The sequence below is a fragment of the Anser anser genome (assembly GCF_964211835.1).
Source record: "Anser anser genome assembly, chromosome: 18".
NCBI lineage: Eukaryota > Metazoa > Chordata > Aves > Anseriformes > Anatidae > Anser > Anser anser.
Window position 1 is genome coordinate 2,668,919 of NC_139739.1, and position 141,165 is coordinate 2,810,083.

The 141,165-nt window shown below is 43.2% G+C and overlaps 7 protein-coding genes across 14 annotated transcripts in view; 4 read left to right on the forward strand and 3 right to left on the reverse strand.

The window, feature by feature from the left end:
- The first annotated feature begins 1,885 nt into the window (after window positions 1-1,885).
- On the forward strand, window positions 1,886-71,551 carry CLIP1 (CAP-Gly domain containing linker protein 1). Of its 3 annotated transcripts, none has more exons than XR_014573600.1 (27): window positions 1,886-2,050; window positions 13,946-14,141; window positions 14,601-15,169; window positions 26,953-27,077; window positions 28,134-28,350; window positions 31,597-31,794; window positions 32,194-32,297; window positions 34,471-34,531; window positions 35,504-35,536; window positions 39,558-39,662; window positions 42,703-43,647; window positions 45,070-45,186; window positions 46,214-46,271; window positions 46,514-46,597; window positions 48,125-48,281; window positions 48,935-49,100; window positions 49,204-49,419; window positions 50,455-52,740; window positions 53,904-54,041; window positions 55,355-55,461; window positions 58,535-58,655; window positions 62,315-62,367; window positions 67,553-67,670; window positions 67,963-68,119; window positions 68,685-69,591; window positions 70,167-70,291; window positions 70,951-71,551. XR_014573600.1 is itself a non-coding variant. In XM_083804173.1 (27 exons), exons 2-27 carry the CDS (start codon window positions 14,048-14,050, stop codon window positions 71,171-71,173), a joined length of 6,627 nt encoding a protein of 2,208 aa, XP_083660299.1. In that variant the 5' UTR covers window positions 1,886-2,050; window positions 13,946-14,047; the 3' UTR covers window positions 71,174-71,551. The 3 variants fall into 3 exon arrangements, 2 of the variants coding, with proteins under 2 accessions (XP_083660299.1, XP_083660300.1); XM_083804173.1 differs by having other exon boundaries at window positions 68,685-68,734; XM_083804174.1 differs by lacking the exons at window positions 35,504-35,536; window positions 39,558-39,662; window positions 50,455-52,740 and having other exon boundaries at window positions 1,887-2,050; window positions 68,685-68,734.
- A 209-nt stretch (window positions 71,552-71,760) lies between these two features.
- VPS33A (VPS33A core subunit of CORVET and HOPS complexes) lies at window positions 71,761-80,050 on the forward strand. Its single transcript, XM_083804217.1, has 13 exons — window positions 71,761-71,947; window positions 72,028-72,093; window positions 72,181-72,308; window positions 72,811-73,000; window positions 73,736-73,852; window positions 74,545-74,719; window positions 75,418-75,611; window positions 77,110-77,236; window positions 77,415-77,482; window positions 78,119-78,256; window positions 78,613-78,750; window positions 78,897-79,065; window positions 79,622-80,050. Exons 1-13 carry the CDS (start codon window positions 71,846-71,848, stop codon window positions 79,813-79,815), a joined length of 1,806 nt encoding a protein of 601 aa, XP_083660343.1. The 5' UTR covers window positions 71,761-71,845; the 3' UTR covers window positions 79,816-80,050.
- A 4,321-nt stretch (window positions 80,051-84,371) lies between these two features.
- LOC310883612 (uncharacterized protein) lies at window positions 84,372-84,506 on the forward strand (the record flags this gene model as incomplete). The annotated part of the gene is made up of 1 exon (XM_083804256.1): window positions 84,372-84,506. One exon carries the CDS (start codon window positions 84,372-84,374, stop codon window positions 84,504-84,506), a length of 135 nt encoding a protein of 44 aa, XP_083660382.1.
- A 1,073-nt stretch (window positions 84,507-85,579) lies between these two features.
- Window positions 85,580-89,164, forward strand: DIABLO (diablo IAP-binding mitochondrial protein). The gene is made up of 6 exons (XM_083804251.1): window positions 85,580-85,756; window positions 86,094-86,217; window positions 86,570-86,701; window positions 87,133-87,243; window positions 87,393-87,489; window positions 88,476-89,164. The coding sequence occupies exons 1-6, from the start codon at window positions 85,710-85,712 to the stop codon at window positions 88,688-88,690; spliced, it is 726 nt and encodes a 241-aa protein (XP_083660377.1). The 5' UTR covers window positions 85,580-85,709; the 3' UTR covers window positions 88,691-89,164.
- A 2,596-nt stretch (window positions 89,165-91,760) lies between these two features.
- B3GNT4 (UDP-GlcNAc:betaGal beta-1,3-N-acetylglucosaminyltransferase 4) lies at window positions 91,761-93,703 on the reverse strand (the record flags this gene model as incomplete). Its single annotated transcript, XM_083804242.1, has 1 exon — window positions 91,761-93,703. The coding sequence occupies one exon, from the start codon at window positions 93,701-93,703 to the stop codon at window positions 92,594-92,596; it is 1,110 nt and encodes a 369-aa protein (XP_083660368.1). The 3' UTR covers window positions 91,761-92,593.
- A 1,123-nt stretch (window positions 93,704-94,826) lies between these two features.
- Window positions 94,827-105,180, reverse strand: LRRC43 (leucine rich repeat containing 43; the record flags this gene model as incomplete). 2 transcript variants are annotated; one of them, XM_083804212.1, is made up of 13 exons in its annotated part: window positions 102,082-105,180; window positions 101,502-101,750; window positions 101,084-101,194; window positions 100,806-100,945; window positions 100,051-100,289; window positions 99,201-99,379; window positions 98,687-98,810; window positions 98,349-98,488; window positions 98,089-98,178; window positions 97,577-97,801; window positions 97,000-97,081; window positions 96,510-96,717; window positions 96,058-96,252 (listed from the first exon to the last, which is right to left on the reverse strand). In XM_083804212.1, exons 1-13 carry the CDS (start codon window positions 102,196-102,198, stop codon window positions 96,186-96,188), a joined length of 1,971 nt encoding a protein of 656 aa, XP_083660338.1. In that variant the 5' UTR covers window positions 102,199-105,180. The 2 variants fall into 2 exon arrangements, with proteins under 2 accessions (XP_083660339.1, XP_083660338.1); XM_083804213.1 differs by lacking the exons at window positions 96,058-96,252; window positions 96,510-96,717; window positions 102,082-105,180 and adding exons at window positions 94,827-94,984; window positions 101,846-101,967.
- Window positions 105,181-116,734: 11,554 nt separating this feature from the next.
- MLXIP (MLX interacting protein) overlaps window positions 116,735-141,165 on the reverse strand; it is a 43,064-nt gene continuing 18,633 nt past the window's right edge. For 2 of the 5 annotated variants that reach the window (XM_083804196.1, XM_083804198.1), the window contains 16 exons: window positions 135,824-135,930; window positions 135,390-135,475; window positions 133,979-134,068; window positions 133,671-133,712; window positions 132,242-132,413; window positions 131,197-131,286; window positions 130,222-130,313; window positions 129,407-130,070; window positions 127,071-127,192; window positions 126,196-126,382; window positions 125,274-125,398; window positions 123,318-123,419; window positions 121,390-121,517; window positions 120,203-120,326; window positions 117,829-117,958; window positions 116,735-117,194 (listed from right to left, as the gene is read on the reverse strand). In XM_083804196.1, the coding sequence (XP_083660322.1) occupies window positions 117,073-117,194; window positions 117,829-117,958; window positions 120,203-120,326; window positions 121,390-121,517; window positions 123,318-123,419; window positions 125,274-125,398; window positions 126,196-126,382; window positions 127,071-127,192; window positions 129,407-130,070; window positions 130,222-130,313; window positions 131,197-131,286; window positions 132,242-132,413; window positions 133,671-133,712; window positions 133,979-134,068; window positions 135,390-135,475; window positions 135,824-135,930 (2,383 nt within the window). In that variant the 3' untranslated portion in view covers window positions 116,735-117,072. Of the gene's footprint in view, window positions 117,195-117,828; window positions 117,959-120,202; window positions 120,327-121,389; window positions 121,518-123,317; window positions 123,420-125,273; window positions 125,399-126,195; window positions 126,383-127,070; window positions 127,193-129,406; window positions 130,071-130,221; window positions 130,314-131,196; window positions 131,287-132,241; window positions 132,414-133,670; window positions 133,713-133,978; window positions 134,069-135,389; window positions 135,476-135,823; window positions 135,931-141,068 lie in introns of all 5 variants that reach the window. The other 3 variants (XM_083804199.1, XR_014573602.1, XM_083804197.1) reach the window with 3 other exon arrangements.

Here is a 141,165-nt window from a genome sequence, read left to right on the forward strand (position 1 = left end):
TAGTTCACTGATGGATAACTAACTCCCTTGTTTCCCACAAGATGACTTCTATCCTGAAGCTATGGTTCTGCTCACTAAAAAATGACATTAACAAGCAAAGCTACATTTGCTTTATATTGATGTATGCAACATCATTCTCAATTCTTGCTTTACAAACAGGACATTTTTAGCTTTAGTTTTGCAAAGAAGTAAAGAAAGCTGCTTACGCATTTGAACCATATTTCGTCTATAATTTCACCGTTGTTGTTACTTACTGCTTACACTTTAGTGAAGTTGCGAAAGACCAACACAAACTTGCAAGTCTCGGTTCGCTATCTTCAATAGTAAGCTGACTTCTACTTGATGTGTTTTATACTAAATACAGCAGTCCAGTATTGCTTAATAAAACTTCCAGTGTTGTGCATTGAACTGAATACTCTTGAAATCTACCTTCATGTTAATAAATCCTCCAAGACAAAAATCAAATTAATGAAGAAAAATGATGGAGAAGAATACGCTTAGAGGAAAAAAACATGCTGTATTAACATTAGGTGAATACAGGAAACTTGAATCTGTGATAGCAGAAACAAATGTTCACAAAAGTAGCTGAGAGCTTGTGAAGCTAACAGGTATTTTGTGCAAGTGTTCTGTAAAGAGTCTGACTCTCAGGTTTTTAATTAATTTGTTGTTGTTAAGGATTATGTCCTTAGCCAGGGACTACTGGGTCAGTTTTAGTTTTAGTTTTAAGCAATAATTTGCTGGCTTTGTACTTCTAAATACAATCTATAATTAAATTCAGAACTTTTTTCAGCAAAACTTTATCAAATTTTGCAGGGAGGAAGAAGGGTGGCTGGCTGTACATGGATTTGAGTATCTGTTTCAACATCTAATGACCTTGGTAAGAGCTTCTACTTTACACTTAGGAAGTGAAATTCTAACAAACATTGCTAAATGCTGATCTAGTTGAAACCCATTATTTGGGGGACTGCGTCACACCATTTTGTGCTTTACCATGCTGGATTAATGCCAAAGAATGAAGCCAAAATGAATCACATGTTGCAATTGGTCTCCAGCAATGGAACTGCTTTCTCATCACCCTTTTGTTTGAATAGTATCATGCATAAACTAAATGATCTATGGGACTGCAAACAGGTTTGCTTTGTGATGAATTCAGCAGAGTTATAGGCCAACTTTGACTGGACTCTGTTGCCTGTTTATAAAAGAGGCAGAGAAGTGAAGCTGAGCTGTTTGATTTAGCCTTGAAAATTGATATTAAATTGTTGATGGTGGTGTGGAGCTACTGCCACAGCCCTTTAAACTTTACAAAGGGGAAGAATGCCAGGTTCCAGGGTCTTCCTTCACAAGCACAATGAAAATTCAAATAGAGGATGAGAAGGAATCCCAGATTCCTGGGCGTCAGGACAAAAGGAAAATGGAGAAAAGAAGCCACCGGTAAAGTTAGTCGTCCATTAAGAGCTATGCGCTTCATGCCGCCCTGTCTCTTTTCCCCACCCTTTCCCCCCCACCTTCCATTCACGCTCATCTGCTGCAGCGGCGAATTCCCCAGGGGCTCAGCGCTGCCTGCTCCCCGTTACAGGAACGGGGACAGGGCCAAGGCCAAGTCGGGGTGCGCGACCCCGCGGGGCGCTTTCGGGGAAGGGCGAGGCAGGACCGAGCAGAGCCTCTCCTACCTCCCGGCCGCGGGCTGCCCCGGGGGGCGAACAAAGCAGGGGGAGACAAAGGGAAAAGCGAGGGGGCGAGGAGAGGAGACGAGAGGGAAGGGGGGAGCCGGAGCCGGGCAGGGGGAGCGGCTCCCGCTGCTGCAGTCCCCGCCTCGCGGTGCCGCGGGCCCGGCGGGGCGCAGACGTTGTCCGCCCGCCCCGCTCCGCCCCTGCCAGCCGGGGAGGCGCCGCTGCGGAGGGGCAGGAGGAGGAGGAGGAGGCGGCCGGGAAGCCGGGCGGAGGCGGAGGCGGCGGCGGTGAGGGCGCCGTTGGGGCCCGCGCGCGGAGGGCGGCGGCGCCTGAGGGAGGGGAGCCGCCGGGAGCCCCCCGCTGAGGTGGAGAAAGAGGCGGTGAGGAGGGTCCGGGCTCGGCGGGGGGACCGGGCGCTGAGGGGAGGCGCTGAGAGGGCCGGGGAGCGGCCGCGGGCAGCGGGCAGCCGCCCCGGGACCCCGCCACACGCGTGGCTGCGCGTCCCGGCCGGTCTGAGGGGGCCGCGGGTGACAGCGGCCGGGTGCCGGGGCTTTGCTGGGGCTTTGCCCGGCTCGTCCCCGCCGCGCTGCGCCTCGCAAACTTGGCGCCGGGCACCGGCCCCGAAGCGGGGGCAGGGTGAGGGCTGAGGCTGGGCGATGTTGTCCCGGTGCTGCTGCCTGCCCCCCCCCACCCCCACCCCTCACCCACCGGCACGACACCGATTGAAGACCCGGCCCCGTGTAAACCCACCTCGGCTCCCTGCCCAGGCCCGGGTTTTTGGGGGAAAGCCGCCGCCGTGCAGGTGAGGTGCCCGCCGTGCCCGGTGCTGCGGCGTGAGGCTGTGCTGCAGGCCGCCTGCTTTCCGCTGTGTCACTGGGGCTGCTGCCTAGGGCCCGTTACTGCCCTCCTCCTCCTCAAGGTAATCCTCGATCCCCCCGCTAACGAGGCTCCTGCCTTAGGATCAGGAGAGGGTTTTTGCTTTCCTTGTGGCATCTTTGTCTGTGCGCTTAAAAAACCACCCAACAACCTGTTGTTGTTTTCTCCTGGAGGAGAAAAGCTCCTTCGAAATAGCGTAGGGAAGAATAGGCAGCGACTGGATATGTCACGATTAAAAATATGACTGAAAAATGACGGCTTTCCTCCCTTCACGCAGCTCCCCGCGTGCGGAACGGAGGCAGTGTCTCACAGGGAGCTGTGCGAGTTCACAAGCTGCTTTGAGGTCACTGAGCAGCACAACTTAAAAACACGCGATGGTTGTGTTAATATGTAGGGAAAAGAAAGAAAAGAGGCACAAAAGAGGAAATGCTTTCATGCCTCATACTTTGCAAAGAGTTTTTTTTAAAGAGCGGAAGTATGCATGTAAGTCTGAAACTAGCAGTGACAGAGTGATTTTCTTAGGCATGTGTCTGTGTGCACCTGCTACCACGTGTAACAAGATAGCAAGTTAAATAGTGGAGGAAAGTGGAGGAAAAGTAAATAACTTTCTTTTTTTTTTGTTTCTCCCTTAACAACAAAGTATCATAGCGTAAGGAATGTGTGACCATTCAGGGACTGACATTCTTCATAGTGAATACACACAAAATGACTAGAAAGCGGGCAGAGGTTTATTAGTTCTCTGCTTAAAACTTACGGTGTTCCAGGGTTCTGTTTCCACCTAGTCTTAACATGTGCCAGAAAATTTCCCATGCGTACCAAAGTGCACTGAAGCTTTGTGTGTTGGAAGGGGAAGGACAGGGTTGCGTTGGCTGAAGCAGAAAACCTTGGAAATGTGACATCATCTGTCTGCATCTGTAGGAATCAAGAGGAATATTTTATTTGGCAAAAAAAATAGTTTTACATAATTTGTGTGGTTTCTTTTTAAACAGAAGTTTTCAGCTTTCTAGCGTGGAGGAGAAAAACATCTGTCTTGAATCATCACAAAGGTGTATTATAAGAAATAATCTCTTTCTTCACATGACAATACAGTAAGAAGGAGCAGTGCTCTATATGAGCTGGTCACAGTGACTTTCTAGAGCTCCTGTAGATTTCCTGTCTGATCTGTAGGCTGTATCTGTTTATCATCTTCTGAATGTGAATACCCAGGACAGCCTTTATTTACTTATCTTGGCTAGATTGGATAATTCCCTTAGTATTCCTCCCTTTATCCTTTTAGCTCCGTTGAAGTTTTTTGGGGGGAGTGACTGAGAATGTTCCAAAATAGATCTTCCTTCAAAAGAAATAGTGATCTGTCTTGCCAGAACAATTTTTCAAAACCGCTTTCTTTCTCTCTCTAAAACAGTCAGGTCAAATGTTAACTCTGTATGTTAAATGCAAGTTTTCTAATGTTTCAACATGGTGACCATGAATGAATGCAGCTCTTGTTTAATCTTTTGGCATTCCTTAGGGACTACTGGCTCTGCTGGCAAGTATAAAAAGTAACGCATTGGAATCCTTATTGGACTGGCATGTTTAGAAATGCCTCAGATGGATGGTGTTTTGTTATTTAATGAAAGGCAATTATATACTGCATTAGCTGTAATCTCAGCTGCCCAGAGCTAGATGCCAATTTCTGCGGGAGCAACCATTTCGTTCTTCTTGACCAGCAGAACTGAAGCCAGCTCTGTCAGCAGCACCGTGTCCCTGATGATTTTGAACATCCACGATCTCGTCCATGTGTCTGTCCTGTATACGCACGATGTTACACTCGCGTGACTTAGAATGGTACAACTGACCCTTAGAAATACCCACAGTGTGATATCTAGCTCCTGGTCTCAGAAATGCTGGAAAGGATTTAGAAGATGCGTCTCAGAACAGACGGTACAAGTCTCTACCTTAGCACCTGCCTAGCAGTTTTCCACCTGGAGTGTCCTGCTCAACTGCTTGTAGGAACTTAGACAGAAAACTCTTCAGTGAATGGTACCTACCATACCTTCCTCTAATTTGAGAAACATCCTCACTCTACTGTTTCTAGGAGAAACACCATTAAAAGCTGTTCACTTTTCCTGATCTTTATAACCTTACTGTCTGTATTTCTAGCATATTTTAAAGGGAAATTGCAAGGCAAAGGGAGAAACTCAGTATTTGATGGAATTAGCTTATCTGACTCAGTCTCCTTTTCTGCTTGGCAGCAGCATCCATTGAATCAGAGCAATATTTATCTAAGTTCTGTATTTGTACTTCTACTTTATTATATGCCAGCCGTATAGCAGTCATGGTGCTAATTTAAAAGGCTAAGAACATGGAGAGCTAAAAAAGGATTGCTGACTTGATGTTTTCAAGGCGTGTGAAGCAGTTACGCTTTCACCCAAGTCTATCAAAATTAAATTCTTACTATAAAAAGAAGCACTTTGTTTCAGCCGCTTCAGATGCGATTGTATGAGTTAGAAGCCCTTTGTCTTAGTTCATGTGTGTTTGGTTTTGAGGCCGACAGGAGATAATATTTTCCTTCTCAAACTTTCACATAAACGTTAGATCCTGAATACATTAAATTTTATGCTCTAATATCCAAAGAACAAATTGTTACTGTGGACTGAATGCACTTACCCAGGCGGTTTAAAGTGTGTTATCATCGGGAGAAGCTGGTGCTGACAGTTGAACAAATTATTTTTCTTGTTATCAAAATGGGGGGTTTTGGCAAAGGCAGTTAGAAACTTCCCTGGAAAAATGTAGAAAAGGTAGTAAGCATTGATAGTAGACCTCTCAGAAGAGGTAGTAATAATTTACTTTCTTGGATGAAAGCTTTCTCTGCTTTTCAATCCTTGACTCATTCTGTAGAGAATGATGTGTGCTTAGAAGGATCATGTGCTTTCTGATCTTTTAATAGACTATAGCAGTGACATTTTTATAATGCGTGTGTACAGAGGCAACTGGGAAGTGTTAGAATTTGCATCACGTTTTCTGTGATTTTTTTAAAAAAAAGGTTTTTAATAGTTATTAGCTATTTCTTTGTTAATGAAAGATGGGTATCTTTCAAAAAAATTGAACAGACTGCGTTTAGAAATAGCAACATAGATCAAGAAAGACTGAGAAAGAATTATTCACCATATTGCTAGCCAAAAATAATTTTTTACTGTTAAAGACATCCTCTCATATCTCTGCTTCATATTCAGTAGTCTGTCTTCATGCTCCAATGGTATATTTTTACTGAGGATCTCAAGGCACTGAGGAGCCTGAATAAGCATAGCCAGCTATGGAATGATAAGGTGAGGTGACTTATAATGTCCTTGATGCGGAATTAAAATACAGAAGCAGCACAGAAGCTTGAATGAACTGCTTCTCACAGTGTTACTGTAATGTCTGACTGGTGGTTCGAGGTCCTAAGCCTCTTACTATCTTTCATTTGAATCATCTCCTTGTTCTTACTACAGTTTCTTAGCTGTAGGAATTTGCTCTGCCTTTTTCCTTTCCTAAGCATATGCAGCCAGAATCCTGTTTATCCAGGATGCAGTGAATGAAGACCCTGCACTTTCCAGAGAACTGCCATATCTCTTATTTAGCAATATCACCAAAACCCTCTAATTTTTTGGTGGATTTGTGTCTTGTGATGGTTGCCTTCCTGACTGCTGCATTCAGGTTGGACGTTATCTGCGTACATACTGATAGCCTGCTGCTGCCAAGTGTACTGAAGGCAATACTTGGGCTTTTCCATTTTGCTTCAGAAATTCAGTCTGAACTGAAGTCTTTGGGAGAAACTCAGAACTATTTGAACACAAGCGCCCCTTGCACCTGTTGGCCTACTTCTGTGAAACCTCTAAGAATGAAAATGTTCTTATAAATCTCCTGCCCTTTATTTTATTTAGACAAAATTAGCCACCAGGTTCAAAGTCAGAGATTTGTGCTGGCTGCTGTAAAAGATCTGATGTTGAAAGTTAATCTAAAAGTCTTTGGTGCAGAATATACTATAGATCTGTGAACTCACACAGAAAACAGTTCAGGTTGTCTCCGTGATCTTGAAGTGCAGCATCTCCTACCTGTCTCAGTTAAGAAACAACTTAAAAATTGCTGGTTGAGGTCTAGATTAACCATGTTCTTAACCAGGACAGCGTGGTGGGGCACTTGTATTGATTCCCAAACAGCAAAATTTGTTCTTTCCCTGTCCCTCTGAGGGTACAAGAAAACAGGAATTTCTGCTGAGTTACTGAAGAAGCGGAGATTCGCTCTTTGAAGTTAGAGAAAACCAGGAGCTATTTCTGGGGATGTCCTTACACCGTGGTGTGGTGGTTGCCTGATAGTGGGATGAGTGATGACAAGGCATAGTGTTTGCATTACGGTGTTGGGATTGTTTTGAATATCCTCTGCTTGTCTGTGTCTCACTGAACATACTGGTTGCTGCACACTAAGTAATGTTTATGTAAACCCGTGCTCTCTAAAATAGAGTTGGAACATTTTTCAGGATCTCTGCTGGTGATCACACAGATACGATTCTGGCTGAGTAATTTGTCAGCAACTCTTTGTTTCAAGTTCTGTTCATCAAGTCAACGATACTGATAAAAGAGCTGCATTATACCAGTGGGCAAACTTCACAACTTTTTGTATTTTTTATGGCGACCGAAGTAAATTATATTTTGAGCTAGACTGTTAACTCAGTTTTAAATGCATAATTTTTTCTACCCTTCAAAGTGGGGTGCAAGGTACCGATTTGATAGGCATGTACCAGCCCATATATTGTGATGCTGGCAGTAAGCAGAGCATCCAGCAAGCCAAATAAATATGATCTGATGGCATGTAGCATGATAAACGTTGAATTAAATGATGCGTATTATTTTGGTGTCTTTTATTATAGTGATGTATCTGAAGAATATTTTCAGGTCATCGTGTTACTTGCTTAATTGACATCAAAATCCATGGTTTCTATGAGGCAAAATAAAACTGAAGCCGTGCTCTTTCTGGCTTGTTTCAGTCTGAACGTGCTACTCGTTCAATAAATGCTTTGGAGCTGAACAATGCATGTCGAATTTGCAGTAAGTCATGAGCAGTGGGTTCAGAGATAACTTCACTTGCTGTTTCAATAATTGGCTTCAGTGGCTAAATTCAAAGAGACCTTAATGTAATTCATAGCTACAAAATGGTCTTATTTAAGCCATAAATGGCTAGGAATACAAAGTGTGCTGCTTCATTACAAGAGTGAAGTTCTGCAAAGTTAATGCGTGAAGGCTTCAAAATCCATTTGTTGGTTTAACTACTTGTAATTGTTTCACAACTGGCTTTGAAATTTGGTGGAACATTTATAATGGATATTTTGCACTGTGGGATTACTTCATTGTGAATGTAATTCGGCACTTGATGAACTGCATGATGATGATTGAGTGATTTTAGTTGCCCAATATGAAATATCTCCATTGGACCCAGAACCTGGCAGAGAGGGTGTTTCGAGCAGGAAGGTTATTGTTCTGGGATAAGGCTCAGCTTGCCTGCTCTGGGTGTGCTGACATTGTAATTAAAAAAGAAAAGAAGAAGAAATTTAGTTGTTAATATATGGTAGTGGGAGACTTTATATTCCTTCTTAGAAACGAAACAAGATGGTGGCAATAGGAAATTCTATTTAGGGAGGGCGAGTGAGCCAAGCTCCTTTCTGCAATATATCCCTCTGCTCTATCCACATCGTCCGGCACTGCTTGAGGAAGGATATTGGTGGATATGTCCCAGGCTGGCTAGCTGGTGGGCTTGCTGTGGCTGAATTCATCTCATTCCTGCTCGAACCTTTCAGAAGTTGGCCACTGTGAGCTGGCACGTTCTTGCACAGAGAGAAGGATTCTTAAAGAGGTAGCAAGAAGCAAATAGCAGTGCAACGTGAAGGCATTTACTCTGTTCAAGGCCAAGATATAGTTGTATTTTTAAATAGCGCATGATTTTCAAAAGCCTCTCAACTGAAATGTAAAGCATTATTTTGAGTGTTTTTGGAATTACATATACTCAGTTTTTACAGAAATGTAATAGCAGCCTAGGAAACCACAAATACAACTTGTAGAGCTGTGATAAAAATTAGGTCTGAATCATACAGAAGATGCTTATATACTTTAAACTATTTGTCTTTGGCACTCTGTTTTAAGAATGCCATAATGTTGGGAGTTGTGTTTGTAACCATGAGGTCTTGGAGTCCTTAAGGCAACTCACAGACCAGAAAAGAAAACTTACCAGGTTCCAAAATTCCAAGTTACTTTCTTTCTAAACCATTGTTGGGATTTTCGAGGAATGATTCATGAGCTTTTGAAAGCTTGGCAATAGTGACATGAACATTAAGACTGTGAAAGAGATAGTTAAGAAATCTTGTTCAGGCTGCTTTTTCAAAAATAGTGCTTCGTTTTTATCTTTCGTAATCTTTTATTTGTCTTAGGAAAGTGACACTTCTGGATTGTGGCAGTCTTTGAAAATATATTTTCTGTTTCACTTTTCTACAGGAACTGTTGTCTGATTTATTTCCTATATGCTATATTTTCTTCATGGTATGGTAAGAATTTTTTTAAGATCTTCTTTGTTTACATAGCCCTCGGAGCTCTTCAGCACTATTATCTACTCCATGCAATCATTTTTGAATATTTACAACATACTTGTTAGTCTTGATGTTTATATGTATTTTGCCAAAAAAAAAAGTATTCTTAACAGAGTTAACAAGTTGAAGTGGTCTCCTTTCTGAACTTAGAAAGGTGTTGGCTTTGAAAAGCCACAGTATTAGTCTCTTAATGGTATCAGCTGAGTTAGTATTATCTTTCTAATTTGAAATGTTTTGGAGAACTCATGCACAACCCCTACCAGATGATCATTGTTTAAAATAATATTTTCACTTTCTCGTACAAACAAACCACATGAGAGTAGTGTTCCAGCCTCAAAGTACGCTGCACAGAGTCAGACTGCATGTGTCTGCATGCAGAAGACCGGGATTACGCAGTCTGTTTCGAGTCAGTTCAAACATTTTCCTGCTCTGTTCTGGAAAGTCCTCTTTGTTTCCACCCCAAATGGACAGACAACTTGCTTCTCTCCATGGAAACACTGCGTCTGCGCCACCGTAGTCACGAGTAGTGATGTTAGCAAGTGATTCTTCCTTACGCTGTCAAGTCACAGTTCCAAATGTTTTATCGTTTAAGTGTTTTATCATATTTTTAATGTTGGCACTATGTGGAACTAGGGAAGGGGAGCGTGGTGATGGCAGCAGGCCTGTCAGATGTCAGCTACCCTTAAAGAACAATTGGTGCTGCTACGTTCTTGTCGTGACTGTAGGGTTCTTAAGTGGAGTGAGCTGAGACTCAAACCTTTTCTCCTTTTTTTGCATTTAATCGTGTGTTTAGTTCTTTTTGTAGTGCTAGTTGTTAAAATACACTCTAGAACAAAACCATGGCGGGCAGCTGTTTTGTTATTGTGATTCCTCTTTGATAGCTGGAAAGTATTCTGCTTTGAGGTAATGCTAAGAGCAGGAACAGCGCTTCTGGTATCAAATCTTTTGCTAAGGCTTAAATGTTTTCTGAGGTGATTGGTAAAGCTTGACTGTAAATCAACGGGTTTAATTACATTTCACATGCATACTTCATTAGCAGTTTGTATGATGTATGAATGAAAACGTGCTTTGCCTTGCTCTCCTTTTATATTCTGGTTTACATTTTCTATAGCTACTAGCAGTTCTGGATGTCTGAACTTCTGGGAGTTCAGTCTGAAGTGCCTTGAGTTAGTCTATTTTTTCCCCTGAGTAATGATTTTCTCCCTTCTGTTACTTACTGTCACTTTAGCACTTGAGTCTTTAGATATCTTTTCACTCATGAAACCAGAGCATAGGTAGTATTTAGTGCACATCACAATCATCTCACTCAACTGAGTGACATATATGTGTTTCAACAGTGCCTGTCGCTTCAGGAACTGTCTGGCCGAATGCTTTTTTTAATTCAGTATTGTGTTTATTATTATTATTTTTTTTTAATCTCAGCTTGCCAAAATAGTTCGTATTTACTTATCAGAGTGATAGGTTTTATTTTCTTGAATCAATGGTTTTAAACTTGTTTCTTGTGGATTAGTTCAAGGTCTGTGAAAGAGAACTAAGAAAAATAAGGATATTATTAATTGGCTAAAAGGGCGAATGCAAGGATTCATGTCTGCATTTGAGAGCTCGTAGTAGTCAATGCAAAAAAAAAGTTGCATTTCATTTGAGAATGTAATGCACTGTCACACAATATGAAATCGTGTATTTTTCCCAGTAGCAGCACAAGTGCAAAGCTTGTGTTTAAAATCTTCTCCTTGCTCCCAACAGCAGCGTTAGTAAAATGTGTGACTTTCTGAACACTGAAGCAGTGCACATTATCAGGCTTTCTGGGCATTTCCGTAGGTTCCTGATATGATCTTTTGAGAAACGTGCAGTTGATGTTACTGCCTATTTGTTATAAAGATTCTTTTCAGGAGAACTGAGAAAGATTCAGAGAAGGGACGCGAACAAATCAAGACAGGCAGCTAGCTGCCCTCTCGTATGAGAACTAAAATGAGGTAATTGACATGTGAAGCCTGTTAGGAAGTGCCTAAAATCACTCGTTAGAAACTTTCTTTCAGTGCTTTCAGTGTTCTGTGAATTCTATTAGGAAGTATCAAGGTCCTGCCTCTTTGTAAGACTCAAAGTTGCATTTTCCCTATTGCAATATGGCGCTAAATTGCCAAAATGTTTTGCCTATATTTTAGCAGTTTGTTGCATTAAGCTACAATTTCAGGAACACTGAAACCAGGGCACAAGGGATTGTGTTACTTCTGGCCTAGTTGAAGGCTCATGCATTGAAAAAGGCAAATGACACAGCAAATACATAACCTCTGACTGTGGAGAGCAGGATTAAAATATGAATGAGCACCTTGAGCCAGGAAATGCAATATCAGAAGGTTCTAGCTTTCTGTTGGCCAAAGGCTTGTTAAACATCTATTAATAAATAATTATTAACTGGCAAGATGTAATTTTTGGGGGTGTTTTAGTGTGTTTTATTCTTTTAATATTCCTATCCTTGCACGATACAGGTGGTTACTAACTGAGTGGTACTGGAATGGGGTTTGGGGAAAGAAGAGGAAAACAAACAAACAGAAATGGTAATATGTGGAAAACAGTGGCGGAATACTGTAAGCACGCTTCTAGTGTCCTGCTTTTAGAAGGAGGTCTTTCTTAGGGAAACTTGCTTCTGATCCAAGCGAGGTGGTTGAATTCCCATAAACGTTGTGTTTGACACTGTCAAAGAGGGCTTTGAACTAAAAAGAACTGACCTTGATAACTCCTGCATTTCTGTGTTTGTACCAAGTCCATCCTTATTGCGTAGAGTTTTCCTGTTTTGTGAATTCTGATGGGTTGAGGAAAAAAATAATGAAGCAGGCGTGGAGATCCTGGCATCGGAGGGGAGGGAATAGGGATGAGGAAGAATAGTCAGCATGTACGTGAGAGAGAAAAGCATGAAAATATGAAGAAATCTGATGCACGCAGATTAAGCAGGGAAGATAGGTATGTAGTAAGAGGAAAAAAACAAGTGTTTCTGCTGTGCCCAGAGGGACATCTGACATGCTCCTGTGCCTCTGTATAGCTGTGTGCCCCTCAGTCATTTCATAGCTTTGTCACATTTTCACGTCTGTCCCTCTGCTTTGATTTTAGAGAGCTAACTCTGCTTTCATACTCCCACTTAGAAGTTAATAGTGAACTGGCGTACGGCAGGCAAAAAACAATGGAGAACTTTTTCACTTTGGTAGTCATAACTCTGCAGATGGGTGACCGACATGCTTCTGGCAGTGCTAGAAAAAATGCTCAGCAACCTGCACAGTGCTGCTTGGAGTTTTCATGGAGTATAACTTAAACTGTAGAGAAACACCATGCAGTCAAGGCAGTAATTAAAACTTTTTAAAGTATAACATTGTTGCAGACTTAGAAAATGACTTGATTTTGGCATAGCCAATCTTGAAATAGCCGAAGAAACGTTTCACTTTGCTATTTAGGTTCACAAAGCAGCATGATGGATACTTTCTCTTTTTTTTTTTTTTCCCATGGTGAATTGATTTTTAGGAACACTAATGTGCTGGCTGTTAATCGTGCAGGAAGGGTAAAACTTATCCTGGTAGTTAAAAGACTTTTCTCTTTAGCTTTTATTCCTGTACTACAACATTCTCTGTCCTCACTAGGGTTTCTCTTGCCTTGAAACTTACCAGCATGCACACCTGGGCATTGCTGGTGAGGGTTTGGGGAGCCTGCAGTTGGGCAGCTTTTTGCCTGTGCATGTGTACTGACGGCTGCCAAAACGCCACGTGAATGGCAGGACGGAGAGCTGGCTCCTGTTTGTCGTGTCCTGAGCAAACAAAACAGTTGAGCAAGCATTCTGTTGCTACATGTCTGCTTACTTTTTTTTTTGGTCCAGGTTTTTGTTTACATGTGTGTTGTTTTTCAGGGGAGCATAGCTGGTCTGTCAGTGCCCTAAATATAAGGCTCAGCAAATATCCCGGCTGTGTTCGTGCAGACCAGTTTATGCTTTTGATGGTGGGGGGAGACCTGTCAGCTTACACTCTGGTTTTAATTCACGTTATAGACGAAAAAGCCTTTCTAAAGCTTTTGTAATCAGAAGGAAGATGCCTTCTGTGGCAAAAACCTCACGGCACAGTTCCTGAAAGTTGTAGCTGGCGTGCCGGTCAGAACAGCGCTGGTCCGAGCAGCTCAGGGAGGAGCAGGGCCCCGCTCCTCTTTTCAGTGCAGAGCTGGGGCACTGCTGGGGACTGAGCGAACTGTCTTGTGATCTCGGACACGCGATTCCCACATTGCTGAGGTGGATGTTTACTTCACAGTTGCCATCGTTTAACTCTGTTGATCAGTCTTAGCTTTTCAGTTCCAATCTCTTTTAAGACTTTGTTCTTTTTATCCTAAATTTCCCCATTCTCTTGATTTCTCTTGCAGCTAATTCTCCAGTCTCGAGTTATTTTTGTTGGGATATTGCAACACTTGAAAAATGTGACTGAAAACAGTAGGGTGTGCAGAGCGGTTATATCTGTGCGTAATGTTGTTAGTAATGCTGTTAAGGGCTTTGTTTTTCTTAAAATAGCCTTCGAGTTTAAAGCTCAACATGAATACAGCAGCATTCAGTGAAGTGAGTTATTTTGATGCTTTAGGTTCAGATTGGTGTCTTTTAATAGGAAATAACTTCTGAATAAATTGAAGGCTTGGAATTGCTATCCTGGGAAATGCTGCTGCTTGTTACTGTGAGGTGGATTTAGCATGCATTTCGTATACAGGCTCTGTGTGTGTATGCATAGTACTTTATGCTGCAGGAGTTCCAATACTGATTTTGTTTCATGCCTAATATTTTTCTGTACAGGTTTACTCCAGAGTTGGAAGACAGAGAATAATATATTGTATCCATGTTTGGAAAAAGGTAGTTGCTGTAGACGAAGAGGATTGACTCTGATATCACAGAAAGATGAGTATGTTAAAACCAAGTGGACTTAAGGCTCCTTCAAAGACCATCAAGCATGGGGGTACATTACTGAAAACACCTGCATCTGTTGCACCTGGTAAAGAATATTTAATTATCTTAACTTTTCTCTTTTTCATCTCTTACAAAAAAAAATCTTCTAAAAGCTATGAGCATACACTACTTTTACTATTTACACTAAAACACAAAACACTTTTGCTTGTATTTCTGATATAACAAAAATGATGTGTAAAACATGCAAAAAATTAAATATACTAATTGAATGACATCTTGGTTCAAAACAAACTGTTTTTAACTGGTTTTAGTAAAACTCTTGTGAAGTTTATATTAAATGCATTCAGTGTCTCTGTCCTTAGATTCTAAATTACTGTATTCCAGAGATTACAGCATTTTCATAATTAAGAAAATTTGGAATTGTGCTCTTCCTCTTAGAAATAATGCTTTTCCAAATGCTCATTACTTTCAAACTATGTAATGATGCTTCTTGGAATATTAGTGTGTTTGATTCCTGTTGCTTTCTCTTTGTGCTTGATTCCAGCTCCAGCAGAAAAAGCAGCTTCCAGTGAAAAGCCCGCAAGTACAACCACTGCAGACGCGCATGACGAGTTTGTGGATGATTTCAGAGTTGGGGAACGTGTTTGGGTGAATGGAAATAAACCTGGCTTTATTCAGTTTCTTGGTGAAACACAGTTTGCGCCAGGACAATGGGCAGGGATTGTTCTAGATGAACCAATTGGTAAGAATGATGGCTCTGTGGCTGGAGTTCGTTATTTCCAGTGTGAACCCTTGAGGGGAATATTTACAAGACCATCGAAATTGACAAGAAAAGTGCTGACAGAAGATGAAGCCAATGGTACTCAGGCAGCTCATGCATCTAGAGCTACATCACCAACTTCCACATCGACTGCTAGCGTGGTGTCTTCGTCCCCTGCTGCGCTTCCCCCGTCAGGAATTCCACAAAAAACAGCACTTGCTGCTAAGGAACATTCAACTCCTTCTCAGATTAGCAATCTTTCAAAAACTGCAAGTGAATCTATATCAAATCTTTCTGAAGCTGGATCACTAAAGAAAGGAGAAAGGGAGCTCAAAATTGGAGATCGAGTTCTGGTAAGATTTCCGTGCAGCTTCGGAGTCTGTTTTTTGATTGATGAATTGTAACTTCTCTTAAGACTCAGAACTTCTCTACTGTTTTCTTGATTCAGATAATGTAAATTCATGCTCTAGCTTTCTTTTCATTGAGTGTCTTCTGTAGCCAAGCTGTTCCCATGCAGTTTTGCATATTATAGGGAGGTCTTTGCAGTGCCAAGACAAAACGGTTAATTTGGCAATGTTTATTTTGTTATGTTTTGCCAGCGTTTGCTCAAGACCAAATGTTTTTATTAACCTATACATAGTTTGTCTTTCCAGAACTGCGAGAACTGCAGTCCTACTAAATAAAATCTGAGCTTGTGAGATTTCCATGCATCTTTTTCCCTATTCAGGGCTGTATCTTTAGAAAGCTAACAGTTCAGTAATTGATTGTTCCCTTGAGTAGTGATAGGCAGCGACAGAAGGAGTCACATAATGCCACTGATCACCCAGGATTTACGTGATCTGTTGGTGATGTGCCATGTTACTTGGCTGCCCTTCGTAAATTCAGAACCATAAATGCTTCTGCTGATGGATCGCTGTCATCCTTTTAAAAGGGAGCTAAGTTTTGTTAAACTTTTTTTTTTTTTTTAAATAATAGTATTGTATACCTTTCATGTTTGGATCAGTATTATGTGGGCTGGTATGTGTTTTCTTGTAAAGGCAACGGGAATGAAGATTTACCATAACAGCCATGGCTTGACGCTATTAAGGTCCCAAATTCTGTTTGTTAAGTAAAACAGATTAAACTTAGTATTTCGTCCTCTCTACTTCCTGTTTGCCTTAAGTCTTCCTGTTGAATCATCAAATGGTAGTTTGAGGTTCCTAGCACAGCATGACAGCGATGCATATATGTAATTTACATGCCAGTGTTAGTGTGCACAGGAATATGAATGTTAAATGGACAAGATTCTTGTCTGCTGGCTTTTAACCCTTCCTGTTTTTTTTTTTTTTTTTGTAAATATTCATGTTTTGTTATTAAGAAAGATGAAATTTTTGATCCTGGGCTAATCTTTTTTAGTACATCCTAGGCTCTGCTAATTCCTCCTAATAATTCAAATATAAATGTCTTAAATCTCCAGATCAGTGGGAATAATAAAAAAGTTGGCTGAATAATCCATTCATCCACTAGGTTTTTTTTTTTTTTCCTTGCCACTGAACTCCTTCCTGGACTGTAGAATTGGACAGTTAGTGAGGAATTGCTGGAAGCCGTCCTCAGAGCACCAGTTACTCTGAAAGACCTGCCTGTCACTTACCGTGGCTTGCCTTGGCGATCCGTCTCCAGCAGTGGTACGATTGCAACCGGACCGCTCTGTGGCACGTCATTTGTTTTTCATTTATACTGGCAGCAGGAGCTTTTAAGTAATGTGACACAAGGTGAGAGGCTTGATGGCGTTTGTACTTCCCACCTCAGCACAGGATTTCCCCTCCGAGCCCTGAGACGCTGCAGTCTGGCCGCGCTGTTGGTACCGACTAAATGCTGCCCCCGTTCCTCACTGCTTGCACTGACTGCTACTGGATACTCAGTGGAGGTTCTTAGTAATATCTATGCCGTGCTGATTAGATACGTGGGGAAAACAACTGCTGAGAATTGCAGCTTGAAAACAGTGAGCCTCCAGCAGTGCAGGATTGCAGTTCAGCAGAACAATGAATTCATGATAGACAAAAGCTCATTTGGGAGTCTTATTAAAATACTTAACTGGAAAAGTATGTCCTCAAGGGCAAATTCATATATGGGTAAGGCACAGCTCATTAGCTAAGATTACATTCTAGAATGGACTTCAGATGTGGCTCAACTTTGTTGATCTTTGTGTGTGATCTAGGGTGGGGGGTGTAGCACTGGAGTATTTCAATCTGGTAATTTTTTTCCTCTAACTTTGATTTTTAAATGTATTTAATAGGAATTTTTAGTTAGGAACTGACTGGTTCTCAATGGTACCTTCAGCAATAAAAGCTAAATGATAGTGTGTTTTTTTTTGTTTTTTTTTTCTGCCCCATCTGGGTTATCAAGAAACAAGAGGCCATTCTGGCAGATGTTTAAGTGCCAGAGAAATGCATTTACCAATTCACATCTCTCCTCGGCGTTTTCTGCATTACAAAAAAGTTGACCGAGGCTTGCTGAACCTGAAATGCTGTGTTCAGAGCATTTCAGGCTTGACAAATTAGCATTTCCCAGCAGCTAAGCTTTGTTGGAACATTTTTCGGTTCCTACTGAAATGTTAGTCCTGTTGCCCTGGAAGAAGAGAAGCTGTAAACTCTTCACGATTGCTTTTGCTTTGTGCCACAACAAGCTGCTGCATCAAGTGTTCATAGCCAGAGGTGTTGGGATGAGGTAGCTTGGTTAAAGGCTGTGTGTGCAAAGAGATCCTTACGAGCTGATTAAGGCTCTAGTGCACGGTCTGTGTTGTTTTGTGTGGATAGAAAAAACATCTTAAGTTTATTTCCTCATTCCTTTGATGTCTCCATTTGTTTCACCAGTCTTTGGTGCACTTAGTTAGAATTCCCTAATCCTACACGGTCCCATATTTAGAGTTGCTCTCAAACTTCTATGGGAAAAGTGATATGGCTTTAAAAATATCGAGAGATTTAGTAATAAAGGAAGTTTCCAGTGTTAGGTATCTACTTCTGCTTTAATTAGGTAGAAAGAAAGGAGTCGTAAAGGATCTTTCCCTAATTCAAATACCATTAGGAAGAAGAGTGGTGACACACAAACTGTTTGGGGTGCTCAATCAGATGGTTGTCAGGGAAAGGAAATTCCCCAGTAGAAAACAAGTGGAGTTGTGGGGCGATCACCTACGTATTCTCAAATGCTTGCCAGCTTGGAGTGTTCCGTGTTAGGTTGGGCTGAACAAGCAATACATGTGGAGATGAAAAGATTTGGGAGGCAAAGCTTTACATGGATGTGCAGGCTTGCTTTTCCAGGGGACAAAACACATTTTTCCAAGAGACCTGGCTTTAAAATAAATAAATAAAAGTTTCCTTAACAGCAAAACAGGCAGTGTTTAAAGGTATAGATGTCAGCTGAGTCAAGTTGCTGTGTTTTTTTATTTCTCTTCCCCGAGATTCTGGAGGAGTCAAAGCAAAACAAAAGCAAATCAAACTAAGTTGAGTGAATACACGAGCTGAAGCAGTAAACCCCAAAAAGGATGTTCCGCAGCAGGAGGAGACATCCCTTAGATTTCTATAATTTACTCCTCAGGGAGGATTAGGTCAGAAGAGCACACAAGCTCTCTGCTGGCTTGGAAATCTTCAGATCCCAGCCAAATCTGAGCCAAACTCACCAAGCCTGCACTTAATTGCCTAGATGACTCAAAGCTGAGCAGTAGTTTTCCTTTCACTAACAAGTATTATGAAATACTTTATGTTAATATGTAGAAATGTTGAAAAAACAGGGAGATAAGGTACATATTTAAAGCACTGTGGTTTCTGATACGTAGCTGGTTGTTATTCAACTTCTCATTTGTCGTATTGATGTATAACTTACGGAAAAAATAGCTGAATCAAAGGAAAAGCTATTAATGCAAAGCATAATTAAATAGCTCTGTCTTAACCATAATTTCCACTCTTAACATCTAAAATATGTTCTAGAATCTGGATGTGATTTAGTTGTTAGAGAGAGGACATTAACTCTGGGCAGCCTGATCTCATATTTGGGGGTTGCTGTAACATAGGAAATGTTGTAGGGGAAATCCACACTTCCTTCGTTGCATCGGTCCAGCCTCTGTGGGGTTAATGGCAGCGCAGTCCAAAGTTTAACACAGCTAGAGCTGACTTGCCTACTGAAAATGAGGCTGCAGTTGTAGTGTTTTAAAGCTCGTATAAATAGGAATTCCTGTGCAGAGTGTGGTCCTGACCTCTCTTGTCTGCTCCCTTCTTGTGCCGGTGGAAGTGTTGTCACCAGGTAGTAAACCAGGTGGGGAAAGAAAAGGCCTAGCTGCGAACTGATTCCGTAAACAAATTGCTGTCAGGCTCAGCTGGTTTCTGTTTCCTGCTCCAGCTGCAGCCAGGGAAGCTGTTTGCCCTGGCATTGCGAACACTTATGATATAAGAGCCCAATGCAAAGTTGGTTTTAAACAAACAAACAAAGAAAACCAAAAACCAACCTGCTGAAATAAAACAGGGAAACCCGCTCTGTGGGACGATTGTTGCACCTCCTAAAGGTTAAAGCAGCTTTGAGAGCATCTTAGGCTTTTTTTCCTGGATGGAGCAGATGCTGTAATTGTAAATAAATAAATAAATAAACATCTTATCAACCTAAAGGGCCTTAGCCTTCTCAAAGGATTAAAGTGCTTTCATTCATTTGACCAGTTACAGCTTCATCGTGGTCTGCCAAATCTGATGCTTCTGGAGCTGAGCTGGAAAGCTGTGACTCGGGCCTCTGTCCATATGTTCCTTCACAAAAGGCTACAAACTGGATTGTTTGGTGTCTGCTGAGGGGGCCTTTTTGCAAAGTTATTCTCTGCGCATGAATAACATCTAATTTCTTTTTATTGTGTCTGTTTTATAGCGTTCACTGTAAGTTATTTCTCGCTTAGATATTTCTTATGAAGTTCCTTAGTGTTGCAGAGACCGATAGGAGATTATTGTCGGGTTTGTTTCCACCCATGTAACTTATCTTCAAGTAAACATCACGTAAGGCTGCCAACTGATTAACTCCAGCGCTCTTAAAGGGGAAAAGATTTCACATGTAGGGAGAAGTTTCTCCCTTTAAAAACAATCCTGCAGTGCTAATGTGATATTTCTAAGTTTTCCGTTTTCTAGCTTGTGTAACATCCTGAATAGAAAATTCTCTTCTGTGTTTAGTCTATTTAAAAATCTAAAATAGGCCTGTATTTAACTGTTAGAAAAGCAAATATTCATTTGCACCGTTACAGTTAGAGCAGTGCAAAACCATCTTGCCATAATGCCTCAGAGGATAGAACAGGAAGAAAGATTTGGAAGTTACGGACGTGCAGTTGTTGCACGCTTACTGTGGCTGTCCCTTGCTGAACCTCACTTGTGATTGCAAATGCACGGCATGCCTAGCTGCTCCGCCAGGTTTTTGTCTTATCCTGGAGCTGAGTTAACTCTAAGGTGTTTAGATGGCTTTGTCATGTTAAGTTAAGAATAAGGGATCCTTATATTTATGGATGTACGTTGAGACACAGTATTTTAGCTATTGTAAAGTATACATCTATGATGTAGATTAGTTTGTGAAATGGCTGCCGCAGCATGGAATATGCTTATGAGAATATAGCTGAAGGACAGAGGGTATGTAAAGCCTGTCTGTAATTCATTGTCTTGGCGATTTTTCTCTGAACAAACTGCAGCTTTCCTTTTGTGCTACCTTTAAGCAATGTTCAGGACGTGTCATTACCTGTCTGCTTATGGGTGAATAAGATGTTGAATTTATGTCATCGGTGCAGCAAGGTGCCAAGTCATGTCTAATCGCGAGTCCTTTGGTTTTGGCAGCTCCTGATTTAACTACATTGCAAGTGAGTTACTGTGACCAAACGGCCGTAACAGGCGACTTCCCACGGTCGTGGTAAGGGTTTGTTCGTGCAAGGCTGAACTTTTTGTGCGTGTGGGCTCTGTCTCCCTTCCCCTCCCCTGCCTGCCCCAAGGAGTGACATCCAGGAACACGTTGTCCTTGGTCATTCCTGCACAGGATGGGCGAAGGAACAGTTTATTTATTCACTTACTGGAGTCTTGGCCTTTGCTTTTTTTGTGGTGGCAAATTCACAGGTGGCTTTTGTAGTATGCGATTGTTTGTTAGGTTTTTATATTACTTCCTTTGTGAATAACTGGACTGCAGGAATTGAGCCTCGAGAGCAGATAACGTTTAATTATTAAATTGGCTTCTTCTGGCAGTGGAGGGTTGTGTGATAACTCCCTGTCCGTGTGAGTGTCTTATTGCACGTTAGCTCTGTCGTCTGTTTTGGCCTTGATTTTGAACGTTACCTATCTACAACCAAATTTGATAGAAAAGTAGAAGTTTCAAAAATAACTTCTTACAAGTTTCATGAAAACAGATAATCAAGTCTTTTGGAGCTTCGCTGTACCTTCACAGATTTTTGCACGTCAGAGAATCTGCATGAGCAAGGTCTTGTCTAAATGCTGTCCTCATCAAATGGAAGCAGCTGTAGTCACTCTTACATTTTTAGATAGCAGTCACTCGAGCATGATATCCAGTGCCACAGGAAAAGCAACATCGTTAATCCTGCTATTCACAGAATTGCTGGTTTGAAAGATCTGAGTCACAGAAGTAGGTTTAAAGTCTGGTAGGTACTCCAGCACTCTTCCAGTCGTGCCTTGATCAAGTGCCTGATGTTACGCAGATAGTTTGAAAAAGAAAAAGGATGATCTGGAAAAGTAGAAGCTAAACTGTCCGATATCAGGCAAAAAAGGGGAAGGGGAGGCATGACAGAGGAACCAGATGTTGACAAGCTGAAACGTGGCAGCTTTGTTAGACATGTAAACTTCAGTATGATCATGTAAACCTCCTTCTTTGAAACTCTAGTTTTAATGAAGAAAGGTGGATGATATTTTGTGATGGTTGTTTGCCTTTCTTTAATTCTGAATAATATCGGACAATCCGACTTCCAGCTTAGCATTGTACTTCACTTCTGCTGCTGTATTTGAGAACTGGGCGAGTGGTGGTACCTGCCCGCCCTGAGTGGGACCAGTGGATATGGTCACCAGCAAGTTCTTTCTCTGAGCTGATGTAGTGTCAGTGCTGTTCAGTGCTTTGATCCTCGCTCTGGAAGTAATTGTAAATCCATCCCAATTAAACCTCTGGATGGTCAGAGGGGTAAATAACAATGTGTGGAGCAGTCCAGAGGGACTCGGCATTTCAGCCCTACAGCCCAAGCTGTTGGTTGCATTTTGCATTCGATGGCAGTGTGTGTAAGCATAAGGAGAGGATAAGCTGTGTCACAGCCACGGAAAGCTGTGTCCTGGAGGGGACAGCAGCTCTGGAAGATCCAGGAGCCAAAGGTGCTGAAAAGGAGTTTGTGGTTCGATGCTGTGGCAGAAGAACCGGTGAGAATATGTGGTCCTCTTCTAAGCAGGGCTGACCGTGCTTCTGGTTGCTTCTAGGACACTGTGTAAAGCTACAGCCTTTGTGTTTTGAAAAGCATGTTGGGAACATTGGAGAGGCTTCAGAACACAGCTGCAAAAAGACTCAGGCTGGAGAACGTAGCTTGCAATAACAGATTTGGAGAACTCAATCTGTTTTATCTATGAAGGCAAAAGTTGAGGTGGCTTGCTTACAGTGCGTGTTCTCGCGTGGTGAATGCTGGTTGCAGGAGAGCTCCGCAGCCTTACAGATGAAAGCATGATGCGAGTCAGTGGCTAGAAGCCACAATCAAATTTGTTTTATTTCAAATTTAAATATGTTTTTAATAATGGAGTGATTAACTATGAAAATAAGCTGCCAGTGGAAGTATGCTTTCTTATGGTTATCAGCCCTGATCTAAAAACATCAACACGTCCAGCTTAGTTCAGTGCTGTTACAGGGTTCATTACAGATGTAAGCGGATGAAATGTAAAGACCTGTTTCGGGAGAACCAGAGGAGATGACCTGGTGGTTCCCTCTGGCCTCGTGTGGGTGAAAGATTCAATTAAATGCAATTGCTTCTGCCAGCTGGAAATGCTTCCTCTAAAGTTTGAGGAACAGCTGAAAGACGATTCTGAGTAGTGGATCCCAGGTTTTTCAAATGTGTTTGTGAGCCTGGGTGCTTTTTGCTTTGTCAGGTGTTGAGTTTAGGGGTTTGAGTGCTTCTGGAAATGCCCAGCCTCTGTCACAGACACGGAAATATCCAAGTGAGGCTTTTTCACCATAAATCAGTCCTCAGGCTCAAAGGAGGCAGAGCTTTTCCACTCTGCTCATCCAGCATGAGTAAATGATACAGTTTTATGGACAAAGTTTCAGAAGTGGATATCCTCTTTTCAAAGAGATTTGTGTTTTCCAGTAAACGTGGTCTCAGTTTTTAGACCATCTCTCTTTTTTTTTTTTTCTTCTGGATTATACTGCTTTATTTGTTTCCTCCTTCTACTTGTCTGGAAATGCAGCTCTACAAATGCTCTCACAAAGTCTGACATGCTCATCCCAAAGTGCTTTCATCAGGAAGTTTTTGAAGTTTTTAACCGCTTCAGGTTTACAAACCTGTTTTATTACTTCTCTTTGCATGGCAGCAACTTAAGGTGAGCTTAGTTAGAATGTGATAAATGGGACTTACTCACTGTTTCCATGTGTTTGACATAACAGTGGTGAATTCCAAACAAATTTCCTCACCTTGCCATGACTGCTAGCCTAACCTAGATACTCTGGTATATTAGTGCTTTGTGTTTTACAGCTTGCCTATTCTGAGCGTGATCACATTTTAAAAAGAGGTCTGGCAGTTCTTTGCTCTGCTCCATTATTTCGTGACCTGAGTTAGAATGAATGAAGGTCACGGCAAACTGCCTTCTTGGTACTGATGCTCCAGTTTTCCATATAGCTTTTAGAAACTTGTGCTGACCCTGTCTCTAAAACCAAAGACTTGGAAAGCTTTTGCTTAAAACTGAGCAAAACCGCAGATAGCTTCATCAACGCCAGTAGCACTTCACTGCCATGGTGTACTCCGATTCCTACTATCGGTAAGGATAAACATGTCAGTGTTTGCAGAAGCCAGAATTGTAGTAGCTGGCGATTCAAAGAAGCTTGATTAGGTTTGGGGGAAAAAAAAAATCTTTGGCATTCTTCCTTGCGTCTTGTTTTAAAATAAGCCTGGTACCATGGTTACAAGACCGGTCACATGGCTCTTCTCCTGGGATCTCACGTTGCGCATCCCCATATGTTCCCGGGACATGAATTCCTCCTCGTGCGCCCTCCCACCGGGCCATGGGCTGGGGTCCCGTGCGCGTCCCCCGTGCCCGCTGCAGCAGCTCCAGCCAGGACCAGCCCTTGCCAAGGCTCTTCTTCCGGATCACCTCCCTGCGGGGAGCTGGATGCCGTATCTTCCAAATCAGTGCCTACATTTTTTTACCTAAGAGTGGAAGGTGAGCAGGGCCAAGGTATGAACCAAGAAGGAATGCGTGTTCCGCACCCAAGGTTAACCCGTGTTTTCCTAGAGCTGGCTCGATGTGCTGAGAGGTTTATTTCCAGTTTGAGTTGGTGGGAAAAGCCTACAACCATTTTTCCCTGTCTCTGGGAGCCTTTGCACCTAATTATCCTTTTTCACTAGAGGCTTCAGATAGCTCTATCGTGCTTTCCCCGGGCACCTTTCTCTGGAACGTCTTTTATTTATCTATTTTATTTTTTTAGTAGTTGACCTGCCACAAAACCACAATAAGCTTCCTTGGCCTGGCCAGTTCTGCAGAAGTTGCTGAGGAATCCCCCTGTGCAACTGCGAGCCTGACTATTGTCTGCGAGGGGATGCTCCTTATCTGGGCTATTGTTTTAGATTTCCTGCCTCATTTCTTTAATGGGTTCTTTCTGGCCTCCTTTGCTTTAACTCTGTTTATTCAGGCAGAAAACAGTACAAAACCGACCAGTGAAACAGTACACATGGAGCTAAACAGTCTTTCTTTTCACCTAAAGATTATCCCAAATTTAACTCATTTATTAAAAGCAAACAGAACAAAAATAGAAAACTTGCTAGAAAGGGAGTGACAAGAACAACTTGCAGAGCCAGGCACGACTGACAGCACACACACACACACGTTTTTCCCTTGCACTGTTCAGTTAAACTTTGATGTTTATACTTATGTTTATGGTATTTATCCTCTAGAAAAAGTAGGTTACGTATGAGGGTGAATAACGTGTGGGCTTCAGGGATAGCTTTTCCCAGAAAATACTTTGAAAAAAACAATGTTACGTCTTCCCTCTTCATCCCAGTGCCCCAGAGGTTTAGAGGAGAGCTGGATTTCAGGGGACTGTTTTGGTCAGTTGCGATCTTTTTCCAAGGAAGTACTCTTGCCTTTTTTTTTTTCTCTTTTTTTTTTTTTTTTTGAGAGGGGATGTTTGTCCGTTCTCTGCCAAGAACACCAAATACCAAACATTCTACTAGTTACTATATTAGGCTGAGTCATGATAACTGTAAACTTTGTGTATTTTTATTCCATGGAGAAGAACAATTTGCTATGGCAAGACGTAAATGTGATCTGCAGATTAAGCCTTGTTTCAAGACCCTCTCTAATGACAGAAGAAAAGGGGACTGCCACCTTAAACAGGGATGAAAAATATCTGCTTTTCCTGTTTCACTAAGATCAAAGGGGTTAATTATTCTTCCTTGGTATTCTGAGGCTTTAAGTGTGTGGATTAGGATTTTCTTACCATCAGCTGAAGCCTTGAATCTCTAACAGAGCTGTCAGCTCTGCACAGTTGATGAACTAGGAGCTAGAGTACAAATATGTGTCATCTAACTTAGTACTTTGAGGACACTTAGTGCTTTCATGCAAGATAATGTACTCCATTTCCAGGCTCCTCACACTTAACCTCTTGTGCGAACACTTCTCAGATGTATTAAAATGAATTATCTAGTGTGCTGTGATCATGCACCCTAATTGATGGCACAAGAAGCTTGTTGTTCTCTGGTTACCCTGGGAAGTTCCCCACAAGGAATACAATGTCTAATGGAAAAATTACATAAAGTCCTAACATACTTTTCAGCACATAAAAAGGAGAATTACAGTCTTTGTGTTAGCAGGTTACTGCTAACTTTCTGCGAAGGCTGTGAAATAAATGCCTCATCGGATAATGTGTGCTGGAAAATACAAGTGAAAAAAACAACGGCCTTGAAAAGATCCACACTGAATCCAGTGACTCTCTTGAAGAGGTAGTTTTCATCAACATTTGCTTGTTTTCATGGTGCTGGATGCAGGCTGAACAGATTTTCACACAAATAGGGCACAGCATATTGTCATTCCGACCTGCAAGAATCCTGCAGCTCTGGCTCATGGCCCTGCTTGGCAAATGTCAGTCCCACTGAACACCTTTTGCTTCTTCACCTAATTTAATTCCTCCCTCCTCTGGGAGTTATAAAACACGGCAAGTAAGTGGAACAGGATCAAGATGGCTGTAAAGATGTAGGATTTGAAGTCTGAAAGCAAATCATTTCTGATTTTCCATTTAGGGCTGTTCAAAAAAAATGAAGAAAAGATCAAGAAAATGATTCCACCCTTCCCTAAGAATTCAAATAGTTGTTTACATCTACAGTTTTTGCAGTGCTTTGTATTATGTAAGTTCTCCTAAGTGCAAGAGCATTGTGCTGTGTAGTTTCTGAACTACTCCTTGTAGAATATATGACTTTTTCTCATTTAATTTCTTTTAGTTTTCCTCACAGAATTAGAATAAAAAACAAGCAGCTGTTAGAAATCATTTGTTGCTGACTGACGTTTGTGTGAAAATATAATACAAATCCTATCGCATTCAGTTCGCTAGTTATACTGCATCTTGCTGAATATCTTGTTAATCTTATAGCCGTATCAAGTCATCTAATAGAGTTGTGGCCTTCAATCTTGACAAACTTTTCCCAAATACCAAACTGGACAGAACTAAATGCTAGAGAAAGTTTTTTTTCTTTTTTTTTTTTCTCTCTCTTCTGCAAACAATTTAGTTGTGAAGATTTGTTCAAGGTATTAAAACAAAACCCAGCGACAAAAGAATATGCAGCTTGAAATAAGAACAGGTGACATCATTAATGTGCTTTGTGAACATGATTATGCTGAATGCTTTCCACTGGATTTTGTATTTGATTTGGAAATGCAGTAAATACAGGTGTGTGTCTTATTGCTTCAAGGTTGGTGGAACAAAAGCTGGAGTTGTGCGTTTCTTGGGAGAAACCGACTTTGCTAAAGGAGAGTGGTGTGGAGTAGAACTGGATGAACCTCTTGGAAAGAATGATGGAGCTGTTGCTGGAACAAGGTTAGTTTATCATCAGATAGACACCTTAAAGGTCTTGCATATCTCTGTTTTGCTCTGTCTTTTTAATATCTTACATTAAACTTTACATCAAGAGAAGTCATTAGACTGTAAACCCGACTGTCTGCTGGTGGGAGGGGGATCCTTACACCCTGATTTGAATTTTATGACACCTACACATCTCTGAAAGTCTGCATCAACCCCACGTTCAGTGGATTGGTTAATATCTCCTAACTCCCATATGAGTTTTATTCATAGACTGATAATGGAAAACACAATTTTCAGCTTTTTGAACTTCTGCTTGGTTTCCCAGCTTGGAATGAATTCTCAGTTAAGAAAATATCTCTAGGTGTCTAAAAGCTGAATTTAAGGAAAATTTTCCTGCATTGCAGGAACTGAAAGCTTATATAGCCACATTATAAAGACTAGGAACCATATAGATTCTTCCTTCAACAAGTCATATTTAGAAAATATTAATTCACATCACAAATTTTCTTTCACGTGTGGTGTAAAGAACAATTCTTTAACTCTTTACAATGTGTTTCTACAAGGATTGTGCCATTTTAACATGGGTGTTCACAACTTAACATTTTAAAAGGGTTTTGATTATATATAACCAAAGATACATGTTCTGCATAATGAAATATGCATATATGCAATCAAATATACAACTGCTTGATTAAATTATCTGATTTTATTTTTAACTCCTTATCACCTTTGTTGTTGGCAGCTCAGAGAAACGTCTGAAAGAGAAAGGATGTGCATGTTTGAATCTGAATGGAATATGTGGGAAACAGAGCTCTAGCTCAAGAGGTTTTTTTCTATTGAATTTCTGAGGCCTGCTGTAATAGTGCTACTGCAGCCCAATGAAGCCCCCTTTCCAAATCCATTGTTTAAAAAAAGGCCTCAACCTAATATAGATGAGGCTGTCACCAGCTGTTACCCTGTCCTTTGATACTGTTAGACTATTTATCTAGCATTCTTTGTGAAGCCAGATCGTGTATACGAAAAGACAGAAGTTAATTTAGTGCTCTCATCTGTCTGCTTTGTTTTTTAAAGATATTTTCAGTGTCAGCCAAAATACGGTTTGTTTGCTCCAGTCCACAAAGTTACAAAGATTGGATTCCCATCGACTACACCAGCAAAAGCGAAGACAACCGTGCGAAAAGTGATTGCAACTCCCACAGCCCTGAAACGTAGTCCAAGCGCATCTTCCCTGAGCTCCCTCAGTTCTGTGGCATCTTCAGTAAGCAGCAAGCCAAGCCGTACAGGACTAGTAAGCTTCTTTTTCTATTGCATGCTTTACGTTCCCAAGCAAGAATCCACGTGGCACTTGCCTGTGATCTACTTGCATAAATTGAGAATAGAACAGATCTTGGGGAGAGTACAATGTACATTTAATTGTGCTCTCTTTTTCATTCAAAGCATGCATGAAGGAAGGAACTCTTAGCTAGCCCTGAAGAGTAACTGAATATTTGAATATTTAAGCTTACGCAGTTAATTCAGGCTAACTGAGTTATTGCAATAAGAAAGGGGCTTGTGATGCCAACAAAGTGAAAAGGCATCAATATTCTCTGACTGAAATCTGCGTTTAGTTGTTAATTTTTCCTAGCACACCACAAATCTCTGTCATATGGGATCTGGTTTGCATTAAAGCTTCCATGGCTCAAACTTGTTTCATTAAGCAGGAAGCTCCAAATTGTCAAGTTGTAAAAGGCTTTCTTTTACTCTTAAAGAGATGAGTCAGCTGCAAAATATAGAAGTAGCGATCATCAAGCTTTTGCTGACAAGAAGCCTCTTTCTTTTATTTTGGATTTGTTTTTTAATCCTATGAATTCATAAAGGCAAAACATTGCAAAGTACAGTGGCTCAGGTGAATTTTAACACAGTACTAATTCCACCTAATACACTTACTATGGATTCTTTTAAAGTTACTCTGTTACATAAATGTCCTAATCTTGGGTTGCAGCAGTAAAACAGATCTTCGGAGAAAGCTGAATTTAAAAAGTCTCTCTTTAAAGGCAGTTAAAAGCATAGAAATATTTTTTTTTCTACGATCACCTTTTTTATTTATTTATTTAGTTTAAAAACAAACAAACAAAGCCCAATGTACATCTGACTGGAAAGAGATCACCAACTCCCACTGATCTGGGCCTAGTTAGCTTGCATACTTGACAGCAGGTGCAGGACAGGAAGGTGACGATGTACCATAGTCCTTCAAAACTGAAGCAGGTAACAAGCGAACAGAGGTCAACGGTCGGTCAGGGCAATGGGGTTAATACCTTATCGCAACAAGCGTAAGGGATTTTTATTTGGCACAAATGGAGGGACTTTGTTACTTAACCCATCCTGGAAGTTGCACCTCTAGCCTAGGGAGTGCCCCCTAGTTTGAAGCCGTTGCACTCAGTAGTGGCTCAGGGAATGCCTGCTCAGGGCAGTTTGTGGGCTGACAGTGAAGTGTTAATACGGACCTCCACGTTTTATTCAGCATGCTATGATATCCTCAGCAAGAAGAGGGTACAGTTACACAATGTAAATGTTTACAGTATGTTCACTTGTTTTGCTCTGTGCTGTGCCCCAGGGCTTTTGCATGTTTTGAGTCTTAAAAAATAAAGCTTCCATAACCCATTATTTCTGGAATTAAAATTCCAGCTTTCTTCTAGCTGTTCTCAGGCACTGTGAAGATCTGGTTACCATCCAAGTAAAAGGCCTGTCAAAATAATTTGACACTTAATTCCTTTAAAAGTTAAGCTGTTGAAGAAACAGGTTTTCCCAAATCTCCCAGCAAATTTCTCTTGATCTGATTTTTAGGAAAAGTGTAATTTACCTGCAATTCATTGGGGTCCTACATAGTTTTCTCACTTAGTCAGGGCTGTTGCTGTTTTCTTCTTCCTGAAAAGCAACTGTCAAAGTAGGTGATCTAATAACATAAGAGGGCTGGTCTCTTACAATTGGCATTTATTTCCAAGTCTGAAGGAAGTTGTTGTTTCTCTTGAAATCTTTTCAATTCCTTATGGAATCGAAAATTAAGTCAAGTATGACTAGGAGAGCTAGAATTGTTAAAAACCAGCGCATTTTGCAGTGAGATGTCTTCCAGAAACTGAAAGGATACCAAACAACTAATCTAAGTATCAAAGCTGAAAGTTCTGGTTTATTTAGTCCCATACCTTTTAAGTCATTGGATACAGTATTCGTAATAGAGTAGAGATGTACCGTTCGAGGCTGTAAGTAGACGAGTTAGAATGGTTCTGCAGTAATCCTGGTAACAGAAGGGGAAGCATGTTTTTGTGATGACAGAAGAATACGTCAGTGTTACGCTTTCTGTTGGGGATGTAGTCTACTGCCAGCATTCCAAGCTGTATATGGCAACAGTCCTTCAACATTTTGATCTCTGAAAGGATCATGAGAAAAACATATTCCTATTTTGGGGTAATACCATTAGAGCTAAAGGTTAACACAACAGAAGAGTAAGTCTTTGTCCATTGCTTTGTTTTGTTTTGTTTTAAATGAGGCTTTAAGTGAGATGTCATTCTTTCTTAATACTTAGGAAGCAAATTTCCGAGCTGCTAAACATAGGGTCAGTTTTTGTAAGCTGTATCAGATTTCTTGATTCAGTTTTTGCTGTTTTCACAACTCTTGCTCACTATTACTACATAATTTCAGTTTATTTACTTTCCCTTCTAGCTCAAAAACTCTTGAGGAAGTAGAAGACAGGGCCATGATGAATTTTCACTGACACTGGTTCCATTCAGTGGAGCAGAGATCATGCAAGGTCAAGAAAAATCTTAAGGTTCATTTTAGCTATAGTTTTCCAGTTTGATTCATTTTTATCTATACTCTTTTAAGTTTAATCCTTCAGATTTTTATTTATTTTTTTCTAGAAGTAATTTAATTCCAGGTATATAAATATATGTTTTAATCAGATACCAAATATACATCTTCACAAGGTTTTAGCTGTAAGGCTGGCTTTTTAAGTCAAGGTAAATGCCTTTGACCCTGAATGTTTTATTCCCGTAGCAGAGGCACGAAATGCTAGTTGGAGATCCAAAAGCTTTTGATAGAGCATTTGGACATGTTATGCCTTCACTGGTGACCCAAGATAATGACTAGGTAACTAGAGTGACAATGTTATTAACTTGCTGTATAGGTGCCTTTTTTTTTTTTTTTAATGCAAAAGGTGCTTAGAAAGCTAACAAGCTAGCCTTTGTGTGAGTCTACCAAACCTGCCTTAGACTGAGGCCAGCCTTTTTTTTTCACTTAGCCTTCTGTCTCCTACACACTGCCTGCTGATTGCTACAAAACCAACCTACTACATAGGTATGGCCATTGTTGGATTCTAGAAAATGAAGTAATTTAAATGTAAAAGCAAGAAAAATACTTTTCTTTAATAAAAGTTCTAAAGGAGAAGGTACAGTAGGTTACAGAAAACATTTGTTACACTAACACAATGTTTGTAGAGTCTGGAGATATCCCTGGTTTTCACTTGATACATGATGATTTTTAACTTGCTTACTTTGTGAAGTTGACAGAAACATCTTCCCGGTATGCAAGAAAAATTTCTGGTACCACAGCCCTACAGGAGGCACTTAAGGAGAAGCAGCAACATATTGAACAGCTCCTGGCAGAAAGGGACCTGGAGAGGGCAGAAGTTGCAAAAGCAACCAGTCATGTAGGGGAAATAGAGCAAGAATTAGCACTTGTTCGAGATGGACACGATCGGGTAAGATCAATGCTATTGTTCTTAAAACAGAGGCTTTAAGACAATTGACTTAATTTCTCAAATTGTATTTTCTTACTGAAAAGTTCTGGGAGTAAGAGGTAGTGTTCCAAAAGTAAAATAATCTATACCTGTGAGTTCTTCCCCGTGGGAGCTTTAGCTTGATAAAATAGCAAATCTGTGTAATTTAACAAATTTTGGTTGAACTTCTCTACACATGTCAAGAAGCAACGTTTTTTTATTTTTATTTTTTTTTCCTGTTACATGCATATTTGAATATAATATTCCTGTCCCTTGGCCCATCGCTTTACCAAATTGTGATTACTGAGGTGTAGATACATAACCTGGAAACAAAATCATGTATTGTCCAACTTAGGTTTTGTTCTTATTCCTGCTAATTAGCATGTACTGGAGATGGAAGCAAAAATGGACCAGCTACGAGCTATGGTGGAGGCTGCTGATAGGGAGAAAGTGGAGCTTCTCAATCAGCTTGAGGAAGAGAAAAGGTAACCCCAAATTGTCTTCATTAGTATAACTGATAAAAAAAAAAACAAACTTTGTACTAAAAGTAAATGCTGTGGTGACAAATTTTAATAATGCAGGTATGGGCAGTTGCCATACAAAACCATATCACAGTTTCTAAAAATTAATACTAAAAAGAAACTCTTAAATTTGGGGAGGGGGAAGAGCTACAGCTGTATAATACAGCCAAAGAAAATTATACTATGATGAGTTACAGCTAGAAGAGGGAATTAAATATTTTTGAGGTATTCTTTGTTTGGCTAAACACTCAGATTTGGGAGATGGCATTTCTCAGGAGACAATCCAAGTGGACTTGTTTTCAGGCTATAACTATTGTTTAAAGCTCAGTTTCATGCAACTTACTCCTTTTTATATTGCCTTCTGTTAAGAAGGATTTTATTCCTACTCGTATGAAGTTAATGGATCATGCCTGATCTTCTCGAAACACTCTTACTCTACTTCAGAGTGAAAATTTTCATAATCCCATTTCCTGACAGTGCTGGATTAGGAATTTACAGTTTAGTGCTCTTGTGAATAATTTATAACTATTCATGTGTTTCTACATAGGGGCTGTCTCTTACAGGAAAATCTTCAAAGCCATTACTTTTAGTGCCTTTACTAATTGGTTTTCTTAATCATTTGAGGAAAAGAATTGAGATTATCAAATTGATGAGCAAGGTTAGTTGAGGAAATAATCTGGTAAATTGTTTTCGTGGATTCTGAATGCTTTTGAATAGTGAGAGTCTATTTAGAAACCCATTGTGAGTCTGCTGTAGGCTTGTGTAGTCCCCTGGAATCAGTCAGATGTCAACCTCTCTGAAAGGCTTCCCTAAAACTGGAAAACACGGATGAGAAGATCCAATGGTAAACCCTGGGTAATTCCATTACAATTTTCATGCTCCATTTTTTGGTACCCACTTGTAATGAATTTGCAAGATAAACAGTGCAGTTAGGAATAAAATTATTTGTATAACCTCTACAAAATAATGCAATGTTTTGTTTGTTTAACTTAATAATAAATAAAAATAATTTTTAAAAGCTTTGCAGCACCTCTAGTAGCCTGGCTGTAAACCTCTTTTCACTGCATGCCAGGTCAGTGGGGGTCTGTTTCATCGAAATCCTCCATGGCCTTGAGCTCACCTTCAGCGTGTTGCTAAGCAGCATAACAGTGCTGCTGTGTCTGCCTGCTACCCATTAACTGAAGTGACGTCTTACAGCCAGGAAAACATTTCATGGCTTCAGCAGTGTAATATTTCTCCTTCCTCCTAGCCACTCTAGGTTTGTTTACTTTGAAAGCTCTCTGTGATACGTATTCAAGTCAGTCTCAGCAGTAACTTGAAGTCAAATAATCTTTAATCCTCTGTTTCCAAAGCATAGGGGTGAGACAATCGGAAGTTCTTACCGTCCTTTTATTTTAGACATCCGTCACTTGTAACTCCCTTTGATGTAACGATTTCTACATCTGCCAGCCAAGCTCCGGGCACCAGCAGCATGTGCAATTCAAAGGAAAGAAGGCATGCTTGTCTCTTCCTTTGCCCCATCTTACTGTGTTGGAAGGAGGAGATCTGGCCCCTTGTTCATTGGGGCATACCAGATAAAGGGGTGGGAGGAAATAGCTTTTTAAAAATTTTAGGTCAGTCACCATCTCCTCGCCTCTATCTATCATACAGCACTCTAAAACTGCTGTATGAACAAGGCAAGCTGTATCTGTGTTCCTGCACGCACCCCCAGTCTGTATCTTGCAGTTCATCTTGACGGCTAATAATGTGCTTGTCCATGCTAGAGTTTTGATGTGAGTGGACCAGCGCACTACCAGAAACATCTTGGGAATCTTGGATATTTCCTAACTTTCTGTTTCTTAGCTTAATGGCAGAATACGCAGAATGTGTGCAGAAGGGTGAAGGACTAAGAGAAACAACATTGACACAGAGGTTTTCTTTTTAACTCCTCAGAAAATTACCAAATACTTTCTTCATACAGCTGTAGGAAGATGCCTTTGTCAGAGCTTGCTCTTTAAAGATGGTGTCTTTCCTTCTTTGTGAAACACTTCTCATGTCTTATTGTTTCTAGCAGTTTGCTGGCAGATTTCCGCTGAAAACTGAGCTTGAAAGCATTTTCTTTCAAATTTATCTGAATTTTAATGAATTGTCCCCACAGGAAAGTTGAAGACCTACAGTTCCGTGTGGAAGAAGAATCCATTACCAAAGGAGACCTAGAGGTAAAATAGCTCCAGCTTTGCAAACAGTATATATAGTAGGACACAAAAATGCAACCAGTTCATCCAAATTGGACTGTTCTCTGGAAGACGGTGGCAGGAATGATTAAGAGATGCAATCCTGGTCCATGAGTATGCAAAGCACATCAAAGTAATTCCCATTTCTGCAGTCCCGGAGTAAGCTAACCACCCTGGAATTGCGGGATTGCACCTTTAATTCAGTTATACACTTTAGCAAGGGTTCTACTGTAGAATGGCAATAGTTGCTTAGAATAATTTAATTGAAAACTCTATTTTTTGATATTTTATATTAATTTATATCTTACTAATGTTTTTAATGTCTTCTAATGGAAGATTTATTAAAAAAAATATTCTGTCAGGACAGTTGTAGCCAAAATCTAAACAGCCATTCACGTGTGCATTATAATAGTGTTATTATGCAATCAGGTTCGGAAACATTTAGTGAAGAATTGCTCTTAATAACTTGAACACTACCAATTTTTATCCCAAATTACAAATTAAAAAGCAAAATACATATTAGTTATTCTACTCTATTTGTTGTTTAATCTGAAAAATATTAGACTCTTCTACAGTATAGAGAACAAAGTTAACTGACTTGTGTCCCTGTGAACCCTTAACGATTAAAGTGCTAGCCTTATGAAAGTGATTCATTTCATATAACATTTCTTTTATTTTAGTCTTCCATTCATTTTAAGATACCTATCTAGACTCTTCATAGAATGATCCTTTTATTATTTAGTCCATGGAAACTTATAGTTCTCTATTTTTTGTTAACTCAGTGGATATTCCTGGCAGACCATCTTAAAGAGCCTGGTCTGTCAAGCTGCATAGCTTCAAGAATTTAAAATTAATACAAGATAATGAGATGTATCCTGATGTTTGTGTTGGAATGATAGTGCTAAGTCTTCAGGTGAAATATTTTTGTTTGTTTTTGTTTTTTAATTTTACTGATAGCGAAAGAGGCAGATTTCGGAAGATCCAGAAAATGTAAGAGGGCACTTAAATGTGCGGAGACATCCCATGTTAACAGATTGTGTGCAGAAAATGCTTATACTTATTCACTAACTGCATAATCTGTTATTGAAACATTGACTCTAGTATTTGTGTGCATGTTGCTTTCAGAGCAATTACGTTTATCAAAAAGAATGTGTGTAATGACTAAACGTTGTAATCCCCATTAACTGTAGAGAGGGCAAATGTGTCATTAGAATTCTCTGTGGGCAAAAACTTTGCACCTAATTGGAGAGCATAGGAGCTTGTAGAAAATGACTGTCCTGGATCCTGAAATGTCTTTCATTTATGTAGGATTTTAGTTGCTGTCTTCACAAAATCCTGCGCTGTTTCCTATGAGCTCCTACTGCTGTTCAATTGATGCAGTTTGCATCTAGCCAATTAATTTTTCTGAGGGAGAAAATGGTATGTTCCCTACCTCCCCTGTTTTTTTTTTTCATAAAATGCAAAGGGGAGAGATGATTGCACGCTAGTTTTTAAGACGTTTTAAAGCTATTTTACTGTAGCTTCCCTTTGAATTATGCAGGAAAAATATATGTAAATGGATAGCAGAAATTGCCTTACAAGACATTAAAGCAGCCCTCTTGCTTCCATAGCTCAGAATAGTGGAATTTAAAAGCCCTCTCTTTGATTGGATTTAGGAAAAATTATCACAGGCTGCCTCCTCTGCTGCATCCCCAGCCAAGATAGGAAGTTCTCAAGACTAAAACTGGTTTCCTGCTGTGCATTCTTAGGTGTTGCTTTTGCGAAGCTACTTCAGCGATCCGGGTCTCCTCTATTCTTCCAATCAGGCTCACGGTGTGTTAGAAGTAAATCTGCATGTGCCCTTCCTTTCTCTCGTTTTGTGCACTCCTTGTTTAATCCTATCTTTATTCCTTATTTCCCTGTTCTAATTTCTCCATAAAAACGGACATCTTCACTCTCTGAAGAAGAGAACTGGGTGATCACTTAGTTTCCAGGATAATGCTTCATAATCTGTCTTGTCCTGTGATTGTTCTCCCAGCACGAAGGAACTGAAGGTCATCTTGCCCCTATTCTAGAATCAATTATCAGCTTTTATGGCTTCAGCACAATTTCACAGTTTTACCTGTAGATGGAGAACTTAACTGAAGATTTATTTTGAAGTGAAAGTGTAGCTAGAATACACAAATGCTCTAAATAACCAATGACTGCTCTCTGACATTTGATTTTAGTGGAATTCTTTAGGGTTCAAGCCAGAGCAGGGCTTGTCCCATTTTCCCCTCTCCTAATCTAACTGTGAAGCTTTAGAGAAGGGGAAGATGCTTTGTGGGTTTTGTTTGTTTGCTTGCTTTTTGTTTTTCTTTTCCATCCAGTTTGAGGTTTAAAATCAAATTCTTTTTTTCTTTTTATGGTACTCTGCTCTTGTCAGTTTACTGTTCTCTGGATTTCCTCAAAGAGGAACACGATCTTTTAGACATTTCTCTTTTTCTTTTTTTTTTTAGTTTTTATTTTATTTTTGGTAGGATTTTATTTTATTCTCCTTTGTAGTATATAAGAGATGGGGGTTAAAAAAAATGGTAATCATACAATCATAATTGATGATGGTATATCTGATCTATGCAGTATCAAAGCAATTTCAATAAAATTAATGGTCAAAGTATTTTGGTTTTTATGTGTAGTATAGCAAATCTTAAGGTAGCATATTTTACAAAGTGATGCAAGGAGAATTTTGCAGCTATCAGGTTTGGGACTTGTTTTCTAATAAATCCCTAATGGGATTTAGAGCAAGAAAGGCATGAATATTCAATTTTTAAAAATAGATTCATTTTCAGACTTATAATTTTGTTGTGGAACAGAAGTAATACTAATCAGTCTCAGAGAGGGGGCTGAATTATAGCCACTTTTAGAAATAGTTATTTCCCTTAGAATATTTAGTTTAGTTTTCAAAGACTGTGAGAGACAAAAACAATAACCCATGTTCTCATGTTTTATGTTTGTGTTTTTGTTCTTTTTTTCCTTGTGTACACTGAATATCTTCCACTGATAGAGAAACAAATCTGCTATGGAATACCAAAACCAGAACAAATCTAAGAAGCAAGTTTTAATGCTTTAGGGAATTAGTATTTTAGACCTAGTAACTGCATAATAAAACAGCCAACTCTTTTTTCAGCTGGAAAAATGTTTTAAAAAACTGTTTGAAACCACCAGATGTCTACATGCTTTGGGAGAGGAAGATAACTTGGTGCTGTCAGAAGGAATACTGTGATTGGAGAACAGGCCTGAAGCAAAACAAGAGTTTCGTCCCTATCTCACCTTCTCTGCAGAGACTGCCTAGGATCTTTAACTGCTGTGGCTGGTTTGGAGGCAGTACTAATCAGCTTGTCACTCTATAAATAACACAGTTCTGTAGGGATATTTAAATAGCATTTGCAAAGATCAGAGAAGCAGTAGTGTCCTGCTAGCTGTGTGCACACCGCTGTGCCGTGGGTTTGGCAGCAGTGTGGCTTTGGAATGATTCACGCTCTTCCTTCCTTTTGAATTCTTTCAACCCAGTGTTCAATGGGTAGCTTTTCAGGTTGCAGGACTCTCCTCTACTAATAGCAGTTCATAAGGCTTGGGGGTTACTGTGTACTACTTTACTACTTGTTTACTACTTTACTACTTGTTCTGTAGTAAAGTAACTGCTGAAGCTAGAGAACTTCCATCAAGGCTGATGGATGCAACTTCTTGGGCTCTTAATCACATCTTAGCATAACCAGACAGAACATCGTTCAGTTTTTTTCTGGAGATCCACCTTACTCTTGATGCGGGCAAGGTCCTTAAGCTGCCCTTTTTTGGAAAAGAGACGTGAAGCAACAGTGCACTTTCAGAATACTTTTAATTTGGATTGTTTCGTACATTTAAAATAACAGTGACCAGTCAAGATTGACACAATACTTGGATCTCAGCATTTCATAAATAACTCTATATTACTTCTTTCTATTCTACCCACGCGTGCACACACACACTCACCCATGTTCCCCATTTCAGTGGTGTAAGTCAGACAGATATGAACTAACTGCTGGACTTTACTTGCATCTCTCAAACTTCAAGCTCTCTTGGGGGCTTCTTGGAGCATCTTGGAGCCTAGGTATCGAGTTTACTGATGTTCTGTGCTCTTGCTAAAAAAAATAATTCTATCTCTTTATAACCAAAAGGCAGGAGGTGCTGCTTATTTTGTTACATGTACTTTCTGTGCTTTTTAGGAACCTATGAGAATTACAATTTATTTTTTTAATCTTATCACTTCTACATCTTGTTCAATGTATTTAGGCTTCAGCAATTATGGAACAACCAGGCTGATTCACTTTTTCCCCTGGTTTTGAAGAATCTTATTTGTTTTTTGGAAGAGGAGGAGAGGGATAAACTAAGGGGGTTCTGCAGTTATAGGCAACCATGCTCTTTCTATTTCTATTGAAATAATCCATACCCTAGTGACAAATGAACCTTAATGTTCCCTGGTCTTGACCAAAAGGATTTTTATGGCTAAAACTTGAGATGCAGCTACTATTGCTTTAAAAAAAAAAAAGTTTTGTTACATGAGCTTCAGTAGTGAATTCTCCCCTGGTTCATAATTAAATCATTTAAAAATAAGCCCAATGCATTAAAAAAAGTTAGTGGGATGACGAGGAAAGGGACATATCATCCTCTTAGAACAGGCGTATATATATTTATATATACTTTTTCATAACTATTCTAATTTGTGCTGAAAACTTCATGTACTGATAAATAACTTCTACTTGGCTGCATGAAACGTTTTTGTTCATACTTCTTCGTTTGTGATTTATTTTTTATTTTTTACACATCAGTCCATTTACACTTTTCAGTCCATCTTTCTCATCCATAGCATTTCCCTGTTCATTTTATCCACTGCATCTTCTCTGCTCATCATTGATAGAAGATTCTGGCAGCACGGCCTGCATGTGGCTCCCTCCTTGTGTGCTGGCATGTGATGGTGGCACCGTTGTGTTCTCTTCCTTTCCCTTTTCACTAACAGACGCAGACCAAACTGGAGCATGCCCGCATTAAGGAGCTTGAACAGAGCCTGCTCTTTGAAAAGACCAAAGCTGACAAACTCCAGAGGGAGTTAGAAGACACTAGGGTAATGGTTTTCACTATTTAAATAACAAGACTGATTTGTGTTGTGGAAGATTTCTGATGACACAGCCTGCTGGGTTTAACACATGCTGAAAGAGATTCTTGCTCCTGCCACGATCAGTACCTGCTATAGATGTAGCTGGCACACTTAAAAATTAGCATTAATTTTGAGCTTCGGTTGTGTGTGTGTGTATGCCTGTATATGTGTACTCATTTCTTCAGAAGAATTCAGGTAAGATGATTTCAAAGCACAAAAGTAATGCTTAAATTTAGGCCAAAAGTGGCAGAAATAGCATAGTTATTATATCCAAAAGAAGTAAGTTCCAGTTTGCCAGTGCTTTTTACACAAACTTAGAATGTGGGGGCTGGGTTTCTGAGGTCCTAAATAGTGGCTGTGCTATCTGCTAAGTCAAGGTTTGCAGTGCTTTTTAGTTCTTTTTTTTTTTTTTTTTTTACCCATGACACAATCTTTTCTTGGGTATCCAGTAGTATTAGTAATACCATTCCTGTCAAAACATTACAGAGTCCCAAAACATACATTTTCCCAAGACAGGTTTAGACAGGTTTAGCTGAGGTTGATCCCTAAGATTTTCAGCATGTTTCTGAAAGTTTTTTTCTTGCTAGAGAGGTGCTAACTGTACTCAGTTTTATTTGAAACAAGGCCCACAAGGCTGCTGTGGTTGACCTCAGCTCTTCACGTGTCTTTTAGAAAAGTCTACTGTGCTCTAACATTGCATTATGTCTGTGAGCTTATTTGACAGCAAAGGCATAACAGTTTTTGGTGGTGAGATTTGTTTATTTATTTTAATTTTTATTCAGTAGTTCATAAATCATTCATGAAATGCCAAATCCAAGAAATCTGAAATGACCACAAGCTAGGAGCATGCTATGGGGATGGTAGGGAATCCCTGGCTTTGAGAGGAGGATGGGATGGTTGCTTCGCTGTGCAAATAACAGAACGTTGTTCCGTAGGAGCACATTGACCACTTCCAAAAATGGGTCATTCTGTGGGTGACCAGCCTAACTACAGCTGCTAAAGAGAAGATGGGAAGAAGGAACTCGCAGCTGTAGTAAGAATTCACTAATGATCACCTCTGTTGAACTTAATGTTTTCCCAGTGTTACTGGGCATTTCAACAAGGTCAACTAAACGGTAGCTAAACAGTAGCAGAAGGTGATATTTCCATACCCTTCTGTCAGGTCCAGCCATGTAAAGAGAATCTAGGTCACACCTAATGATATGCCATTGTTTATAAGTGCCTTTTGTCCTAAATTCTTTACACGTAAGTACATACCGATATTACTTCAAGATGCCCTTGTTCATTGTTTCTGGTATGTGGCATCTTTATAAAGAGATAGCAAACACCCAGTAACAGATAATGTAACAGATACTTAATAGGGCACCATTCAGGTTCAGTTATCAGGTGTCTGCTTACTGAAAACCTGTAAATCTGCTTCCAGAGGTGATGAATCAGGTACATTTTCAGTGTTGAGCAATGCAATGGAAATAAACCATGAATACTGGCTCTTTTATGGTACATTTTATAATCTAAATCTTTCACGGTTGCTTGACATAATGAAGCAGTGAATTTCATTCTGCCTTTTTCTCAAACTGACAAGTTTTCTGCATGACAAGGTGTGAACTTCCTCTAGTTCCTACATTGTTTCTTTGTCTTAGAAGATAAAAGCTAATACTGTTATCTTTCTCCAAACAAAGCTGAAGGTCATCACAAATATTTAAAACTTACAAAGCACAGGGTTCAGCTGGAAAGAGATGCTAGTTCTCTACTTGTGATTTTTTTTCCTGCAGGATCATAAAATATTTTTTACCTTTTCCCTGTTCATAAAGGGTTTCTTCACCAGAAAGAATGAAAACATTTTTCTCATTTCTGTCCATAGCAGAGTAGGCAAATAAACGCTTGACAGTTTTTGTATGATACTCAAAATTCAATTATTTGTCTATGTATTTGTACTTTTTCAAATAATCCCATTGCTTTTCTGTGATGATTTATGCACTGCTCGCTTCAGATAATACTCCCTACGTGTCTTTGTCTATTCCAACCACTTTCTTTAATTAGGAAGATGCGGAGTATTAGATCTTTTGACTAGATCAGAATAGATGTTTGAATATGTGTCATAATACATACGATTGGTACTTCTTGAAAGCATATTTATAATCATGCACACATACATGACTCGAAGGCAGGGCTGAATATTATAAAACCAAGAAGGTAGTGTATAATAAGTACTTTTAAAGAGCAATTGCAGGTAAGTAATATTTTTTCAGAATGTTGGTATAAGGAGGCTGAAACAGTGATTTCCCAATTAGAAATCATTGTGCTGGCTTTGTTGTTTTTGCATACCAGAAGTTTCTTCAACAGTTGTTGAAAAGCTCAGATAAAGTGAGGACACTTTTTTCAGAGAGAACAATGGATTAGATATCAAAGGAGTTTCAGGCATTTGTAGGCTAAAAAATTATTTTTCTCTGACAGTCTCATAACTGGCATAAAATGAATCTGGAAGCAATTATTTCAACAATTGGGGACCCGGGGCTTCTCCTATCTCAGTCTGCTTTAAAATGGTTCTGAGAAACATTTCTTAAATGTGTTTAATATACATAAGTGTAGTTTGTAAGCTGTTATTTAGCAAGTTGTTATTTCTAGATAACTTCAGAAAAATCAACTTAAATATGTTCTCCCAAAAGGTGGAATTCAAAATGCACAGAACACAAAGATGTGGACATCTGTACTTTTTTTAGCAATAGTTTATACATAAATGAAATAACAGTTGGTCTTGTTTCACAGCCTTCCATATAAAAGCAGCATTTTCTTTTACTTAAGGTTTCTTTAGTAAGAAACTTCCATAAAAATAGGATTTGGCAATGAAACTCAGAGGTATTATAATCCAAAATGCTGGTAAGAATATACTACTGATGTTGGTTTGCAATGCTTGGTAATTTCTTTTCACTGTGGTCTAAGTATCTGTGTCTATTAAACGTATCTTTTATAATTCTTTCTTCTTTTCTTAAAATGCTGTTAATCATAGGTGGCCACAGTATCAGAAAAATCTCGCATCATGGAACTAGAAAGAGATCTAGCATTGCGGGTGAAGGAAGTAGCTGAGCTTCGAGGGAGATTAGAGTCTAGCAAACACATTGATGATGTGGATACTTCTCTTTCATTGTTACAAGAAATAAGTTCTTTGCAAGAAAAAATGGCAGCGGTTGGCAAAGAACATCAGAGCGAGATGAATTCACTGAAAGAGAAGTTTGAAATCAGTGAAGAAGCACTCCGGAAAGAGATCAAATCACTTTCAGCTTCAAATGAGAAAATGGCAAAAGAAAATGAATCATTGAAAACTAAGCTTGATCATGCCAACAAGGAGAATTCAGATGTAACGGAGCTGTGGAAATCAAAGCTGGAATCTGCAATTGCCTCCCATCAGCAAGCAATGGAAGAACTAAAAGTTTCTTTCAGCAAAGGTGTAGGGGCTCAGACAGCAGAATTTGCGGAGTTAAAGACTCAAATTGAGAAGATTAAATTAGACTATGAAAATGAAATGTCAAATTTAAAGCTGAAGCAGGAAAATGAAAAGTCTCATCATTTAAAAGAGATCGAAGCCCTGAAAGCAAAATTAATAGCAGTTACAGAGGAGAAAGAGCAAAACCTGGAAAGCTTGAAGACCAAACTGGAAAGTGTGGAAGATCAGCATCTAGTAGAAATGGAAGACACTTTAAACAAATTACAGGAAGCTGAAATAAAGGTAAAGGAGCTAGAGGTACTGCAAGCCAAGTGCAATGAACAAACCAAAGTTATTGGTAGTCTTACACAACAGATCAAAGCTTCTGAAGAAAAGCTTTTGGACCTTGATGCACTTCAGAAAGCCAATTCTGAAGGTAAATTGGAAGTCCAGAAACTTAGCAAGCAGCTTGAGGCAGCTGAGAAACAGATACAGAATTTAGAGACTGAAAAGGTTGATGAAAGTAGCAAGGTTTGTATCAACATCCATCCTTTTATTTTTACTTTGCTTTTATTTTACATTTGTATTGTTCTAAACTGCTATAGCAAACTCATCACAGAAAAAAAAACTGTTGTATTAAAAAAGTATCTTAGTACCATCTGAGGAGGTGCAGAGAAAGCATTAACTGGGTCAGATCTCTAAACAGGTTTTTCTGCTTGGTCTGCACCACTCAGCAAAAGAAAACTTCTTGCTGTACTTTCTTCCTGCAGACTTACGGAGGCCTCTGCTGAAAACTTTGTTATGGAAAAATTACTTTATTGGTTTATTCGGGAGAAGAACCCACATACAAATTTTTAACGTTTGGTGGAAGTTTGAAAATATTCAGATAATATGACATGGAGCTCATGGGGGAATGTTTTCCTCTGTTGATTACATTGAGTTGTAAAGAGAATCTGTGTTCCCAATCTTCCACCTAGAGAAATGCTGATAGAATTAGTATCTTCACCCTTCCTCTCATCAAAGATGATGATGGAAGAGGCAAGAGAACACCATTAAAAATGAAACAAACAAACAAAAAATCCTGGAGGAACTTTCCTTAAAGATAAGAGTATGCAGTGGTGTTGTCAGGAACCTTTTCACAATATTTTTGAAGCACAGACTGCAGCTTGATGTATCTTACTGAGGTTTTTCTTGGTTTTGGATGAAGTGTCTCTTTGAGGTTGATAGTGTGCTATGCCGTTCAGTACTTGAAAGTTGTTCTGCCACTGCAGCTAATAATAACAGTGTTAAGTTTCCATTTAATTTGGGGGGTTGCCCAAACATCCCCAACTTATGCATGACCTGACAAGCTAGAGCTCCAGTTGTAGAAGTAGTGGGAAGGTAGCTGGAAACAGCTTTCCTAAGTCCTTCGCAGATGGTTCCAAGATACTAGATTTCTGTGGACCTTTGGCACAATGTTTGAGCTCATGCTGGGTTTCTGCACTACCTCTTGGGTGAGGTACAGAACCTTTTGGAAAATGACATCTCCATATGTGTATTGGTCTGAATAGCCAGTTGAAACATAAATTCTAAATTTATCAGTTCAAAAGATTAAAACAGTTAAGAACCAAAACTGCTAATTCAACTGATGCTGTAACTGTATTTTGAAATGTTTCAGTGTACTCCAAAATGCCTGCCATTAAATGTTTTCACCATTAATTCTAAGATCACTAAATTTTAATTATTATTTCAAGCATTTCAAGATCCAATTAGTACTGTGATGTAGTCATCAGTGGAAATCCGCTTCACTCAGTTAACACATTACATTTCTTTTTCCTTCAGTTTATTTTTATTTTGTCATCTTACAGTGATTTTAATATTCTAGTTATTTATTTCAGATTCAACTTTTAATTTCCCTGTTTTTATCATTCATGTTTGTAATTTTATTTTACTCCATTTGACCATATTCGTTAGGCTAGTAATCTGGCCAAAGAACTGCAGGGCAAAGAGCAAAAGCTTCTTGACCTTGAGAAAAACTTGAGTGCAGTAAATCAAGTTAAAGATTCTTTGGAAAAGGAACTTCAGATTTTGGTGAGTAATAATCAAAAATTTTGACTTTATCCGCTGGATTTTGGTTTTCGTGGTGAGAGCATAATTGAATTCTGAGGATCAGTTCTGCCTGAGCAGTCTTTCAAAGCTATGATCTTCATGAATAGAAGGCAATGGCTCATGACTAATAAGATCCATCTCAGAATGAAAAGAGCATTTCACCTGACTTGTGTTATCAGGTGATTTGTTTAAATAGAACTCATCCATTAGAGATTTCAGATAACATATTAAGCCACGTCAAAAGCATCGTGCAGCTTTAAATTTAGACTATTCTTGAAGGAACATATGGCCCTTTATCATCATAACTATTGTATAAATTAATGCTTGCTACAGGAATGTCTCTCAAATGTTTCTCAAAGATAGTTTTCACCTGATTTCTCATTTTGCAATTTTAATTAATTTTGTAGGTATCCTGTGGATGGGTGGGATTCTCCTGAGAAACTAGCTAATTAGCAATAAAAAGACAAGCTGTGTAATTTTTACTGTCCCTGTCATAAAATCTTTCTGTGGCCATAGTAAATATTTAAGGCTGATGGAGAAGACTCATTTATTGTCTTCCTCAACATCCTACCTTTTTTTCACAGTCTAGCATCTCTTCCTGCTGGTAAAGCTGGAAAACGCTCGTGTGAGATTGATCACAGGGTTGCAGAAGTCCATTGTGCAGCACATGAGTAACATGGATAACGTGGATAGCTTCTGACATTGAGAGGCCCACACATAATGTCTCCTACAAGAGACTCTGTGGCTGCGGTTCTGTTGCTATGCTTGCTGATGGAGAAGTTATTTTGAAAGTTTAGGGACTTGCTTACAAACAAGGCGAGGGAGAAATCTTGCATTATGTTGTTGAATACATCTCTGCTAAACAGTAATTCAAAAACTTCAGGTCTATTTATGACAGGAGTGAAAACTTGATATATTTTCTCCATGAAAAAATACCTAATATAAATTCAGTGGTTGAATTATACTGTTAACATCAAACCTGACCTTAGGTTTTTGTCTATTTTTTCAGAAAGAAAAGTTTACTAGTGCAGCTGATGAAGCAGAAAACGTTCAACAAACTATGCAAGGTATGTCTGCTACTAAAGTAAATGAAGATCTTAAAAGCTACAGAAAATTATACTGCAAAATAAAAGTGTTTTCTTTCACGTGCTTTCAAATTTAAACCTGGCAATACAGCAGTTTCAGCAGCTAGGGAAAGGACAGGACTACTTGCAGCCTCTCTTCTTGAGAGTAACATACCTTGCAAGTAGGTAGAATTGTTGGAATCTAAGTAGTTACTAACTTTGTCTTTAAAATTTTACTTGCATAGAAACAATAAAAAAACTAAACCAAAAAGAAGAGCAATTTGCACTCATGTCTTCAGAACTGGAACAACTGAAGTCTAATTTGACTGGTAAGGACGTAATAAAATGGAATGTTTTGAAATATGCATCAGCTTTGTGCTTTCTTATGCCTCCTGCTCAGCTTGCCATACCTTACATAGCGTGTAATGCTTTCACAAATGCATATGCCATCAAAAGAAAGCCTTTTCTCTAGGCAAAACTAACTTTTGTGGCACTGTATAGTGATACAGCAAGGTGACCGTGATGTTAAGGAAATAGTGCAGTAAGGCAAAAGATTTCCTGGCTGAGTGTATTCCAAATCAGTAGTTAAATTTTTGCTTTAACATTGCAACAAAATCATGCTGTGGTAATGGTCAAGTACCAGACAAAGACTTAGTGACCAGACTGAAGCTTTACAAGTATAAACTAATTAATCCACATAAACGGTATTCTCTTTTTAAGGACGTCAAAAAGACAGTGTGCTAGTCTGGTTGTCTCCTTTTTCTTATCTGGCAGGTGGGAGGCTTGCTGTATCTGTCTAGCTGTACATCTCAATTTAAAACCAAATTAGAAAGAAATTAGGAATGATTATGTACACTGTAAGCAAGTCTTTCAAGGCATTGTTGGGACTCAAGTCATGCCAAGGGCTGCTGTTACCCTTGGTGGCAGTGCCTGCCCTGGCCTGAGTCATGCTGGGGTCCCCAGCAGAAGAAAGACATGGACCTGTTAGAGCAGGTCCAGAGGAAGGTCACAAAGATGATCAGAGCGCTGGAGCACCTCGCCTGTGAAGAGAGGCTGAGGGATTTGGGGTTGTTCAGTCTGGAGAAGAGAAGGCTCCGGGGAGACCTTATAGCTGCCTTCCAGTACTTTAAGGGGGCCTACAGGAAAGATGGGGAGAGACTGTTTATCAGGGGCTGTAGTGATAGGGTATGGGGTAATGGTTTTAAACTAAAAGAGAGTAGGTTTAGTTTAGATGTTAGGAAGAAATTCTTTACTATAAGGGTGGTGAGGCACTGGAGAAGGCTGTCCAGAGCAGCTGTGGAAGCCCCATCCCAGGAAGTGTTCAAGGTCAGGTTGGATTGGGGTTTGGGCAGCCTGGTCTAGTGGAAGGCATCGCTGCCTGCGGCAGAGGGTTGGAAGTAGATGGTCTTTGAGGACCCTTCCAACCAAAACCGTTCTGATTCCATGATTTTTTCCCTGTAACTTCATGTTGCTTGCATTGTTTGTTTTCCGCTCTTCTGCTGAATAGCTGGAGAGGTGCGCATGCTTCTCCTATTATACTGCTTGGTTACCCTCTGATATGCATTAGGACTCTTAACAATTTCTCGTGGCCTGAAGTTAAGTGATTCACTTCTAGAAAAAAAAAACTAAAACTTCTTCACCAGTTGCTTTACTGCAATTTCTGAAGTGTTCTTAACTTTCTGCTACAGCTCACAGCGCAAAGTTCAAACCAATTATAATTTTTAATTTTGACGAGGTAATTTGGAAGGTCTGTAGCATCAATATTATTCTGTTTATAGTTCTTTATGATCTTCTAGCTAGTCTGCGTATTCCCTTTGTATTAAATCTGCTAGACTACTAACTTTTGTCTTGTTCAGTGATGGAGGAGAAACTGAAGGAGCGAGAAGAGAGAGAACAGCAACTGACTCAAGCTAAAGTCAAACTAGAAAATGACATAGCAGAGATCATGAAGTCATCAGGGGACAGCTCTGCCCAGCTTACAAAAATGAATGATGAGCTGCGGTTAAAAGAAAGGTATTCCATCATTGTCAGAACATTTTTGCGTTAGTTCTTTACTCCTGCATTCCTTGCTTCTCATTTTATCTCATTTCAAATAGCTGAGCAAGATGCTCCTGAGTGTCACATTGATGTGACGAGTGAACTTAGTCTTTCAGACTAAATTAATCAAAATAGTCTCCTCTGGGTGATTTGAAGAGTTTCACTTTTATAATTTCTAAAATTCCGTGGAGCATATACTTCTCACTGTTCAGAGCAAATGAGCATTTTAATAACATATTGTTTCATAATTGTGCTTTGTAATTATTTGGTTACAAGTTTTTGGGCTTTTATTTGAAAGTGGAGGAGATACTCGGGTCTCTTTTTTGACCAGCAAGAGAAAATGTGGTTTCTTTCAAATAAAAATTGTGGGTAGAATAGTTCTTTATCTTTTCAGAACCCCAGGCTGGGGGCAAGTTAACTGGCAACGGTGTTACTCTGCACACAAGCAAGTGCTTGGACCCACTTGTGTATTGTGTAATTTAGCAGAAAATTCTCTATATGTTAAATAATTAAATCTCTTCCTAAATGCTTGGACAAAATATAGGACTTCAGCATAATTTAGAGTCTTTTATCTCTGTGCTTGTCATGCTGTCAGCAAAAAGTAATGTTCTTTTATTTGGTCTTTTTAGGCAGTTGGAGCAAATACAACTTGAGCTTACAAAAGCAAATGAAAAGGCTGTTCAGCTTCAGAAAAATGTGGAACAGACAGCACAGAAAGCTGAGCAGAGTCAGCAAGAAACTCTCAAGACTCATCAAGAAGAGCTGAAAAAAATGCAGGATCAACTAATGGACATGGTAAGAAAAACATTAAAAAATACTAGCTAATTATGGGGAGAATAGTTACCACAGTGTACCACTGCACCTTTAACTGTGTTCCAACTGTTTTATGTTCTATCAGAAAAAGCAAATCGAGACTAACCAAAATCAGTATAAGGATCTTCAGGCAAAGTATGAAAAAGAAACTTCTGAGATGATCACGAAACATGATGCAGACATTAAAGGGTTTAAGCAGAACTTGCTGGATGCAGAAGAGGCACTGAAAACTGCACAAAAGAAAAATGATGAGTTGGAAACGCAGGCTGAGGAGCTGAAAAAGCAAGCAGAACAGGCCAAAGTATGTATACTTTGTTACTTTGCAAGTAATTTAAAGTTCCTACCTTTGTATGTCAGTGAACTATTGTTCTGTTGTTTTGTTTCCTCAGCTTTACCATTTTATAGTAGGGTTTTTGTGATATTTGTTTTGAACTTTTCCAGAACAAATTAATACTGATTAGGGAAGTAAAGCATACACAACTTACTGTTGTCTTCTCTGGATTACACAAGAATCCATGAAGTTTGGTTCTTTGACATTAACATTTTATGTTCATTGATATCTGGTTCAGTGCAATAAGTTGGAGCCAGATATTATTGTTCTCAGTGTTTTAAATGCATGAGTTTTAAATAAAATAGGTTGTGAAATATTTTATTTAAATATTTCATTTAAAGGTGTTGCACAATTGAAATGTTGCTCTGTAGTATGATCTTGTGTTACATGCAGCTATTTGGTATGTATCTTGAGCAATTTTCATTTTTTCTCCTGTTTCTTTGATATTGCTGCTTACTTTCATCCCTTATTAGTTATTGGCTATAATCTGTTTATGCTTCATCAAAACGTTTAGTGTATAAATTGGCACAGGAGTTAACTTGTAAATACACCGATGATATGCTGTTTTGAATTAAAAAGGTTATGACAATATATCTTGGGGAGAATTAGCTACAGAAGGTGACTTTGAGAATTGGAAACAAGTACCTACTATGACTCCCTGTATTTTAACTTCATTAGATTCTGATGAGATCATTCTGTGGCTCTTTCTGATTAATTTTCATTCAGAAAATTCATTGAGAGTTGTTTCTAAAACCAAGATGAAGTCTGGTTCAGAGGACCTCAGAAACCATGGTATTTTTAATTTAACCACCAAAAAGTATTGTTGTGGGTGTTTCGTAATGAAATAACAACAACAGTTCAGTTTGCACAGGGACTTTGTGCCAGCGTATACACTTTTTAAAAAAACTTAAATTACAGTAGCACTGTTTGCCCATAATGCACATTTCTCATTTGTCTGCTTGACTTCATTTTTGTTTTCCCTTCTCCCTGACTTTATTTCTTTAGTCCTTAAGCTCTGTGTTAGCATCAGCCAGAAAAGAGATTGAACTAATGTCAGACAAGATGAGGGGTTTGATATCAGAAAAAGAGACTCTGGCACAGGAGGGGAATACTTTAAAATTAGAGAGAGGTTCATTATTATCAAAACTTCTAGAGTTGGAATCAAAGATTTTGTCAATGCAACAAGACCAAGAAGAGCTTTGGACAATAAATGAAGAACTTAATTCAGAAAACAAAAAAATCCTAAAGCAGAGAGAAGAAGCTGAGGCCAAAAGCCAGCAGGAAAGCACAGAAAAGGTAGCACTAATTTCTGAGAAAGGCAAATTACTCTCTGAAATAGAGGCAGCACAGGCAGATCTTCTGAAGATAACTCAAGAAAATGATGCTCTCCGGTCTTCAGAGTCAACCTTGCTCCAACAGCTGAAAGAACTTCAGGCCAACAAAGATGCTATGGATGTGGCATGTCAGAAACATATCAAGGAACGAGAAGAACTGGAGCATTATCAGAAGAAACTTTTGGAAGAGAAGGATGCAGTCATTAAAGACAAAGATGATGTCATTCAGAAGCTGAAAAGTTCTTACGATGACCTGGGCAGAGAACAACGAGAGCTACTACAACAACTGTCAACTCTGACTGCAGAGAGAGATTTGGCCCAAGATAAACACTTGGATCTTAAAAATACACACACAGCCTTAAAAAACGAACGGGACCATCTATTGCAGATGAGTCAGAGTCTGCAGTCCGAGAAGGAGATGCTCCTTAGAAGTATAGAAGAGTTGCGCCTGAGTTCAGCTGATACTGTTAGTGAAAACCTGGTATTAAAGGTGAGAACAGAAGAGATGCAAACAGAGCTAGAGAGTGAACATGAGGAACTTAAAAAGGTGATGAAAGACAATACAGAGCTGAAGGCTTCCCTTGCTAGTCTCACTCATCTTCTTGAGGAAATTAAATCCTCAAGAGAGACATCCAACTCTGAATGTATTAAGTTACTTCAAGAGAAAGAGGCTCTTTCTTCATCAGAACGAAGGCTTTTGGCTGAAAAGGAGGAACTTCTAAATGAAAATAAGGTAGTTACTGAAAAGCTTGCTAAGGCCACAGAAGATGCTATACTTGCTGAGAAAACCTTTACTGAGAAAATAAATGAATTGAACTTGGAAAAGGAATCTGTTTTTTGTAAGTCACTGCAATTTGAAAAGCACAATGAAGCTCTTCTGAAAGAGAAGAATGAATTGGAGAGAAAATACTCAGAGCTCCTTGATGAGAACAAGTCTTCTAAAAATGCGGTTTCTGATATGAAGAGAGAACATGAGCTGAACATCTCAGCCAAGAGAGTTCTGGCCCAAGAGAATACCACACTCCAAGAGTCCATTGAAGCTCTCAAGGAAGAGCTAAATAAGATGAATCTGGAAAATCAAGAGCTAATCGCTTGTAAACGTGACCTTTCAGATCTTCTGAAAGAGGCACAGGATGCCAAAATAACATTAGAAAATGAACTGTCTGCTCTGTCTCGTGACAAGCAGGTCCTGTCATCTTCGTTCAAGACCTGTTCTACTAACATAGAAACACTAACCAGAGAGAGGACCGAATTACAAGAGAAGTGTCAGAAATTAAATGGAGAGCTTGAGAATATGAAAGAAAGCTTAACCATAGAAAAGGAAGCTAGAAAACTGGACAAGGAATCATTTTTGTTGGAACGTCTGGAGCTTCAAAATAACATCAGCTTCTTAGAGACGGAGACAGAAGTGATGAGAGAGAAAAATAAAGAATTTCTGACTGAGAAAGAAAGTTTGGTTCAGGAGAAAGAAAAATCTGAAACTAAACTGGTGGAAATAATTAAAGAAAAAGAAATCCTCTGTGCAGAGACAGAGCAGCTGGCTTCCAAAATTGAGCAACTGAAGAGTGACTTTGCTTCCTTGTCTACATCAAAAGCAGAGCTCCAGGACTTGCACAGCTGTCTGTCCAAGATGCTGGATGATCTTCAGCAGAAACATGAGGTGACTGAGAAAGAGAAGAACAAGTTACTTAAGGAAAATGAAAGTCTGCTTGCTGAACAGAAGAGTCTGGTCATCAGCAGGGAAGAAACACTAAAAGAGAAGGAGAAATTATCCAAGAACCATTATAAACTGCAGGAGGAAGTAGCTCTGTTAGAGCACACTAACATAGACCTCTCGGGCAAACTGCTGGTCTCTGAGGAAAAAAATCAGATGCTGCTGGAGGAGGTGAACAATCTGGCTTTGAAACTAAGAGAAATTGAGACTCTCCAGGCCCAAACAGTAATGCAAAAAATGGAGGTATTGAAACATACAGTTAAACAATCAAGTATGGTTATACTAATACTGAGCACTAACTCCATGGTTTCCTCTCTGCACTTCATTGCACAATCAGCACTTCATCTCAGGGTAAATGGGCTGGAGTTTTGTTCTCAATATATTACTGTGGGTTTTTTTTAAGTTGTAACTGAGTCTGAAAGACATTTTAACTATAATAATTCTTTTTAAAGTATTTCTAAATATAAAAGCCTATGTTGTCGCTGAATGTTGCAAGAAAACAACAAAAACTGTGAATAAAAGGAAGCTTTGTTTTCTGAATCTGGTAGAAGAAATCGGACAGTTCCTCTGTTGAAGTACTTTGCAGCTTAATAGCTAGTGTAGGAATTACAACAAACTAAAAATTTGAGTTATTCAATAAATATAAAAACAATGTACTACTCCTGTAAATGTAATTGGATAATTAAAAAACAATGCAGGAGAACCATTTACATTTGCATTATAGGACTTTCAGACTGTTAAAGATATTGGCATCTCCTGTGTTCTTTTTATTCACAGAAGTGTTTTGTATTCACCGCCAACAAATTCTGAATAACATTTTGAATTTCACCTTGGCTCAAAGCCCATAAAATCACTTAGGATATATTGAATCCATTTTGTATTCTATAGGAATGGCTTATGCCTACCTTGGTACTTTAATAATATACTTGTGAATTATTTCATTTTATGAGGGCATAACAAACAACACTAAAATGATGTGATAATTGGTCTATTTCCTAATTATTTTTTAATTTACATTCAAATTTTTATCAATTGTTATAATTCCACATTCTCTGAAAATAGAAAAGTTTGTTGGAAGTGAATATATACGAACTACTACTGTCTAAAATATTCAGAAGTCTAAGAGCAATCACAGTTGTAAATAGAAATCCAGGAAATAAAAAAGAAAGGAAGAAATGGGCTAAGTGGTGACCCAAGCATGGGGTTTCTGCATGGAACTGAATCTACTCACGTCCGTTTATTTTTACACTTTATGCCAGCTTCAGAATGCAAATTCAGAGTTGAAGTCCTCGTTTAATTGGAAAGCATCTGGCAAACAGTGGAGCTGTGCATAAAGTATTGTGGGTTTGCTTTCAGAGGTCCCACTGGTAATACTTTCTTCTCCTCCATCCTCACTTTATACACAGGCTGTCAAAATGGCAGAAGATGTTTTACAGACTGTGGAGAAGGTGACCAAAGAGAAGGATGCCATTCACAAAGAAAAGATTGAAACTTTGGCTTCTTTGGAGAACTCTAGACAGACAAATGAGAAGCTGCAGAATGAGGTAATCACATTTAAATGCTTTTATCTGAAAAGTATTGCCTGGTTTGTAAGTGACTTGGATCTTTCTTGCAGTGCGTATGCAGTTTGTGAAATATGTGTTTTAGGCTTTGGTTACTTTCTGGGATGAAACCAAAGACAAAATCATGCTTCAGTTTCCTGGTTGTATGGGTTGCAGCTTCACACCCCAGTGAAGTGCTGCAAGGTCTGACAAGGTACAAATACCACTGACCTATGCACTGTACAAATAAATGCATTGGCACAGCTGTCCCAAAGAACTTACAGTCCAAGAAATACATCAGTTCCTCCAGGGACCCGTTCTTCAGTCTATGCCCTTCCACCACTTCGTGATACATCAGGGTTTGAAAGCAGGGAAAATGTCCTCACTAATCTCTCTTACACTCTTTGGCCTCAGAGAATCTTGAACTAACACTGAACTGGGAACTCTTCTGCAGATCTTGAGCACTCCGTGGCCTCTTGTTGATGGCTATTTTCATCTTTTGCATCTCTTGTAATAATGGGTAGTGAACAGCTGGGCTAACCTAAATGCAACAGCTTGTTCTGAAATGGTAATGATTTCCAAGGAGATCTGATCGCTCGAGAATTAAAATCAGTGACGTTAATAGTGGCAGGAGTTCACTTTCTGGATTAAAAAAAAATAAGGCAACCACAGGGTCCTGTAATGCCTTGAGAGTGACTGAAGATTATCTGTTATGTAAGATAATGTGTCACTGAATGTGAACAAATAAGGTTCACAAGCTTGTGGTATTTATGTGGTAGATACAAGCTCAGTAAATAGATATGCAACAATTCAACCTGTGCAACACGATCTCTGGAAGGAATTGATTACTTACGGTTGCAAGCACAGCATTCAGCCTCCCGTTTCTTGGAAATAAAGGTATGGTAAAGCAAGAACTTTTTATCAGTTACCTTGGAAGAATAAATATCAAAGGGAACAGCTATTTTTAACAAGAAGTGTTGAGTTAGAAAAATAATGCTTTGAGTTGCACAGCATTTAAAATGGAGGTGCTTTGGAGCTTTACATTTTATACCACGGTCTATACATCAGATTACTGTAAGCTCCTCTTCAGTGGACACCAAGTTCTTGTGCTGCTAGACTTGAATTCAGAAAGGCTCATAACAAATTTTGCTAGACAAATGCTTCTCAGTGTGAAGTCGGAATTAATTTAACAAATAATGATGATAAAGTGGATCAGCTCAGGTCACTTCCTCCATTTTTCTGAATATCTCTTCTGAATGCTGCACCTGGAAACATTACTGTTTCATTAGTGTAATGAGTTCTTTTTCCTCTTTAAGTTGGACATGCTTAAACAAAACAACTTGAAAAATGAAGAGGAACTTACTAAATCAAAAGAGCTTCTAAACCTAGAGAACAAGAAAGTGGAAGAACTTAGAAAAGAATTGTAAGTATTTCTATGTGAATTTTTTAAACCATTACTTTTACCTTTCATTAAAAAAAGTCTTTCAGTACATCTCCAGTATCCTCGCTTATAAGGCAGATCAAACTTAAATACTAGTTTGATGTGCGTATAACTTCAAATCAGAACAGTGCTCCTGAATTCTCAAGTTATTGAAGAAATCCTTCACTTCAAGCTTGGTTTGAAACGTTATGTTTGTTGGAGGAATTATATCGTTCTGCCACCTGAGGGCACTAGATTACTTTAAAGGTTTTATTGTCAAGAAATCCTGTTTGGATTTGATTACGAGTATCCTTGGAGTGTTAAGTAGTTTTAAGAGACTTTGTTTATAGAAAATCTGGTTCTGCTTTCATTTTTCATTTATGGCCTTACCCAGTTTATTCCTGGTGCCATGCTATGGACTGATTTTCTAACTGGTACCATACAAATGCCATATATAGAACTATGTAAAAGTAGAGTTAATTTCTTAACATTTGAGATGCTTTATTTGAGAAACTACCTCTTATGAGCTACAAATGAATAACGTGTGGCATTGTACACAAATTAACTGCAAAGCATCTGATATAAAGTAATTTGTACGTGGAATGTCATTGTATCAAAGCTTTTAGTGTGCCACCATGAACAAAAATCCAGCCTAATTATTGCTACCCTGCAGTAGCTGCATGTCCCCTGGCTTTCAGAGATGTAAAGCATTAAATCACAAGTCTCTGTTCCCACTCTGAGAAGAATTTCTTGACTCACAGAGTGAGAGCTGGAATCTGGGATATGGACTGATAGCCAAGAGTAGCTGTGACTAATTATTGTTATTAGCTTCATAAGTCATTTTGTGACAGTTCTTACCGCTGCTCTGAGGTGAAGACAGGACACAAAGGAAATCAGCACACGGAATAAATTCTAAGTTCTCTACGACTGACAGTTTTTACTGCTTGCTTTTAAAAAACTGCATGCCTGTCTGTATAGAGAGCAACCTCGTCTGAGAAAGGCTGGATTTCATTCTGCAATTCCTGCCTGCCTCTATGCACGTGGGAAATGCCAAAGAAAAATAATGATTTCTAGACTAGTTGCTCTCATGCTTAGGACAGCATGGGGTAGCAGACTGATTTCATGGAAAGACAAAATATAAATTCTGCCTGACAAATTACAATCTAATATTTATAGAAATTACTTCCTTGAAAATCCTCTGTACTGAAGGGTGTTCTCATGATTCTGATAACTGTGCTTTTTATTTTTATTTTTTTTTTTCTGCTTAAGATTAATCCAGACAGTTGCTGGATATGGTCTCTAGTTACCAGTGGTATGAGACACTGTGGATAAGTGGTTGCTGGTCTGGTTGATATTTAATTGATCTTTGTCATAGTTATTTTGTGTGCTGCCTTTTTTAATTACAGTGAGGTGTTAGCTTGATAATAGGCATTTCTTGATCAGTGGTAATGAGGGTAGTGAGAACACCCCTGAGACGTCAGTTGATAAACGTGGTGCCTTGCCTTTGTGAAAGAGAGGAGAGGGGAAGTTTTGTCCCCAGGAGCTCTGGCTGTAGGTAGGGCAACAGTGCTGCCTCCAGATCAGTGCCTTTTGGAGGTGGGAAGATAGTGCAATGGAATTGGTTTGCTTTGTAAAAGAGCTTCTTCCATGGAAAAATAAGATGAAGAAAATCAGAGCTAACAGCTGGATGTTGTGTATTCATTTACTATTGCCTATTGTCAAGTGCACTTTAAGCTATCAATTCAAAATTCCTGGGTAGTAAGCACAGGGCAGTGTTTCACACAGATTGACCCCAGTGTTTTGTGTGTGTTTTAATAATACCCCGAATTTCTGCTTAAATGCCAAAAACAAAAAGAGGAGACTGGTTAGTACTGCAGTTCAACAAACAATCACAGTTAAAAATAGGTACGTTCCTGCATCAGCAAGTGTATTCATACAGAGATAATTTGAATCAATAGTCGGTGATGTGAGCTCGCCTGCTTAGTCCAGTCGAGGTGGTTTAGATTGGAAATTGGTCAAGGACTAGATAACTAAAAATTGGTGTAGTTAGAGCTCAGAGATTGACTAAGATTTTCCAGCCATTTCTTCATATTATGTGCTAAGCTCTAAATCTGACTTTGTTTTGTTCAAATGTTCCTAATAACAAACTGTAGAGTTGTTTTATTTTGAAGTGCTTGAATAAGTTTCTGACTTATGGGTTCTTCTACCTCCCACGGCAATAAAAATATTTTTAATATTCCAGTCAGGGTTTAACTCTGCAATATTGGCACATAGGAGTACTGAGAGTGCTTGTTACCAAAACAAAACCCAGACACAGAAGTTCCCATTTCATGAAGTGAAGGACACCTTTTTCATTTTTTAAAATAAGTTGTCGAATGTTATAAGAACTTGTGTTAGTCACTTATGTCACAGGCAAGCATGCAATTTAAAAAAAAACAAAACTTGAAAATAAACGTACTTTAAGGAAACCACATGTATTATGGACAACATAGGCTAATGGAACCTACAGATCCATTTTTATAGCTCAGATTTGGTTTTGTGTCCATTAAACTAATGAGAGCAGAGTCGATGTTTTCCTGGTTTGCCTCCTGTGATTCTGCATGTTCTTGGTTGTTCAGGTGTCAGACCTTGTAGGAAGTATTTAAATAAGTGGAACCATTTTTTTTTTTAAGCAATTCACATGTTTTCTCCTACAAAATACACAGACATTCATTTCTGAGAAAGTCTGGGCTGTAAAGCTCACCAGCAGTCCTGTCAAACTGCACTGTGTCAGGCACGTTTCTGAATGCAGGTTCTTGTTAACCATCGGAAACATGCAGCACCAGCAGGCTGAGCTTACCTTGTACCTCCCTGAGCACCTGCTGCATGCCAAGGAGAAGGAAGTAGTCATTTTGTGCTGCCACCGCCTTTCAGGGCTAGCCCTACCTGTGTGCATCTGAGGCGTGGAGCGTCACCTTTCTTATAGATCGCCACGTGACCTAGATGTATTTTTCCAAGCTGTGAAGCTGATTCTCTCCCACAGTTTTTTCTTGCCTCTCTCGTTCCTATGGTAACAATGCACTCTCTGTCCTCGCAGCGAAGCGCTGAAGCTGGCAGCTGCTCAGAAGTCCCAGCAGCTTGCAGCTTTGCAAGAGGAGAACGTGAAACTTGCCGAGGAGCTGGGCAGAAGCAGGGACGAAGTCACAAGTCATCAGAAGGTAGAGTGGCTGGAACGTTTCCTGATCTATGGTGAAAGTGCTGTACATGCTGTTTCCACTGCTGTCTGGGTGACGTTGCACTGCATGTTTGTGATTGAAAGATGAGTTGTTCTGAGAATATTTTAAAATAAATTTGGAAACCACCTGCATTGGGAGGTTAGAACTGCAGGCTAACAGAAGGTTGCGTAACCTGTGAAGGATACTTAGGAGGCTTGGAAATAAGCATAAATTAAATATGCTTTAGCCAAATGTATTAGCAGACACTTGCTATTTCTGTCAGGAGTGATTTTATTATACAATTATGAAATCTCCGTCTAACCAGAACTAAGGAAATCCATTTATTTAATTCTTCTCCTTATTCTTGCTCTCCCTTCCCACTAAAAAGAGTATTTAGGATGTCTTTCAGCATACTATTTAAAACTGCTCGGTTGGAGTCTATAAAAAGCACTATGCACACATATGCTTGCTTAGACTCGATACTGTGCATGTATACGAGCAGTGTTGCAGTCAGGTACCGGGTACATGGAGGACTAGAATTGAGGTGAGATTTTTTTTCTGGTGGTAGTTTATAGTGAAAAAAGACTATTTGTATATTTCTACTTCTTGCATTTGCACATGTTGGAATCTTAAAGTATGGGCTTAGTTATACAGCTTCTAATGCTGGTAGTTGCCAAAAGAGATATTAGATTTAAAACCATTAAACGTGGTTTCGTTTCTCGTGGAGCAGTTCCAGTGATAGCCACACCATGAAGGCATCTTTGGAAGCTCTAGTCCAAAAGCATGAGTGTGTGGGACATGTTTTACACACGGCCTTTCTGAGAGCACTTCTGCAGAAGAAGGGTATGCCTGTTCTCGGTGGCAGTGGAACAGATGTCTTCCATTCTGCAATGTAGGCTAATGCTTTTAAAGCCAAGAGGCTGACTTTTTCCCCCAAGGTACCTGCTTTGAAATACTGAGGATGAGTAAATACAGATCTGGCAAGTTTCTAAATCCTTTTGGCTGCTGCTAGGAGTAATGCACGAGCTTCTTCATCCTGAAGGGCCTTCGGAGATGATTAACAAGAGTCCCAGACGTGTGGGCTCCAGCACTGACTCATGCCGCAACTGAGTAGTGATGTGACAAGAGAATGCTGTCATCCTAAACAGCCAGTGGGAGCTCTGCTCCCCGCTCCCACTTGTTTTCTTAAATTATTTCAGAATCTTTGAGGCAACCTGTTCTTTTCAGAAAGAGTTGTAACTTGAAAGTGATTCGGCGACACTGGTCAAATCTTTCTACCTAACGTACGTGGCCAGGGTTGATGTTCAGAAAGTCCCTGGAGGGAGGGACCCTTCAGCCCCCCAGGCGTAGGCTGGCAGTGGTGATTGCAACCTCATTCTGTGGCCTCTGTAGTTTCCAGATGAACTTGCAGAGGAGTCTTGTTGTCTGCATCCTACCGACCTGTGGATCTGTCAGCAGAGATCCTCTAATTGCCAGGACAGAGAAGTCCACGAAGCACAGAGTCAGTTATCTCGCAAATTGTAGCGCCCTCAGTTCACTCACACCATGGCCTTTTCTTTCTGTGAGCGGATGGCTGCAGTAGATTGGACTTGGAAGTCTGCTAGAGCTTGAAGCAACAGTCTGCTTACCTGCAAATTTCAAATTTGAGCCTTGGCAACGTGGCAATGCTGTTGCATTGCTTAGGAGTAACGTTTGGGCTATGGCACCTGTAAGCCTAGTAACCTGCATGGCCTCCTAGCAGCCGGGAAGGGGCCTTGCACATTCCAGGAAATTCTTTTCGTGGCAAAAGGAACAGAGGCAAATGGTGTCATGGAGAACGCAGGTTTCCTTCCAGGTGTCACATCACTAACGAGCACAGCTTTCCTCAGTGCAGTTCGTACTGATGACGCGTGCAGCATACCTGCCAAAACTGTTGTGTCTCGTGGTTCCTTGGCACTGGAGGCAGAGGTTCTGCTAACAGCATTCTGTCGCCTCTGGGGCCTTCAAGTACTAACCATCATTTTAGCACTGACGGAAATCTGCTGCTGCCCTTGGGAATGCAACTTTTTTCGTGTTCCCTTTAGACCTTACCTAACCTAAACTTACAGTCTACTTGTCCTACCTTTGACTCAGGCAGGTTCTCTTATTGAAACAGCTGCAAAATGAGCTGGCCTCAAGGTTTCTAGCGCTGATAGCCAGACCTCAGGCTAGCACAAGCTCACCGATTCCCACCGACGCTTATGTTTTGCTGTTACTTGGGTGAATGTACACTGTGTTTAGGCACCAAGTGACAGCATGGTTTGGAGTTCCTTGATTCAGGCTGTCTGTGGGAACAGAAAAAATGTTGCCATGAAGAATTGCTCAATTAGATTTAAGAGAACAAGTGTCCGTGCTAACAATGAGGAGGTCGGACATGGAGCAGGGTTGCTTAAAAACTGGATGATAGGAAGCAGTGCTTCAGGCTGCGTTTCTGTGCATGTGCCTATTAAAATGCAGCCAGAAAGGTAGCAAGCGTATGTTTTAAGTATTTTGAGCAGTCACTATGGTAACTATATAAATTCCAGCAAGTGTGTTAGTCAGTTGGGTTAGTGACTCTGTGACTGCATATGACACACTTTGCAAAATTAATGGATACTCTTTCATGAATGATTTATCCTGACATCTAAAGGTTAAAGTGCCTTATACTAAAGATGCTGGGGGTGTTTTTCTATATCGATTCACAAATAATTAGCTGTCTGTAATTAGTTAAAGATTCCTGGTCAGATACATGCTGAGCTTGGGGAACATTTCTGGCTTCAATTTATTTGCTGAAGTATTTGAAGAGCCTCAGACCTGCCCAGGCATTTTAATTTCATTGGAAAACAAAACAAAACAACTGCAGAATTATCTATTAGCCGAGCTGGTCCATCTTTTGTACAAGGTATGTGAGACGTCTGCTCTGAGGCTGATGAGAGAACAGATTGCTGGAGAACTGTTGATGAGAGAAGAGGGTGCCCTTTCTACCATAAAGTTGCTCCAAGCTTGATCCATGACTGGGTGCAGCTGCAACAGTGGTTTAGAAGCTGCAAAACTCCCTTAACGTTTGCTCTCCTAAACTTTTCTCTCTTTAGCATCCACTTCTGTCTTGCTCTACACAAAACCCACTCATCTAGTTCTCGCTAGTTGTGAGGGCTTAATGTGGCCCCGCGGAATCACAGGTCTGGGACACGGTAACAGACACCAGACCAACAGCTTTAGGGATAAATTATTTAATCTCCATATAGCGGTACAGTAACGAATACGGATCAGTAGTACAATTATCCAGGTCAAAATGACACCAAATCCAGTAATTCATCAATACTGGGCTAAACTTAATAGCTGGGCGCACAAACACAATTCTCTTTGGTGCTTGCAGGAGGCCAAGACGTACTGTGTAAAGCAGCGCTAAGCCTCACACCTCTTTTGTTTGCACAGGACCTCAAAGTAAAGCAGTAACAACCCCTCACTAGCTAATATGAATTAGTCACTGAATGATTCGCATTTGTGTGCCTGCATTGTCCTGGAAGAAAATTGATTACTTTAAGGATTTTTAGGTTCTGTAGCCTCCTGTGTCTGTTTTACAATGATAATGATGTTCTGATACATTGTATTAAAGAAATAATCCACGGTGTATTAACTGTAGGGTTTTTGTGTTTGTGTTTTAGCTGGAAGAGGAGAGATCAGTACTCAATAACCAGTTATTAGAGATGAAAAAGAGGTAAGTTTTCTTCTGATGTGTATTGAACTATGTGGTCCTACAGAAAATTTGAAAAAAAAAAAACCATAATACAAAAACAGTGCTAAGGAAAAGCAGTTCATGCCTATTGTAGTGAAAAGTACTGAGGTTGTTACACAGGTTGGGCTTATGGATGGTATCTTCTGCGTTTTCTTTATTAAAAGTGAGATGAAAAAGTAATTATTAATATAAGAAAAAAACATGTAAGAAGAGGTATTTACCATTTTCTCTTTAGTTATGCACCTCTTGCATTGTACTAGTTCTCTTCGTTTTCAGTAAGCAGTTTAGCGTTTGATTTTAGTTTGCTCTGGAATATTGGATTGTTCATCAGTCTGATAAACATCATACGTACAGATCCTCCCCAGTCAAGTTCTTAAGGAGTAATGGAAAGATAGTGATGATAAGGATTGTTATTTAAAATAACACTAAAGGCAGTTATTCAGCTGTTGGTGGCTTGTTGTTACAGTTTTGAGATATTCATTTCCTTTATCAGTAGTTATTGCAGTTCATTCAGCACTGCTTTTAAATACCAGGAGATTTGTCCTGGGTGACGGGGGCATCCCTTTGTAAACCGTGCTATTCAATAAATGGTCCCAAGTTACAAACTGTACGGTCTTCCTGCTATTTATAGGGAAAGCCAATTGGCTATGTACCACAAGGTATTCAGAAAAATGTAGGCTTTTCAAAAGTAATTGTATAAATTCCTAGAAAAAGGTGCAGTTCTCCATGACACCAAGTGTGCTCCAAGCAAAACAAACAAAACCGTTATAATTTCGTGCATTAACAATGGTTGCAAAAAAGACGGTGAATGGCACCTCAGTAGTCATGCCCATCCTTGGCTACTCAGCAGATACACTGGGCCTGTTTTTATTCCCTAATAATCTGTTACTTTGCAGAATCTGCACCATACTTTCTCTCTCTCACTTTGAAAGGACAGCATGCACATAGGAAGCTTTAGGTTGTGCAGTACCCTCGGAGAATGCAACGGTTTAATTAGTCATTAAACAGAGAGGCAAGGCAACAGCTGAAGCTCCAGCTTTAACCAGCCTTAAGAACTGGCTCACTTGGTCTTTAGCTGCATGTAATAGCATAGGTGTAAGTCACTTATTTTTTAAAAAGAGGTGAAGGAGAAGATAGTATTCTTTAGCTGGTGTAAAGACTGTTTGACATCCACAGTAATTAGTGAGCTTATACCAACTGAGGATCATCTCGAGCATATCTGATGTGGAGGAAGGAAGCGAAAAGGGATCCCCCTTATTCATGCTGCTGACAGCTTACTATGCTGTTTATAGCCCATTAATTGAGATGTTTTAAAATACATATTTAAAGTGGTGGTGAGAATTATTTTAAATAGTGTAACTGTCTGTAGTGCAGATGTGTCTGCACTGAAAATGTATTTAGCAGTTAATTTTATGTCTGTTTTTACTCTGTAAGAGCTGCCTGAAATAGCCTAGATAAACATGAAATCATCAGAGTGAATGTTAACGTTACTTTCAGGGTTGTCAGGTACATCTGTGCTTAGCTTCAGCTGGTTACACTGAGATGCCCAAGTTTGTGACTGGCTTAATGACATTTCTCAACAGTGTTGAATAAACTCCAATAGAACGGATAAAACAAGTAGCAGAAATAGTCTGTGTTATTGAAGAAAACTGCAGGCCATGAGGGGTTAAAAAATGGAAGCATATGGCCTTATTTCCTAACAAAAAATTTAGGCTGAACGAAGAACTAATTAAATAAAAAAGGTGTCTCTCTAAATTCCCAAACTCCACTGAAGTTGGTGATGAGCAATAACTTCTTCCTTTTATCTTCAGAATTCGAGATGCTGAAACAGAGACATCTATTTATTTCAATTAGGTCAAATCTCTAACAGTAGCTTTCCCACCTTCCTTCCACCCACAGGAATTTAGCAACTCTCTATGAAATAGTCCAGCTAGGAGTGGCAGGAGATTAATATTTATGACTCTGAGGGGGTTCTGTGTTACTCCAGTTCATTAGGTTCACTGTGGGTTGCTGACTGTCTTACTGTCTTTGAGCTTGCGCTATTTATCGATACTCATTTCATTCCTCTCTCTTCCCTTTCCTACCCTTGCTTCCTTTGCTATATCTGTGTGTCTTTAATGGTAAGACTCAAGAAAGTCTATCCACGTTACAATAAATAATATATATATTTTTTTTTTAGTAAAGTTGTTGTACATATTTTGGCTGCCTTTGTCCCTTGGTGTCTTGCTTTTGTTTTGTAAAACACTCAGCAATATATATATATATATATACATATGTTATATAGTCTATATTTTTTTACCAAAACAAAAAAGCGCCTTGGTGCAAATTTAGTTCTTCCTTATAGTATTTTGCATTTCTACTCCACGTTTCTAACGTTTGGTTCTTGTTATCTTGCATTTTTAAAGCTTGCCCAGTAACACTTTAAGGTACTTGCTTCATTCTTAGAATTTCTTATTTTTGTAGTAAGGGAAGAATCTGGGTGATTTTTTTTTTCCAATGTTAAACAAAACAACAACAACAACAAATCTCATTGTCTCCCATGAGTTCCACATACTGTGCTCAAAATAAGGCTTAACCTCCTCTAGAATATAAAATTTTAAAATGGTGTATGAATTGACAGTCTTGTCTCCCCTGGCCCCCCTTCAATCCCTGCTGCCCAGCAGGGATTTTGGATATGAACTGGCAGGGGAAAGGTTTTAAGCTCACTGGGTCACCGTGTGGATGCCGTGTTCCCCACTTGGATAAGTAATTAGTGACATACACCGACTACATTTGTACTTTCCAGTTTGTACGTTTTAGAGGGCCTCTAACTGGAGCTGTAAAGGATTGCTCCTGGAAAAACTGCCCTGTAAAAGCAAAAAAGCAATGCTTTCACACAGGCGCCTTTTTCCCCCTCTCGCTTTCTCTCCTCTTTTCTTCTCGTTTCTTTCTCCTTGTGTTATAGTACTCTAGACTCCTATATTGAATTTGTAAATATATATTAATACGCTTACAAACTGTTTACCTTTTTCAACCACCTGAATGCTTCTGCCTCCTTTTTACAAGGCCAATAAATGGCAAGTTAACTATGTTTGTACAAAAAGCATGCGCCTGCCCTTGACCTCTAAGACGAGGATCTGACCAAAAAATAGAAACATTGCCTTAATAGCAAGTTCCGGAGCATGAGGCAAGTCGCTGGGGTTTCCACCTGCCCTTTTACAGCTGCGTGCAGAGCAAAGGGAAACCTGGGCAAAGTCTCAGGTAGGGGAGAGCTTGTGAGCAGCATCGTGCAGACGTCCTTTCCCGTTTCCCCATCCTTCGGTACACGGTGGGGTTGCAGCTCTGTGGATCAGAGGCGGCAGCAGTGTCCTGTACACTGCCGGGACATTACTTTCCCACAGCACCACCCTGTGCTTCTGATCCAATTCAGCAAGGCATTTAAAAACATGGGGCAGGCTGGAGCATGTAAATAATGCTGCGGAAAAGCACAGAGACTGCTGTCGTGCTTTCAGTGCTCTGCTGAACCGGGCTTGGCAAGGGATAAGGAGGAGGGCTGTTAAATGCCACTGCCCTTTTTGTTAGCAGGAGCACAACTTGTATTTGAAGGCAAGATCGTGCAGTCTGCAACTTGTGTTTCTGTTTATATTAATTCTCTCATTGTAAAAATGTACCAAAATCAACCTTTGGGTTTTTTTTGGTAGCTGCATCAGCTTTTCTAAACCCCAGATTCTCCACTTGCTGCTTCCATTCCTGAGTATAATCTTAACAATGAAAGAATTACGTTAATTGTGCTCTCATTGTTGAGTTTCCTATTTATCTTGAGTCAGCGAGGTTTATTGTATTTCATGGTCTGGGTATCGTGGCTCTCACTAACTGTAGATACCATGGATGTAAAAACTTCTCAGTAAGGACTTAGGAGCTATTCCCTACCTACTGCATATCCTCACACAAGGACATGTTCCACTCTTGGTCCCTTGAACAGTCCGAAGAGAGCGTAGTTTCGTTTATTAAATGAAACCACTATGTCATTCGGTCTCTTTGAATTACTGTCTTCATGCTTTTTGTGTAGTGGGCATGTATTCCGATAGCTTAGTTTGTCAGCAGCCCTCTCAGGATTAGTAAGAAGAAAAGCAGCTAACTTCAGCCATCGTCTGAAGTGGGACGTGTGGAATCGCACAGAAAACTGGCTTCATCCCCAGAGGCCTGGAGAGTTGGCAGCCAGCTGCTGGGCACCACTTGGTGCTCTCAAATCAGGCTTCTCCTCTAGACGAGTAAACACAGATTTTGGAGTAGCAAGAAATGGTTTTGGTGGCCTTTATTTATTCATTCATTTATTTATTTATTTTGACAAATGAAAACCTTTCAGCTTGTACTGAATTTCTGTAGCAATAGCCCTAGCACTAGAGGACAATTGTCCATCTGTGTGTGGCCTGTGACCTCTCAGGAAGACTTGCTAGCAACGACGTTCTCACAGTAATGCTGTGATGCTTTAAGAACGCCAGCAGGACAGGAACTGTAGGCAGAAGCCATCTCTATTAGATCAGCTGAAAAAGTCGGGAAGCCTGGACACACGTACACAGGAAGGGCTTGCGCCTGCTTTGGAGGATTCCTTTCTAAAACCTCCTTCCCATGAAACAAAACAAATCCCAGGGTTTATTTATTAAATCAGGGTTTCTGAGGGATCAGTAGTTGTTAGAAGCCCAGAAATGCTCGAAGTATCTAATTCAGGAAATAAAGTAACTGAAATTAGTGAGGACCAGCTGATACTTCCAGCATCATCAATGCTTTGCATGACAACTTGTACAATGAGCTTTGCATGTGTGTTTTGTTGCTTGTTAATAATTTTCAGGAAGTAACAAAACTCTGATGTTAGGTTTTGTGGAACATTGTGCAACGTGTTTGTTTATCCTGTATCTCCCCAGTCTATTGACTCGTTTCTTTAAATTCAAATGGATACGATGATATGCAGATTCTGGCTTTTACTACCTAGGTAAACTTTTTGCTTTGTTTCCACAGTTGTAACATCTGAAATGTTTACACAGATATAGAATCTTAGTTAAGTACAGAATTAATATTTAAGAAGAACTTCTTACAGTAGTTTACTACTTAAAATTAATTTAAACTTCTTTAGGCAACAGCATTAACCTATTCCTTGGATGATTTCTGGTTGTATTTGGTTTTCTTCTAGAGAATCAACATTAAAAAAAGAAATTGATGAAGAGAGAGCATCTTTACAAAAATCCATCAGTGATACTAGTGCCTTGATCACACAGAAAGATGAAGAACTGGAAAAACTCAGAAATGAGGTAAATGAGGAAAAGCAGGATGCTTCTCAATCTTTATAGCTACAAGTGTCTGACTGTGGGGTTGCTACTGAAGAGTTGGATAATTCATTTTAATTTAATTTAATGATTAATTTAGCATAGTTAAATGTTAGAATTAAATCTTTATGTATATGTACCTAGTTAGTGCCTGTGCCTCTGGCTAGTTCGGTGAGAGCTGCCATGTGTTTGTGGTGGCTGTTTAGCCCTTAGAATGGTACCTGTCTGCTTTGACTTCGTGCTGGGAGACCTAAGCATTCCGATGTAACTCTTACAGATCACAGTGCTTCGTGGAGAAAACGCTTCTGCGAAAACCTTACAGTCAGTGGTTAAGTCACTGGAGTCTGATAAGTTGAAACTTGAGGAAAAGGTGAAAAACTTGGAGCAAAAGCTCAAGGAAAACAATGAGCCATTAACTGTAACTAGCCCCTCAGGTAAAAGAGAAAGCTTTTCTTGTGTCTGTGCTTTCAACTTTAATCTTGCAGGGGTTTGCAGCTGTTAAAACACAGTTAAAACGAGCTTCAACTAATTGAACCTCCTGAGAAATGTGACTTTTCTGTTGTAGGACAGAGCTAAGTTTTTTCAAATGAAGGAAATCTGACCAGCTGCAAAATGTAAATGCTCCCAATTTCACCAGTTAACCCCATTCACACTAGGGGCAAGAGTGTAATTTGTCCGGAAGTGATGCATGCGTAAGCTATTCCAAAACTTTCATTTGTGAACTGTCGCTGTCACCTAAACACACAGTTGTGTATTAATAAATAACGTGCAATATTGAACATGCTTCTGTAATGCACTGGTCAAAAAAAAAAAAAAAAAAAAAATCCCCTGAAAGCCACCCTCACTGGAACTTACCCTGAATGCTCAGGAAGCAGTAAGAATAAGATGTGTTGGAGTCCATAGATTATTCCACTATTTCAGTCTCTGAATGAGCCATTGTATGTTTCACCCTTTAGGTTGCTGGCTGTTTATGCCTTGCCTTTTTGTTTCTCTTTAAAGGTGACATTGCTGCTAATCTACTTCAAGACGAAAGCTTGGAAGAGAAGCAGGTATTTGGTTTGAAACATCACCGTGCTAAACAGCAGTGTGTCTGTAGGCAGGCTGAAATATTTTTCCAAATACGGTTCCTGTCAGATTTTGGAAATCAGGATTAAAATGGGCAGATTTTTCTTTTCACCTTGTGCATCTGAGGGGCAATGTTAATGGCAGGAAATACTTAGAATCAAGTGATATTGGAGAAATGATTTGTTACCAGAACGTGGGGAAGCGAGCAGGAAAACCATGGGTAGCAAACTTTGACCCGCAGCCTGTTGGTGAGGCACAGCTCAGCAGAGCACTCTCGTAACTGCTCCTCACCATCCTTTCCAAAGTTTTCTTGGGCACAAATAAGGAATGAGGCCTGGCCGATGAATCTCTGGTGCTTGCCGTCTAGGAGAAATGGGCTGCCAGAGTTCCAGCGCCACTTCTAAGCTTCTGCAGATGAAATTGTTGATTTTTGCATGTTTTTAACTGTTGAACTCTGCTCAGAATGAGGGTTGGCAGCGGTGGGACAAGGAAGCTGCTCAGGTAGCATACGCTTGGTAACAGATTTAGGAGAAGTCTGTATCAAGGAGTACGATAATCCTAACGAACATGTAAAAGACTGCTGTGCAACAGGCTGCCTGTGACAGCAAATGCCTGGGAAGCACGGTGAGAACAGAAGCGCTTCCTGACCACTATGAAGGCTCTTGCTAGGTCACTGGAGTCAGTCACTGACTACAGGTGTCCTTCCTAGTGCCGTATCTGTACAGAGGCCAGCAGCAGTGTAATTAACGTACACTAACCACCAGTCTTTCTCTCTCTTTTTTCTTTTTTTTTTGTCTCCTTGAATTCACCGGCTGATGACAATACTTCCAATCAGCACGAGGTTTGTTCCGCTTTTTGGCTTTCTGTATTTTGCTCCCTGTTGATCTGCCAAGCACTACGTGCTTGCTGTCAGCAGGGGTTCTGCACTGCTCACTACTGATCCCTGTGACTGGCTGAAGCCAGCTCTGGGAGGTGCCGCGTGGGCGCTGTGCGGTCCCGCTGCTGCCTCCAGCGCAGCTCTGGGAGTGACTCCGGTCGCCCCCGATGCACCCACCTGAGCGGCAGGCCCAGAGGACCGGAGATGCAATTCTGATCAGAATTACACAGCTGGCTTTTACGTTCAAACGTAACATCAGAAAACGAGCTTGAACTATCGGTGGTGGGTTGACACCCACCGATGTCTGTCAGACACGGGCTGGGCTGAACGAGCTGGCTCCTGAACAGAAATCGTACTGAGGGATCCTTTGGGAAGTTTCTCCCAGTTCCTACCCCCGATTCTTTCAGTCTCCACTTGTGCTTTCAGTAAGACGACGACACACGGGTAAAAATTAATGCCCGTGTTGGTTTGAGGGCCTTTCCTATGTTGCTTGCTTTCTCTGGAAGTGCAGTCCTCAGCCTTGTTCTTTCACGTCACAGATTGACTTCCTGAATTCAGTGATAGTAGATCTGCAAAGGAGAAATGAAGAACTGAACCTGAAAATACAAAGAATGTGCGAAGCAGCCCTCAACGGCAATGAAGAGGAGACAAACAACTACGACAGGTATAAATCCGAAAGGGGAACCTTGGCTTTGTTCTGGGAAGCGTTGGTAGCAGTCGGCTCTGTCAGCTGCACGGTGCTCAGCCTGGTGTCAGCTGTCGTGGTGAGTTTAGGTGGACTGAATCTATTCAGGTCCATCGCTACGGAATGCCAGGTGGTGCAGACTGATCCCCTGCACTTATCTATCCCAAACACTGATGTGATGTGTGTTGTCAGTCTCGGTTGAGGCTGGCCCTTTCCACGCTAGGTAGAAGAGTCTTTCCCTTATGATGCCGTTACTACACTGAGAGAGGGAGATCCAGTCAGAGAAATAGAACTAAAGCCTGTGTTGTAAATTATGAGCTCAGATCTCTCCTATCAAGGGAAAAGAAACTAGTTTACACGTGTTACCTTTCAAATAATGTCTGCCTGTGCCTATATTTGCATAGAGCAGTTTTTTTTAGTAAATATTGTAGTGTGAGGGAATACGGGGAACTGTGATGAACTACAGGGTAGTTGAGATGTTAGGTCTTCAATGTTGTTGTAGTGTTTTCATGTCTTTGTTGACCACAGCGCTATTTTCAACAACAACGAGATGGGTTTCGGGGAGGGCAGGAAGCAGGCCTTTCTCCTTTATGAGGGAGAAGCGCCCTGCTTGACTTGCATGGGTGCTGATCTTGCAGTGAGGAAGAAAGCCTGTCGAAGAAGAAGCCTCGTCTCTTCTGCGATATCTGCGGCTGCTTTGACCTTCACGACACCGAGGACTGTCCCACCCAGGCGCAGATGCTGGAGGAGCCTCCCCACTCGGCTTACCACGGCAGCAGGAGGGAGGAGCGCCCCTACTGCGACACCTGCGAGATGTTTGGGCACTGGACAGCCGACTGCAACGACGACGAGACCTTCTAGTGCAGGGGCAGGAGGTCGGACTGTCTGTGCGCACTGAGCGGACACTTCACACCACCAGCATTTGCGTGTGCTGAATGTCAGGAAAAGGGACGGCGTTGTTGACCCCGTGCTCCCAGTCCCTTTGCCCATCCACTCCAGAATCAGTAAATTGACAAATATTCCCCCCCCTCCACTAATAAACGCCCTATTTCCCTTTATTAAACTTAAGTGAAATATAAATAAATGATTTAATAAATGACTTTATGCCGTTTCCTCCCAGGTTCTGGGTTTGTTGCAGCTCCTAACCAGCCCCGCACTCGCGCTGGTGCAGCTGCTGCCGGGAAGCCGTGTATAGAACGAAGCCCTAGAGTTATATTAAAGCTTATTTAAGTACCTTGAGCTTGTGCTGTTGATTTCACGATGCGCTGAACCGTTTTAAGGCCGCAGTTGTACGTTTACGCTGTTTGGCGCGGGACTGGGGTTGAGAAGCGGTGTGGTGGCGTTCCCCTCCGCTCGGCTGCTGCCCCGGAGCGGGGCTTCGTGCGCGCCCCCGCCCCCGCCATTCAGGTTCTATTTCGGCACAGCCGCCGGGGGGGGGCGCTGCCGCCGGCTGCTGGCGGTCACGTGGCGGGTCACGTGGCGGGTCAGGTGGCTGCGGTCACGTGGCGGCGGTCAGGTGACGGCGGCGGGGTGATGGCGGCGCACCTGAGCTCGGGGCGCGTGAACCTGACGGCGCTGCGCGAGGCGGGCCGCAGGGAGCTGCGCGAGGTGCTCGACAAGTGCGCGGGCACCAAGGTGCGGGGGGACCGGGGGGGGTCGGGGGGGGGCTCCGGGGGGGGACCGGGGGTACCCAGCGGCTCCGTGTCGCCCCGCAGGCCATCGTGTGGGACGAGTACCTGACGGGGCCGTTCGGGCTGATCGCGCAGTACTCGCTGCTCAAGGTACGGCCCGCGGGGCGCTGCCGGGGGGTGGGGGGGAGGCGGGGGGGGCCCGGTTAAGGTGCGCCTCGTTCCCCCCCCCCCCCGCAGGAGCATGAGGTGGAGAAGATGTTCACGCTGAAGCCGGGCCGCCTGCCCCAGGCGGATGTGAAGAACATCATCTTCTTCGTCAGGCCCAAGCTGGAGCTGATGGACATCATCGCCGACAACGTGCTCAGGTACCGGGGCAGCTCTCGGTTCCCCTGGGGCTCCCTGGGGTTTCCCAGCGCGGTGGCGGTTCCGTGTGAAGCTGCTGCCCAAGTTCCCCGTCAGGGCTCAGTGGGGAGCGAGGCGCAGACGCCAAAACCACGTCTGGGCCCGTGTCTGCGAGCAGGGCGCCCAGGAAGGGAGGGGGGGTCGCACCCCAGCTGGCGATGCAGAGGCTGCACGCCCCACCACGAGGACATGCGTTCTCCTTAACCTGCCCGACAAGGCACGCTCCGAGCCATCCTTCTTGTGAGAACTGCAGGGAAACCAAGTCACTGTGCCCTGGTTTCAGACGTGTGGGTGTGAGCACAAACGGCTGGGTGAAAACTACTCAGAGATAAAAAGGAAGCTGATCATAATAACCACACGTGGCATTCCTCTTTCGTTTAAATTCAGCGCCCCTTAGCCCCCACCCCGTGCCGCTCTGCGCTGCTGAGTTACTGTCTGCTGTGCTCCTGCTCGTGACTCTTGCAGGGAAGACAGAGGCCGCTCTCCGCAGAGGGACTTCCACATCCTCTTCGTGCCGCGCCGCAGCCTGCTCTGCGAGCAGTGGCTGAAGGAGCAGGGCGTGCTGGGGTCCTTCATCCACCGAGAGCAGTACAGCCTCGACTTGATACCCTTCGACGGGGACCTGCTGTCCATGGAGTCTGAGAGCGCCTTCAAGGTAAGTGCTCGTCTCGTCGTCAAGGAAAAGCCCTGCGCGTGGGTGCTGGCTCTCAGTGCCAGGTACGAAGGCCTTGCGCAGCAAGTGCAGCTTGGCTCTGAGTGCTGCACTGGGTCTGACTTGTCACTGGGCTCTCTGACTAAACACGGGCGGAACAATCACGACACCAGCCTGTATCCTCCTCCTCCAGCCATAGAGCACTGGTGTTACTTTGACAAATGGAGCGTTCATAAGGCCTAAAATACTTGGTCGTTAAAACAAACAACGCGGTTTGTATCAATAGGCAGCAGAAGAGCCGTGGCAGTGGTTAATGATGTATGCTGCAAATTGCATATCCTGTTTTCTCAGAGTGCTGCACCTAGGGACAGAAACATTCGAGTGGTTCTTTGCCCATTTCAGCCTTATCAAATAGAGCCAAGATGTGGCAGGGCCTGCAGCTGCTTGTCAGCAGCTAGGCAGAGGTGTTGTGCTCTCGGATTGGCCCCGTTAGAGGGAGAGGCTTACCGCAGTTACTCTCTGGCTCTCCTCTCTCTCTCAAACTGGGAATAGCACGCAGGATTCAAAAAAATTACAGCAATTGGTTATATCAAGTGATTTGATTTAGGAACAGCATGGGTAAGGTCCATATTTACCACTGGCCACAGTTTATTCCCCAGCCTCTGGCTCCTCTGAAGCGCTGTGGAAGCGGCTGTGTCAGGTGGACACCTCCCACTGGGAATCCTCCTTCTCGTTTAGGAATGTTACTTGGAGAGCGACCAGACAAGTCTGTACCACGCAGCAAAGGGGCTGATGACTCTGCAGGCTCTCTACGGAACCATCCCTCAGATTTTTGGGAAGGGCGAATGTGCCCGGGTAAGGCAAACGCTGCTGCTTAAACAATGCCTCTCGTTCTTTGCAACAAGCGCTTGCTGACATGCCGCCTGCGCGTTTGTTGTTTTGAATCCAGCCGCGTACTCTTGTCATGTTGGAATTTCAGGATCATGGCCATTAGGTTTTTGTTGTCTCTGGCCAAAAGAACAATCTTTGCTGTTTCACAAGTCTTCCTGTCAGGAAGCTTTATCTGATTTTATGTTCTGCTCGTAGGTACAGTACCTTTGTGCTTTCTGCAGTCCTTTCTGTGGAGTTAAACACTTAGCCACTCTGGTATCAGAAAGGCTGAATAAACCTGGAAACGTGCAACCTACGCTCATGCATTATCTTTTCCATCTCTCCCTATAACTGACTCACTTTTTTTTTGTCTCATCAACCTATAGTCTAATTGGTCCCTTTTGTAATGAGGGAGTGGCTTGAGAGGAAGCCAATGCTTTGGCTGCCACAGTTGCTGCCCTGCTAAGTTACGGAGTAGCAGTGAAGGGCTTTTTTTTTTCTTTTCTTTTTGTCTTGTCCTGCCCCCATTTGTCAACCAGTTTGTACCTCTTGTCATTCTCTTTCTTTATATGGGACTGTGACCCCATCCTTGCATAATCATGTGCCTGTACAGCCTACAAGTCAAATCCATCTGTTGCGGCCAGCACCGTAACCAGACCAACATGATTTATTTTCAGCACGTGGCTAATATGATGATCAGGATGAAGCGTGAGTTCCCCGGCAGCCAGAACTCGATATTTCCAGTCTTTGACACCCTCTTGTTGTTGGACCGCAACGTGGACCTGCTGACGCCGTTAGCTACGCAGCTGACGTATGAAGGGCTGATCGATGAAATCTATGGGATTCAGAACAGTGAGTACTGGGGGGCGAGGGGAGCGTCCCCGCTGTGCTGGAGCAGGCCGCAGCGTGTCAGACAGATTTCTTCTTCCACTAAGTGATGTGGGAGCCGCTGACCTGGGCTTGGGGCGGGGATGGTTCAGGCCCCTGATGCAGCAGCCCCAGACTAGAGCCAAAGATCAGCTTTGGCCACCTTTGTTTGCCCAGGAAGCAGAGCTGAGTACAGTGCATGATACTGAGCTGGGAACGTTCTGGGTGTTGGCTGGGTGCAGACATGGTGACACTGAACATGTAGAGTGGGAGTAGAAATATTAGTGTGTGCCTTCACCCTCCAGCCTGGATAGCTCCCTCGGTGCCACAGGGAAAGGGAAAAGTTTGTGAAAGGTGATTCAGGATGCTGTCCTTCTCTTTGGGAGGCAGGAATTAAAAATCCAGAGGAGTTTAGTCGTTTTAATCTCCCCATGCTGTACTGACAGCTGGGAGGCTGCCCCCAAACCTCTTTGGAAACAGGGCACCTAGAGCTTCCCTGTGTGAGTACAGTGAGTACAAGTCTCCTTAACCGACACATATCTACTAAGTAATTTGGGTATTTATATTAGCTTTCTGGCTAAGAACCCTTTCCAGCTAAGGAGACAGGTTTCACAGCCTGCTTTGCTTAAGTTACGATGGGGAAGCTCCAGTCCTTATCAGGGTTATTTCTCTGCATTCGATAGCGTATGTGAAACTCCCTCCTGAGAAGTTTGCCCCGAAGAAGCAGGGTGAGGGTGGCAAAGATCTCCCCACAGAGCCCAAGAAACTCCAGCTGAACTCAGCTGAAGAGCTGTACGCTGAAATCCGAGACAAGAACTTCAATGCTGTGGGGTCAGTGCTGAGCAAGAAAGCCAAGATCATCTCAGCAGCCTTTGAGGTGAGGCGTGTATCTGACCGTGCATGCCTTGGGCATTGTCATCAGACACAGATACGGTCTGTATCAGTGGGGCTCTGACGGGCAGCCTGAGCTGCTGCCGTGGACTGATCCCCAGCCAGAGAAAATACAGACAGGCTTCAGAACCTGCTTGGTTCTGGTTCCCCACCCAGGGCTGATATCAGCTCCGTTTCAGCAGTAGGTGTTGGTCAGATCTCTGCAGTAACGTAGATCCTCTCTTCTCGCCAGCTGTCTGTTCTGGGGCTTTTCCCATCCTGACTGTTAAAAGCTTTTCTCAGGTCTAGCCTGCATAACTCAGGTGCTGCTTCCCTCGGCAAGAGGCCCAAGGTTAATTTTAGTGCAGTGATCAGTTCTACTTTGTGGCTTGTTGAGCTTTCAGTTAGCAGGTAACAATTCTTGTCTCTCTGTGCTCCCTGAGGATGGAGAAAGAGAGTTTAAGAAATAAAACTCGAGATGCACATTCATGCAGTATTATTGTGGCAGGCATCAAAACCAACAGGAATGTGGAAAACCCTGTTGTCTTACGGGGGGTTTGACCTGTGAACTCAGGCTCATGTTGTCTTAGACAAAGCTGGAGAGTGCTGTGGGGTGTGTTTGTGGTTTTGTTTGAAAATATCCTGTTGATGATTCACAAAGAGACTGAGATCCTGTATCTGTGTTTTCAGACTTCATAGTGATTCTGCAGAGAACTGGTTACATTGTTAGATTGTATTTCTTGTTTATTTCCTTTGCCTCTTCCTTTCTGCCACATTAAAGAGGTGGTGGTTCCCTAACTCAACTAGCCTTGTCTCCTCATAAATGTCTGTTACTGCAGTATTAACGCTGAAGGTGCTAAAGATGGATTGTTCATGCTGTTGTTTTTTAAAAAAATAATAAATTGTCAGACATAATAGGTGATAATGAAACAGCATCACAGTGGTAGCAGAAGACTTCTTAAATTGCAAGCTTCATCACTATCACTCTCCTGCCTGCACTTGCCTGCTTAAATCCTTCACATATGAGTCAAATTATTATTTTTATTATAAGTTGCAGTGAGAGACAAGTAACCCAAATGAAATACAGACATCTGGACTGCTCTGCGAGCTGAAGTCTGCGTTGTGCTTCATCAGAGATAAAAAAAAAAAAAAAAAAAGATATTTGCTGGTAGGGAAGCTGAGGAACAGTTAGTGATGGCTGGTCAGACAAAGGTGGAGAAAAGCACTTGCCAGCACTGGCACAATAATTGACAGAACGGAAAGAAACAGTCCGATGCTCCTGTTGTGTTATGACTGGCCTCTTCTAACCACCAAAGCGCTGTTATGGGTGATGCTGTCATTTTAGTATAAAGATGTAAAGTATTTTGTCTGAAAAGCTGCACGTCTCTAACAGTATCTGCTGCTGCGCTGAGTACGGTGAAAGACTTTTTCATGATACAATGATCTAGTTGGTGGGTGGCTAATTAATCTGAACGAGACCTAACCTTAGTGATGGATTTCTTTAGGAAAGGCACCACGCGAAAACAGTTGGAGAGATTAAGCAGTTTGTCTCGCAGTTGCCACACATGCAGGCAGCAAGGAGTTCTCTGGCAAACCACACCTCAATTGCAGAACTCATCAAAGACATCACCAGTGAGTATTTGTTGAATAGCTTGATGGATTTGGGCGTACAAGATGTAAGACAACTTGCTTGACATCAGTCAGCTTGACAAAAATTGGGTTTATCCCATCCAGTCTCCTCTGCTGAAATGTTAATGTAGAAAATAAGCCGTCAGTTGCTAATACATCGATTTTCATTCTTTTCCTGAAGCATCTGAGGATTTCTTTGATAATTTAACAGTGGAACAGGAGTTCATGTCTGGAATAGACACAGACAAGGTGAGTAGATAACGACAACCAATAACGCTTCAAAAAAAATGTATATTTCTGTGTATTTTTTTTCCATTTGTGTTTGGTGGTGGTTTGGTTTTTGGGTGTTTTTTTTTTTGTTTGTTTTTGTTTGTTTTTTGAGCAATACGTGGTCTGGATGATGTCTGGCTCTGTTCACTGCCAAAGTTGTGAGTTCTTGTGTGTCTCCTCGCATGTTTGCAGAAGTCTTTTCCAAGTGACATGCACCACTGAGCCTATGTAGAGGTGCCACTGTACTGAGTGCTCTGCCAGGCTTTTACCTGTCGCTGCCCGCAGCTCAGCTGACTGCGGGTGGAGTGCTTTCACTTGTACAGGGGCACCGTGTCCTCTGAGGGATCGGTGCAAGGCTTCAGGACAATTATCAGAAGTTTTTCAGTGCATCAGACAGTCTATCTATTGCTTGTGGAATCACCGTGCTTTAGAGAGGTGCTAGGTGGAACCTGTGTGGGATCACTGTTTTGCAGATGGCTTGGAGCTGCCTGGGCAGCAGCTGCATCCCCTTTCTTGCCGTTTTGCAGACACTAGGCAAAACTAGATCTTCCTTTCCATGTCTGCTAGGTACTTTAGCAGGGCTTTGACTAAAAGTTTCTGTATTTCTTTTAATAGGTTAACAATTATATTGAAGACTGCATTGCTCAAAAACATCAGTTAATCAAGATCCTACGTCTCGTTTGCTTGCAATCTGTGTGCAATAGTGGGCTGAAGCAGAAGGTTCTGGACCATTATAAAAGAGAGATTCTCCAGGTTGGGCTGTAACTTTTGGATTGATAAATTTCTGAGAAAATCCCCATCAAAGCCTCCACTCTACAGCATTCTAGATGGATGCATCTTATATGGGGTAGTCTTAGCGTGACTTAGGTGTGTACAGAGGGCAGAGGCTTGTGTTCGGGCTGACAGCTGGGATGCAGGTGGTGCACGTGTCTGTACACAACACGAAGGTACGCAGAGGTTTATATCATTACAGTTTTTGCTGTCATGGTTTAAACACTCTAAATGGGTTACACTGTAGAGATCTTAACCAAAACATTTTTTATAATAACATTTAACAATCAGGTCATGGATTATTGGCATGGCATTAAAGGTGAATTCTTCTGTTGCAGACGTACGGATACGAGCACATATTGACCTTAAACAACTTAGAGAAGGCTGGACTCCTGAAGCCTCAGACAAGTGGTAGGAATAACTACCCAACAATCAGGAAAACCCTGCGCTTATGGATGGATGACGTTAATGAACAGGTAAAGAGATGCTTCAGCAGTGACAATTACACTTAACAGCAGGGGATTGTGTACAGCAGGAAAGCCCTTGTAGTTTTGTTTGATAGGGTGCTGCTTTCCAGCATGAAGTAGCACTCACCTGCTGCTCGCGCTCTGCTCTCTTGCAGAACCCCAATGATATCTCCTACGTGTACAGTGGCTACGCGCCGCTGAGCGTGCGCCTGGCACAGCTCCTGGCTCGGCCCGGGTGGCGCAGCATAGAGGAGGTGTTAAAGATGCTGCCGGGTCCCCATTTTGAGGAGAGGCAGCAGTTACCTACTGGCCTTCAGAAAAAGCGTAAGTCTTTGTTTCGTTTTCCCATTTTTCAAAGGGATGTGCATCTCTGCTAGGCTGGAATGAGGCAAACAGAAATGGAGGCTGGCGGAGTGCAGGCATCTGTCTCCTCTCCCTGTTCCCCTGCAGTATTAGACCTGCCTGTTTTTGACAGATAGCTTTTGGGCCTCTTTAAAGCTTCCAGTCACATATTCAGCCTGCTATTAATGAACAGCACCATTTGTATTGAAAATACTGTGGAGCTGTACATTTCTTTAACTTCTCATCAGTGAACTAAAATAAACCCCACCCTTACGCTGTGAGTTTAATAAGTAACATTACCTTGCAATGAAGGTCAGCATCACTCTCCTAGTACTAAGCAAATCCTGTAGAGACTCCTCAGCTGGCAGCGGAGTCTGCACCTCTGGGCCCCAGGCTGGTTCTGTGCCCAGCAGGTTTCTCCTCTAAACCAGCTACGTTTATTTTAGGTTTAGGACATTCTGAGTTTGCCTGAGAGGTGATGGAGAGGAGATGTTAAAATAAAACTAAGCCAAGCTGTTGTATTTCTCTGAACATGCAGGTCAGCATGGTGAGAACCGAGTCACACTGGTGTTCTTCCTGGGAGGCGTGACGTACGCTGAAATAGCTGCACTGAGATTTCTCTCTCAGATGGAAGACGGAGGCACAGAGTATGTCATTGCCACCACAAAACTGATCAACGGGACAACCTGGATCAAATCCTTGATGGAAAAACTGGAGCCTGCCCCTTTCTAGGGTCTATGGCAAGAGACACTAAACCTGACAGAGGTACATCAGCCTCTGGCATAGCTCCTGGAACACAAAAGAAACGTGCCCCTGGAAGAGGGGCATGCCCCTGAGTGGTCCTGCTCGTGATGCAGTTCCCCTCATCCCTCTCTGCACTTGCATTCCTACCGTTTGTTTGTGGACCTTCCTAGCAGACAAACAGTGCTGAAAGGCATTAACCATGAAATAAATTATGGGAAAAAGAGATGTCCCCGCTTGTGGTCTGAATCAGCAAACAAGTGCTGGGGGAGGGTGGGATTTGCCCTGGTCCTTCTATTTGACGAGCTGTTACCATTTTTCTTTCAGTTTAGTTTTAATGGGAAATACAATTACTTCTTCTTACCTTCCTGAGAAGCTCGGGGGTGGGATGGCCATTATTTCCTGTCCGTTGCTGTTGCCTGATAATTCCATCAACGTGCTGGATCTGTTCCTGTCACAGACTGGGTGCAGCTGAACCTGTGCTTTGAAAAGCTTCCACAGGGTGCCTCTGCTATGTTTTGAAGTTCTTTCCCCCAATATCAGAGCATCACTTTACTAAAACAAAATGTAAAACTGTAACACTTCACTATTAACATTTCCTACCCTGGCTAAAACTTGCAACATTATAATTTTGCTGGAAAGGGCTGTCCTGCTTTCATCTTTCTGCTAAAAGCTGAGGAATTTCTGTTTCTAGTTCCACCACATTCACATCAACAGGAACCTACAAGGGCCATGGCCACAGCAGCCAAATTTTCTCACATCCTTGTACACTCATTGTACAAGAGAAAGATAACCACTGCAAAGGGAAGCAGTAACTTTTTTACTGCATATGATTAGATACAGCTTGAAGACAAAAAACAAACCATGACACATAATTCACCAAGTACCAAACTGAAACAGAAAGAGTAAGGAAGCGGGCTCCTTTCGGCCCCAGCTGCTCTACAAGGCTCTACAATTCTGCTGCCTCATGTCCTCAGTCCCCCTTTGGAAACCGCAGGGCTCTGAGGCAGCCAGAGAAGTGCTCCTGCAGGGCCTGCTTAGCCTGCGCCACGCTGTTGTGGTTACCTACCCCTCGGTCACGCGCAAGTCTACTGTCTGGCCAAGACATTCACTGGGCTTCCTCTAGCAGAGGCAGCAACAGATAAATCTTGAACTGGCCACATGCATGTCAACAGCACTGCCTGCAAATACAAGTAACAGCATGGAAATGACGAGGAACGTGCTAGTCTTTTACTTCAGTCATTCTCTGAAGGACTCGGTGGGATGTGGCTTGTTTGTCCTAGGTGCACCCACCCGACTGCAAAGCAACTCCGGAGTATGAATTACCTCAGTGTGCCCAACGCTTATGTCTGACGATACACGCGCACATACACAGGCACTCCCCACATGGGATGCAGCCCAAAAATAGTTGCCTCAGTGACCCAGCAAGCTGCAGCTTTAAAACAGATCCCTTTTTTGTTTCCCTCTGTTCAGTTTACAAATTGTGGTAATTGCTGTTGCAGAGTCCAGAATCATAGAGCGGAATTTTCCATGGTCTTGGGGGCTGGGGCCTTGGCGTTGCTGAGCCAACGTGCGCAAGAAGCAGCTTCTGGCTCCGGAAGACTCTGCGCTGCTAATTGCTGGGGGCTGGGAAGGCAGACCAGGGGCCGTTGCCTACGCCTGTGGCACCGACACTATGCTCACACCCTTCCCAGCAAACACTGTGGACTCTGTTTCACACTGCACTTCATTATTAAACAGTTAAAAACAACTTTAAAAAAAAAATAAACAACACATTAAATCACTCTCTTAGCAAACATTTCTGCTCTGTTATCCCACATGATGTGTACAGCATTGAAAACAAAAATCATTCTCCCACATTGTTACGGGTATGACTCTGAGTTTCAGAAATTAATCACAAGGAACCAACTAGCACTGATCAGGCTAGTTTGTGGCCCAACACAAATGAATAATGGAACAAACGCAGAGCACAAATTCAACAGCTTACCTTTTTCAGTTGGGTCAATAAACGTGTTAGTAGCATTAGAGACGACGTTTATTTCAAAAAGCAGTTTATGCGAACACTTTGTGGATTAATTTACCAACAACACCGCATACATTTTGCAGACTGTACCCCTCACCACCACCAAGCAAGAGCCATGTGGATACACAAACTAGACCAAGTCTCTTCCTGGAACTATTCAACAACAACAACAAAGCCATCTTGACGTTGATCGATTCTCTGGAGGAGCAATTACTACTTAACAGGCTTCCTGAGCAGCTTGATTATGTTCTGCTTCTGTCTAAGGCCTTGCTGACCATGCGGGTAATAATTTGATAACAAGAGAGCTTAATTAAATTAAGGGGCCATTTTCTACATCATAATATCTTTGTAGGTAAGAGATTTGATTTGCAGTACACACTCTTCCTTCTCTCTGCTGTCTGCATTTGTCTGGTTTACAAGCAAAAAGAAAAGCAAACATTATCCAACCTCCACTCCCAAAGACTTTCACTTTTCATATAGCATTCTCAGAAAGCGGTTTTGCTAAAAATAAACGTGTATCTTACCTCCCTCCTCCCCACTTGCCACAAATAAGTTGTAGCTCTTGCTCTCTAAAAGGTAGGGGTGACTTTCTGGGTGTGCATGGGTGAAGATATTAGGGCAGTGAAGGAGCAATTATGTATAGACTAGACTGCCTTCAGTGCTCACTCGCTTCTGATAAAAGGGCCTGATTCAGCCTGCACAGTTCCAACCTGTCCTGTGCTGCTGATCTTGGGCAATCCCCAGGCAAGCGCCCTGCTCCCTGAGCAGCCCACAGAAGCGCGGGGCTCTCAGAAAACGCAGGAAGAGCTACAACAGTCCTCCAGGTAACTGAATCGCACGATAAGAAGCATTCAATGACACAATATTTCGATAGAGGGGAAAAAAAAACATTTATACAAATGCAGGTTTTGACTGACACCACTAGAAAGCAATGGTGCTTAAACTCACCGAGCGCCGTTGACAAAAGCTCTCCGGGGAAGGGGAGCTATTTGGAGTGCTCTGTACTGCTGTGCCGCGCAGCGCGCAAAGGCGCTCTGTCATATAATAATTGGTCCTGACCACACCTAGTGCATTAGTCCTTGTGCGGGCTGCAAATACAGCCTCATCGCTCCTGGCTCCCGGATGAGCAGCTCAGAAGGGGATCAAACTACAGTACAAACCTTCCAGGAGCCAGAAATTCAAGGGGCAGCTGCAGAACAGAACCAGAGGAATAGGAACTTTACAAAGTAGACCCCATCATCTTCCTGGGTAAGCAATTTATTTCTTTGTCGGTGCTACTTTAGACAATTAAAAGTTTCAAAAAGCCAATAAATATCGAAGTTTGATACTCAAACAACTGGGAAACCATAGCTGGTTTTAAAATGCAATAGCTCCCATAACGTATACATGCACCTGAGTTTAGAAAGAAATAACCGACTCTTCAATAAAAGCAAAGGATTGACTTAATTTTAATCAAACTGTGAACTCTTCATCGTGCTTTTTAAAAAACGTTCAAAGTGGCAGAACAGGAATTCAATTTACTCTGACTGGCTTTAGACTATTTAGAAGAAAAATAATCCTTTTAGGTTAGTTTTATCCAAAATCTGTTTTTAAATTCCCTTTATGTGCTTCACCAAGAATGGGGATATTTTGTCTGCCACGGTTGTGACCAAACTTAAAAAGAACATGCGAGTCAGGGAGACAGCAGAATTTTTTAGTTGGACCTTTACAGATTTAAGTCTAAGGAGCCAAAAACTTTTGTGAAATTTCAGATTTTATATTAAACTTACAAACGAGCAACTTCTAAAGTCACGCGTTCATATGACTTCAGAATACAGATGGAAGATGAATTCTAAAACATCTTACCCTGTGTCTCCCATTTAAAGGTTATTTTTAAGGTGAGACAAATATTTTCCTGCGCAAACTTGTATTTAAGCCCGAGTTTTCCTCACTCTTAAACAAAAGGCTCAGTTTGTGCCAGTATCTCCATTAGATGCAATTATGTCATTAAATATTAATGGTGGCTTCCTTGGAGGAATTGACCACTATTATCAGAACACACTGGTGGTAATGCATCAGCGAACACTCCGCTTGTGAAGCTTCCTGGATGCACAGCCACTGACACGGGGGAAAGGCACCAGGATCCGGCTGAACTGGGGGCCACCGGTCCTTAGCTACACAACAGCGTCCACTACACGTGCATCCTTATTTTAGTTTGCTTAGTTACCAGTCCTGATTTGGAGACGTTGTTCAGATCCCAAACTCCTTTTCAACACTGCACACAGCTTGGTAACCCTGGAAAGGTCTGAACAAGCTCACACAAGACGAGCCTAACGCTTACACTTTGGTAATTAGCAACTTGCTTAGGAGGCTGGGTGGCTGTTAACCCTCCCGAAGACAACCATTTCTCTCTACAGCAGAGCCACACCATCCTTCTGGGAAAGACACATTCTATCCCTTTGCTTCTCCTTCATACAGAGCACAGAAGAACAAGGCAGCAGCCAGCTCCAGACATCCTACCTGCCCCGTGGTGCTGGGGAGAACCATGCCGGACTCCTTTGCCATCCACTTCCTCAAGGTCCTGAGGGAGCTGCTGGCCTTCGTGCTGTTCAGCTACACAGTGCTGGTTGGAGCACTGCTGCTCGCCGGCTGGACGACATACTTCCTCGTGCTTAAATGACTGCTCCCCTTCTGCTCTGGCAGCCACAGACTGGCCCAAAGCATCAGGCTCCACACTCAGCGCCCAGGATGGCAGTCCCTTCCTCCTGCACCGACTCTGCAAGCATTTTGTTTTGTTACTGCCTAAGCATAATCTTATTTTCTTATGTAAAAAGGAAAGATTAAAAAAAAAGAAGTATCTATACACATGCACCTTTCTGATCTTTGTGGCTCTTGCCAATTCTTTTCCTCTCTCCTAGACATCGGCCCCGTTCCCTGAAAGATCTGAAAGCTTCCCAGCAGCTTTGCCCCGAGAGTCCCACCCCGCACTCAGCCCACCTCTAGGGAACAGCAGCCCACTGAGTGTGGTGGAGGGACGGGAGGGATGCGACACGATTTGAGTGTGACCAACATCTCAGATAAACAAGTCCTGCCTTGCCTAGCTCTGCCTCACTGAGGGTGTGAAGGCAGAGATACAGAAATTACTTGTACTAGCTCTGTAAGTCTTAGAAAAGCCATTTCAAATCAGCACAAGGTTTCCCCCAGTTTTACAAGGTGCACTTTTATGGGGAGGGGGCACCAACACCAGTCCACCCATAGGGCTATCGTTTGGTGCTCTTGAGCATGCAACACTTTTCAATAAATACTTTAAATATGGGGTCAGCTGAAGGACGTGACTGGTACAGCAGTGCCCTGCTAAAGCTAAACTGTGACAAGTCAAGTGTCTCACAGAGAACTGCAGGAATTTCTGCTATACAGAAAGAACAAAAAAAAGGAAAAAAAAGGTAATTGATCTCGATTAAGGCTTTTCACGTGTTAACTATGGAGAAGACCCTAGCAGGGGATTATCACTGGCACAGAACCACCCAAAGCCAACGCAGCACCACGTACTCTAAAAGCAAAGCCGAAGAACACCAGCGGGGGCACAAAGAGCGGGGCCGCACCCGGTTCTAAGCCCGGAGCCCAGCAAGTACCTCGGGCTGGGGCCGGACGCGAGTTTTGAGGCGGTTCGGGGGGGTTTTGAGGCCGTTCCGAGGGGTTTTGAGGCCGCTCGGGATCCTCAGGCCGCCAGTTACCTCACAGCCTCGCCTCCCCGCGACCGTTACTAACGGTCGCTCGCGCGCACGCCGCGCACGCGCAGCTCCGCCACCATCGCCCCCCCCGCCCCGCCCCCTCCCGCCGCCGCGCGCGTGACGCCAGTTCCGTCGCCGCGCCCTGTCTCAAGATGGCCGCCGCCGGGCGCTGGCTGCGGAGCTGCCGCTCGCTCCTCAGGTACCCGCGTGTGCCGCTCGCTGTCGATAAGCTTGTTTTAAATCCTGTTTTTCAGCGTGATTGAATGTTAACGGTGTGTTCGTACAAGCTACGTGTCTTCTCTCACGGAGTTAGCAGTGTGCTAGCTTACTCTGCCTGCCTTTTGTTTCCTGTAGCTATAATTAAATAATAGGACCGTTAACGACCTCGTTCGTTTGCAAAGGCAGCTGTATCGCAGGAGGCTCCTGCTGACTGGGTCACCTGGAGCAGCCCCTACAAGCTCTTTTCCTCCTCGATACCTGTCCCACGCCGCGTACGGGTTGTTTCTGTGCTTGACTCCTATTTTTTGTGTTTGCAGACGAGGCTTCCCCGTGCTGGCGGCTGCCCGGAGACAGCCCAGCCTCTCTGGGGGGAGCAGGCGATGGCAGCAGGTGCTGGGCGTGGGGCTGGGAGCGGCGCTGTGCGCGGTCCCGGTCATTGAGGTAACGTGTCACGAGGGAGATACGATCGGTAGAAACAGCTCTACTCAAAACCACTTGCTTAGCGTTGTACGAGCTAATGCTTACCTTAGTACCATCCTCGTTCCTTCTCAGGGATCACAGGTGGTTAAGCTGTGAGCTGTGTAGTTGTTAAGGAAGAGAAATGAGAAGGACAGGGTTTACCTTCAATAAGGTCTTAAAAAAAGGTCGCCTTGTTTTACAGAGAAAGGCGAAACACCAGTAAGAATTAGGCTGCCCAACCTTGTAATTAACAGCCTGCTTTTGCTTACCGTTGTTACCAATAATGTATACTTGAAAGTCATCGTAAAGATGATGCAAATTTGTTGTCTTTCAGAAACAGAACTCATCTTCTCTCAGTAACGATGCCTTGATTAAAAGAGCAGTTTCTCTGGTAACAGACAGCACTTCCACTCTCCTCTCTCAAACTACATATGCATTGATTGAAGCACTGACAGAGTATACGAAGGTAAGCTGAGTGATTATGAGTAGTGTACTCTTATATATTTTTGCTTTTCATGCAGTACAAGCGTATTTATGTGATAGCGCAAGGAACTGCTGTAGCACAAGTAGGCTTTCAGAGCAGGAGATCAGTGGCAGTTACATGCTCTGGATTCCAAAAAGCCCAGAACGATGCATACTCTTGGAGTGTGAAAGTTCTGTTTGAGTCAGTGTGTACTCCTTCCTTTTTTCAACATCTTTAAAATTAAAAGTAATCTTAAGAACAAAGCACCTTTAGAACTACTAAATTATTTTGTTACCTACTGTATATACTGGGGATTAAATACAGACAGGTTAGTTCTTTTCTTATTCCTGTGACTAATTAACACCAGTTAACACTGAGACAACTTCAGTGACTTACAGATTTTCCTGTAACTGTGTGAAGTGATTCCTTTGCAGGCAGTTTATACACTAGTGTCTCTCTACAAGCAATACGCAAATCTTCTTGGGAAGATGAACTCCGAAGAAGTAGATGCAGTCTGGCAGGTGGTGATAGGAGCCAGAGTTGATGTAAGTGATCGTCTCCCTTTGGTCAGCAACTTGCCTCATATATGCTGCTCAGACAGCTCTTGTGTCACTTGCTGACCTTTTCACAAAGGCGGTTTGCAAGAGCATTCTGACACTCTTATATCAAGCTGAGTAATTTATTTTACTCCTAGATGACAACAAAACAGCAAGAATACCTAAGGCTGGAGTCCAGCTGGATGACAGCGTTACGTCTTTCAGAGATGGCAGCAGAAGCTGCGTATCAATCAGGTACGCAGAAGCAGAAATACTGAGAATCTTTCACCTAACATTTAGGCAGCATTTACTGTGTATGAATGGAATTGAGAAAGAGGATATGAACTACGTAATGTACCAATTCAGAGCAAGTGCCTGGTTTTTAGACGCACTAAGAACTTGTATTCTGTTGGCTACAGGTCTTGTACAGGTGTTCTTAGAACTAGGCCTGGAAACTTCTTATACTGTTCAGATGACTAGCAGCCATGCCAGAAAATGTTTTAGGGAAGTGTTATTTTCAAATGCACTGTTAAAACGTGGTTCTGGGAGCCACAGAAATAAGGGTCTGTAATAAGGGTCCATGAGGTGCCCCTCGCTGGATTCACTTTTACTGAAGTGAGAGTATTTGCCTTTCACTCAGGGATGATAAGAGTTTTGTTTTCTCCCTGTACACACGCTGCCACAAAACATGCAGAGACTTGGTAGCTCTGAGATTGAGTTATAGGCTGACTTGGGGCAAAGGGGAAAATTACTGGAGCAGAGAAAGGAGACGAGGAAGAAAAAGATAAATATCCAGGGGCAGCCTAACTGCACATTTCCTGATGAAACTGATGAAAAAGACATAGGATCTGTAGGAGCACAGGAAAACGGGTTTTCATGTGCAGCAGTGCTATACTTCCCAGTTGATGTTTCATGACAAGACAAGGACTGAACGTTCCCGGCACACAGTGACTGGACTGGGCTTAGTTCTCAAACCCAACAGCACAAGCTGATCCAATTTGACCAGATGCTGGCTGAAACCTGCTTGGCCTGGAAGAATTCAAGGGGGCACAGAAATCTCAAGGTTGGCATGTTGTTTGTTGGTTCAGGTAAATGAACAGTAAATGCATTTAGCATTAATACAGCCCAAGAGCCATCAAAACACTTAGCAAAGCAGGTGATAATTATAGACAGTTGCTTCCTTAATTGAAGGTTTGCTGAGTGCTCCTCTAACCTAACGTATTTAAATTACTGCTTTTCAGGTGCAGATCAAGCCTCAGTGACAGCCCGAAGCCACATTCAGCTAGTGAAATCACAAGTGCAAGAAGTGCGACAGCTGTCCCAGAAAGCAGAGACGAAGTTAGCTGAAGCTCAAACAGAAGAGCTCATAAAAGCTCAAGGAGAGGAGTCTTCATTGCCGCAGGGTGTCCTAGGAAGTACGGATGCGGGTGAAGACCCTTATCTTCGGGAAGACTGAAAAGAACTCAAGTGTCACCTTTGAGTATGTGAGAATTGATCAGAAATCGTGGGGTCCTAAACTTCTAAGTGGATAGTAGGAAACTGCTGAAATAAGCCTGTGATTCCATTTTTTTTCCCTCCTCCCAAATAGGCTTGCTTTACAAATCAAGTCAATTCAAAGACTCTGAAAAGCCCTCACCTTCTTTGTAACCTACCATGTTTGTAATAATTATGGGTTTGATTATTTAAGTGTTTAACTATGCAAATGTGAAAATCGCTATCAAGGATAGCTTGTTGTTAATTGTCTCTGCTGGGAGGATCCTACCCGTGGTGCGATGTGTTTCTGGGAACTCTGACATGGAGGCTAACTAGGTATCAGCCAAAGAAGTGTATTTAAAAGTGATTATTTTTAACCTGTGAAGTAAATGATATCTGTTAGTAGATAACCTTTATTAAACTGTGCAAGTGCATTTCCTTTCAAGTGTGCCCACACAGATAAGAGATTATCAGCTGTTTTCTGTTTTGACTTTGTATCAGAGTTGAGTCTGACAGCTATATCTAATTACACTTAATTGCAATCAGGGAAAACATTTGCTATAAAGCTGAAAACTTTCTATGGAGTTACCCAAGCTCTTCTTGGAGAAGTTTTGCAGTGCAGTACAGTCCAGCAGCCTCTTTCGCCCAGGAGTTACTGCTTGTAAAACAGCTGCCTTCCCCAGGAAGCAAAAAATGTGATTTTCAAGATACTGTGGTTACCGAGTAGTTGTCGCAACTGCTGCAGATTTTATAAAGCAACAAACAAAAGTGAGTTTTACTTATTTGAATGCTTTCCAGCACAAGGTTCAGGAAAATTACCTGAATTCTCTCTTTTGGTAAGCTTAATGTTTCACTGCAGGCTTCAAAACCACAAGTGTCTTTCACTGTGTTCATTTTCTAACTTGACAGCCTCATGTGAAATTTGCAGTATTAGCTGTATAGACAATATAAACTTTAGCTGAGATTGCTTTGTGCAGTAGCACTGACTAGAACTCTGTCGCTGCTGATTTGAGGCAGTTAATCCCCATTCATCACCTTTTGTAAGAAGGCACACAATCATAAGATTTTCCACTATAAATTAGCAGCAGACGCACTACATGTGTTGAGGTTGCTGTTACTAAACTGAGTTCTGCTTGATTAGGAATTTTTGCAGCTGTAACACGAGCCTTTCTCTGCCTCATTTTGCCTGCCTTTTGAACAAATGCAATCTCAGCTGCACAGCACTATACATTTAGATTAAATAGTAGAAGTTTCTAAAAAACAAAAAACAACTTTCCTTGCTCCTGCTGCTCACTGGCTGCTGCTGTATCCAAGGGGGAAGGCAGGGTCTGGAATCAAAGCTCACAGGAAGATGCCGGTGTCTGCTGTGCCACTAGTCAGAGGGTCCAAAACATGGCTTCAGGCTGGAGCACTGGGGAAAACGCAACTGTCAGCAGCTGATTTGTTGTAGCAGTGGCACAACCACACCCTCAAGAACTGCAGGCAACTTCAGGTCAGCCTTCTAACCACATCTGCTCCCATTTGTTCTGTGCTGCAGTTGAAGAACTCCTACCAAGCCACTGACTGAAACGCACATACAGGCTGTGTTTCTGTCACGTTGCTGCAATAACTTCACTCATGCTTGCATGACAAGGATATGGCTTAAGAAAGACACACGTCAACCCAAGAGTCTGGAAAGTGGCCATTCTTCCCCTTTCAGAGCCTGCCCCCCTCCCCTTGCTGCCCCACTTCTTGTTTTATGCTATGACACAGGCTCTACCCCCACGCATCTAACCTTCAGCTGTGACAGGAAGCAATTAGTCAGTGCAATCAAGTCAAAAAGGGAAAGAAATACTTGAGTAGCTCCACAGCACCTCCCAAACAGGGTGGAAAAGATCCCCCCACAACCTTCGTTAAGAAGTGAGAGTTGCATAGCGGGGAATTAGCCTACGCACTTAAGCCCAGAACTGCCGTGACACCGCTCGCTGCGTGATGTTCCTGAGTTTGCATTTGGACTCAGCTAGGGGATCAGAAAAATGCTGCCAGAGCAGCTGATGTCGTACCAAGCCCGCTCCGTCCAGTCTCTTCTCCGGAACAAGCAGTGGTGCTCAGGGCACAGTGCCGAGAAATGCAGGGCTTTGCTGCGCGATACTCAACCTCGTTTACAAAGCCAACTAATCAAACTACACGTAGTGTCTCGGGTACAGCTGGTTAGTCACTGCTTGGGCTGCACTGAGATGGAGTAGCAACTTCTCCAGGAGCGCACAGGCTCACGGAAGGTTTTTTTTTCTTAGACGCATACCTACTCGCATCTAGCACAGAAAGAGCCCCTGTGAGAGCAGCAACTCGTGCTGTGAGAGCGTGGCTCACACAGTGGAGCTAAACGACCTACAGCGGGTGCTCTAGAAAGCCAAGGCCGCAAGGCAAATACACCGTCAGACAGGACTGCCAGGAACCCCTCGGCCCCAGGCTGTACAGTACCGCACCCACAGCGGCGCGGGGCAGGCAGCCTGGCACACCCCTGGGCTCAGGACGCCCTCCAAGCCTCAGGAGCCCAGACAAGGAACCCCTGGCAGCGCTCCCCGGGCACCTCTGGAAGCTCCAGCTCACAGCTGGTGGCCCTGAATGCTGAGCAGCTGGAACACGAGACAGGAATGACAGCGGCACGGCACAACCAGCCCTGATTTCTGTAATCGCACACCCTCGCTCCCCTTACATTTTTCTAAAGCTTCCAGGTCGCTGCCTGCTCGCATAGCACATCTGGCAGCAAGGCACCCTGAGGCTGAGAAGCTTTGTAAACTGTCAGCAAATCTCGGCTTCGGGATTGATTGCTCCTCAAATTAGTTACTCCAGAGCACTCAGAGATTAAGCACGGCTTCTGCGTCCATGCAGCATGCCTGGACCGTGGGCAGAGAGCAGCGGCTGCTCACAGGAGAGGAAGTGAGCAAGTTTTCATTTCCTCATAACCCCGTCCACTTTAATATCCACGTCTCCTTAATGCAAATAGCACCAGGCCTCAGCCTCCTTTGGCTCCTAGTTCTAGCTTTCAGGAGACCCAGGAAGAGTCCTGTGAGTACTTTCAGAACTGTATTTTATTTATACCCAACATCACGAAAACAAGCAAAAGAAGCAAATAAACCCCAAACACCGCCCACACAGCATAAAAAGCTGCAGCCACTGGGACTTAACTACCACTCAGGACATGTTTCTCCTCTCAAACCAGATCAGAAAGTGTTTGTGCAAAAGCTTCTAGTGCAAGTCAACTTGTAATAACCTTCTGTAAAATCCAAAGGGCTTAAGTTGGAGCCCAATCCCTCGGATCACTGTGCTGTTAAGGCAATACATTTTTAAGCTTTTTTTATCCCCCACCTCCATTCCTTTTCTCCTGCTGCCCCACAGGACCTGTGGAATTGCTGGCCTGGGACAACGGAGCTGCACTGCAGTAGATGCAGCAGCATACACTGCCCTTTCTTCTGCCCTTGCCTTGACTAAAAAGGTTAGAAGTAATTTTGAGTGCTCCGTCACTCGTTAGTTATCATTACCTTTCCCAGGAGAGACTGAATTAGGCTGGCAGTCAGACACCAGCCTCAGTGTTGCAGAACCTCCACAGGAGGTGGCACCTCATTCATGTCACCTGCAGCAGCTGTGAATTTCCTGGGCCCCAGCGTGGCTGGGAGGAACCCAGCCGAGTCCCCTGTGCTGCATCTCACCGTGTCTCCAAGCTACCAGCCCCGTCCCCTTCCCCTGACAATTCAGTAACCCACCGACAAAGACTGACTGCAAAACAAAACCCTACGGCTCACGTACAGCCTGTTAGTAGAGGACACTTTTCTACCACAACCTGATTTTTAGTTTAAGCACCCTGTATCCGTCACCAGCCAAAATCCTACTGTGCTCATCAGGAGCTTCATTTCCAACCACTTCTGTAGGCGTGTGTTACTGACACCGCACACCTAATGCTCTCGTCCTTCACCAGCGTCCACATGATCCACATCTCAGTTGGGTTTAGCTTGTGCACAACCATCAGCTCCTTGTACAAGCACGGATCAAAAGGATTGAAAGGTCTCTGGATCCCAAAAGTCTTAAAGCCAGCATGGTTCTTTGGGGTCACTGCCATCTTTGCCAGACACATTCCCACAAAGACATCATCTATTGGGAAGAGCTCCGTGTCCTCTGCGGTGCTCTGGAGCCGGCGCACTGTCACCCTAGACATCACATAGCCCCCTCCACCCGCATAGAGAGGATAGAAGGGGGCTCTGTACATGGACTCTGGAATGAAGTACTTGACCTTGGTGTTCCTGATGGGCCGGGCGTTGGCAATCACGTCCCCAACAAAGAGATCCTGCTCAGGGTCCAGCTCCTGGAGGAACTCAACGATATTATAAGTGTTGACAAAGACATCGTCGTCGCCCTTCAGCACAAATCTGGCATGCAGACAGTCCTCCATGAACCAGCGGAGGAAATGCAGCTCCTTGAGGGTCAAGTTGAAGAAATTGTCAACAAAATCCCACTGCACAATGTCATCAAACTCCTGGCTTTCGTAAGCCAGCAGCTGGTGCAGGGGCTGCGCTTGGATTTTGGCCTCCGAGCGCCCTAGAAGGAATACCAGCCTGATGTGCCTGCCACCAATGGAGACCTCCTTCCCCCACGTGTTCCTGATTGCCACCCGCCGCTCTATATTGATCGGGGGAGACTTGATCGCCAGCAAGAGGAACGTGTCCTTACTGCACCTGGAAGGCTTCAGCAGCGCTGAGAAGTTCCGGCAATGCTTGTACGTTAGGAAGACGCGGTGAAGCTCCGGGAGGGCAAGCGAAGAGTTGGCGAGGGTCAAGTCTGGCAAACACTTGCTGGGTTCAGCGTTGCCCAGAGCCAAAGGCTTGGGTTTGCGACTTGCTACATCCACTTTCTGCTCTGCTGACGAGGTTGCTAACTTCGCCTCTCTCTTTAGATAAATAAGACACGCCAGCAGCGTGACCGACAGGGCATAAAGCGCCAGGTTTTTAATCCTGGGATACATCGCAACGCCCGGTGCGGGATCCAGGCCCTGGGGGGACGGAGAAGGGACAAGCCGGTGATCACCGAGAGCCGCACGCTCCCACCTCCCGCTCCCGGCACTGCCGTGCCAGCCGCAGCCCCGAGCCGCCCCCCCTTCCCCCCCAGTCCCCAACGCGGTTTTGGGTCGTGTCTCACCTCCGCGGGTCCCGGCCACGACGGGAGCGCGGGGCCGGGCTCCGGAGCCTGCCCCGGGGGCAGAGCCCGGCCGGGAGCCGGGCGCCGGGCTGCGCTGGCCACGCCGGGCTCCTTCCCTCCTCCGCTCCGCCGCTCACCGGCAGCCGCCCGCTGCCGCCGCCCCACGAGCCCCGGGGCCCGCCCCGGCCCCGCCCGGGTCCGCCCCGGCTCAGCCGGCTGCAGCCCCAATCACCCCTCGCACGCCGCGCGGTGCAGCCCCAATTGCCCCCCACCTGCTGCAAGTTGCACCCCAAAATTCCCTTGCATGCGCTGCACGTTGCACCCCTAATCCCTCCCCTCCCACTGCATGTTGCAGCCCCAATCCTCCTGCACGCGCCGCATGGTGCAGCTCCAATTCTGCTGCGTGCACTGCTCGTTGCACCCCCAATTCCCCCGCATGTGCTGCACGTTGCACCCCTAATCCCTCCCTTCCCACTCCATGTTGCACCCCCCAATTCCCCCCCACACAGAGCACATTGCACCCCCAATTCCCCTGCACACACGGCATGTTGCACCCCCAATCCCTCCCCTCCCACTGCATATCACACCCCCAATTCCCCCCCCACAGCACATTGCACCCCCAATTCCCCCCCAGCACATTACACCCCCAATTCCCGCCCCCACAGCACATTACACCCCCAATTCCCCACCCACACACAGCACATTGCACCCCCAATTCCCCTGCACACACAGCACATTGCACCCCAATTCCCCCACACCCTGCACCCCTACCCCTCCCCTTGCCCACATCCTGCACCCCCAATTCCCACTCACTGCGCCCCCCAGGCCCCCCAGCACACCGCACGCCCACCACCGCACTCCACCCCGCGGCCCTGGCGATTCAGCAGCCCCAGCAGTCAGTCGAGCAGCGTCCCCGCGGGCTTTATTTCACTGACCTCCGTCGCTTGCTCCTAGTGAGCCTTGCCCACCGCCACCGCCGCGCTCCCCGGGCTCTGAGCAGCAGCCGAGGGCCACCGCAGGAGCTGCACCTGGAATTCCACTGTCAGCGGCACTGCCTCGAGCCCTCGGCCCTCCTCCGGCTCAGCAGAGGCTTTGTTTGTTCTTTTTCCTGGGGAAAGTGGTAAATCAGCCTCGGTCTTTGTAGGATAAATCGCCCGAAAAGCGGCGGCGTGCAGGGGGATGTGCCCACCACGTTAGCACTGACTGCCGGGCCCTAAAGGAAAATCCACTTGAATATGAGTTAGGGTGGTAAGCCCAGCTTCTTTAAGCCCAATCTTTAAGCAGGCAATCAATCTGGGTGCAATTTTGCTTTTTGTGGTGAAATTGCCCTGTAATTTCCAAGAGAAAAGAAAGACGCAGGCATAAATCGTTCCGAGGACCCTGGAAAATCAAGCGTGAGGTAAAGGAGACCTACGTGAGACTACTTCCGAAGGCATCCTTCAATGTCTGGGCGAACTGTTTGCTCGAGACAAAGCTTGCTGCCTTTCCCGTTTGAGCCGCCTGGAAGGGATCCCGATTTCCCTGAGAGCACTTATTATTTGTGTGCATTTGCCGACGGAGGGATGCAAATCAGCCTCGGCTCCCGGCTGCAAGGGCCGGGAGCGTCCCCAGTGCCCCGCGGCGCGGCCGCTGCTGCAGCTCCAGGGTAACGGAGAGCGAGCACCGAAGGACCACAGCACGCTTTGGTGACGCAGGCGGATGCCACCTGCGTGCTGCGGTGGCAGTCGAGTGGCCCACCTGCCCCCACGGCCCCTCTCGCCTTCCCGGCTGTGGTCGGGGTGTGTGTGACTCACGAGTCACGGCAGAGCACGCTGCCATGGGACGCTGCCGGTACTGGGCGTAGCAAGCTGTGGGGGCAGCAGATTTCTTATGTGTTCTTTGAAAAATGCACCCCGAGACCTCGCTTTGCTGCAGCCTGGGGCCGTGGCCGCCATCCCCCACCTGCAAGAGGGGCTGGGAGGGCAAGTTGAACTTGAGTTGCTGACCACTCGGGGTTTCCTGTAGCGGCAGCTGTTTTCTGTGCACCCGACGCCATCCTCGGCCACACAACCCCCAGCAGAAGGGGGTTGTTCTCGCTCAAGCTAGACAGAAGAGCTGCTACACGCACGCTGACCACAGGCACTGGGGTGGAAAGGGAGAAAAAAGCACCAGGCGGTCATCTGACGGCAGCTCCCTGCTTCGGCAGCAGTCTGAGCATGCACTGCGAATCAGCATCTCGTGGTGGGGAACAAATGCTGTGATAACCCAAGGAGTTTCTTCTTCTTTTTGGGTAGCTGGAAGGCCGGCAGGCTTCCTCGAGCACGGACAGCCTAGGACTGCAGGGCCTGAAGTCCTTCCCGTGGACAGGGTGAGGGTGCACAGAAAACAGCCAGAGCTCTTGGGGAAGGAAGTTAATTGCACTGTTAAATTAGCAACTCAACCTGACGCCAGAGCAGGGACACAGGGCTCCTCTGAAAGCTCCCAGTGGTGCTGGGGAGAGGGCCCTGGCCCGCTCCATGCTGTCCTCAACCCCTGAGCAACTTTTTGGCATCGCCCTGAGCCACCTCCCCCGCTTCCTCCTGCTCTCGCGTTACCCCTCCGGCGTGCTGGCACTGCTATTTTTGTAGTCAAAACAAGAGTGCTGGAAAAATAACCTGCAAGAGGCAGGGCGAGCTCTGTCTCCAACTGGTTTAAGCAACGCCGCTGACAGAGCAAAGCCTGACCTCCGTGCTGGGCAGCAGGGGATGCCCACCGGGGGCCAGGGTGGTCTCTGTAGGGGTGGCAGCAGTGGGTTCTGTTCCTGGGCAGGCTGGGCACCTGGGCTCTGAGCTGGAAAGCCCACTGATCCCCTCCTCAAAGTACCTGGAGATGGATGAGGACCTTATTACGGATCCCAGACCTTATTACGGATCCCAGACAGCTGCCCACGCCGGGACGTGTGTATTGGGGCGTGTGCCTGGCCTCACAGCCCCCGCAGCCTCAATGGCAGCATTCAGAGCCCCAAGCTCAGGATGTGAGTAAGCGCCCTGCACGGCGGAGCTGGCAGGGTGGCGGGGGACCTGCGGCTGCCTCCGGGCTGGGCACCGCTGGTGTTTGCTCTCGCACACGCTGCTCTCTGCCCAGCCAGCTCCAACCCTCTGTCACCTTTGGCAGACGCTGTGGTTTTCCGGCTGGCCTGACTTTCTGCTTTCGTTTTTTTGCTCTTCTCTTTGCCTTTTTTCTTGTCCTGTGGAGAGAGACGTTTCCACACTCAGGCGGTGTTGAAATTCAGTGCCCACATTCAGTCCTGTGACAGTCTTCACCGCCTGGGTTCTGACAGGATTTAACGGGCCAAAGAAAGTAGTGACAGGAAGCGGGAGCACAGCAGAGGGGCTGCCCAGAGAAGAGAAGAGACCCCAGGAAACAGAAAGTGTCAGGACGGCTGGTGCACATTGCCATGCTGAGAGAGGATCAGTGGAAGCATGAGGGGTTGCTTTCACATTCTGGGAAATTAAGATAAACTCACCTATTTTCTTAACGTTAGCCCATAAAAAGTAGCAGCACTTACTGCTAATGCCAATATTAAATAACGATGCCAGCAGCGGTGGGTGGTGCTCCGGCAGGGCTATTTCTGCCCATTTTTTGGAGAGGGAACTGAGGGATGGATGGGGAGGGCAGGATGTGCTGAACCCTGTCCCCAGCAGCCCTGCCCCACCGCCCTGCCCCGGGACATGCTCCTTACCACTTTCTCCTCCAGACCCGGTGGCTGCAGCGGCTGCTCGGTGATGAGGACCCCAAAGTCACACACAGTTGCCACCAGGTCCTCAGCGGCCAGCAGGGCCTCCAGGCTCACTCTCCCAGAGCCCAGGGTCCTCCGAATGGGTGGGTCGCTGCGGAGTTCACACAGCTTCTTCTTCTTCTTCCTCTCCTGCTGCTTCTGCTTCTGCTTGTCCCTGGGCACAGGACCCTGCAGAGCACCCATATGGGATAAGTGTCAGCTGAGGGTTCGGGCCCCTTTAGCAGACAGCAGGTAACCTGGGCCCAGCCACTCGCCCACCTCTGCATCCAGCCTGAGGGGTGCGTAAAACAGCTGCTGCCTTCCTCCCACAGCAGGGAGGGATTTGTCTGGAGGTCTGGGATGGAGGGAATACTCCCTGACACCCAAAACTGGCACAAGAGAAGGTCCCTTCTTCCCCCATCACTATTATTGTAGCTCAGACGGTGTTCGGACATTGCTCCCTCCCAGCATCCTACCTTGGCACTGTCCTTCTTTATCCCCCGTCCTGCCTTCTTGTTTGTTACTGCAGTTTCTTCTGAGTCAGCATCAACAGGCCACGAGAGCACCTGCCAGGAGAGAGGAGCTGGCACTGCAGGGCCTGGGACACCCAAGGACCTGGCCTGGGGCCACCGCCATCCCAGAGTGCCTCCTACAGGGAGTGCAGTGCCACTGCTGCACCCCCCCAGCAGCTATTTTCCCTCCCTGCCCTTTTCATCAGGCCCTGCCACACACTCACCTTCTCCTCCACGACTGAGACGATTGTTCCAGCTGCCAGGTAGTCCTTCAGCCCCACTAAGTCCTTGGCAGTGTGCTCCTTCCTGTAGCTGCAGTCAATGGTGTCTGCCCAGGGCTTTCCAGGGGTGACAAACAAATTTACTGTGAAGGGAAAAAAAATTGAGCTGACCTTTTCTTCCTGAGGAGAGGACAAGACTGGTGCCAATTCATTACCCATCAATCTCAGTAAGAGCCCAGCTACAGCTGATGCTGCAGGGATGCACCGATGCCACCACGTTCCTGGAAAAGTCATCAATCTGCCCTGACCAGTAGGATAGAGGATTTATAATTCCTCATTACCAGCACGTGCCGTGGGCTCCTCCATGGCTGCAGACTCCTGCTGGCCCTTTGTTCCCCCCGTGTCCCATGCAGAGCTGTCCGCACCCAGGGTGGCCACCACAGGACTCTGATGAATTTTTGTCACCTGGAACAGAGAGGAATCTTGTGGCAAGGCATGTCTGGCTGTGTCTGCATCAGGCCCAGGGGCAGCACTGCCTCTGAAATCCCATTCCCCAGCCCATCCCGGTCATCAGGAGAAGGGGCAGAGCAAGGCGAGCTGCACGGTGGCACCTGCAGGAGGGCCGTAAACGCACTCCCATGTGCAGAGCACTGTTGGACTCCCGAGAGGGACAGCGAACGTGGCCAGCACAGGTGAGTGCTGCCAGATGTGGCCACACAGGAATTCTGTCCCTAGTTTACTGTTGCCCATGACGGGTTCATTACGAACTGTCTTGCTCTGCAGCCTGAAGGTGAAGTCCCCCTCACTGTGGCCTGCCAGAGCCTCCTGTTTTCAGGAGCTCAGTTAAACACCAACCTCAGTGCTGCCACCGTCCTCCATCTCCTCTCCCTCCGCAAATTCGTAGGTCACGCAGTAGCTGTAGGTGATCACTGGTGCCTTGGAGCCAACCTCCAGTCCCTGGAGAGCGCTGGGATCGGGAACTCCCTTGATTTTCCCAATGCTCACAACCACTTGTGCTTCACTTCTTATCAGATCTAAAAGGAAGACAATCCTGCTGAGGAGCAAGGAAGGCAAAGAACAAGTGGAAACCTCCTGGATGCCAAGTCCCACCACCTGGCATCCCTCCCTGCCACTCTTTGCAAATGCTGTGACAAGCCACAGCCACATGGGGTCACTCCAAAGCCATGCAAACATCTGGCCGGGTTGCTTTGCCTCCCTGGTTAACATTTTCGACTCAATAAAGCACACTCAGTGCATAAACTCATTGAGTGGGGGCCACCAAGAGGGGCTTCCCTCGCCCAGGTGCCCCCAGTCCCCAGCCCTTGTCCCAGCCTGGGACGTGCCACACTGCGGAGCGGGCACCACTTTGTGCTGGCACCGCAGCACACATCAGCATCTTCCTGAGCGGAGATGTTCTTCTTTCAGCAGCTCAAGAAGGAAACACACAGTGTGAAACCAGACCATGTCTGGAAAACAAAGATGGGGGCAGGCCGTGACACCAAGCCAGAGCTACAGGGACAGGGTTGGGTTGTTCCTGCAACCTTTGGACCTGATTAAGGCTAAAACCACCTTGATTATAAACGTGCTGCTGCAGGGTCCCCTGCCTGTCTGCAGCGTGAGCCCTAAGGACTCCTAGCTCAAGCACAATGAAACCATCTCTTGAATCACGGGGTCAGCACTGACAGGTTTGAAGACAAAGGCTCACCTGGCTGCCTCGCCAAACCGTGGAACTGGTGCCTCTCATCGGGCCCTACGTGGATGTCGTCCAGGACGGACAGCTGGGGCAGGCTGTCCACGACGAAGCCTCTGTAAGCAGGAACGAGAGCCAGAGGGTTCCCTTGGAGCACCAGGACGCGGAGCTTCTGCAGACTGGAGAGCTGGGAGACCAGCCCCGGCAGCTCTGTTAAGTTGTTAAAGCTCAGGTCAAGGGAGATGAGATTTGGCCTAAAGGAGAGAATCCAGCAGTTAGGGTAGGCAAACAACGTCCAGCTGAGGGCACTACTGCCCTGAGTCAAGAAAAGAAACAAGAAATCCTGATTCCTCAGCACCACAACCTGCAGTGGCACAAATTGGGTGAAAGTGGGGAATCCAACAGCGTGATCTCACATAGCCCATTGCCAGTCTGCCCCATAACTCAATACCTTTTTTCTTAAGCATCCATTAATCACCCCACTACATCATTCTGTAATACAGCCTAAGCTTTAGGACCTTCCCCAGGCAAGACTACCAGCAAGGATTGGGAAGAGCAAAGCCAGTCCCTGCCCCAGCAAGCTCACACCAAAGTGTGAGACAGAAGGCAGCAAACCGAGACAGGCCCCTCTGCACTGATGGGGTGTTGGAGGCAGAGAAAAAAAACCAACCCTGCTGAAGGGCTGCAATTTCTTAATGCAGGGCACCTCGATGGCTTGGGGTCATCTGTTCCCATCTGCCCACCTCCCAGCAGCTAGCCTGTGGCATTACCAGTAGTCCGCAGTGAGGTATTTGTCCTGCGAGGGGTCGCACAGCCTGTTGTACCCCAGCCCCAAGTGCTGCAGCTGCGGAGGGGGCTGAGCGCACAGCTCCTGCAGATCAGCCACAGCGTTGCAGCAGAGCTCCAGGACCTGCCCAGGACAGAGGGAGCAACAAACACCCTTTGCAACGAGCAGCTCCCGGTGCACCCTCGAGCTGCTCAGCTTGTGCAGTGTTCCCACATGGGACCTCTTTTCCCATCCCACCGTCACAAGGCACCGCTCACCCACCTTCAGAGTCCGGGGCAGGTTGGCCGAGGTTACCCTGCTGATCTGGTTGGCACAGAGTATGAGCTCCTCCAGGTGCTGTAACCGCAGCAGATCCTCGTCGACTTCCTCTACCTACAAAGAGCTGTGTTTGGCCACCGTGACAATTGAACCACCTCGTGTCATGTGGGTCAAGGTGACGCAGAGATGTGGTGTTGATCCATGTGACGTACGTGTAGCATGGATTAGTGTAACACACCGAGTGGGGCTGCCGGCAGCTCGACCCCTGCTGCAACAGCAGCACCTGGGGAGACCCCGGGCTGGGGAAACTGCTTTTCCCAGGACGTTTTCCCCCTCAGCAGATGTGTTTTTTTGGCCTGGAGATGGCCAGCTCTGTGGGCACCAGCCCACCCTTGCCTTAACAGCTTGCAGCTGCACTTACGTCCTTGCCGACAATCCGCAGGGACCTGAAGGCCTGGAGGACGCGGGTCCCGTGGACGAGCCGGGGTGCCTGCACGGCCATGTCCCGCAGCTGCTGGTCCTGGGGGCCGCAGCCCGGCGGCAGGGCCCAGGGGCTGCGTGGGTCTCTCAGCAGCTCCAGCAGTGCCTCGGGGCTCTCCTCGCCCAGCGGCAGGTCCTCACCCTCCTCCTGCCCCGAGGGGCTCGTGCGCGCACCGAAGCGGGACTTGTTCTGCAGAGAGGGAGAGGGGAGAGGCAGTGAGCACCCCGCAGACCCCCCGTCCCCTGTGGAGCCCTCCCCATCCCACCGTGCCCCCCAGCCCCTACCCAGCTGCCAAGGCCACAGGGGAAGTCCCGCAGGCCCAGGCACTGCAGGTGCTCCCGAAAAGCAGCCGAGAGGAGGCGGGGGCCAGGCGCCGCCATCCAGGAATTCTCTGACTCTTGGCACCCGTCCCTGTCGCTAGGAGATGGCGGGGACGCGATGCCCTGGGAACCGGGCTCTGTGGGGCCGTGAAGGGAGCGTGGGATGGCACTGCAGGCTGGGAATAATCCCAGGCTTTTACCTGTCTCCCCCTGGGATCTGAAGGCTGCTCCCCACCAGGGGAAGAGTGGGCTGCATTTACAAGGTGCAGCATCAGCCCCGTCCCCCGGCCAAGGACCTGCAGCACAGCATTTGCCATTTCACTTATCTACATCCTGAGAGTCGCTCGAGTTTCAGGGAGGAAGCAGTCGTGTGCTCAGTTAGCTGTAAAAGCACCCCGATCGCTGGTGCGGTGGGCACCGCTGCCACAGCACCGCAAGGCCATCGGAAAACAAAGTTCACAGCTAAAAGTACCAGCGCCCGCTCTTGGAAAAAGTCGCTGAGCCCAGGGACAAAAGCCCCAGCGCTGTCTGAGGTCAGACCCAGGTCTCCCCACTCAGGGGTTTATCTGTTTTTTCCAGCGATAGGTGTGGAGGTGATAGCGGCAAATTCCACTTCAGGGAGCTTGCAGAGCAGCTCGTGTCAGCAAAACTTCACCAAGTAAATTGCAGATGCTCTGCAGTGTCTGGCGGTTGCGTGGTGGAACACTGAACTTCCACTCGCGTTGGGTTTTACAGGACGGATACCGATCTGCTCCCTTATCAGCTCGGCAGCTTATTGCAGCTGCACAGATAGGAAAGGATGTGCGGAGCATGCACACGCCAAGAGATAGCGGCATGGCTCGAAGTGGAATAACCAGGCAAACTGTTGCCCTCGGTTCGGCAGAAAATGAAGTCAAACTTTCGGAAATTCTTTGAAAGAGCATTGCCAGCGGCTGAATTTTATTCTGGGGAAAAGCCGAGCTGAAAGCTTCTCCTGTACTGCTGTAGTGGCATGGACAGCCCAGAAATGACCTCCACTGTGATGGGTGGCAGAGTGTTCCTGGCTCTGGGAGGAACACCGGTGGCAGTTCCTCGTCTGTCCTCTCCGGTGGCACCCACCTGGGGTGGCTGGAAGGCGACGGGCAGCGCCTGGTGCCCAACGTGCTCCTACATGTGCAAACTCTCACCTCATCCATGCACCTCATAATGCACGGTGGGGCTCTAAGCAGCTGCATCCCTCTGCTCTTCGGTGCTTCCAAACAAGCGCTCCTTCAACACGGTTCTTCTACCTGGAACGAGCCGTCCGTACTCACCATTGTCTGAAAGAGCACCCTGCACAAAGAAACACCTCTCTCCGTGATACCCCCAAATAATACAAAGTCCTAGGATTATTTTTTCTCTGTTTTGCTGTGTATGAGAATCTCCTGCGTTTGGTAACTGGACACAGAGAAAACAGGTGCACTGGGTGCTACACCAGTGGGATGGGGTCTTACAGAGATCCAGCAGAGGGATACATACTCTCATCTGGAAGCCTCTCGTGGGTTTTCCACTGCCACCGTTAGCCCACTCTTACACTGGCCCCTGCAGGAGATGGTTGCTGGCTTCAACAACTCAGGTGTGTGCTTGCGTGCTCCATCATGCTTGGGAAAAAAACAAAACAAAACAAAACAACAACAAAAAAGAACACAGTTCATGTTCTAAGTCCTACATTTTGGAGCTCCCAGGGATTTAGATGGGATGGCTATGCCAAGAGTCCTGCACTCCCAGTCAAATAGATGATGTGGGACACCATCTGTGTCACTTTGAAACTGCACGCTAGATCACAATCAGTGACGACGCATTTGAACCAATTTTTGATGTAATCTTTCAAAAAAGAAAAAAAATCCCACACCATCATCTGCAGGAGAACATGGGGGAGCCACTGACGCAAAACCCCACTGTACTTAAACGCAGCTCGGCTGTCCCCAGCCGCAGCACTCCAGCCACCAAGCAGCCTGAGCGCCGACATCCCACCAGCTTTCGGCCAAGCCAGCCGCTGCCTGAACCCGCCATGAAACGCCAGACAGGTGGGTGCGACTTAACCGTGTCGTAAGGTTGCATTGGTTGATGCTCGTCATTAGCTCAGCCGCTCAAAGTCTCTCTGCTTTAGAAAGTTAGCACGCTGCAAAGAACCAGGAAGTTTTGCAAAAACGGCGTAGACGCCTGAGACTGTACTCATTGTATTATTTTTTTTTTCTTTTCTTCATTTGAATGCAGAAATCACCAGATTTGCAATCTTCCTCTTCTGCTCACTGGCTCCTTTGGTCTCCTTGGCACCAACATCTGAAGATGGCAAAACTACTACAGGACAGAGGCATTCTACTTCCAGAATGAGGGCCTTCCTAGTGCTACAAAAGCAAGCAACTACCTTGCTTAAAAACTACGTAAGTGTAATATTTTGCATTTGCTGGGCCTGTGTCTGGGGAGGAATCCCTTGATTTAGATATAGAATACTAGGAAGACCACCAGAAAAGAAATAGTTGGGTTAGAACCTTGAAGAGGCACCTCTCTGTATTCCATACAAGAAGGAAAGCGTTTGCGTTGTCTTATTTTAGGACAGAGTTGGAGCAATGTCTAGGACAGCTTGGGTGTGCCAGCAGTGGTCTTCCAGACTCACGCATTTTTCTTTGTCTCCTGAGTCACGTCGAGCTTGAAGCAGGCAGCTTTTTGGATGAAACCAAACAGATCACTGGAAAGATGAAGAGAATTGCCTTCCTCTTCAGTCTGACCTTAATATTAGAGCAGTCAGGAGCACTTCCGCAGAAAATCCTTCTCAGCCTCGCACTTCCTTGGAGATAGCAAAATGTGCACTGAACCTGAAAGTCAATGCTACGGGCAAATTTCAATTCCTGGGAACGTGTTCCCAAGAATACGTTGATAAAAATCAGTATAAAACATTTCCCCTAAATTCATTCTTGAAATCAAAACCATTTCTGCTGAAGTAGATTTGTTCTGGTCACAGCAAATGCGTTGCATGAGTAAATTTTACCTATATGGTTAAAAAAAAAAAAAGACTCAGAAAAGCTGAAAACAATGCCAAGCAGGTTATTAAGATAGAAAGTGCTGCGCAATCATAGCCACAGATAGTGTATAATAGCTACTTGATAAAGGAGCGTAGGTGTTAATACAGCCGGTGAACAATAACAAAAAAACCTCAAGCAAACACAAGCTGAAAAATAGGTGTGTATGCTCCTAGACAGTCTAATGTGGAAACTACCAGGACAGATGTAAACCAAAAAATTAACGATTTCTCTCTCCTCTTCCTCCCATGCAGAATGCGTGCAGCACTGTAACACCGAAAACCGTAAGCTGGCTAACTGCTGACCCCCAAGTCAAAGCAATGGTGAAGAAAATACCCGAATGTCCACCTCTGGATGCAGGTTGCTGCATGCACGTTTTTTACAATATTTTGCAAACCATAAGAAATGATCCAGAAGCAATCTGTGGGAAGAATTTCACCCAGGCTGTGAACGCAAGTGTCATCCAGCTAAACGTGACGATGACTGAACTGGAGGTGCCTCACACCTGCAGGAGCAAGGATCTTCCACAGAAGGTCTGCGAGCAGTTTGGGGGGATGAACGCAGCAAAGAAGACGAAGTATACCTGGCTGGCTTTACAGAAATATGAGCAATTTATGCAAAATGCAACAAAAATATACTCCGCAGTAGGAATGTAATATGCCAAGCTGAAACAGTAACTGTAGGATACCGGAGCTTTGGCTGAATGTACCTATCAGTACTTGTGACCAGTTTGATGCCAGGAACAACATTAACAATGTACTTACTATCCTGTAGACCTTAAATATATAATCTAGTTTAATTTACTATTTAAAAGATGAATGTCTTAAGTTATTGATTTTATTTATTATAAAAATATTTATAGTGTTTTATTTGCAGCAGCATATAAAAAGTATGCACTGATGTACGTCAGAGTGATTTAATTAACCAGTCATGATATCAATGAGCAAACAGGAAGGCATGACTTCAGTGATTTTCATGTTATTTATATTTTTATTTTGTAATTATTTTCCAAAACTTTTGTTGATTGTCAGCAGACTGATTTTATACTTCTCATTACTAGCAAATTGTATTTATGAATTTATAGAATACATTTATTTTTATAAATTTATTTAAGCAATTTTGTGTTCTATATTTATTCAGATTTTTAATTTATATATTTTAATGTTAAAAGAGATGAATCATGTATTTACTACTTAGGTGAACAGTTTAACTCATTTTCTGTCACTATATATTTGGATAAAACCTGGCATTTAATTAAAATTATATTAAATAAAACTGCTACTGATTTTTTTAATTATTATTATGTAATTTTTTTAAAGTCTTTCTGCATCGGAAAACTAATGTTTTGTTAAATAGCAAATTGAACTTGTTGTTTCTAGTCATTACGTTAAAGGTATTACAAACAGCACATCTTTCCCACCCACTTTTTACTGATAAGACATGAAAAAAGACCACAGCACTTTTGCTTCTTACGCTCCAGTTGGTTTCTTAAGTTTGGACCCGCCAGTGGGTAAATTTCTTTCTCTTCGGCCCCAGCCTGTGAAGGCTGAATTATTGTGGCTCCGCACCACAGCTCGAGCCTGGCTTAGGTTCAGCACAAGCAGCAGCGCTGCTGGAAGGACGCTGCATCAGCTCGGGCACGAGCAGCACACCAAAAGGCACCCCAGTCAACTGCTGCTTCTGGAGCTGGTAACGGAGCAGGCACCCAAATGTCCTAGGAGCAGCAGGACCTGTCGTCATCTTGTTTTTCCTTTGTCGCCTCAACCCTCGATTATCCCCAATAACGGGGAGGTTAATAACGTGACGAGTTCAGTTCATATCACCATGCAAATTTGAAGCCAGTGTAAGCATTAGAATCAATTCTGAAATTAACCCTATTTATATACACATACATATATATTTTTTATATTTTGCAAATATATTTTGCAAATATATTTTATATATATATTTTTATATTTATATTCATTTCATGTGAAACACCTATTTAAATTGCAAGTAAAGGATTGCTCCTCTCTCTGCTGCCATCCCTTCACTGACAGTGGTCCAGACCAGCACAGGACTGCCTGCTCCGGAGTACTCCGATTTCTGCTCCGAATGTCCAGGAGGCTGCAGCAGGACTGAGCCCCTTCCTCCCAGTGGCACCAGCGCTCCTCCTCTGCGAGGCTGTCAACAGCCCAAGAGGAACCGGAGCAAGGGATTTTGGTACCAGCCCACCTCCTCCATCACCCTTTAAATCCTCCCAGTGCAAACAGTAGGAAGGAAAACTACTTACCCTTCCGTCGCGGTGGTTCTTCAGGATGGTGCCATTGGTGCTGATGCAGCTCTCCCTCCTCCCAGTCCACAGCCACGCCTGGCCCTTTTGTTCTTGTGAAGCATCTTCTGTAGCAGGAGGTGGAGGCATGAAACTGGGCCTTTTTTTTTTTTACAAGAGGCTTACCTGTAACCTTCCCTTGCGTAGGGAACCGGGTGCCGAGCACTTACAGGGTAGCTGCAGGGAAGGTGTTTGGCTCTGCCGAGTGTCTGGATGCTGGCGACATTTGAGCAACAGAAGACAGAGCCCAAGGTCTTTACGGACTCTAGTGGAAGAGTTGTCCTTAAAACGACAAGAATTGCTGCAGATCTGATCCTCTTTTGCCCGGGCTTCCCTGGGAAGAGAGGTTTCTTGACATAACTGAGCCGCTGCCAGTCCCCAGGAAGCACCAACCACTCCAGGTGCTCTCAGGAAAGCACTCTAGCTTCCCAAGAGGAAGAGAGGGACCACGCTCCCTGCTGGAGGCACGGGAATAATTCCTCCCAAATGGGACCACTCTGGGCCACCACTGTGGAGATGTCATAGTGGTGACAGACAGAAGGATGAAGGCAGATCTGAGACCTCTGCTCTAGTTTCTGACACGCAGGTACCATCGGCTCTCCTTTCCACTGGTGCCATGCTAGCACACCTCAAGTTCAAAGAACGTTTTAATAAACCACCTCTGACTTGCGTGTGAGCTTTGTGCAAGCACGGTAAGTGGAGTCCAAAGGTGTTTTCTTTGCTCCTGATACTTTCTGTATCAGGAAGCCACCTGCCAGTGTCAGTGCCAACCCGTGAGAAGCAGAGGGACACCGGCAGCCGTGGCACTCTCTCAAATTACCCCGCTTAGTTTAAGTTCTATCGATTTCCCCAGGGGCCAAGAGGTGCAGTTCCAGCCTCGCTCCCTTGATTTTTAATAGAGGAAGAGGGAATGCAAAAGGATCATTAGGGATGTGCTTATCCCCAGAGCAGAAGTGGCATCTGCTGACCTTGTCAGGTAGGGTCAACCAACCACTGCAAGCAGGAAGATGTGTAAATCCTGAGAGCTTTGACATCACCATTTCCAGTGGCTGATACAAACCACTTAAACCTTGCTGAATCAGAGGATTATACAGGGCCACTCCCTGTGGTTTTGTGTCTCATGCGCATCTTTTCTTTCACCTTCTGAGTATGTAACACTTATACAAAAGCATTTTCCTTGGAAAGGGAAACATTTGCCTGAAGGTCAAACGAGATGAAAAAGTGAGTCAGATGGCTGGTACCAATTAACGTCACTGAGAAGTAAAATTGACCCCAAGAAAGAAGAGTTGTCCTTCCCATGGAGGCACAGAGGTGTGCTGTCAGCCCCGCAGACTCAGCTCACCTCAGGAGTGAGCTCACACACACAGGGTACAGGCTTGGAGCAGGGAAACACGGGCTTGTGCCAAACTGTGGCAAGACACTGCTCTCCTTCCATGTGCTTGAGAGCAAACAGCGCTCTGCCACAAGTGTTTGGGACACAGCAGGGCAAGCAGCTGGGTACCAGAACATCAGACTTCAAAGGGCTGAGGTCAGGAAGCAATGGCCAGCACCCCTCTGAGGAGCGGGAACAGGACAGAAGTGCATACAGAGGCGAGACAGAAAGAGTGGCTGCAAATAGGCTGAAGCACTGCGACACAAGTGTATCACCAAAGCATTTCTGACTGCTTTGTACTCATTTCTGCACGCTTTAGAGCAAACAGGCCCAGAATTTGTCAGCACTGTGTGGCCATCTGGCTGCTCGGATACTGGCTTTTCCTTTGTCTGCCTCAACACGGTTCAGTCCCTGCCAACCACAGCCAGACGCAGAAGCTTTGTTTTTGAAAACTCTTTCCCCCGCTCAGAGAAGATGGGGCAGCTTCAGAACAGGGAGGGAAATGAAGCAGTTGGGTGACTTGTTGCGTGACTGAGTTTGGACTACACAGTTGAGAAGACCTGAGAGCCACCATTAGCTGCACTGCAGATGTGGTTGCGTGGCTTTCTTCTCAACAGATTCTCAGGACCTCTCCAGCCCACACCCCAGACGGAGCTCAGAAGCTCACGCTGAAGCCCAGAGACTCTCAAAAGAAGGCTCAAGTATTCACAGAGAGCAAAGCGCTCGTCCTAGAAGGACAGTGCTGGCAGCCACAGACGAACAGTGCGAGCACAGCCACGGTGGGTCCTGCCACCAGGGCTCAGGCGAATCCTCCTCATCCATGGGGCGATGTAAGTTGGGGATACACCTGCACCACGTTTTGATCTCTGCTGTGATGGTTAGGTGGTCACTGGCAAAGCTTTCTTGGCAAGGGGTACCCCATTTACGCAGGCTGTGTAAGAAATGTCAGAAAGGCAGGCAGCAGGACTTAGGGATGTGATGGAGAAATGTTTTGTGGGTCTGTTGCCATTTTGTGATGCTCAGGACTTAGAGTTTGTGATACATACACCTTCTTCTGAGACAGGAACATATGAAACAGCTCTCTGGATGACAATGGGGACTCCGGTGTTGACACACAGGGAACTTCCCTGCCACCCAAGTATTTATTTTGTCTGCACACCTCTTGAGGGTGAGTAAGACTCAGGAGGAAAAAGTGCTTATGCATCAGAGTATCTAAAGAAAAGGTCCCAAGGGTAAATACAAGTTAATAAAAATATATATATGTATATCTCCAAAATATCTTGTGAGCACTGGGTTCTTTTCCTTTTGTCCCAGATTCAAATAGTGCTGGGAGAAAGCAAAATCTGCCAGAGCTGGGTTACAACAGATTCACAGGAAAATATTTAGGATTTTGGTACATGTAAAGAGAGCCCTGAGCTGTTCTCCCACTGAAGTGCCAATTCCCTTAGGGCAGTGATTTCATTTGGCATTAATTTGCTTAGAGCAAATCTAGGTCTACTTTTTGTACTGCTCAGGGATCAGCAGAATCAGCCACAGAAAGAAGCCATTTCAGTAACTGTCTTTTGGCGTATCAGCTACAGCTATACCAGCCTCACTGAAATCACCACAAAATCAGTAATAAAGAAACAGTGCTCTGCAGCCGCAGCTTCCTCCCAGAGAGGTTTGATAGCATCACTGCAGTACCACTAGCATTTGTGTGCTTGGTTGAGAGTGAAGTCAGGCCAAAGCGTTGTTTTACTGCTGTTTAAATAGCACTGATCTTTACCGCCTTCTCCTACCAAAATGCTTTGTGTGAGATCAGGGTAGAGATATTAAAAAAATTAAATGCGAACAAAGCAAGAAAACTGTTGTACGTTCTTATACCTTCTCCCAGAATCACAGGCCTGACTCATCAGAATTTCTTATACGCTATATTAGGTCAAAGCAACCAGTCACAAAGGTGAGATTAACGAGCATCAACTCTTCAGCAATGCTTTTAAAATAAAATCCCCCTTTTCACTCATCTATTACCTTTCACTTTCACTAGAGCGCTGCCTCCACTAGACCCAAGAAAATCCAATATAGCACCAAGGTGACAACTGAAGCAGAAAGCTGCAGCATCCTACCAGGAAAAAAAAAACCAAAAAACGTCATTAAAGTCAAAGGTGAAATGATACGTGTTTCATTTTTTTAAATGGACTTAAGCAGCTTACACTAACACTGCCTAACACTGACGTCATTTCCATGGGAATAACATGTTATCCAAACTTAGCGCTGCCCGGTAGAGTCCACCATCCAAGGCAGTATTTCAACCAAGAGCCCTAAATCCAATCCTGTAAGAAAATAAGAGCATTGGGACTCAAGATATCAGTGTAGTCCCTAAAAGTTTGAATTTTACTTTTCCTGGGTAAACACCAAAGCTACCTTTGAATTACTAGCTGTTAAGTTAAAAGCAGACATAGAAATAAATAGATTTATATCTGCTTAGTTTTATCACAGGAACTCATTTGGACTGTTATGCTTAATATAATCAACAACCAGGGTCTGTTAACTCTAGGAACATATCAGAACCTTAATACATTTGGAAAATGTCATGCGAAATGTGGAAGAACAAGCTCAGTGATACTTAAGTGAAGAAAAACGTAAGCACTGCAGACGAGTGGACTTGTGGAGGTCGTGCTGTAGCCAGCCTGTTCCTTCCCAGTCCCTAACAAGCATGACTGAAGGGGAGCAGAGTTGACTACAGAGGGTAATTTTCATTTTTTGCTAATCTGGCTAATGCTTTGGTGAGACAGGGAAAACCCAGCACAGAGCAAATACAGCCTGGTGGCCAACGCCTGAGAAAAGACAAACCACTCATACATTCTGAGAAAGTCCAGCAGAGTCGATTCTTTCAGTCAAGATGGGCCCAAGGGACATCAAGTCTCTCTGAGCTTCTGAAGCATGGAGTCATTTTAAGAAGATGTAAGCCTTGCAACAGGAAAGCCAAACACACAGATCCCAAAGGGGTGACTTCAACACCACTGATAATAGCGAAATGAGCCCGCAACACTTTTCACAGTTGCAAAAGGGATGGCAAGGTCCAGGAAGATTTCCACTTACCATTTCCCCACTTTGAAGCCAAGTTCTGGGTAAAAAATGAAGACGTTACAACTAGTTTCTTCCAAAAAATAACCTTTATTGTTTTGGTTGTAAATATAAAAAAAAATGCATTGCACAATTTAACAGACCTACTGAAAAGTGCTACATATCAACAGCACAACAGAAGTTGTGTCATGCAACAGAACAGGAAACCTAGGCAAAAGCAAGAGTACAACCTGAAGTCCTCAAACCTCCAAGCTTTCAAGCTTTGTTTTTTAAACAACAAGAATGAACTCCATTCACTTAAACACATCTAAGTACAAGAAGAAAAGGAGCAATTTGTTCTTTGAATTGTTAAGTACGAGGATTGCTCCTAACTGATATCTTTTGATTCAAAACCCTATTCATGTTGGAAATGTTCAGATATAAAAGCAGTTCAGATGATGGCTAGAAAGTCTTTGTATTACATACCTAAGATGTTTTTCCTTCTAACTGAATCAAATTTTGCAGATCAATCTACAATTTGGTACTACCACTTCTGCTCTAACACAGCAAATAAGCATGAAATCCATCCAAGAAACAGAAGGGAAGTTGAGGCCTTAGCTGACGTTGTGGAAACAGTACTGGGGTCCCATACAAGAAAACCCTCAAAAACAAACGATCTCCTCAGAAATGCAAGTATATAAATTGAAAGAGAAATAGGAAAACTCCTGTTGTCTCCCCTAAAAAAAATACCTCCTATAAGTCACCAACAGCTGTCCACAGTCCTCTGAGATTTGTGCGACTGAATCCATAAAGCACCTAAACCAGGGAGCATCAGCCTTTTCATTCTGGGTGTTTTTCTTTTTCCTTACAAAAAAAGTGCAAAGAATGATAGAAAAGAGAGAAGAAAAAAAAAAAAAAGGTCAAAATAGTTGACTATCAGTTTTATTTTAGCGGTATCTTCAGGTTGGGAACATTGAGGCAAGAATTATCCAACCCAGAAACACAAGAAGTGATTTAGCTTCCAAATAATTTGGACTAAAAAATCATGTTACTGAATGGTTTTGGAGTGAGCTTCTTGCAAACAAAATAAAGTTCACCTGTCCCCTCACCTCTACAATGTGAGCCTAAGTGTGTACACACACAGAATGAAAAAAAAAACACCTGAGGGCACAAAATAAAGGGATGCTGCTTTCCAATGCAATCTGCCAGCCCTTTGATTTTTTAAGCCATTCTAGATTTGGAGATTTAATCATGTGCATCTTTACTAGGTTTCTGACAGACTTCGGGGTAGGTGTGCCCCTGTATACGTGGGAGGGAAAGATAGTGAAGTCAGCAGGAAAAAACATTTTTTTCCTTCCTTCCTCCCATCCATCCACACAGTTTTTTACAACCTCAGGTTCAAAGGGGCACAGTAATGCCACGCAGACAATACATTCTCTTAAAACCAAGGGAACCCCCACTTTGTCATTTCACTGAGTTTTCCACATGTTAGGGGTAAGAATGTAAGACTTAAGATGCATCTGATGCATAAAGGACCCCAAGATCTAAGGCACGGATAGAAGCATTCTAGTAAGTCTCCCTTCAAGGAAAGCTCCCCTAGGACTTTGGAAAAGCAGGAAAGAACACGGCAGTCGGATCAAATGGTAGTAACAAGGAATCCATGGGTTCTGCGCAGAGCTTGGACTGTCCAGATGAAGCATGGTCTTGTCTCCATCCCTACTACTAATTAATTTATTCAATTTGCTTTCACTGCTTGTTCCCCGTCTTAACAGGAAGTATCATACAAGACTAATAAGTTCATCAGATAATGCATAATTTCTCTAGAAGCTGGGGGAAGACTGGGGGCTTCTACAGTGTATTGATTAATAGAATTCGAGGTCAGAAGGCACCACTAGACAATCTGTTTGATCTTGGTGGGTATCGCAGGCCACAAATATTTTATCTATCCCCTCCCTTATTGAGCAAAATATGTTGGATTTGACTAATTATGAGTCGCATTTGCTTATATGGGGATTCCTTAAAGGTCCAGACCAATTCACTGAAGACCGATGTGCATCATCTGTAATTCTGTGTAGACTACAGGCACAGTGTGTTTTGCTTGCTTAACGTACTTCAGTGACATAGAGGAAGTCGGACTACGAAAGTCAGGGGAGTAAGTGGTACTAAAGTGTTTTATTTAAAAAAAAAAAAAAAGAAATCTATTACTTAGAGTCCCGAATGAGGAAGGCAGAAAGACTAAGCAGTTCAAATATATAACCAAGTGGGAATCTAGACAGAAATTCACAGATATGTGGCCAATCTCTTTTCATACCAATCCTCAGTACCAAAATGTGCAGAGATGAGATATACCATAGCTTTTTCCTCCTGTGCTTCCAAATAAAGTGAAATCACACCCTTCACAAAGGTGGCTGATAAGAGAAAAGAATTCTGATTTGTAATAGTTAGGTGACGAAAATACACTGAATCACTCCTTCAAAGAGGAGCCACATCATTTCTGGTAATTACACTATGTGGAAAGTATCTTTACACTACTCCTTCCCTCCCTCCCACACCCTTGCCTCAGTAAGTGATCTTTGATTTATTTTTTTCTCTTTGCTATGTAAGATTTGCAGTTTTAGAAGTGCCGTGAGCTTGTTTCTCCATCACAAATTATTACAATAAGCACTTTCCCTCCAATTGTAACCAACTCATGATGCAATGAGTGTGATGTTTTTTCCATTCGCATCCAGATCGAAACTGCTAATGGGCAATACTTTTTAGCATTTCAGTCATACACCCCCACGTTTTTATTCCTTTAAGGTCCTTTTTAGCTTCCAATTCATTCAGTGAGACTTGAAATGGTAGGATCTAAGCTTAGAAGTCATCATACTTCCCTAGGCTCTGAGACATGCCTGTAGCACACTTTGCTTGTTGAGACAACACTGTAGTGTTGTTAACACTACTGCAACCTCAGTTGCAGACACCTGGTTAAGAACATGGTAAAAAAAAAAATCAGGCAAAACTGCTGCCTGACGAGCAGGAGACCACATTGCAGGGGAAGCATTACAGAATATGCCTATCTGAAAAGTACAGCAAAAACACAAGTGAGTCTGTTCCTGGACAATTTGCCTGCTGACTTCTTTCTAGAAAACCGGATACATATTTTTAACATGCAAATACGCATGTAGGTATCTATGCATCTCAACAAGATAGCCCAGTATAGAACTTGAGGGGCGCTCCCCAGCTAATCACACTGTTAAATGATTTAACTGGAACCAAGTTCACAAACAGTGATAGAAATGGGAGGATTAAAGCACTGATTAAAAAATTAATTTAGGTTCATTCAACACCTTTTATCCTGATGCATCCCAAAAATACTGCTTATTTGAATAAAACATTTGGTATGAAAGACCTGGATATAGGTCCCCCTAGAAAAGCTACTCGCTATTTCAGTGCTCTGACCACCTTTACACACTATTTCAACAAACCATTTCCTAGGTGAGGCCTAGATTGCTGTTGGTTCGCTCACAGGGACACAGTTTTTTCCCATGTGCCACAAGCTTCAAATGATATGTCAGTCAGACCTACTGTAAAATAAAAGGACATCTTGAATGTATGCACAGCTACAGAAAGGCATGCTGGTACTTCGGTCATGCCGCTTTGTCTTCTCCTTACATTCCTTCCCCCTGAACCGCCACCTGTACAAGTCCCTTTCAGCCCCTCTCTTCCACAATTCACAGGCCCCTGCTCAGGGAGAGGGCCCTGGGGCAGCCCTTTTTGCCACCTTCTTCTTACAGCCCTGCTCACACATAAGCCAACTCTGCAATGAAAGCCACTAGCTGCAAAATCTCAGGACAAGGAAGAAAGGAAAATTATTCTCTACGCTCAGTCCCACTCCCCAAACCTATTATTGCTTTTTAAGGTTTGGCCCACCAAGTGGGGAACATTAGGCACAATGCAGAGGAAAAGTACATCCCCTGAGGGATAACCTACTGACCCCATTTCAGAACGTGTTACGTCCAAATTTTTTAGCTGCTCCTAAGTATTGCACTGTGACAGCCTGTTCTTCAAACTGGAAAAAAAACTACTTGGGGGAGGTGACAAGGAAACTTTATCCAAACTCTGAATAGCTCTAAAGCATCAGAATCGAGTAATGAGTGGAATTACAAGGGTCATAGGATCATTCCAGACTACATCAAGAAAAACTGGCCAGAATGAACATCCCAGTGCTGTCTAAGGATGGACAGACTATTGCTGCTGTGAAAAGACTAAGCTTATCTACAGCAAAGGGCAGTACTTCAGGGACTGCCACGTTAAAAATGTTATGTGGGTTTTAACTTATCTTTGTGTGTTTTATAATTCCTGTTGAACATAACCTTACCATACAGACCAAGCTTGGCTAAGTCCTTCAGGTTTTTGAAATAGAAGGCAAAAAGAACAGATAAAAAAGACAAAGAAGCTAAAAATTGACTACAAGTCCATGTGGTTTGATACGCTTTCTGAGACAAAAAAAAAAAATCCAATTTCTTAACGCTATGAACTCCATTTCTGTCTTTGAAGCACTAAGACGTTTACCTATGGATGTGTTTTATATGTGCACATTTTATGAGGAAGGCAGCCTAACTCTGCAGAGTGCAAGAAAACAGTTTAGAGATAAAATGGATATGAAATTCACGCGTCTATCTTGATTGCAGAATCTGTGCAATCTAAAACTGCTTTTTTGCACTTACTGCACAGCCTGCTACTCAATTGCAATGGCTATATCAGAAAAATAATAAAAATCAGCTACTTTATTTGCTAGAAAATAAAGCATGCCTTGGAACTGATCATATGCAATGGTACACTCATTAAAATAAAAATACACAAAACACAGCCTGAGATTTTAATTCTAGTATTTTCCACGAGTTGACGTCGCTGATGGATTTTTCTTCTCCTTTGGTTTTTAATATAATCCTGTTTAAACAAGTGTTTACTATTCAAGTAAAACAAATGGAACTGAACACCAGAAAACAAAATGAAAAGCAGATTTTGCTTCACAAAACTGAAAGTGTATTTCCCCTTTAAGAGAACATTCCTTGGTGTACAAGATTTACACTTCAGAGAACTTAGTACTTGAAGCTGTTTTATAGAAAGATGTTTGTTGCATACAGATGCATGCTGCATTGATGGAGATATATTGCTGCCTGCAGGAATCAAACCTGCTAAATTTACCTGAGCTTGGTGTTCTCACTTCATGGAGTAGAGTACAGCACTGAAGAGGAATCAAATCATTACGACAACGTTGCATCATACTTCCACATACTCTGAAGGCAGAGACAGATGCCCTGAAGGTCTTGGGTGGTGGAGAGTATTCTTTCTAAAGTGCACCAACTGAAAGGAGACTCACCAGGCTGCTAGACTGGCAGGTTCTCCACCCCTTGTACAAGCAACTCACTGTCTTTGGTTGTTAGGTTTCACCAGCTGTTTTGTTCATCTTGCTAACTGCCTCTGTGGCTTGCTCTGGCAGGCACGACGGATCTGACAGAATTGAGGTGCTTGTACTTAGATGCCGGAGGCTGCTCAGCACCACTGCAAAGAAAAGTCAGAAAAGTATCAAAAAAGCCATTAGACTAACTGCAAACAAATCCATGCAGGACAGTGTGCAGGTACCAGAAGGCTGTTACTATGAACTTTTTCCTACAAAACATGCATACTGGCACTTAGACCAACAGCAAGAAACAGGTATGTAAGAACTGTGCCCAGAGAACAACAATAGAGATCCACCCATTTCTTCTACTAAAGAGAGCGCTACTCAGCAACTACAATTGTAAACATAAATATTTGCTGAATTCTAAGTGGTAAAGGGTCAAGCAATCATGCTCAAACAGAAGGTCATTTCAATGGGGAATGCAAACTTCAGAAATCGCTTCCTTCATAACAAGACAAATCACACTGCTAAACTTTACTCCAACTAGAATGGAATATTTGAAATTCAAATGCTGCTTGAGACTTTAAATCTGTATTACACAATTTATTTTTTTCTGTTCAGTGTTAAGCATGCAACCAAGTACCTTTGCAGCCAAAAGACATTCTTATTTTTCCACTGAGACAATAAGAAGGGACTAAAAAGTCATATTCAACATCTGTCCTATTCTTTTAAGAAATGGTATTATATATGGTCTCACTGTGATCTCAAATTACTGCTTGATAGAGCTTCACTTACTTGGCCTCAGAACAGGGAGAGAACAGTGCTGATCCAGCCACGCTATTGCAGTTTGATTCAGATCCTTAAAGCTTGTTGTGGAAACCATCCCATTGAAGGACTCAAACAATGGCTTAATAATAATGCTGAACTGCAAATCATCAAATGTTAAGGGAGGTAACAAAGGAGGAGTTCAAAACATTCTAAGGGAAAAGATAATAGAGCTCAATGTCCGGAGAAAATAAACGATTTTTAGACTGCAACATTTCGAAGAGTTTTTTATTATTATTATTTATTTATTTTTAAGATCTGTGACACTAGGACAAAGGAAAAAAATGAAACTCAGTTCCCAGTTATACCAATACTGATTACTTTTTGTAAAATTCCTGTATGGCTGACTTGATCTCCTACAAACCAGTTGCATGCTGTGGCACTGCTGTGCGTGCATGAGCATTTAAAACTTCTAGGTACGTGTAGTTTGTACTATTTCTTTGTTGCCACCTTTTTCATATAACACTGATGCTATTATAGCAAAAGGACATACAAGCCTTAAGGTAAACCAGCTCTTTGCTACCGCAGCTAAACAAAGACTTTAAAGTCTGTCGGATGAGCTTTCCTACAACAGTCACCATACCTGAACTCAAAACAGTTTGCTCTAGCACTGCCACGATAAATCAGCAAGCAAATGTACCTGTAAGTTGGAATCTATTTCAGAAGCTGGCTGTATGACAAAACTCATCTGAAGGCTCAGAATCTGTGGTTTTACCATGTTAGCCCAGATGGGATTTTCTGACTACAGTCAGCAGCCTGTGAGAATGTGGCCCAAACTGATCTCAGGATTGTGATACACCCCTATCTTTCTCATTGTTGCTAACAATCAAGATAGGTCTAACAATTACCTGGAATACTCTAGGGGATTTGCATGTGGTTATGGACTTTCACAGAGTGACTGGGTATTCTTTTGTTGATATTCTCCTATTCAGAAATACTCTGTTCTTGGGTTATCTCCAGTAGCCAAAAACCAGATTACTCACTTCCCTCTCACATGCAACAGAAACTGTGATATTCTCATACTTGTAATGAAACTGCCCTTCTCTCTCTTACAGTCATTTCATGAGGAGGAAATTTTTTAAAAATTATTAATAACACTCACCCATGGACCCTGACTTGCAAAGGGAAGTTGGCGAAGACTACTTTGCCAAGCAACCTTTTCTTTTACCAACTACGACAGCCTTTGCCTTTCTCCAGATACTACAGGCCCAGCTACCCAAAACTGCACCTTCATCCCAGATAACCTCTGCCACTTTCTACAAGCCCCTCACTTCCAAATTCTAGAGCTATTTAACATTTTGGAGCAGCACACATGCGTGGGAGGTTGTATTTAACCAGCCATTTTCATTGTTATATTAATAATCTGATTCTTCAATTAAGTGAATTTTTATAACTCATTTGAAACTGTTCCAGAGTTAATAGGTCTACAGTTGCATCAGCAACTGCATAAGGTCTTGCTGAGAATTGATTCCTAAAAGGATGCTAAAAGGATGAGTCTGGCTTTCTAGGACTAAGATAAACCAGGAAGCACCCAAGAAAGCATTTTAAAAAATGCTGTACTTCATGCAGACACCAGCATGGACGTATCTACTCTGATAATCAGGGGAGATAACCAGCAGAGTACAAACACATGAAATACGTGCAAATATAAAGGTACAAAGCTTTAATGGGAAGGGGGAAAGTTAACATTTCTGCTCATTATTAATTGCGCTTCTGCTTTGCTAATTACTAACATTCCCGAACTGATTCCGGCTAATCATGTTTGATCCAAACTAGCAAACTTGGATTAGCTAACCTGGTTCCATTCCCAGCCTGTCTCTCTCCATCTCCTGCATTATCACTCATTTGCAAGCACAGCTGCTAGCATTGGAGAAGCAAAGAGAAACTAAGTAGATTTGTCGTAATGAAAAAAAAATTGAAAAAAAAGGAGAAACATGCAAGTTTTCAAAATTGCCTTTACAGCAGTTTCAGTAATTGTCTATAATAATCTTATTTTTCAGAAGTCTTTGTAATTCTCTGTAGTCCTTTGCAAAAAGTGAACAAGAGCTAGAGTTAGAGAAACAGTTCATTACACATTTCTTGTGGTATAATAACTGAGCTAGAAAACTTTACCTTTGTACTGCATTTCTTCCGAGTTACTTCCCATACTTCAAGGTGAGCAAATTCTGCCTCATAACAGCTTATAAGGCAAGAATTCGTATCCATATATAGATGCGAATGACAACTCTGGACATGCATTACTTAAACAACTTGGCTTAAAGTCACAGCATCAGAATCCAGAGTTCTTGCCTCTAAACACATTAGCGCCAAACCTCAGGTCCAGCAGGTTAACGTGAAAGGATACAATCCAGAACTTCCAGTTCTGGAGGGTCCTGTTCCTCACGTATTCATCAAACATACTCCTCATGCGGTCAAACCTTTGCCGTGTTATTGGAACCCCAGTAGCAGGGAGCTGCTGTTGGCAAGAACTGAAAAGAAGATGCTCTGAGGTCAGAATCCCCACCAGGAAGGGCACATTCCTCTTCCAGGCTAAATTATACCGAGAGAAATACGTGCATCCCCAGCATCTCAGACTGAGGTGGCTTCTCTGTGCGTGACCCCCCCACACCGAGTTTGTTATGGCCAGGAGTACATACTGTTTTCCAATCAATTGTGTCTATTTTCATGCAGCAAAGCAATTTTTCAAGCTGCTACATCTTATTACAAGCAACACAACTGAAAACAGAGTATAACATGGAACAAAGTAGTTTTTGGCATCCACTTAGAAAAAGGCACGTTAGGAGTCAAGTTAAAATTTACAGACTTACTCCTGAGCGGTGTTAGAGAAGAAAATGTTACAAAGATTCTTAAGAAACAGATCAATTTAAAATAAAACCAAACAGATGTTATCATATCTTCAAAAAAGAAAGAACGAAAAAAAAAAAAAGATTTTGATTTGCCGATAAGTCTAACATAATGCCTAAGCCTAACACTTCTGTGGATGGAAGAAAAAACACTGGGGTTCTCAACATGCTTTGCAATAGCACATAACTATCGTAAACCCACAGAGGAAACTGAGGCACCAGGAAGGTGAAGTGACTTATCAGAGTTATGTTCAGTCAGTGGCAAGCTCCTTGAGTCCAAGTCCTATGCACTCAACCACATTGCTTCCAGGAAAAATTGACTGCATTTGGAAAGAAAACTGCAGCAAAGCCATCATGAAGAGTAGGAGCGTTTCATCACCCAGTGAGCCTAGCTTTAAAAACAACCATCACTGGCTTCTCAGATTTATTCTAACTGATCTAATGCGTCTTTTCTGGTGATACCACTGTTGAGCGTTCATGCTCAGAGCTTGCCGAAAATCCACACGATTTGCTACCAATGCCCATCCCACAACGACTCTGCTTTTTGTTTGGAAGTCGGTAGCATCTCTACTGATGTTCAATACCCATCTGTTGTTTGGCATGACATCTGAGGCAAACATCCCCTGCTGTTAGCCAAAGCAACATTCAAGCTGCTCTGCTTCATTACAGAAATCTCCCAAAATCTCACATGATGGCAGCGTTTAGCTCCTCGATTTCTTCCCGAAGGCGCCTGGTTTCCTCTTGCATCTGTGTTCTTTCCTGCTGTAGTTTAGCGATATATTCTACTGTTTTCTGGAGAGTGATTGCATGGCTGATCTAGACCAAACACAAACATAGAGCTCACTTTCTGGAACAAAGCTAGACGGATGAAGAGTTTGCCCCTTATCTGCGGTAAAACCCAGAAAAGCACTTCAACACCTTTTAAGTTTCCTTCATCCTGCCAAAGCACACATAGGCAGACAGAAACACTTAAGATATTACTGAACTCTGTTTTCTGACTCCCATTTGCACACTAATACAGAGAAATATGGTTGCAGTGGTTGTTTTATTCCCCAAGTTACATTTTTGCTATTTTGTTGAAAGTAATAATTTTAAGTGTTTTATTTCATTGTCTATCCTCTTAAAAATGTTTTCAACTCTTACTTGGGGTACTGAAGGATGTGCTGCACCTGCTGACACATTTATTTTATTATTGCGCTGTTAGAAGCATTGTTCCTGCACTGACAACTTAGGTTATTTAGTTTGGGAAGCCTGAAGTTATTAAACCAGAAGGTAATGTGCTCTAGCTATAACCAAAGGAGACAGAAACAACGTCACTGATCTCTTTTAAAATACGCTTCCAGTTTTGAGGAAACAATTAAAAATCTGTACTTGAGAAATAAAATAAACAGACATTTTACTAACGCCAAGTTTTCAAAAATGACTACCTTTCAAACAGGCTATTCAAAACAGGTAGTAAACTTCTGACAATTTATATCCTAAATATAAAAATTACGTAAACAAATCAACATGGTAACAATAACCTTTCATATTTTCTATGTTTCAAAGGGTAGTGATATTTAAAGGACATTTAGACCATTTTTGTGCAGACAAACCTGTGTTTTAATGATTTTGGTTTCATTTTATGAACTAAATTAACGAGCATAGCCAGAAAATGTTCTTAATCTCTACAAAGACATTTGACAATGAGATGGGATTTTTTTTTTCCCCCTCTGTAAATCTATACACAAAAGACAGGTGACAGGAGAAAAAAATGACAATATTTGCAAGGCTAAGGGGACACGGCCAAATTCTTAAAAGGAGCTGGGTGAGGAGTCCCAGAGGGTTTTTCAAAATCACCTGAAGCAGCCAGGCTCCTACCTCCAATCAGGAGTACAGATCTCACACGTGTAGGAAGTTTTAGAAATTTCACTGCACATTTTGGACATGTTTCAACAGTATTTGCAGGCGTACGGCATTGTTTTGCCATGCTCTTAGCTGACTAAATGCAGCACAGACGTGGTTAGCACAGCACGAAGCCTGTGCTAACAAACTGTGCTCAGAATTGTGAGTATTAGCTCAGGCCAAATGTCTAGGTCTGTTTTGCCAGGCCCAGCATAACACCAACAGCATCTACCTGGCCTTTGGCTGGCTCATTGTTCAGGCAGAATAAGCTCACAGCACTGACTGGACACAGCTTTTCAAGTCCTCTGGGGACCAGAGGCTGTCCAAAATGGGTATGAAATGCCAGCATGTCAGAAGAAAAGATGACCTAGCAGTAAATGCAGTCATCTTACACTGCACACATGATAAAAGCTTAATTACTGGGGTGCTAGGAGCAAGGATTGCAAAGAGCACTATTTTCTGTTGAGCTTTAAAGCTGCAGCATCTGATCAGACAGAACTTGATCAACATCTGAAGCTGCATCGGAGGAACAATGCCTAAAAGACAAAGGGCTTTCACACATTGACTGTAAGCCACAGATTTATCGCCCATCCCTTTCCAAGTCCCTCAGTTCAAGTATCTTCACTGATTGACTGGCACACTCAGTCAACAGCAGAGAGATCTATTAACTCTTTTCAGAATGGCTCTTACTGAAGCTTTGTATTAAACCAGTAGTGCTGCCAAGTTACTTACCGACTTGGAGTTGGCCGAAACCAAGCTGTTCAGAGTACTGAAACCAATCCTGATATTGAACCTTCGTTTTTGTTCTGATGAAATACGCTTCATTCTTTGCATCTGTGTAAATAGAATTATGCTGTTTTCCTATTGTTTGCTATTCAAATTCAGCATCATTTTTGTTGAATTATGGCATTCATAGTCTTTCCAGTCCAAGCTATATTACTATAAACTTGCAAACAATATAAGTGATTAAAAAGCGTTCAGAGTAGGAAATTCAAATCCAAACCCTGTACATTTTCTTTCAAAATAAAAATTCCTATTTAGGACTCTTAAACACTCTTCTTCTGAAGTCAAATTCTATACTTTGGGTACACGTAACCTTGCTGAAGTCTTGCTAATACAGACAGAATGTCTACTGATATCAACAGGTAGCCCTATAAAAAAAAAATAATAAGAATTAATAATTCTGGCCTACTCTGAGGATAAAGCCTTTGTTAGGAATTAATATTTTCCTTTGTAGCATTAAGAAGTTTGGAGCTATTTCCACCAACATCTTTTGGAAAAACTAAGGCATTTGCAATTTTAGAATGCATTATCTTCAGAGCTAAGCTTTCCAAGGGTAGCTCACCATCACCCCAATTTACAGTGAAGGAAAACAATGCAACAGAACAGTTAAGTCTCTGCCCAAACCCACAGAAAATGCAAGCTCAGGAGCAGAACTGAGATTTCCCACGCCCTCCACATTTTGCCAAGCTGAAAAAACAATGTTACTGAGCAATACAGAACTGTTCAGCCTAACAGTGCAGAGCAGCAAGGAGTGTGCATTTAGAGACAAGTAAACATCACTTTCTCAACTTACAGAAGAGTTACTGACACTACACATGCAAAGCAATTCCTGCCAGGAATTGAAACATGAAATGCACGTGAGCTCAAAGGGCTATAAAGCCTCTTCATTGAGGTGCCCTCACTTTTAAGAGCACTGCTCCATCTAGTGGCCCCTTTCCTACCGTTGACCAGTCCTAGTAGTTTGTTCCTTTTTAAATTTACTCTCTATCAGGGAGTGCAACTACTGATCATGAGCATTTATGCTAAGCAAAGAACTGCAAACCATTATGAGGAACTTTCAGCATGCTCAGCAAGCAGTAGTTCTGATTCTCCTTTGCAAAAGAACTAGAATTGAGGGCAATCACAGGCTGCTAGAGTTTAAACTTACCTTTCTGCCCTATGAGTAATAAAGCTGAGATCAACTCATGAGGTATACAAAAAGAAGCCAAAAAGGGTCAGGCACTTGCAAAGTGCTTAAGTAATGCTCCCTATCACCACAAAATGGTTGGCAGAGTTAGTGTTGATTTTCCTGCATTGTTTGTTTTCTGTGGAAAAGTTTCTCATACTATCAAAGAAAATATTCTGACAAGGTCAGCTTGTGATGAGGTAGAGCCTGCTTTCACATGCCATCTCCGAATTCTTATCCCAGTAACTCCTGAAGTGTTTTACAGCTATAACTTGTACAGTCTTTGAAGCTGTTTCTTTATAGAGCAGCATAGCATCACTGGAGACATGTGAGTTAACCCGGCAGGTCGAGAACTCTCCCCTTCAGCAACGGCCAAAGCCTTGCAGACCTAGAGAGCTCCAACAGCGTAATGGCAAAAAGCCACGGTTTAGAAAACTCAGCCTGAAACCTTTGACCAAGTAAACTGAGTCCTGGCATAAGACTCCTGTGAGCCACATCAGGAACTGCAAAAGGTACAGCTTAGCCCCTCCAGTGATACATCTCTGAGGAGCTGAGCAGTTTATTAGAGTTTGACATTTTAAAATGAACAGAGCAGGACAGATGTAGTGCAAGTTAAGCCCCAGGCACAAATATTTCACTGTTCCTGAAGCGCAGCTTACTCTCACATCCACGCTCAGACATCAGGGGAGAAAAGTAGCTACAAAGGCAAAGAAAAGCACCCCAAAGGAACGGACACACACCTTAAATGCAGCCATCTGAGGGTCAGTGGCAGGTTTTCCTGAGCTGCTGTTCTGGGGAGACTGCGGGCTGGGGCTCTGCTCAGAGGTGCAGGGGGAAGCTTGGCCAGAATTCTGACAGTCTCGGCCTTCATAAAGGAAGACAGACAAGGCATGTTAACAAACAACATTCTGTAGCAAATATAACTGCTGAACAGTTTCTATTCAGAACAAAACTGAAATGCAGTCGACAACTATGTTATGTTCATTGATACAGCAACCACATGCTAGAAAACGTCAAGACTGCTGGGAAAGTTCAGTATTCCACGGCACAAAGGTAATGCATCCTGAATAACAATACATCATATTCCTTTCACATGCACACGTATTTAAGCAAAGGCATACTGAATGTATGGGATCTAAGTCCACTGTGGTGCTAGACTCTCCCATCTGAGGCTCTAATGGCCTGGGACATGACAGTAATATTTAACAAGCCATTTACCATCAAAGCCAGCTTAAGTGTCTAAAACTGGCCCAGATATCAACATGCATGCAGAAGGAATCTTTTCACTTACCTACCATTAATAAGGTCTGTGTCTGAAATCCTCCAGTCAAAATTACAGTTAGGATACCGAACAACAAACCTGTTCAGCACTTTCTACACAGATGCCTTTCAAATGGGCCTTTGTGAATATGACAGCACATCCTTTTAGAAAGGAACCACTTACTAATCACAAAATGACAGCTTGTGGGAACACTGGACAGTAGTTTAAGAACAAAATTGCAAACAGTTGGATGCAACTGAAGCTGGAGGGTAGAAGGGCCCAAAAAGTTTCCCTTCAAAAAGTATCCTGGGATCTTCAAGGCCAATTAACCCCCTGCCTAACCGATGGAAATGTGCTTGAGTGTGTAGGTGAGAGAGAATGCTTAGAGCTTGCTAACTTACTAGGTGTAGGTGAAGGAACTTGTGAACTGCTACTGTGGGAAGGGATTTGCTCTCCTTTCACCAACCCATCCTGGACTACACTAGGAGAGAAGAGATGCGAGACTGTGGACTGGGTTTGTTGGCTACTTGGCGCTTGCTGTGCTGGACCAACCAGAATGTTACTACGGAACTCCGTCACCCCGGGAGCCTGGGAACAGCACAGAAACAGCAAAGAGAAAAGCAGAGAAAGAAAAAGGAAAAGAGGGAGAACATGAGAAGAAGGAAAAGAGAAAAAGAGAAGGGGGGGAGAGAGGTTTGTTACCTTGCCTTTCACTAAAAGTAACAAATTAATACATGATTAACAATCTGATGACATGAAACAAGGGCTAATAATATGTAAGGAATTGGCAGGCACTGAAGTCAGGCTTCTGGCAGGAAACCAGAACCCTTTCATAACTTAATGCAGTGTTACAACACATCAACAGCACAAAATACTAAAATCTATTTCCATCTTCCTGTATATAACATATTGGAAAACCCATTCATATTCTCCAAGGCACACTTTCCAACTTGTAAATGGAAAGGTGAGCATCCTGGGTTCTTGCTAGCCTCTGCATGATTAACATAGCACAAATCAACCCCACTAGTGGTACAGCGTATGCATGCCTCCTTGTAATCTTGTTGTACGAGACAGAGGCTGTGAAGACTAGATAGTATTTCCAGACCCATCAAGTAGCTAGAATAAAAATAAGTAAGCATAATGCTGATTGCACAAACACACACACTGGGTAACAGGTGAAATTTAACAGACTAGTTACCCTCCTGAGTGCAGTATGGCTAACGACCTGCAAACAACAGACCTAAAAAACCAAACATATTCATTTTATTCTCCTTACTCTGGCAATTCCAGCTGGTGCAATTGCAACATTAGATTGAGACATGGCTGGCGTCAAAATCCCCTCTCTTTTTAAAGGTGCTGGAGTTACAATCACAGCTCTGGACTGTCCCTGAAAGGCAGCTGAAGAACACAATTTAGTTAGAATAGTTTACAAGACAAAAAAAAAAAAGAAATAAAGTAGAGATTATTTTGTATGAAATTACTTGGCATTGAACAGGGGGAATAGATTAAGGGGCACCTATTTGGTACTACTTCATTGCCACACGAAGTGCCACCAATTTTCTGATAATCTCAATCCCCTGATTCCAGTACACCAGATTAATCAATTATTTCTGAGGCTTCTAGCAGCACTGTCGCTGTTTCAAGGTGTTTTTACAGAGGTAGGTAGTAAATCTGGGAGGTGCAATGTGTCTTCATTCTATCATAGCTGCCTTCACAGAAGAAGGGTTCATCAAGACAGTTTCTGCACGCTTTTTGAGAAAACTCAGCTCAAACTTACTGAGTTTCCCTCTAGCCTGTATTTGCTTCAGTTCATTTGCTTAGAACATTTATAGTGAAGTGGTGACAGCAGAGTTTTTTCCCATGTGAAACTGTGTGTCTGATGAGATAACCTGTGCTTATTTTTGAGTCATTATATCAAAAGACAGTAAACCACATACATCCCTTCCTAGAAAAGGTTATAATGCAATTCACGTTGCATTCATGAGATGATTTGTTTGTCCTGTACACATTAACGCCTCAGTTATAAGTACTGATGGTTACTCTATTGCCAAAAATAAAGCTCCAGTCTTTACAAAAACTAGACTTCTGAGCTTGGTGTCCCTGTGATTTAGGAGCACTGTGATCTCAGAACACATACCACTGCCAGAAACGAAAAACGCCAATGGCTTTACATCTACATGAGAAACAAAGCTGTTGGTTGTGACAGAATAAACTGATAAAGTATTGGGAAAGTGATACAAGGGGTGAGGAACAATCCAAGGAAGTATGCTAGGAGCAAAGGCTTTCTGACAGTGAATGTTGCCTGTAATGTTTTACTAGGTAAGTAATGTCTTGACTGCTAAAAGTACCCAGACTCATGTTTTATTATGTACCATAGACAGAAACGTTGCCAGGATCACCTGTTCATAGTAATGTAATAGAATTAGATCCTTGGGCCTATTCTACTCCTGAACAGCAAACTTCTTGTAGGTAAACACAGTGCCAGGCCCTGACAGACATACCTACCTACTTCTTAGTAAAGCCTATTTACTGCTGCTCCTCCAGGCAGGGTTGTTCTTGGATTGCGGCTGCACATTTCAGACGGCTGAAGTCACTTGGCCCCCAGTCAGCACAAGGCTGAAAATAGTGTGCAATAATTCCAAGAAAAAGTTTACTGCCTGTCCTGCTCTAGTCTTGAGCTTTCCCACAAGAAAAACTCTCGCTTGCTCACACTTGCTATTTGCAGCCTGATGAAGTGCCAACGTCACCAGTTCACCCAGTGAGGAAGTCCCAGCATAACCGTTAGGCATCCACACACTGAACTGAAAAAACTGCTCCTGACAGTAACTCAAGAGTCTTTAGATTGCCTGAAGCAAAATCCCTGTTTACCTGCCTGTTTTAATGCCCACCCCACTGGAATGATTGATTCTGCTCACCCTGGTCCTGCTAGGGAGCACTGATGATCTGTGGACAAGAGGCACGCCCCCACACTTCCATCTGGACCAGTGCTGGGGTCCACTTCAACAGCTGTTTCCTAGCCAGCATCGCAATCTGTCTCAAAGAAACTCTCAAAGAGTTTCAGGCACGCTAAGCTGAACCTCAGCACACACCCGAAGTGTTAGCGGTGTGCAAGGCAGCACCCTGGTATTAGTGTGACAATGCGCAGATAGACACAGCGACCTGTCCAGGCACCCAGCGGGTCAGTGGCAGGGACAGACCTGCCGTTCTCCATCCCACACTGCCTCCCTGCCCCACCTGGCTGAATATTCTGAAGGGGCAGAGCTAATCAGAACAGTACTAAACATCAAAACCAAGGTTTCAGGAAGTTAGAGGAGTACAGAGCTCTAGTTAACCCACACAATGATGCACCTACACAGCTCAGCACAAATTTTGCAACGGAGTCACAATCCTGGGGTTGAAAATCCCCTAGTGAATGACCCCCTTGGCAGGTCAACCTTGCACACACACAAGCAAACCGCTTCCAATCCTCACAGCAGTCCAGAGCATCCCATTGTACAGTGTAGCCATGTGCCAGTGGATTAGGAGGGCTCCTTAGACACCCTCAAGAAGCTGCATTTTTACTTGAGTAAATCAAGAAAGGAAAGAAGAACATCACCCACCAGTGCTTCTCACCTGGGGTGATGAAGGCATTCTTTAACACTAAGGACACTGTTTCAGGCTTCGGAGCAGGCACTGTTTTTTGTGACTGTTTGGGCCTTGTCCCAGCACTGGCCAGGGGCACGGCTTTGGGGAGTGCAAATGTCAGTTGGGACTGCAACTGGGGCCGGGGCTGCCCCTGCAGGACAGTAGTCTGGAAAGCCAGGTTACAAGGCACTCCTGCACCTGGCTGCTGCGTTGCCAGGACGAGGTTCTGGCTCTGGCTGAAGGTGGTGGCAGGGGCGTTGTGGGTCAACGTAGCTGAAGCCGTGTGGGTGATAACTGTAGATTCGCAGAGGCCAAACTTCTGGGTTTCTGGTGCAGCAAAAGCAGGTGGTGGAGAGCTTAAGCTAGTATTCAGAGGCACTGCAGGCAACGGGGACTGGTGCTGTTGTGTCGCAGGTTGAAGCAGTGGCAAAGGTGTCTGAAACACTGGGACAAAAGTTTGCGGCCCGCTGAGAGACGAGTCAGGAGCAAAGTCTGCTGGCTGGATGAAAGATCCCCCGCTTCTAATGCTGGAACACTGGTCAGTGCCAACATCAGGAATGACAGGAGCAGGTACTGAGGAAGCAATCAGTCCATCGCTGATGTTCCCAGATGGAAGTGTGTTGGGCAAGGAACCCGACGGCAGGACAGGAGACTGACAGAAAAGAGAAATTTTACAGATTGAGATGCGACCCCTGAATCTGACCTGAACTCCTTCTGAGAAGGACGTGGCTCATGTCTGAAAGTATACACAGTGCATACACGTCTGAGATGAGGCTATTTTAAACATTAAGGATCTCCCTTACCTGGGAAGAATGGCTGCTGCTGTCCGTTGTAGCTGAGCTGGCAGCAGACACAGAGGGGTAATAATTACTGGAACGACTGGGTGTGAATAAATCTGAAACATAAAAGGTCACCTCTTAATTTTCTACTTCTTGAGTTCACGGTACACCACTGCACCATGAAATACTAAAATTCACAGGAATGGCAACATTATTTAGCAAATAATTAAACCATGAGATGTTTTGCTTCATACAACTAAGTGAGCAATAAATTGTTGTCTTCCAGAAGAACTGATCTCTTCGGGGCAGACTTCATCACTTTTCATGCAAGCTGAGGACAACGCAAAAATCAATATACTAAAGTTCACCTATACGCAGAAAGCCAAGAGCTGATTCTCAGTGCTCACAAAACTCAGTGATCTGATGCAGACTGAATGAAGGCCCAGCAAACAGACGTGACTTTTGACTTCCACAAAGGGCCATAATCATTAAAGTTGTCAATAGTAGTTTCATGTCATACATAATCCTTGCGGGTACCAGACGACGTGCCAAGGCAAACAAAGAAATGTCTCAAGTTTCTAACACAGGACTTAACATTTCATCCTTAAGAAGTGTTAAATGGCAAAACCTTAGCAATTCTGTGGGTTTCTCCTGTTCACACGTGATGTTCTGTCTTTAATTACTCAGTGACTTAAGGTCTAAACATTGTTCTTCTGAATGCCAAATTAACAACCAGGTTCAAACCCTGGAATAAACAATCCTGAAGCAACTCTCAAAGCCACAGAACTGAAGGACTGTAACAATAGCCTCCCCACATACACATCTGGCTGAAATAATGAGCAATGAAGACATACACCAGATGTTCTTCATCTTTCACTTAAATGTCTTTTTTTTCCTAACAAGAGTAGATATCTGCAACATTTAATCTTCTGTTAGACACAAGCTCGTAAATCATTGCAATTCTTAAAAAAATTAATTGACTATATATCTGATTCTTACCCTGAAAAGGCTCAAAAGTATCCATGAAATCAAAATTTGGCTGGAGAGGAATAAGCCCTGGTTGAATCATGTCAGCATTTCCTAAGTGTGCTGGAAAATTCAAAAGAGAGATTAGATTAGCTACGCATCACTTGCACAGTAACTCACACTTGGCTGGAACACACTCCACAGCCAGGCTCGACCATGTTGTTTAGTGCTGCTGAAATCTGCTGAAATGAACTGAGCATCTGCACTCCTTCAGAACTACTGTTAGGGAAGAAAACTTCCAGCTAGTACAAAGGAAGAGGTGAACCCCTCATGGCCCTCACCAGCTACTGGGAATGGACTAGCATGGACACCTCACAGGCTTACTGCTCCCAAACCTCTTGTCCTTCCCCTGCTGCATGATACATCAACTTGCTGAGAATCACCACCTGAACCACCACAGCTCATAGCACAGTATTTTAAAATAAGCCATTATCCATTTAACTTTACTTCGGGTACACTTCTTGTAAAGTGCAGTGGCTCTGGAATTGCTCAGACATCCATGCAGCAAGGATGATGCACAGTGGACATTTGCTGTCCTATCAGCCAGTCAGAGCCTTCAGTGAGAAAGCAGTCAACAGAACTGCACTGCTCTTGGGATTGTTTTTACAGATAGGATTCACATTTTTTCTAAAGGACTTACTCAAAGATTTGAATGCCACGAAAGAAAAAAAAGGTATTCCCTTAAAAATATACACAACTGCTTTGAGATAAATAACAATGCCTTTACCAACGATGAAGTTAAATATTGCTCATTATGGATTTATTCAGAGCAACATTACAGGGCAATCCTAGGAACAGCAAGAAAGAAGCTAAGATAAAAATGAAATCTGAATGAATCACTGGGATTCCATAACTTACAAGCTATTAAACAGCTACATTCTCTGAGCTATTTTTATCTGTGTCAGCAAAGTAAGTTAAAATTTCTAAAGCAAGACTAGAAAAGCAGAAAAGCAGCAAAACCAGACTTCTCCTAGAGATTTCCACTGCAAAAATCAACATGCTAAAAGCCAACACATACCTATCTCTCTGGGATTTGGCCAGGAAACCAGCTGATGTGAAGACAGTGTGGAGAACAGTGTGTCGGTGAACTCAGACATGAGCATATCGGCATCCAAGAGGCTGCCTTCCTCCATAGGTACAGGGGTTTCTCTGCCATATCTTCTTTTTTGCCAGAGAACCACATCATCGTCCTGCCAAAGCAAAGGAAGACAAGTCAGGCTGCCGTGACAGTGCCAACGCAGGCAGGTGCATACACTTAAGTGTATGAATTTTTCCCATTTTAAGAGAAACAGCTCTCCTTTAGGAGATACACTCAAACAGATCAGTGGCACTCCTAACAACTTCAGCTCACTGATTTGAGCAGAAAACTTTGACAGAATACCATGACACTCTGGGAGAGGTTTTTCCCAAAAAAAACAAATGTTGACAAGTAGTGCATAAAACAAAGCATCTGCAACAATGCTTTTTATTTTCAGTGATTATATGTGTATTTTTGCAACTACAGTTTAATGATTCTTTGGTTTTCATAAAGATTTAAAAACAACACACACAGGAAAAATTCAGAGGAAATAACTCCTACCCTGAAGCCTATATGAATCTCTGAAACGTAATTGATCTGATTTTGCAAAAGGTGTGTTTGTAATCTAGTGGGTGTTTTTAGGCTGTGAAAAACACAACAGAATGTGACTTGGCTTACCCCTCCTTCACTACAGGCTGAGCTAAATTGTATTGCCTCACATTTGCTGCAGACTAAAAGCACACAGAGTCAGGTTCTTGTGGCCGAGCCAGCACGCAGCACTAACTACACCAGCATAGCATGATGGTGCATTGGAGCTCATGGCCAAAACAGCTGAGAGTTTTGTGAAACTGGGACAGATCCAGATTCATGGTTAATTCCAAAAAGAAAACAAATCAGAACAATGCTTCTGATCATCAGTTTATATGCCCAAAGTAGAATTGATGGCTTTATGAAAATTTCTTTTTCATACTGAATGATGGTATTGTTGTTCTTCTAAACATCTTGCCTTTTTTTAGGATCCCGGCACATTATTTGCCAATATTGTGACAGCAGGAAGACCTGCAACATGTAGTTCTCACATCGTCACATATCCACTTACACAAGTAAGGCAGTAGTGCCAGCTATGAGTCAGTAACAAGATGAAATAATGTGCCAGCTCTCAAAGAAATTGACCTTTCTGCACACCCCAAACTGCTTCTCATTTCTTCTGTCACAGCACTTTACATTCAACCTCTTCTCCACCCAATTTAAGCTTTTTAAGCTGTTCTTTATGGTGCACAAACATTAAGGTGTCTAACCTTAATCAAGATTTAAGCAAGATGCTCGTCTTTAGATTTTAATCAACGCAAGCTACGGTACGTTACAGCTTTGTTACTTACTGCAGCTTCTACAAGCACAAATGCTGCCACTTATCAGTGTTATCACCTACCCTGACCAAACTTGAAAGATCTTCATCTTTATGCTTCTGTAACTGCAAAAGGAGAACAAAAGAGATGTTAAAGTCAGAACAGGTCCTGTATATACCAGCAGAAAACCTGACTGCAAAACTTGAAATACCCTACCGTGCACAATTAGTCCCTGCACAATCATTTTTAGTTAATTGGGACTATTCAGATGAGTGTGCCTGTATTTGCTTAATATCTATTTTAAGTATTTGTGCACGTTAGCAAAAGCGACATCAAAACTCAAAAAGCAACAAATATTGTTCAAGTACTTTCACTGTGCAAACTAACAGACCCTTTTCTTGAAGTATGTTCTCCACTTGTGGTATTCCCTGATGACTATTTCAATTCTTCGTTTCCAGTATTTCCCTTCTGTTGCAATGGCCTGAGAACACAAACACATACCACGAATTACACAGAATCACATAATGGCTGAACGTCCAACAAATATCCAAGCAAATATTCAGGCTGAAAAAATACAAAAGAAATCATGCTAATTCTGTTTGAGCTCATGTATCAGCAGACCAGCTGTCCCAGAGTTCAGCTATCACAGATTAAATCTGACAGTACTAACTTCATCTTTCCCACAATAAACAAGATGATGTTGGACTGCACCGTCAGCATCTCCCACATTGGCTTAACTAAAACTAATACTTTAAAAAAAAAGTCATAAAACCTTACAATGAATTCAATAAAATATCACACACAGAACAATAACACCTTGCTCTGCAGAAAACAGGCAAAGAGAATTTCACGAGGTTGCCAGAACATACGTGCACATACACAAAAGCTGCTAAGAATGACACAAAGCCATAGAATTTTGATGTCCAGCTCAGGGAGAATGTGACCTCACAGGTCCCAAACTAATAGCAACAAAAGGATCAGAATGGTGCACGCCTTTAATGCATCGCAAATAGCTGTGTGTGATAAATTAGGGGCAGCAGACTAACGAGAGCCTTAGCACAACATTTCTGTGTTCAACGGTCATCTTTCAACACAAATATCAAAACTGTTCTTTCTAAAATCTGAGACAGTTCCGCAAACTCATCTGGAACTCCTTCCAGTAGCAGTTGCTACACTGTCATTTCCTAGAAGGGTTTTGGCATTTATAAATTATTCTAGAGTTATGCAGTACAGAGAGCAACACACATTGCCACATCAAGGGCCTGACTGGTTTTCAGTAAGGAGCCAGCGGGCAGCTGTTAGTTTGCATTTTGTACAGAAGCACAAAAATGAAAGTACACAAACTCGCTCTTTTAGCGAAGTTACCTTGACAGAGAGAAACAAACTGCTTGTTGTCTTGAAATCATACCTCATCAATTAAATAAAGACACAGAAAACTCTCATGGGGTCACTTGGATTCAATTCTAAAAATAATCCTCACTGATTTCCCACTGACTTGGGCCATCTCCAGCCAGAAGAGAGCAGTGGCCGTCAAAATCTTAACTATCCGAATTGCTCTTCACTAAACTAGAACACAGACAGAGGTGACATAGATAACAAACGTTCTTTTGGTAGCTCCTTGATCACATCAGTATGATAAAATTAAAAACAATGGTTCAACAGCACATCATCTTTATCTTAACGGATCCTTCTAGATAAAGACAACAGAGCACAGAATTACTAAGCTGCTTTTTTATCTAGTGGACTAGGAAATGCACTATAACCTCTAGAGCTCGTTAGTCTCTTCCTTAGGTTTTACATACCTCTGGCCGACGATGTTCGTCTACATCAACAGAGCCATCCAGTGGAGTCACAAAATGGCACACTGGATTCTTGCGCTTCTCTAGGTCTGGAAGAAAAGTGAAAATCTGAGTGCTCGACAGAAGTGGGCTCTGCAAGGAGCCCTGTCACCTAAGGGGCAGGATGCGGAAAAAAAAATGCCAGTGTTCCCTCCAGAAAGCCAATAGGAAATGAGAAAATTTCAGGCTGTGCTTGACTGCTCAGTAGAGCCTCTGCATGGACATCTCTAGGAGAGCAGTGGTGCAAAGACACTGCCATGACAGCCCTGCAGATATCCAGGCCTGTAGCAGATTTTTGAACTTTTCATTAGACAGTAATTTCAGTTCTCTCTTGCTTCTTACATACGTCTCTCAGAAAATCTTTCATAGCAAGTGACACAGCCCAGTTTGATACTCACACTGCATGTACCATGCCCTCCAGATGGCGTTATTGAGACGGATTTTATCTCTCCACTGAAGTTTCAAGCCTTTAAAATTTTTCCATTTTGGTGACACCAGCTTCCCACTAAAACAAAACAGAAAGCAAAATCACTCTGATTTCAGTTTTTTTCTTGCTGCTCCAATCGAGCAAAGTGTCCTCCTAAAATTGCCAAACTGCCAACAGAAAGAAGTACAAGCAGCCACACTTGGCCATTGACAACTTTTGCCATACTGTCCACGGCTTACACCAGAATGGAGTCCACTTTTCAAGACTTCCTCACATACTTATCTGCCTGCTAACAACTGTCACAACAGGTCTTGCAAGCATTTCAGGATTACAACTCATTTCACTCAAACAAATTTTTCTCCTTGCCAGTATCCCTCCCATCTTCTCAAGCGCCAGCCTGGGAGTTTCCCTTAACTGCGAACAAGAGTGCTCAAAACTAAGCCCCAAACCTTGCAGGTTTGGCTGCACTGGAGGTTTGCCTGGCTTGGAATTTGCCAAGGAGCTGGATGAAGTCAACACAAGTTCATTTCTGTGGTTCCATTTGATTTTCTAGACTGGCAATACTGGAAAGGATGAACGAAATTCCAGTTTTGGCCAAAGAAAATCCACCACCCAGGAATTGTACAATGCTAATAAACGCAACTGGGCAAGCTGGGCACGCAGGATCACCAACAGACTCGAAATATTAACGTTTCTCCAAGGAAAGGGAAGGCTGGAAAGAAAAACAGCTTACGTATGAATAGTCTTTGAGGTGGAGGGGAGAAAAAGGAAGAAGCAACAGGGACTCCAGTAAACACTACAAACACCGAGTAACCAGCCCTTAAACACAACTTTGTGAATCATCAATCCATGTTCCTGAGAGAGCAGCAGAAGTGGGAAATACTCATAATGTAGTAAATTTCAAGGCACAGATTAAAGTATACCTATCACCCCTCTCTCCAGGTTCCCTCTCTCATTTTTTGTGGTTTTATTCACACGTCTTCCTACTTTGTCTCCCTCTGCCGTCTGTTTACCCTCACTACCACGTAAGCACACCAACCACACAAACTGCCATCAATAGGACAATGCAAACCAAGGCACAAGGTTTGTCCTAAAACATTATAAGCCAAGAGGTTAAGGTCTTCTGTGGTGGAGGGTGCACGGACAAGCGACAGGAGCAATGCCACCTCCAAACCTTGTCCTTTTGGAGACCGCCAAGCACCCGGTCCGTCGGCAGCACAGTGCCAGCGGACGGATTTGAGGTGGCCTCCGCTGGGGCACTGTGAATTTCCCATCCCACAGCAACTACAAATGTACTCACAGAGCAGGATTACTCTTCTCTTTTGTACACACCGGGAAGCGGGTGTAGAGGCCAGCTACGAAGCGAGTCCTGCGCTCACCAGGGTCCGTGAGCTGCCCCCTCAGGGTGGGCGCTGGCCCCCGGCGGTGCAAGCGGGCTTTCAGCAGCCTTCGGGACTGCTGCTCGCAGAGAATGAGAGTACAAACACAGTTTGGTGCACAAAATGGCTCCTGCCAGGGCAAGCAAGGCTTGCTGGAGCGAGCAAATTTACTGCTGAGAAGTAATAGGAAAGTAATGGAAGTTATGGAAAACCACGCAATCCATCAGCAAGGAATAGGAAGAACAACAACTAATTTATGTGATTCCCTGTAAGTGAGCTCTAAGACACTGTACAACCACACCGTGTAAGCTCACTGAGATCTAGGAAAGCCGTTTTGACTTCTCCTTTCTTTTGGCGCACGCTGCAGCACCCGTACACCACCCTGCACCGCGTCTCCCCAAACCCAACTCCACGTTTCAAGGCTCTTCCAGTCCGCGGAGGGATCTCCACACGATTTTATCTCCCTGTTACTCAGCTGCTGGGGGTTCAGGGCAGACAGTGGATCTCCATTCACTTTAGAACCCAGTTTAGATCATCTCATTCTGTTTTCAAGCTTGCTGCAAGCTTGTTCCACTTTGTTAAAATGCAACCGATGCACCACTAACACTAACAAAATGCCCCCGTGCCTTCGACTAAGAAATCCGTCAACTTAATGCTCATCTCAATTGCTCCATGTGACTGGACAGTTTGCCAAAGCACCAGAACTAATAATCTTCAGAATAACAGCAAGAAATGCTTTTCTTGGAAGAAAAATATATATGTGTTTATATATCCCTCAAAGGAACTGTAATGATTTTTTTGTATACTCCTTGCATCTTCAAGAAGGCAATTAGAACTGGAATTAAAACACAAATATTTTAAAACATTTTCTATTACATTCTTCCAAAATACTAAACAAAAAGTAGTGCATCAAAAGAAGGAAGTGATTAAGAACCTATTCTTAAAATAATTATTATTTTTAGTTCCCATGGGAGCAAAGCACAAACCCAGCTTGACGTCGTAAGTGAAACAACTTCAGCCTTAGTGAGAGAAATCAGCATAGAGCTGACAGCAATGTTTAGATACTGCTCCCAGTTCCAAAGGCAATGGAAAGTCGATGACTTTGAACAGCTCGGGGACTGAGAGCAGTGCCTACCTGAAGCCGACCTTCAGATTTTAAAGAAACAAAGCAGAGCAAACAAAAAAACCAGCCACCAAGGCCTGCCTCCTGCTGCTCCTGCCAGCTCCGGCACGAAGTGTGGAGCAGCTCGCTGACCAGCCCGGCAGCCGCAAGGAACCTGCGAGCACCCGAACTCTCCACTTCTGAGATTCCAGCGAGAGCAGCTGTGCTCTAAAAGCAATGGAAAACCATTCAGATGTCACAAGATTTGCAGCAAGGTACAACACCACTAAGTAATCCACACAGTAAAACCTACTTCTTTAGTTGCTTCTGATTCAACCTGCAGTTCCCCGGTTTTAATCTACCTCAGAAATGGTCAAAACAGCAGTGTTTATCACTGAGTTTCAGCCTTTTTTTTTTTTTTCCTGATAGAAGACAATAGGGAAGACTTTGCCTCAGGTACCAGTGTGGAAAATCCCCTTCCTCCACCCAGAAAAAAATCAAATTCATTCTCCACAAGATGACATGTGAATGCTGCTGACCTTGGCAAGCTGTCCTGAATTGTACTGAATTAAATACTGTGCATGAGGTCTTTAAAATACCAAGAGAGAAGAAAGGTACTGCACGATTTGTTGCTTAAGAATACGGTAACAAACAGTAAGGCTGAATTATATACCCGAGGCTACACAGTGTGTGAATGACAGAGCTAGGAATGGGACAGATTTTTGTCATGCTGCTGTGTTCTGCATGTCAAAGCCTCCTTCCCACCCTCTGCCACTTGGTTTGACATGTAGGGATAAGGAAGAAAACCTCTTGCTATGGTTGCCTCTCTAGCTCAGCAGTTATTTTTCCTTCTGCACGCACATAGCACCTGGCCTAGATCTATCGTAAATGGAATTTAAACATAAACCTCTGAGCACCGAGGTTCACATGCCACAGGCCTGACCCTGCTGCCCAAATATACATTCGCAGCAAATACAGCAAAGATACCTTGAAAAGCAGCTATCAGGAACGTGCAGGAGTCACTTCTCAAACAGACCATACGGGTCTTGTGTACTAGAGTGGTAAGCAATTAATTATTTTATTTTCACACCTGAATTTTGCAAATTCAATTGCAGGAACAAGCTACAGAGTGTGCTTTCTCTATTTAGTTAACAGATTCCCATTGCCTTTGTGCCAAAAGAGCTCTCTCTTGCCTTGTTAACTCCTGTCTTAAAACCCACTTCCTCTGCATTTTTCCCCCAATGCCTTCCTGTACACGACCATTCAACATTTAAGGTAGACTCTAATTTTCCCTTTTACGGCAGGTGACAGTAGAGAGGCTTTTAATTTAAGCAATAAAAAAAAAAATCCAATTTGATATTACAGTAGCTAATTAGATTAGCTTTTCCAGCAACACAGAAAAGAAACTTTTTGGCTTCTCCCCAGCATTTTTTTTCGGAAGGAATGGTTTCAGTTTGTTTTTTAATCTCCAAAGTGTTTTGTTGGGGAGTTGGGCCTGTCAGCTCAGCTCTCCAGGAGCCAAAACTAACAATATTTCCCCAAACAATGGTTCATTCAAAGAATAAGATTATATGCATTGTGTGCTGGAGCAAGGAGGCAGGCAAGTGAAACAAAAACTCTCCTACATTAAGCAAGTCTGTAGGACTTGCAAGGAGGCCACACTTTCACATCTTACTATTTGTAGCTACAAAGCTAATTCCAGCTGCTGCCCCAGGACACTAATCCCAGCCAGAGCTCGTTTTAAAAGCAAGCATTAAGGCAGCTCATTTCCTTGAGGTTACCTGGTTCACCTTCCTCACCTGAAATCCTCCTGCAGTAGCAGAGTCCAGGCTGTGGAGGGATTTTATATTGCCCACAGTCCACAAAGGAGAACTTTGTGCTAAAGTTACATCAAACATTCTGAAACAACCAAACTCTCCCATTGTTTGATTCTCCTTCTTTTAAAAACAATGCTTCAATCTTGAGGACAGAGATACTAAAAGGGACAAACACTTTTCCTCTAAATACATGATGCTGAGGATAGAAGTATTAAAAAATAAAGAAATAAAAAACCAAAGTCATCCACTGGCAAACTGGAATTATAACACCTGCCCAGGACATATCATCTAGACTGATTTCACCCAGGAAGGCTGAGGCGTGCACGTCCTAAAAAGGAACAGGAAAGTAAAAGATCAGTCACACTGCAGGAGCAAACATTCCTGACCCAACAAATGCACCATAACCAAAACGCTCTTCATTTTTATTTAGCTTTAAAATCTATCATTTTAAGCTCAGTTTTAAAGTTGAATGTGATTTGCCCGGGATCTGGGCTCTTGCCGTGACAGAGACCACATCTATGCTGGTGATGGAATATCTACGCCGACAGCTTTTTACACCATCCTTATGTCAGACAAGGAAAAAAGTTTTGCGCTGTAGTTTTAGCCAAACCTAACCTGGGCAATAGCTGCACAGGAAGAGGAAGGCTTGTGGCCAGCTGGGAAAGCCGACTGGAGAAATGCTTTCCGGAGAAGCAGACTTCAGGCAAGTTATGAAAGGGCGAAAAGAGCGCTGAAATAGCATGGGGTGAAGGGGAACAAGGAACGAGACAAATATCAAGGAGACCTAGAGACTGCAGCGTCCTTCAGCCAGTGCCTATTTAAAGACACCAAATATTTAAATAGTTTCTGTTTTCCAGTCAGAAACCATACTTCTAAAAATGTTCCTGCTTCTCAGACATTTGTCTCCTATGGACTTACTTTACTACAGAGCTGGAACAGCGAGAAAGCAAGCTTCATAAATAACGTCAGCAATAATTTCAGTCAAAAATGCTGAGAAACAGGCGTGGCCATCACC

Bases quoted from the DNA above. Each gene is read 5' to 3' on its own strand.
- CLIP1 (XM_083804173.1), top strand. From the start codon at position 14,048: ATGAGTATGTTAAAACCAAGTGGACTTAAGGCTCCTTCAAAGACCATC. The intron at 52,741-53,903 runs GTATTGAAACAT...CTTTATACACAG, and splicing joins CAGTAATGCAAAAAATGGAG to GCTGTCAAAATGGCAGAAGA. The intron at 58,656-62,314 runs GTAGAGTGGCTG...TTTGTGTTTTAG, and splicing joins AAGTCACAAGTCATCAGAAG to CTGGAAGAGGAGAGATCAGT.
- VPS33A (XM_083804217.1), top strand. From the start codon at position 71,846: ATGGCGGCGCACCTGAGCTCGGGGCGCGTGAACCTGACGGCGCTGCGC. The intron at 74,720-75,417 runs GTGAGTACTGGG...TGCATTCGATAG, and splicing joins AATCTATGGGATTCAGAACA to CGTATGTGAAACTCCCTCCT. The intron at 79,066-79,621 runs GTAAGTCTTTGT...CTGAACATGCAG, and splicing joins TACTGGCCTTCAGAAAAAGC to GTCAGCATGGTGAGAACCGA.
- DIABLO (XM_083804251.1), top strand. From the start codon at position 85,710: ATGGCCGCCGCCGGGCGCTGGCTGCGGAGCTGCCGCTCGCTCCTCAG. The intron at 86,218-86,569 runs GTAACGTGTCAC...GTTGTCTTTCAG, and splicing joins GCGCGGTCCCGGTCATTGAG to AAACAGAACTCATCTTCTCT. The intron at 86,702-87,132 runs GTAAGCTGAGTG...ATTCCTTTGCAG, and splicing joins CACTGACAGAGTATACGAAG to GCAGTTTATACACTAGTGTC.